Source organism: Gymnoscopelus braueri (genome assembly GCF_963280865.1).
Source record: "Gymnoscopelus braueri genome assembly, chromosome: 5".
Taxonomy (NCBI): domain Eukaryota; kingdom Metazoa; phylum Chordata; class Actinopteri; order Myctophiformes; family Myctophidae; genus Gymnoscopelus; species Gymnoscopelus braueri.
Genome location: NC_137606.1, coordinates 49,661,890 through 49,776,889, shown reverse-complemented (window position 1 = coordinate 49,776,889; position 115,000 = coordinate 49,661,890). Strand labels below are relative to the sequence as shown.

Genomic DNA, 115,000 nt, shown 5'->3' with positions numbered 1-115,000 from the left:
GCTGTGCAGCGTTTTTCATCCGCCTGCGTCTGTTACTACAATAATTATACTAATAATAATCGTAACAACATAACGAACTCATTATGTTGAAGTCCCTGTGTAAACCGGCTTCACAATGCTTGCCAATTAGTCGGTAGCCGCTAACGTGAAGTAACGGAGGAGCATCATATAGCTAGCCAATGTGTACACAGTGGAACGTAAAAGTTTTTCTTTAGAACTATGTTTTATGACTATGCCTTCAGTCTGTGTGTGTACTGTAGCATCACCTCTAGCGTTCTAGTGAACATCCCACGTATCTACTGTAGTAGCCATGGTTCATATGTTTCAGGGCTACTACTGTAGCAGCCATGATTCTAACAAACTAACCTACAGTCTTAATTGACATGTTTGACAAAATGCCTATGCACAAATATGTGTGCATAAATGTGTTTAAATGTGCTTAAAATGTCAAAAGGATCAAATACAGTAAAGCTCAGGAGCTAACTTCCATTGCAGTCCTTTAGTTGATGATGATGGAAATGAATGAGATGTGTTATATTAAATACTTGGACTGAAGTCCTCCATGCAACTGATACAATATCATGTGTGTGTGTGTTCTTAGGTTATCACGCCTGGAGAAGACTCATAATGCCAGGAAGGTAAGAACCGTGTAATGCTGCGATCTATAATGTACAGTGTATTAGTGATAATTGTACTGAAATATTGCATATATTTTTGCTTGTGTTTGTGCTGTGGTCGCTTAAACAGTGTTAATGTAATGTCTGGACTGTTTCCTTATAGTTTAACACCTTGCATCCCTATTTTGGGCATGTCATTATTGGTGAAAATGTTTGTGCGCTTGTAGATTGGCCATTCACATTTATTTTTAAAAAGGAGCTTAAATGATTACGGTCAACTCTCTTTAGACACACATTAATAGTTAGCATGGTAAAGTTTGTCCTGATTAGAGATGTACGAATGATGTTTGAGTTGTTTGAATTGAACCGTGTGTCTCTTGGCAGACTGTGGACCAAGGCCATCTTTGCCGGCTATAAGCGAGGTCTGAGGAACCAGCGTGAAAACACAGCTCTGCTGAAGGTGGAGGGCGTCTACTCCAGAGATGAGGTGGACTTCTACCTGGGCAAACGCTGTGCCTACGTCTACAAGGCCAAGAAGTGAGTTCTCACTCAATGTCTCCCATTAATCGGTCTACATTTCTCTCTGGATCGTGGTATGATGAAGTTGTACCTCTGTGGTGGTGTGTTGCAGTTTTTTGGTTGAAAAGCAGTGTCGTCTGACAGTCTAAAGGAGGTTTGTCAGATTAATGTGAGGTCATGGGCAGGATTGGGAAAATTTTTAATTCATTTAGGCCTGACCGGTTGTGCACATACAGCACCCGTGGTGTCTTTTCCCCCCAACTTAGTCTCATATGTCTGTCTCTGCTATAAGTACAAAATCCTTCACTTAATGAATTGTGTTTGAAGGACACACACAGATAGGCCTACACATACACACACTAGTGATGCTGTGACCATATTTGTATCTATTGAGAAAATAAGTGATACCCAAGTGGTAACAGATTTAAAACGATACACCTTTTGAGTCAGCATTTTGTTAAATAGAAATGGATAGGCTATCGTAAACGTATAATCTATCAGTATATGTATAATCTATCATCTTGTGTGTCTGGAAATATGAGAGACCTGAAATTAAGTTGAGTTTTGTAACATGAGAATTAACTTTTTGACAACTGAGTGGGTTACACAACTTGAGCATACTCTTATTTGGATAAACAGCCTTTATGTTGCTCGCTCTGTGAAGGAAACCTTTGCGATTGTGAACGAACTCATTCGAGTTTGGTTGACAACATGATGGCCTCACCATTACGCAGTCATTCTGTGAACCATTGAAGCTCGCCGTTTTCCTTTCCATGTTTTGGTTCCTTTTTGCCCAAATCTGTGGTGTGCTCGGGAGTGAATTTGAACAAACCTTGCTTTTCTGTTTAATTGCATTAAAGTTTGTTCTTGAACATTATTTTATACCATGCACACTGCATGAGCTTGTGAGAGAGAGAGCCGACAAGTTGCTAATTGTTGCTTGTGATTTGACAAGTCGAATATTATGAGGCTTTATCAGCTGGCATCAACTGACCTGCGACAGGATGACTCGGACTCCTGCAACATTCTAAAATAGTTCTTTCTAGGTGCATCTTTGATCTGAATTTGGATTTAGACTGAGGTGTGCCAGAGTGCAAGCATTGACAATGCTGTCAATGCTTGCTCATTGGCACTCTGGGCACCTAAATCTATCACATAATTAATGATTCTATAAGCTTTTTACTATCTACCCATGTACACAGCATGTACACAGGAAAACAAATGACATAATCAGCCTAGGATTTCAAGTGCCAATGTTGGTTGTAAGTGAATGCATCACTCACAAACAACGTGCTGGAAGAGGAACCAACAGATTTTTGGTTTCAAATAGTTTTTTGTCTCTTTGATAAACTACCCTCTGTAGGGCATTATAACAGACGAATGAAGGTGTTAACTAGTCTGTGACTCAGTTGTGTATATTTTCTTGGATTTGCTCTAATGAAACTAAAGGAACATTTGTGGACTAAGTTTCTTTGTTTTGTTACAGAAACACGGTGACTCCTGGCGGTAAACCAAACAAAACCAGGGTTATCTGGGGTAAGGTGACTCGCGCCCATGGAAACAGTGGAATGGTCCGCGCCAAATTCACCAGCAACCTCCCAGCAAAGGCCATGGGACACCGGATCAGAGTGGTAATTAGAACTACTAAGTACTGTTAACTAGTACCACCTGCTGTCCAAGGCCATGTGTGTAACTGTAGTTATCTTTTCCAGAAGTATAGGTATAAACATTTCCTGTTCCGGTCTCTTATAGCTTCATTTGATTGGCTCAGCAGTAGATAAACTGGAAACACAACACCTTCACATGTGTTGCCGGTTCAGATCTGCTGCAGAGCCAATCAAATGAAGCTGTATGAGAAATTGACCCAGAACAGGAAATGTTCATACCACCTTCTGGAAAAGAGAACCACAGTTATGCACAGAGCCCATTGGATTACTGTTAACTTGTACAACCTGCTGTCCAAGGCCATTGGACACCAGGTACGAGTGTTAATTATATCTAGTAATACTACTGTTAGGGCGCGGTCACACCGAAGTTTAATTCTACCTATGAGGGTGGATTCTGCCAATGCTTTTCAATGGGAACTCCGAACTCCGCAAATGGCACCGTTCCGTTCCCATTGAAAAGCATTGGCAGAATCTGCCCTCATATGTAGAATTAAACTTCGGTGTGACTGCACCCTCAACCACTTTTCAACCTAGTCTCTTTAAGCTTTTTTTTTTTTTTTTCATCGTGAGCTTAGATTTTGTTTAACCAAAACAGTGGTTCCCAAATGGAGTGCCGTGAGACAAGCTCATGTGCGTCTAGTGATTTTGTGACAACCACACATTAGTGAAATATATACAACTAGACAAAGACTTTTTCTTTTAAAACCATTACACCTGGAGGTCATAAATGCCCATTCAAGGATTAAAACATTTTGGTCACATATTGTTCGTTATAAAATATTCTCCTGACGTGAATGTGACAGGTTGCTTTTGTCTTTTCAGATGCTGTACCCCTCCCGAATCTGAGCATCTGTTGGTTTGACATTTTGTTTTTGTTTTTGTGTCTTTCAGATGCTGTACCCCTCCCGAATCTGAGTGTCTGTTGGTTGTACAGATTAGAATAAATAAAAAAACAAAAACCAGACTTGACTGTCTCTGTCATCATTGGGGTTTACATTTCATATAGACTAATAATAGTGCCATAAATGTATTTGTATTCTTTTTTCTCTTTAACACCAAAGGAGTCGAGCAGGTTTTATTTCTGTATAGAGGTCAGTCCAAGGGTCTGAATGTTCTACTATTGTAGAGACAAGACCGCTTGATAAGGGTACGTTTGCCAAAAATGGCAAAAGTCGACAAACTCAAAACGCGTCTGCTTGCGGCACGTTTTGAGCTTGTAGATGTGCTACTTTTGATGCTTTTGTGTGACGTATGATCAATTAGGGCATTCATTTACGAAAACACTTGCGTTGAAATACGGAGATAAGAAGAGGTTTTTGACCAAAGGCGAGATGTATTCTAGTATACTGCTGTCCACTGCTCCAGCAGTCCCCCTGCTGTCGGTCCAGTAATCCTCTGGTGCCAAAGAGTTCAAAACTTTTAATCCTTATCCGAGTGTCATTGGGATCATTGATGTGCTATCTGTGACCATAGAATGATCTCAGCAAACATGTTATTGAGAAATGTATATTACAGTTGAAATTATGTGACGTTTATATTGTTGTACTAATAAAGTATACGTTTGATTAATCCAAATCCAAATCGGATCCACTCGGATAGAGATTTAATAATTCCCTGGGAAAAATTGATAAATTACAATTAACCAGTGTAAAATGTACATCCCTGAGGTATTTGCAGTGTTTTAAGACCCTGTTTGAGATGTGTATGAACCAGTTGTAAATTCAGTCTCTTAAAAAATAGTCTTTCCCTCACCTGAAGGACAACTACTTGCTGATAAATGATGTTAATCATGGTTGAAGGTGCAGCGTGCAATGTTCTTCTTCACAAACCTGAATACATTACATATTTTAGCTCTGATAAGAGTTCTTGATAGTTGATGCAAGGAATAGTAATTTAACAAAACGTCCTTCAAGTCCACCATGAAAACATTTGAACCTGATTAAAGGTTCACCACTAGATGGCAGTGTGACTGAGGTTGACGTGTTGCTGCGATTGGCTAGTTAACTTGTTTTAAACCCATATTCTGAGCAGTGAGGGATGAAGTACTCTCATTTGGCACTTAAAGGGCAAGACCACTTTGGTAGAGGTTTGGGTTGTGTAATTACCTCGCCATGATGTAACTCCAAAGGTGGTCAAGAAATAAAAAACAATTGCTGCATTGATTAGAAATTGATAATTAAAAATATGCTCCCCATTGACTTACATTGTACAGTTAAACAGCTCTCAAAGTCGCTCTTTTAGCATGTAAACGAATGTAAACAAAGTCGATTCAGACAATATAGAGCATCACCAAACCCAGTACTGTTTTTTTTTTAAATAAAAATGTTAACTTACTGTTGATTTAGCTATTTCTATTAGAAAGAAAACCTGGACTGGATCGGCGGATCCGGATCCAGATCTTCAAATAGTAAAATCATCAGGAAGTTGACATTTTTATTAAAAAAATAAACAGTACTGGGTTTGGTGATGTTCTATATTGTCTGAATCAGCTTAGTTTGTGTTCGTTTATGGGCTAAAAGAGTGACTTTGAGAGCTGTTTGAGTGTACAATGTAAGTCAATGGGGAGCATATTTTTTATTATCAATTTCTAATTAATTATTCAATTATTTTTCATTTCTTGTCCACCTTTGGAGTTACATCATGGCAAGGTAACTACACAAACCAAACCTCTACCAAAGTGGTCTTACCCTTTAAGTAAAAGTATCAATACTGCAATGTACAAATTCTCTGTTGCAAATAATAGTCCGGAATTCAAAATGTACATACTAAAGTACAAAAGTATATCAAAATGTACTTAAAGTACTAAAAGTAGAAAGTACTCATTATACAGAATGTCCCATTTCACAAGTTTTCAAATGTATAAAAATCATTTGAAAGCAGCAGATCTACAAGCTCACAATGGGTCCCCTCTTGAATGTCCTAAAAATTCACCTTCAGACATTGGTGTCTCCCTGACAACGAGCCAGCCAATCACAGTGCAGCCGTCCCCGCGGAGCATGGGACGTATGGATGTTTTCCTAGTGATGCTGTAGACAGCGAGTCTCTGCTGACGGACATCATGAGAACAGGTATGTTTATTATTATCATTATTAACATCATCATCATAACAACACACTTTAATGTTCACATCATAACTTACAGTACATGAATAAATAACCCCATTTATCATCGTCTCGCAGTTGCTGCCTATGATAATAAGTGTCTCATCACGAATCCATGTCATTATTACTGTAAAAAACATTATAATCCTGCTGGTCGATGCCTGTGTTTCTATTGTTGACTAAAATGACAACCAAAAGGTTTCTCCATCAGTGTTTAATGTTGTCCGTTGTCAATGTTTATGAAGCATCATATACTGCTTCTGCTATGATACTGTTCTGTACATACAAACAGCAGACAATAACTACCTTTAAATACATTTAAAACATTTGCTGCTATTTGTCCAAAGATTTTCAGTGGTTGAAATGTAACTAAGTACATGTACTCAAGTACTGTACTTAAGTACAATCTTGAGGTATTTTTTACTTTACTGGAGCACTTTACTGGACCAATTTTCGATCATTTTACTTCTACTCCACTACATCTCAGAGGAATATATTGTACTTTTTTACACGTCGCACCAAGGCGCATTGTGGGCTTGTAGATCTGCTATTTTCAAAGGATTTTTTGCATTTGACATCTTGTGAAATGAGACATTCTGCATAATGGGGACTTTTACTTTTGGTACTTAAAGTACTTTTTGATACCAATACTTTTGTACTTTTACTTGTATTTTGAATACAAGACTTGTACTTGTAACAGACTATTTCTACAACAGGGTGTTGATTCTTTTACTAAGTAAAAGTATTTACTTAATCACTGAAGGTTTTTTGTGAATGCAAAACACTGAAATACTGCTGTCGTTTGTTCCAAAAGTTTATCCCAAGCTAACCTTTCCTATGTGGATGTAGAACTATTTCTGAAGTGAACAACTTATGGTTTTTGTAAGATAGTTTTCTCCAAGTTGCAATGTAACACAGCTCTGTTTACACGTTTCTTTATTCCCATTTAATTGTACATACCTCGTTTTGTTTTGATTGTTTTATTCCACTTTTGCTTTGGCAATGTATGTTTTTTCATGCCAATAAAAATGAATTGAGTTGAATTGTAGCATGACATGTTTTATTCTGTCCTGTGAATAAAAATAGTTTATTCAACAAGCAGCTCTTTTAGAACAACTGTCATTATTTGTATATGTATTGTATATATACTCTGCATAAATACGTAATAACTATAGTAATATAATAATATTAACTCTATGTGCCTATCTAACAATATAAATAGTAACAAAACAAAAATAATAACATAATTTTAAAAAGAGAAAGACTAAAGAGGTCTTGGTGAGAAAAAATAAAGTCTTGATGGGAGATTTGAGACAAGCTTAACTTTTAAACGCTTTATTCCTAAATATGAGTGTATTTAACACATGCTTATCAATTCCAACAACAGTAAGATGTTTCCCATGTTTCAGAATAAAAGCTCACATCTCCTGATGTTGTTGAAAGATGAAAGAACATGATTTATGTAAGGACTACCTGGGGTCAGAGGTCAACTCATACCAGTGTACCGGGGTCCAGGCAGGGAGAGCAGAGGTCAACTTGCAAGTAAGTCTGAATGTACACCTCTTCCCTTCTCTTCTCTTCTCTTCTCTTCTCTTCTCTTCTCTTCTCTTCTCTTCTCTTCTCTTCTCTTCTCTTCTCTATTCTTCCTTACTCCTCTCCTCTCCTCTCCTCTCCGTTCCTGGATGCTGCAGTTGTTTACATAACTTGTCCCCTCCCCCTTTCGCTGAAGCAGCCAATCGTGCATTGAGGATGCGTTGATTGATGTAGGAGAAGGGGCAGCGGGTGATTGGCTGGCAGTGTGTGAATGAAGTTTGTGTGTGTGTGTGTGTGTGTGTGTGTGTGTGTGTGTGTGTGTGTGTGTGTGTGTGTGTGTGTGTGTGTGTGTGTGTGTGTGTGTGTGTGTGTGTGTGTGTGTGTGTGTGTGTGCAACGTGAGAGGGAAAACGTGAGTGAGAGGGGGGTTGTTCTGCACGTGCTCAGCAGCCACTCATAAAGCTTCCCGCTGTCTGTTTTATTATGGTTGTACATTTATAAATAGAACAGTTTTTTCATGTGTGCACTTCAGAGGTTATTTAACAGAATCACAGCATGGTGATGTGTTTGAATCAGAGGCGTCGTTTCGTTAAAAACTAGAGTGTGGCCAAAAAAAAGTGAACAATTAAGCCAGATTTAAAGCAAAATTCCAAAATAGGCGATCTACAAGCTCCCGATGCATCATACGTGATCAATGAATGTGTTGGTGCTGACAGTGTCTAAAAGCAGATTAATCTGCAAAAAGGTGGAGGAAATCTTTAGGTTAAATGCGAAAACTAGGGGGGCAGTTGCCATCCCTTGGTTTGAATTGTTATACCTGAAATAAAGCGTAAGATGCTCTCTCGCCTTTGCCTAAGAACACAAGTCGTTGGTTATGGTAAGGGGCAATGAACCTATACAATCCAGCAATGAGCTACTATAGAAGATCTTTGCTGATGGATGCTAAGGTATTATTGCTCCTTCTGGTCCGGCCCGTAAGTCTCACTAACTCCTGGTCCTGTGGCGTGGCCTTAAAATACTCCTCCCGAGGTACTGAAAGTAATTTAAAAAGGATGCTAAAACTAAACATTTGTAACCAGATAAAATGTAGCATCCCTATTCTTGGGCGAACATTCTGCAAACATTTCTGATCTTCAAGCTCTCAACGCCACATGTTGCGTTTTGAGCTTGTAGATAATGACTGTGGTTGTACTGGTCAGCTCCCAGTGACTAACAGTAGAAGACTGTAGTTGTACTGGTCAGTTGTATGTATCGGGTGGTGTTGTGTGTTGGACAATAGAACTGTTTATTCACTATGCACTACTAACGCCATGTATGTGTGTGTGTGTGTGTGTGTGTGTGTGTGTGTGTGTGTGTGTGTGTGTGGGTGGGTGTGGGGATGTGTTTGTGTGTTTGTGTGTGTGTTTGTGTGTGTGTGTGTGTGTGTGTGTGTGTGTGTGTGTGTGTGTGTGTGTGTGTGTGCGTGCGTGCGTGCGTGCGTGTGTGTATGCGCGTTTCAGGATGCACCATCAGAGGAGGGCTCTGTTGACAAGGAGACAAACACAACTACTGACAACAAGTAAGACAGACAGACAGACAAAATAGCCACATGTGATCTGAACTTTAACCATACAACCCCTCCCGCTCACTCAGATCATCTAACACAGGGAAGCTTTCTGAACCTTCCCTAAAACACCAGGGACAACACACCTTCTGGCTCACATACTGTGGAATAAACTCCACATTGCAGATATAACTGCAGACTCACTGCCAATTTTCTGCCATAATCTTGAAAACTCATCTCTTCAGACTCCACTGACTGTACTGTAGCCCGTAGCACTTGACTTAGTTATGAAGACCATGCAGACTTACCTTGGCCATTTGTTCTCGTATCTATTTAGACAGGTGCTATGTTCATTGTTTACCTGGTATCCTATAGTTTCAATGTACAGATTATTATTTTGATAGTAATTGTTTACTCGGTTTATTCGTGATCCTAGTTTACTGAGGCACTATACTGTCTCTCTGAATTTGTTGTGTATTTACCTTGCTTATTGTAAGTCGCTTTGTTTAAGAGCTAAATGCCTAAATTGTAAATTTGTAATTGTAAATTGTTTAATAGAATACTCAATAATAATCCTCTCCTCTCCTCTCCTCTCCTCTCCTCTCCTCTCCTCTCCTCTCCTCTCCTCTCCTCTCCTCTCAGACATGTCCATCCTGTTGACAGTGCAGGTCTGTTATCCTTCATGACATTTAATTGGCTGACACCGTTGGCCATGCATTCCTACCGCAAAGGACAGCTCCTATTGGACAATGTGTGGCCTGTGTCACCGTTGGAGAGTTGCCGTGCCAACCAGGACAGGTCAGTGGACAAAGAGACAACAGGAACAAACCTGGAGTTTCAATGAGCAAGAAACTGAACCCTCAACCTCATAACTTGTTATTCACTGTTTATTTGAACCTTTGTCAAGATCCCACCCCTATTTCATGCTCATTAGTTGCTGTTGCATGGTTGAGCAAAAATCCTCTCTCTTCTTCCACTAGCATTGAAAAAAAGGTGTATTTCAGTTGCCTTGTATTGGTATTTAATTCTTATTTTAAACGTGGTCTCTAGTAAAGGGGAACATCTTTTTGTCTTCTTCCAAAAACTGGATATTTTTCTTATGTTTAGTAAACTCAGCATAAACAACCGCTGCTTTTACAGAAAGAGCTTGCTGGTTGGTCGGTCAGGGAGTTACAGGAACCAATCAGAAGGCTGACGATGGGTCAATTCTAATCCCACTGCAAACCATCTGTCTGTCTGTCCCTTTTAATGTGTTTATTTGTGCGTGCGTGCGTGCGTGCGTGTATGTGTATGCGTGCAGGTTGTGTTCTCTCTGGGAGGAGGAGTTTTTGCTTCGTGGTTCAGAAGCATCTCTTCATTCTGTTGTGTGGAGGTTCTGCAGGAGACGTCTTCTCCTGTCCATCCTCTGTCTGACCGTCACACAGCTGGCTGGCTTCAGTGGACCGGTCAGTAACACAAATACACACACACACGCACGCACGCACGCACGCACACACACACACACACACACACACACACACACACACACACACACACACACACACACACACACACACACACACACACAGGCACGTGTGTGCCTGCTTGTGTAACATGTCCACGCAGCAAGTGCCTGGACATTACATTACATAGGAACATTATATCCAATTATACTGTACATCAGTGACAGGCTCAGTTGAAGGACAGATGACAACCAAGGCTTCGAGATCACAAAGTTCTCTTTATTTTCCAAGTAGCCATACAGAATCATATGCTGCTTGCCATGCTGTGGTACTACATGGAAAGATATGTAGCTATAAACAAATCTACAATGGCTCTCCCTGGATGTTTGTAGAGATGACCGATTTACCCGATGCACAACAGGTGCGCAGCCACACCTAACTCTGAGTGCGATTATAGTTTGACTCAGGCCAGGTGTGACTGTTCAGACATCCTCCATCTCACAACATCCAAACAGGCATTTCACTTCGACGTATAACTGTTGACAGACATACTATGCAAATTGAAAAGACAAGGGTAACTACAGCATTATGAACTATGATAGCCCTCTGTACATTAGTCTCGCGTAGCCAGACAACTATTCCACAATCTCTGAATGCTACAGTATATAGAGTCTGGAACTACACCTCCCGAAAGCAGAGACAGGAAGTTGTCCGTCTCCGTTCGTCATTTCCGTTCACGAAAATATATTTTAAAATATCTTTACATTTTATTTTTACATTTCCATTTCTGCTAAGCGGCAAGCTATATGCTTTGATGATTTTGATTTAAATTAGGACGAATTTGCGAAACTGTAAAGACGAAACGGAAGCGGGGAGGAGGTGTCACATCCGCTTAATCGCTTGATCGTTTTCAGAGCTTCCGTGCTCCAGACTGTATGACGGAAGCATTTAAAGATTGTGGGAGACAACAGTCTGGCTCAACTACATTGAAAAGGCACCTTGCAGTATGAACGATATGTGTGTGTTTTCTTTTGTTCTTTTTAAAGGCTCTAAATATACAGAAAAGTCACCCAGAGGTCAAATGGTGAGAACTTGACTTCAATCAGTAAAACAGTAAAGATGTAAACGATATCTGTAACGTAAACATTGTTATGATGTGTCTGCTTGATTTATATTCCCTTGCAGCCTGAATGCATCAGTCTGTAGTGCATTGATGGCATATAAAAGCAGCTGTACTAGAGGTCCTGGTAGGATATAAAACCAGTACTAAAGGACCTGGTAAGATATAGAATTAGCAGTACTAGAGGTCCTGGTAGGATATAAAACCAGCAGTACTAGAGGTCCTGGTAGGATATAAAACCAGCAGTACTAGAGGTCCTGGTAGGATATAAAACCAGCAGTACTAGAGGTCCTGGTAGGATATAAAACCAGCAGTACTAGAGGTCCTGGTAGGATATAAAACCAGCAGTACTTGAGGTCCTGGTAGGATATAAAACCAGCAGTACTTGAGGTCCTGGTAGGATATAAAACCAGCAGTACTAGAGGTCCTGGTAGGATATAAAACCAGCAGTACTAGGGGTCCTGGTAGGATAGAAAACCAGCAGCACTAGAGGTCCTGGTAGGATAGAAAACCAGCAGCACTAGAGGTCCTGGTAGGATAGAAAACCAGCAGCACTAGAGGTCCTGGTAGGATAGAAAAAAGCTGTACTACAGGTCCTGGTAGGATATAGAACCATCAGTTCTAGGGCCACTGGGGCTATGTTAATTGTTAATTAATGTCCCTGTAATAAATGCTATTTCTCCATTCTTTACCTCTCCTCTCCTCTCCTCTCCTCTCCTCTCCTCTCCTCTCCTCTCCTCTCCTCCAGGCCTTTGTAGTGAAGCGTCTGTTGGAGTACACACAGCAGGAGGAGCCTGACTTCCCCTATGGCCTCCTGCTCGTCCTGGGTCTGCTGGTAACAGAGCTGGTGCGCTCCTGGTCTCTAGCGCTGACCTGGGGTCTGAACTACAGGACAGGAGCCCGCCTGAGGGCAGCCGTCCTCTGCATGGCCTTCAAGAAGACACTGCGTCTGCGCAGCATCAGAGACAAGAGTCTGGGACAGGTACTGACTGATTGATCAATTCATTGATCAATCTATCTATTCTGTCTGCTGTCTGCTTGCCTGACTGTCTGTGTGTCTGTCTGTCTGTCTGTCTGTCAGTCAGTCAGTCTCTGTTGTATTTTGAGAGCAATTTATTAACACACAACATGCTGTAGCATGAAGATCTCTGGATCGAAACGTTGGCTCATAAAATGCATCAGTGTCTATGCTAGCGACTGACGTATATGGAAGTCCATAGGTCCAAAAATTAAATAATAAATACCACAATGAAATAAATAATAAACACAATGATATAAATACAAAATACAATTAAATAAATACAAAATACAATTAAATAAATAAATGTATTTATTTATTGTGTATTTTTTTATATATCATTGGGTTTTCTATTTATTTCTTTGTGGTTCTTATTTATTTCATTGTAACTTTTAATGTCAACCTATATATATTACATGATGCCACTTTTAGCTATTTAATCAAGTCCATAGGTCCAAAAATTAAAAAATAAACATCGCAATGAAATTAATCAAATCCACAATGATATAAATAAAAATACAAATAAATAAAAAATACAATTAAATAAATAAATGTATTTATTTATTCTGTAATGTTTTTTATTTTATTGCGTTTTATATTTATTTCATTGTGACTTTTAATGTCAACCTATATATATTACATGTTGCCACTTTTAGCTATTTCATAAGGTACATTGGTCCAAAAATGTTATAACAAATACCACAATGAAATATATAAAAAACATCATGATATAAATAAAAAAAAAATTATTTATTTTTTAGTGTTTTTCATTTAATTGTGCTTTTTATTTATTTATTTTGGTATTTATTAAATGGGTTTTTTATTTCATGCTGTCTTTTCAAAAGAATGGCTTCCATTTACCCAATCATGGATTTCATGCTGTCTTTTCAAAAGAATGGCTTCCATTTACCCAATCATGGTTTGACATCGCCGTCTGTCAATCAACAGGAACGGGGCGGGACCATAGGGCGGGACCTATTTGCTGATTGGGTAATCCCTGGCTCTGGATTACTTTGGTCTGTCTGTAAAACTGAAGCCAGCTCCGCCATTTTTAAATCCCACTGAATATCACTAGTGTTTTTATCTGTAGATAAAGTAGGCCTATTATAATCGATTTGTAGTAAAAGTTATGGCATATGTGAATGAGAATGACTTGAGGGATGTGATGTTTACTTTAGATTAGATAGTTGTTGTTTTTTTCGCGGACCCCCCGAGGACCCCCCCGCGATTTCCTCCCTCACTAAAATGATAGCCTACTTACTTGTTAATGTTTTTTTTTCTTCACACATTTGGTAGAGAGAGAGAGAGAGAGAGAGAGAGAGAGAGAGAGAGAGAGAGAGAGAGAGAGAGAGAGAGAGAGAGAGAGAGAGAGAGAGAGAGAGAGAGAAGTTGCCACAATAAGGTGTCAACGAGGTGGTCAGCAGTGTAAATGGCTCTTACAATTTAAATAAGGCTACAATGACCAGTTACAGATACACTTCATCCACCTGAAAGGTGCGAATAGTTGCTAGGCTACTATACTTTTTGGGAGGGATGTTCAGCAATAAAAATGACCAAAAAAATTACAGTATCAGTATGCTCAGGTTTAAAAACGTGACAGTGCTTACAGACAAATTATATGCTCGGCTTGATTAATAAGCTAAATTGAAAAAAGAAAGAAAAAAACAGATTACAGGACAACAATATCAGATATCCCCATCATGCAAGAATAAAGACAGTAAACTCAAATAGCATTCAATGTGGGTTAATAATGAAAAAATATGTAATCAGTTACTTCAACTTGATTATATGCAAGTATAAAGACCGTAAAACTATATATACATTGGGGGTGGTTAATAAGGAATAATACAAATGAATATTTGATGGGGCTCTGAACCTGCTTATTTTCTTGGTTACCAACTTTTCATTTTATTTTTTTAAAAGCTTTTCAGAGGGGAGAGACATTACATCACATCACTATGTATGGGCAAACAGTTCACACAACATCACACACTATCGTAAAAAAGCATATTTTTTCAGTACATTGTACATAGATCAGTCAGTGATCATTAATGTATTCATGTACTCTATAGTTTGCCTGCTAGAAATAGGGACATTCTCTTCCTCTGATCTGGTGGTCATGTGATTGTAAAACAACCCAGGCCGCTTCTTAACCCCTTCACCAGACCCCCGGGTTCGCATAGGCATTAAAGGAAAGGAACACCCACGATGTATATATAAAACAATATTTTTTAAATAATACAATTAAATGAAATGAAAACCAAAACAAATCATAATTATGTTGTTGGATACCCTCTAATTCTGCTTATGGAAAAAAAAACTGGGGAAAAAAGAAAATAAAGTAAAAACAAACATGCTTGAACCTCCTTATTGAACATTCAATTTAAAATGTTCATTCTCTGATACCGATATACAGGTGTTCAACCTGGAGTACAGATTTAACCTTCAGGGGTGCTGTAAGTAATGTTTAACACTGGCATTCTCTATCTCAAGGGTCCCCATCCTTATAGGACCAAAGGACCCCCTCCACAATTTTGTAAACTTCCTTCTCTCTCTCTCTCTCTCTCTTAATAATTTTGTATTTATTATTAAAAGTCTATGGACTTCCATAGACGTAGATAGGACGACCACGCATTTTTATTATTTAGGCTTGTTTTCTTGACCGCAATGTTAAAAACATAGTTTAGATAGCATGTTATTTAAACAGACGCTAGGTTCATTATTTACTAGGTAATAATATACTATCAAAAACAGATTGAAACTACAGCATACCTGCCAGGTATGCAGTAGTTTCAATGTACAGACTATTTTTTGATAGTATATTGTTTAGACTGGTTCTTGGTTTACCTGTGATCCTAGTTTACTGAGGCACTACACTGTCTCTCTGTTGCTCTGGATACATCTGTTGCATCTGCTAAACGCCTAAATTGTAAATTGTCTGACCTTGTGTGTGTGTGTGCGTACGTGTGTGTGCGCTTTCGTGTGTGTGTGTGTGTGTGTGCGCGCGTATGTGTGTGCAGCTGATCAACATGTGCTGCAATGATGGTCAGAGGATGTTTGAAGCAGCATCCGTTGGCAGTCTGTTAGCTGGAGGCCCCCTGGTTGCCATACTGGGAGTAGCGTACAACCTGTTTATACTGGGACCAACATCTCTGATGGGATCCGCTGTCTTCATACTGTTCTACCCCACAATGGTACGTACCTACCTACCTACCTACAGACCTGTCTGTCTGTCTGTCTGTCTGTCTGTCTGTCTGTCCTGTACTTAGTCTGCTGTTGTTTCCTTCTACAACACTAATGTTCCCCCCAGGGGTTCAAGTGTTTAATTAAGCCAGCTGTTATTGTAACTCATAAATGTGTGTGTGTGTGTGTGTGTGTGTGTGTGTGTGTGTGTGTGTGTGTGTGTGTGTGTGTGTGTGTGTGTGTGTGTGTGTGTGTGTGTGTGTGTGTGTGTGTGTGTGTGTGTGTGTAGATGTTCAGCTCCAGACTGACAGCGTACTTCAGGAGGCAGGCGGTGTCGGTGACGGACAGGCGCGTTCAGAAGATGAGTGAGATCCTCAACAACATCAAGTTCATCAAGATGTTTGCCTGGCTCAAAGCCTTCTCTCAAGACATCCACCGTACGTTCAGTGACGTTCAGTTAAAGGCAAAGTGCATACTGTGGCACTTTGCCCTATGTTTACATAACAAAAGGATATATGCATTTTTTAAAGGGCCTACACCATGCATTTAAACAAATATTTAATATTATATTGTTTATGTCCCTCAAACGTTTTTCAAAAGGTTTGAGCCTAAATCAAGCCTCAGATATTCTCATTCCAACTAACTTCTCTCTGGCTTATAAAGCACTTTCACCTGCAATACCACATTGTCCTTATTTGGCATGTGGCGCTATTGAGCCAGTTTGTATGCATGTTATCTCCTGGTTCTGTGTGGAAAAAGGGAAAAAAAATTGTAGGTGCTTTGTAGGTATCGCATGTGACGTCACAGGTGGGGGCAAATCAGTTGGCCTGTTTTGAGACCCCAGATATGCTGTAAAAGCCTGAGTGCTCAAACTTCAGTATTTTTGGGGATAGAAGAGAGGTAGGGGAGACCAAAAACACACAAAAAAGAAGGAAAAGTGAAAATTCATGGTGTAGCTCCTTTAACCATCATTTCCCTCTCTATCAGCAGTTATCAGCCACTGGAGTAGTGTGGTGGTGTTTACCTGCAGAAACACACTGCCCTCTCGCTGTTGTGTATATTGGTGTTTTCACTGTTGTTTTGGTAGATGGGGACCTATTTGGGGCGTTACCTTTTGAGAGCTTTTCCAGCCAATAGCAGTGGGAGGGTGTGTCCAAAGGGATGCTATTTCAAACTCCCGTGTGAATGTTTGTTAAAGGTTCTATGACATTCATTTTCACTTTTTTTATTTTTAATGTTTTTTTGGGGGTTTTATGACCTCAAATACACCTAAAAATTCTGAACTTTGAACATTCAGTGGATTTTCTGTGGTCTGGGGTTTTCTGAATAATTAGGCTGAAAAGTAATCTGAGCTTGGCCCTTCGACAGTGAGGTCACAGTCGATTAATCCCGCCCACTCTCCTCCTCGCCCCTCCCCTCCCCTATCCTTTCCTTTGGGGGGGGCGGAGCAGAGGCGATGATTGACAGGCAAAATCCCTCACCAGCGACACCCGCAGGCAAAGATTTCTTTTTTCATTGCAGTTGAAAAGGCTTTAGAAATGTGAGAGAAAAACACCTGCCATGGATCAATAGAGTGGAATTTTTTTGTTAAAACTTTCTATACACGTTTGAAAGACCATGACAAAGACTTTTAATGTGTGGTAAAACTGAACGTCATGAAACCTTTAATGGAAATGCAAGTGAGCCCCTCCCCCCTCGCTTACATAGTATACCTTTAAAATGTGCAGTACACCTGACAGACAGACAGACAGACAGACAGACAGACAGACAGGTTTATTCAAGGTGTCTCTCTCTCCAGGGATCAGAGCGGAGGAGAGGAGGATTCTGGAGAGAACAGGATATTTCCAGAGCATCACCGTGGGCGTGGCTCCCGTCGTCGTGGTGATCGCCAGCGTGGCAACATTCTCCACCCACATGTTGCTAGGATACGACCTGACAGCGGCCCAGGTAAACAAGAAAACCAGAACAGCTGTTCTTTAATTATAATCAATCCAAGTTCAGTCAATTATAAATACGTATTACCCCACCGGGAGGTTTACTAGTAGAGAGAGAGAGAGAGAGAGAGAGAGAGAGAGAGAGAGAGAGAAAGTGAGAGTGAAAGAAAATGAAATGGACAAAGTGTAGTCATTGTACACTTTGCGAAGCGGCGCTCAAAGATTAAAGGACTGCAAAAAGGATTTGGAAAAACATATCCATGCATTCATCTTGTATTGATTTCCAAATACTACTGTTGGTTTACAAAGCATTGAATGATTTAGGGCCCAAATATATTCCTGATCTTGTGCTACAACATGAACCGTCCAGAGCTCTCAGGTCAACTGGGACAGGTCTGCATTATGTCCCTAGAATCAGAAATAAACGTGGAGAAGCAGTGTTCCGTTTTTATGCTCCACATATCTGGAACAAACGAAGGTTTTTGATCTCTCTCTCTCTCTCTCTCTCTCTCTCTCTCTCTCTCTGTCTGTGTCTCTCGTCCTCCAGGCGTTCACAGTAGTAACAGTGTTCAATGCCATGACCTTTGCGTTGAAGGTCACGCCCTTCTCTGTCAAGTCCCTGTCTGAAGCCTCCGTCGCCATGGAGAGATTTAAGGTATCTGTCTGTCTGTCTGTCTGTCTGTCTGTCTGTCTGTCTGTCTGTCTGTCTGTCTGTCTGTCTGTCTGAGTCTGTCTGAGTATGTCCACTGTGTGTATTTGTGCTGTTTGTGTTTGTGTACATAGCTATAGCTGCAGTGGTGGAAAAAGTACTCAAATTCTGTACTTAAGTAAAAGTACCAATACTGCAATATAAAAATACTCTGTTACAAGTAAAAATCCAAAATTCAAAATTTACTTGAGTAAAAGTACAAAAGTATTGGCATCAAAATGTACTTAAAGTACCAAAAGTAAAAGTACTAAATATTTGAAAATAGCCGATCTACAAGCCCACAACGCGTCGCGATGCGACGCGTTGTGAGCTTGTAGATCGGCTATTTTCAAATAGCCTATGTATAAAATAGGGCTAAAGTGGTTAATGTATGTTTCATTATATCATAGTTTATATCTGAAAAGTAACTAGTAACTAAAGTTTTCAAATAAATGTAGTGGAGTAAAAGTACAATATTTGCCTCTGAGATGTAGTGGAGTAGAAGTAAAAGTATTGGAAATTGGAAATACTCAAGTAAAGTACAAATACCTCAAAATTGTACTTAAGTACAGTACTTGAGTAAATGTACTTAGTTACTTTCCACCACTGCATAGCTGTACATGTGTTTGCATGGCTGTGGGTTGGCAGTGGCTCAGGAGGTAGAGAGGCCGTCCGGGCTATCAGACGGTTCCCGGTTCGATCCCTGGCTCCTCCAGGCTTTGTGTTGAGGTGTCCCTGAGCAAGACACTGAACCCCCCCGATTGCTCCCAGTGCACCACCCAATGGTAAAGTTCCCGTTCCACCACAGCGGAGTCTAGGGGTTCCAATTCACCGCCGTCTGGCTTGGGCGTCTGGGAAGCCGGCAGGGAGGGTGCCAGGGAGCCTGTCAACGGGGGGGTGTAAGACGGAGGTGCTACGTCCTCCCGGTGGGGGCTCCTCACTGGCAGGTGAGCCAGTAGGGTACAGCAGCAGTGGCAACACACAGAAATGTGAGGGGAGGTATTAACCCATTAAGACCTGAGAAGATTCTAGAAATGTCTTCTAAATCCTAACAGCTTTTTGAAAAAAATCAAAAAGAAATATTTTCGAGATTTTTCAAAAATAGCAGATATACAAGCTCGTAGCGCGGCACTCGGTGCCGCGCTATGAGCTTGTATATCTGCTATTTTTGAATAGCCAAAGACATCTAAAGTGACACAGATGCGTTCCAGGTATCAATGGGTTAATAGACATAATGGTAAATTGGTAGAAAAAAGGAGCAGAAAATAATTACTACTTGCTACTATAAAAAAAGGAAAAGTTTAACTCCAAATAATAACATCTCTCTCTCTCCCTCTCTCCTTATCTCTCTCCCTCCCTCCCTCCCTCTCTCTCTCTCTCTCTCTCTCTCTCTCTCTCTCTCTCTCTCTCTCTCTCTCTCTCTCTCTCTCTCTCTCTCTCTCTCTCTCTCTCTCTGTCAGAGTCTGTTCTTGCAGTCAGAGGTACAGAGCATCCGTGAGACCCCCAGTGACCCCCAGATTGCCGTAGAGATGAGGGGTGCCAGGCTGGCGTGGGACGGGGGGCACAGCTCCCACCCCTCCCCCCGTGGCACCCCCGCTGTTCGCAAGGCAACCCGATGCGGCTGGAGGAGAAAGTAATCCATCTATCTATCTATCTATCTACGTATCTATCTATCTAGGTGGGGGTTCACTCCCTTGCTCAATAGCCCTCTCCTCTCCTCTCCTCTCCTCTCCTCTCCTCTCCTCTCCTCTCCTCTCCTCTCCTCTCCTCTCCTCCAGGTCTCCAGACAGGAGGAGGTCACGGGAGGAGTCCACAGGCTCCCTGCTGAGAGAAGGAGCATCTAGCCCAGAGGAGGAGGAGGCGGCTCCCCTCGCACCCCCCCCGCCTCCAGAGCACACTGCACTGTATCGACCTCAGCATCAAGCAGGTAGACCTGCCACTGACCCACTCACCTACCACTGACTGAATTGACACCATTGTCTTCTACACATTGACACTGCCTCTGTCTTCACTGGTAGAATTCAAAACAGACTAGATCAGGTGCTATTTTCAGGCTTTTGTGCTCTTTTCCCCCCATTCTTTACTACTAATTCTCTTTTTACATCTTGAACTGCAAACGTGAAAGCCTGCATAAACAAGAGTTTCATCTTACTTTTACCTGTAACTCTGTTGATAAAGTTGATTGATTGATTGATTGATTGATTGACATAAACTTACACTGACAACGAGTTTGTCTGTCTGTCTGTCCGTCTGTCTTTCTGTGTGGTTCAGGGGACGTTGGTTGGAGTATGTGGAAGTGTCGGCAGTGGGAAAAGTTCTCTGCTGTCTTCCATCCTGGGACAGGTACCACCATGTTTAACTTAATTAATCTATCTATGTAAAATATCCATGAGAGACAAGCATTTCTAAATTGGCACAATTATAAAAAAACAAAGATGATTGATGAGCTGTAGTTAATCATGCTTTATGAATTGTTGACAGATGTCTCTGTTGGAGGGCAGTGTCTGTGTCAGAGGAGACTTTGCGTACGTTGCCCAGCAGGCCTGGATCTTTAACGCTACGTTACGAGACAACATCCTGTTTGGGAAGGAGTACCAGGAAGACAGGTGAGACTAGTCAAAGATGGTTAATTTAAAAAGATAGACCATTCCAATTGGAGCCACTAGAGCAAATCGTACCAATGGTCTCCTAGTGCTGACGGCAGATCTCGCAAACGACCAATGTTTACTGGTGCTAGATCCCGCGGGAGTGTGTTGCTTGGATAGAGAAAGGTCGAAAAAAAAGCGATCTTCTCCTGATTTGTCTCTTTGAAAAGCCATTTTAGTATGAAAAACTTGGGGAAATTGTGTGGCTTGTGACGATCCGGTCCAATATTTAGTTCAGTGACCATGGGGCTAAAGAATGGTTCAGAAGCTGTGTTCATGTTCACTCTTACAATGGAAATAATAGACTCCAACCTTCTTCTGGTCTCCTAAAATGGTCGGCCACCTACTTAACGCAGATACGATTTAAGGAGATAAACCGGAGATGGCATATCTTTCTTTTCTTTTTTCTTACCAGGAAGACAGGTGAGATTAGTTCCTGTTTGGGAAGGGCTACTCCCTTTTTTTCCAGAGGGTTTCACCCTTAATATTTGTATCCCTAATCTTAACCCTAACCTTAACCTCACAAAAAACTATGCCTAAGCCTAACCACAACCTCACAGAAACGTATACCTAAACCTAACATCAAAACCACGCCCACCCGAGGCGAAAACCCTCAGAAATGAGGAAGGGAGACTCTTTGGGACAGAGTGCCAAGAAGAAAGGTGGGATTACTTACTGATTCCGGTTCTTGGAATTCCCATCCCTACACCGCATGTCGGAAAACAAACCTTGCGATAGTTGTTTTGCGAAGCCCTAGGTTGGAGCCTCTATAACTGTAGCTTATATGATGAATCAAGCCCAGCCTGTTTGGTTGTAGCGTCAGGAAGTGAAATACTAGCAGGTCCAATCATTGTTTGTCCCTTTGTCTCTCTCTCTCTGTCCAGGTATCAGTGTGTTCTGAGTACATGCAGTCTGAGACCAGACCTGGCTCTGATGCCCAACTCTGACCTCACTGAGGTGACATCATTTCCTCTTCCTGCAACGTAGAATGACAATAATAACAATAGTGAAAATATCCCATCAGCAAGTTCACAACGCGCTTGTTGATCAGATATTTACGCTTTTTGTCGAAGTATTTAGGGCTATGTGGTTAATATTAGTAACTAATCATATTTTTCTCTCTTCTCAGATCGGGGAGCGCGGTGCTACTTTGAGTGGCGGTCAGCGACAGCGAATCAGCTTGGCCCGTGCGCTGTACAGCGACCGGGACATCTACCTACTGGACGACCCTCTGAGCGCTCTCGACACGCACGTGGCGAACCACGTCTTCAACAACGGCATCAAGAAACACCTTTGTCACAAGACCGTCATCTTCATCACTCACCAACTCCAGGTAATTACTCACCTGGTGCTGCTGGTCCATTCTGCCAGCTAGTTAAATCGAGCGCAGCGATAGTTTAGGTAGGCATGGCAGGCAGGAGGTGTACACCCACATCAGTCAGACGGTCTCTCCACGTTCAACCTCACAAGCTAGCACATACGCCCTCAATCTTTATGGTTTAGTCTTTTTAACCCATTAAGACCTGGAACTGTGTCATTTTTAGATTTGAGCTAAAAAGCATTATTTTACACTTTGGGCTATTCAAAAATAGCAGATATACAAGCTCATAGCGCGGCACCGAGTGCCGCGCTACGAGCTTGTAGATCTGCTATTTTTGAAAAATCGTGAAAATGTGTGCAAATCTTTGAATATATATATTTCTAAAGCGAACATTTTTAACTCAAATCTTTGCTTCTGGGGGTCCCTGGAACAACATATTTTGATGGGGGTCTGCGGCCAAATACATATAATTTTGGGGGTCCTTGACATGAAAAAGATTGAGCACCACTGATATAGAAACATACGTTTTTCAGAAAACTGTTGAGATTTAGGAGACATGTAGAATCGGCTTCAGGTCTCAATGGGTTAAGCAGAACTGTTCACTCTTCATGCTCAACATTGGTCTCAGCTCTGTTCTTGCATAGGATCATACAATGCTAGTGTTTGCCAATTCTTTAATTGTTGTTTAACTGTATTTCAGTTTGACTTTGCCTGCGCTTCTTGGTTTTGCTCTCAATTTCATTTAGTAGTAGTTAATATGGGGTAGTCAGGGGCAAGGTTCAACATGCTGACATGACAAAGACTAGAACCTATGATTGAATGAATCGGTGTTATAGCAGTAGCACTAACAGACCCTTTAAGACCTGAGGCGATTCTTTAAAAAAAATCAAAATCCTAACAGTTTTTGGAAAAAAATCAAAAAACAACATTTTCACGATTTTTCAAAAATAGCAGATCTACAAGCTCATAGCGCGGCACTCGGTGCCGCGCTATGAGCTTGTATATCTGCTATTTTTGAATAGCCAAAGAAATCTAAAGTGACACAGATGCGTTCCAGGTATTAATGGGTTAACTGTAGGCCGCAGATAAACTGGTTGACTTTGAGCCCAAAGTTTAGAAACTGTGTGTGTGTGTGTGTGTGTGCGCGTGTGCACGTGTGTGTGCGTTTGTGTGTGTGTGCGTGTGTGTACAGTACCTGGTAGACTGTGACGACGTCATCCTAATGAGAGAGGGGAGTATAGTGGAGCATGGTAACCATGACGACCTGATGAAGCTGAATGGAGATTACGCGTCCATGTTCAACAACCTGCAGCTAGGAGGAGACACACCGCACGTTGAGGTAACCATGGTATCCACAAATACAACCAGCGTTATTCAGTCACAAGCTGATTGACGCCTGACATCCATCAGCTTGTTCAGGTTTCAGGCCCAAAGTACTTGGGCCTGAAACCTGAAGCTCCGCTTCTCTTCTGATTAGACATGTTCTGAGTAGAGGTTTGTAATTCCAGGCTCCAGGTCTGAAACCAGGCAGTTCACTGAAGAAAACAACGGAGAAGAAAGCAGGATCTGTGAAGAAAGATCAGCCTGCCAGCCAGGACAACGGTACTGAGGCTGTTGATCACTAATCAATAAGCAACAAGTCAGTTATCAGTAATCAGATATCTGTCTAACCATGAACTTAAAGGATGCCACCGGCGTCTTTAACATCTCTCTCTCTCTGTGTGTGTGTGTGTGTGTGTGTGTGTGTGTGTGTGTGTGTGTGTGTGTGTGAGTGTGAGTGTGAGTGTGTGTGAGTGTGTGTGTGGTCAGACTGGCCGGACTTAAACGAAAATGTTAAAACGAAATGTTACCTTGAAGTGGGTAGGGTCTAACTCTGAGGCGATGGCTGTCTCGGAGGACTTTATATCTGACCCCAGTATCTCTGTCAGAGCATCTATGACTGTGTGTGGAACAGAACACCAACTCCCACTGACTAATGCCCGAGGCCGCCTCTTATGGGCACAACAGCAAAGGCAGCGGCAGCATTGGACTGAGCTGAGGTTGCAATGGAAGCCTGCATGTCTCCCTGCTGCAGACCATTCTGTCTCTCACTCTGTGTTCAAAAATGTTGCTTTTGACGAATGCATTGTTGTCTTTACTCTGAAAGCGAGGTTACATCTAAACTTAACCTCTCCATCTGGTTTCCAGGCAACCATGCTCCTCACTGTATACATCATGGTCATGAACAAATAGCTGAAACCATGTCCCACGTCTTAAATGGGTGCCATGTATACAGGGGACTCTACATAAGTAGGCATGACAGAATAGTGGATTTGATATCAAAGGATATCACTTCTATTTTCAGGTCCTCCATCATGCTGTATAAGCATTCTACTGTGAAGCCGAGCATGTTTAACCTGTGTAACGATGATTCTGTGTTCTCTAACATTTCAGCTAACACCCCTGATGTCATTGTTGTTAATGGAAACTATAGGGAGGTGTTCATTCTCGAGGTCGGCTGTACTTTTGATTACAGCTTAGAGGAAGTCTTCCTAACCAAAGTGCTAAAATAGCATCAGCTAGAGCAGACCATCTCAGCTAGGCTACAGATGTAAGAGGCTAGGCTACAGATGTAAGAGGCTAGGCTACAGATGGCCGGCCTCTCCAAAAGGAGGGCTAAACAATTAGCAAGGTACTGCTCAATATCAGCTATTATAGGAAGCCGCTCAATTTGGAGGAGGCGTTGTTTCCTTTACCCGTGTTTAAAAAAAAAATGAACCAAATATATGTCCTAGCTAGGCTAGGACATAAAGGACTGGTTTTTAGAGGGTTTCAACAACTGGGGATGCCCAAAAAGGAGGCAAAAGGCTGGCCAAGTACTGTGCTGTCTCTGCCATAATTAGTAGCCGCCACATATGTTACTTCTACCCATAGAGTACTGAGTGACATGCTTATTGTATCATGAAGACATATGCCATGATTTTGTGAATGTAACCTTAACTGTACCTTTAATATTTGTGTCCTTGTATGCTCTCCTTTACGTGGTGTGTGTGTGTGTGTGTGTGTGTGTGTGTGTGCGTGCGTGTGCGTGTGTGTGTGTGTGTGTCTGTCTAGGTCAGTGTGTGTTACCAGAGGAGTGTGCACACGGCGGGGTGTCATGGAGGGTGTATAAGGAGTACATGCGTGCATCAGGAGGAGTTCTGGTGTGTTCATCCATTCTGCTGCTGTTTGTTCTCAACGTTGGAAGTTCAGCCTTCTGCACCTGGTGGCTCAGCTACTGGATTAAACAAGGGAGTGGAGTGAGTACTACTCTACAACAACTACTGTTACTATTACTATAGGCTGCCCCAACGCTCCTGATTTCGTGTATAGAGGGGCGGGTGTATAGAGCCGGCGAGAGATTGCGCCTGATCCCATTGGTTCACCGATCTGTCCCCGCCCCGTTAACACAACATTACGAGCGACGCCCACTGCACTCTGGTTGGTTGGGAAATGAAACACTTCCTCATACCGAGTACACCGACGCGCTGGGCCAGGCCTGGAGATCGAGCCTACTATTACTACTACCACCACCACCACTGCTACTAATAGTACTAGGCAAGAAAAGGCAGTTATATTTGTATAGCACATTTCAACAACAAGGCAATTCAATGTGCTTTATACAGAACATCAAGCAAAGGAAACACAATTATGCAATGACATTAGCCGGGACAAATAAAACAAAAGAAGACAAAAAAACAACATACAGTTACAGTGCAGAAGAGAAAGAAAAAAAGAAAACAAGAAAGGTAACTCAATCAAAGGCAACGGCAAACAGAAAGGTCTTTCTAGTTGTGTTTTAAAAGAAATAAGAGTGGCAGCAGACCTGCAGTTTTCTGGGAGTTTGCTCCAGATATGTGGTGCATAAAAACAAAATGCTGCTTCCCCACGTTTATTTTTGGTTTTACTACTACTACTTGTACTTGTACTACTATTAAAACTCTTCCTGTGCATCTTGTCAAGGAAGTCTGTATCAATCAATAATTATTTAGGCAAATGGAGTCGGAGACGCTAAGTGTTGTAGAAGTTTAATACATGTGCTCCACAATCTCTGCTGTGACAATGCAGATGCTTGCCCGACCTCAGCGGCCCAAACAGGCCATTGCTGGGGTGGTGTTTGCTCTTTCAGCTCTGCTCAAACACCATTTTATTGCTACCCACTAAATGGTAAATTGTGCATTAATAGCGCCTTTATCCAAAGCACTTTACAATGTGCATTACATTAACTCATTTACACACACATTCACACACCAATTTAGGAGGAAACTATGCAAGGCACGAACTTGCTCATCCTAGGCAGTTACGGTTTAAGTGCCTGGCTCAAGGACACTTCATCACTAGCTGAGGGGGAGCTTGGGATTGAACCGGGAACCTTCTGTTTCCCAAATGTCCGCTCTACCTTCTGAGCCACTGTGTGTGTGTGTGTGTTTGTGCGTGCGTGCGTGTGGTGTGTGTGTGTGTGTGTTCAGAACACAACAGTGTTGCTAGGTAACAGTTCGGTGGTCAGTGACAGCATGAAGGACAATCCCATGATGCGTCAGTACGTGGTGGTCTACGCCTCCTCCATGGGGGTCATGTTGCTGCTCAAACTGCTGAGAGGAGTGGTGTTTGTCAAGGGGACGTTGAGAGCGTCCTCTGTTCTGCATGAGGAGTTGTTCAGGAAGATTCTTCGGAGCCCCATGAAGTTCTTTGATACGACGCCGAGCGGTCGAATACTCACCCGCTTCTCTAAGGACATGGATGAAGGTACCACCACACGTCACGACATGTCACGTCGCGACACGACTAGGCCTGCAACTACAGTATCGATTATTGTCTCCGCCAGGCCGAAGGCATGGCGAGAGAGTATGTTTTACCCCTTGTCCGTCCGTCCGTGTGTCCGTGTGTCCGTGTGTCCGTGTGTCCGTGTGTCCGTGTGTCCGTGTGTCCGTCTGTCACCAGCTAATCTCCGGCACCGTTGGCCCGGTCGCTCCGAAACTGTGCACACACACTCCCTGGATGCCAATTCAGAACCTCTGCCCCAAATCTTTCACATGGGCCTGTTATAGCGCCACCAGGAGGCCGATTTGTGCAAAACCCATTCTTTTATATTACTCCTACAAATTTTATCCAAACGTCATGCAAATCGGTACACAGTATTACTATAGTCATGTGATCAACACGGATCTGTCCGATTTCCCATATTGCATCCTCATTGCCTAAGGTTGGCTTCCAAAGTTTGCAGGATTGGTCCGTTTTGAACAAAAAGCCTCAAAGTATACACACAGCTTGGGATTTCCGTGAAATTTCACACGCACATTCCCACTAGGCCGAGGAAGAAATGCCACCCTTCTCACATTGGCCTGTTATAGCGCCACCAGCAGGTCTAATTTAGCAAAACATATTTTTGGAACAAAATGCCTCAAATCATCAATGCAGTGTCAATGCAAGAATAAATGGCACGGTTGGCACTCTTTTCACATTGGCCTATTATAGCGCCACCAGGAGGCCAGAATAACGTACCTGACCTGGTGGAGACCTGTGCTCCGAGGAGCACTTTTTCTAGTTTTCTTAGCTATCATTCTATCGATTACTTTTTCGGTTAATAGAATAATTGATGTGTTGATGTCTGTCTCTCTCTGTCTGTCTGTCACTCTCTGCCTTTATCTTTCGCTCGCTCTCTGTCTCTCTTTCTCTCCCCTCTCTCTGTGTCTCTCCCTCTCTCTGTCTGTCTAGCACACAGATTAGCACTTATTTTATACCGATGTTGTTTTTCTCTTATTTTAATGCTGCACTCTCTCTCCTTTTATGTTCTAATGCCTTTGCCTCATTTTAAATGTGTCTGTTGTTGTTTTGAATGTGACAAGCACCATGAGTTACGGAGAACCGTATTTTGCTCCCATGTATGAGTGTGTATTATGGAAGTAACCAGTGGTGGAAAAAGTACTCAAATTCTTTACTTAAGTAAAAGTACCAATACTGCAATATAAAAATACTCTGTTACAAGTAAAAGTCCAGAATTCAAAATTTACTTGAGTAAAAGTACAAAAGTATTGGCATAAAAATGTACTTAAAGTATCAAAAGTAAAAGTACTAAATATTTGAAAACAGCAGATCTACAAGCTCACAACTCGTCGCTTCGCGACGCGTTGTGAGCTTGTAGATCGGCTATTTTCAAATAGCCTAGGTATAAAATAGGGCTAAAGTGGTTAATGTATGTTTTATAATGTAATAATTTATATCTGAAAAGTAACTAGTAACTAAAGTTTTCAAATAATTGTAGTGGAGTAAAAGTACAATATTTTCCTCTGAGATGTAGTGGAGTAGAAGTAAAAGTACTGGAAATTGGAAATACTCAAGTAAAGTACAAATACCTCAAAAATGTACTTAAGTACAGTACTTAAGTAAATGTACTTAGTTACTTTCCACCACTGGAAGTAACAATAAAATGTATTTTGATTCTGTCTTGTCTGTCTGTCTGTCTGTCTGTCTGTCTGTCTGTCTGTCTGTCTGTCTGTCTGTCTGTCTGTCTGTCTGTCCGTAGTTGACACCCGTTTGCCGTTCCAGGCAGAGATGTTCATCCAGAACGTCCTCCTTGTGTTCTTCTGCCTGGCCATGGTGGGCTGGGTTTTCCCATGGTTCCTAGCGGCGGCGGTGCCCCTGGTCGTGCTGTTCTCGCTGCTTCACGTGGTCTCGCGGGTTTTCCTGCGCGAGCTAAAGCGCCTGGACAACCTGACGCTGTCTCCCTTCCTGTCTCACATCTCCTCCAGCGTGCAGGGCCTGAGCACGCTGCAGGCCTACGGACGCACACAACTCTACATGGACAGGTACACTGCAGGCCTACGGACCAGTGGTGGAAAGTAACTAAGTACATTTACTTAAGTACTGTACTTAAGTACAATTTTGAGGTATTTGTACTTTACTTGAGTATTTCCAATTTCCATTACTTTTACTTCTACTCCACTACATCTCAGAGGCAAATATTGTACTTTTACTCCACTACATTTACTTGAAAACTTTAGTTACTAGTTACTTTTCAGATGTAAATTATGATATAATGAAACATACATTAACCACTTTAGCCCTATTTTATACCTAGGCTATTTGAAAATAGCAGATCTACAAGCTCACAACGCGTCGCAGCGCGACGCGTTGTGAGCTTGTAGATCGGCTATTTTCAAATATTTAGTACTTTTACTTTTGATACTTTAAGTACATTTTGATGCCAATACTTTTGTACTTTTACTCAAGTACATTTTTTATTTTTGACTTTTACTTGTAACAGAGTATTTTTATATTGCAGTATTGGTACTTTTACTTAAGTAACACATTTGAGTACTTTTTCCACCACTGGTGTAGTGCCTCAGTAAACTAGGATCACAGGTAAACCAAGAACCCAGCATCTGTCTAAATCTAAATTAGCCTTGTGGTCAAGAAAAACAAAAAACACGAGCTAGGGATGGGTATCGTTAAGATTCGGATTCTTCTTATCGATCCCAGTTCCGATCGTTTCTCTACGTTGGTTCCAAAATGTAAAAATATGAATTGGGTGAAAGTCGTACAAGCTCCCACTGTTTACAATTTGCAATTTGCTAACAATATTGTTACCTGATGGTTTGGTCTCTCTGTGTGTGTGTGTGTGTGTGTGTGTGTGTGTGTGTGTGTGTGTGTGTGCGTGTGTGCGTCTTTGTGTGCGTGTATCTCAGGTACCAGGAGCTGCTGGATGTGAATCAGTCGGTGTTGTACGTGTGGAGTTGTGGGGTGCGTTGGCTGGCCGTCAGACTGGATGTGATCAGCGTGTTTCTCATCTGTATTACAGCTGTTCTTGTGTTGCTGATGCACGGACAAGTGGCCCCGCCCTACGCCGGTCTGGCCATATCCTACGCTGTACAGGTCACTATCATTCATTTCAATCAATATCCTACGCTGTACAGGTCACTATCATTCACTTCAATCAATATCCTACACTGTACAGGTCACTATCATTCACTTCAATCAATATCCTACGCTGTACAGGTCACTAACATACACTTCAATCAATATCCTACGCTGTACAGGTCACTAACATTCACTTCAATCAATATCCTACGCTGTACAGGTCACTAACATTCACTTCAATCAATATCCTACGCTGTACAGGTCACTATCATTCACTTCAATCAATATCCTACGCTGTACAGGTCACTAACATACACTTCAATCAATATCCTACGCTGTACAGGTCACTATCATTCACTTCAATCAATATCCTACGCTGTACAGGTCACTATCATTCACTTCAATCAATATCCTACGCTGTACAGGTCACTAACATACACTTCAATCAATATACTACGCTGTACAGGTCACTAACATTCACTTCAATCAATATCCTACGCTGTACAGGTCACTATCATTCACTTCAATCAATATCCTACGTTATAATACTGTACAATACACTCATATTTTCTTTTAAAAGAAACTGCACCAGAAACCCACCTTTTGAAGAATAACATTATACATAAGAAATGGAGTGAAAAGGTTGCAATTAGAGCCTCCTGAGCAGATGTATTTTATTTATAGTTTTGTTGTGTTCAAATAATGTGCAAGTACTATTGCTTTCTATTTAATTACAGTTCTGCTGTTTTTTTGTTTTGTTACAGATCAGGAGGGTCACACAAAGTTTGTCAATGTTTTATGATAAAAATATACTGTAACAGTAAAATGTCTTAATCTAATAGTCCATAGATGCTATGGTATAGTGGTGTAGTTTATAGATGCTATGGTATAATGGTATAATCCATAGTGTAAGATTCCCTGACAATGTGGTGAGAGAGTTGGCTCAGAACACGTAAGATGTTGCTGGCAGACACCTCCAGTTATTTGAAACTGTGACCCGATGAACAAACTCCAGTGTTTCACAGTAACTGTGTTTGGTTGCCGAATGTCATCTAATGTATGTTTGACATGCTGAGTTCCGTAAGCAGCCAGATTGCCTGTGGTGCCAGTTTAGCATATGAAGGAACTTTAGCATCACTGATCGGCTGGCTGCCTTATTTGCCCTAGGGAAGATATGGCAGCGGACCAATCCGTGCAAGTTTATCCCCCTCTCCTTTTATCAATTCCTTCACCCAGGACAAATAAATGCAGGTATGTGATAGAATCAATCAATATATTAGAGTACAATAGAATAGAAACGTCGTGTGTGTGTGTGTGTGTGTGTGTGTGTGTGTGTGTGTGTGTGTGTGTGTGTGTGTGTGTGTGTGTGTGTGTGTGTGTGTGTGTGTGTGTGTGTGTGTGTGTGTGTGTGTGTGTGTGTGTGTGTGTGTGTGTGTGTGTGTGTGTGTGTGTGTGTGTGTGTGTGTGTGTGTGTGTGTCTGTGTAGTTGACAGGACTGTTCCAGTTCACGGTGAGGCTGGCATCAGAGACAGAAGCTCGCTTCACCTCCGTAGAGAGAATACACCACTATATACAGGTACTATACACCAAGGTTGTTATTATTATTTTTTGTTGACGTTTTGATTAGTTTTCAAAGTGGGTTTGTTCTTTAAAGCAGCACTATGTAACTTTCCTCTTCTAACCCTGTTTCCTGCGCAAGCGCTGCAGTGTCTAGGTGAGACATGACCTTTGACACGATCTAAATGTCTCAATAGAAGAGCAGGGAGACAAAATACAACCACCCCAATTGTATAAGTTATATTGTATTAACATACTCTACCATACAGATTGGACAAAATTACATTTTATTCATATAAGAAAAGTTACATAGTGAGACTTAAATTAAAGACGCTCTCTACTAGGCCCCCTCCTGTTTTCACTCTACACTAAATATCGTTGCAGAAAGATGAATACTTGTACCGCTCTATTAACTGTGTGTGTGTGCGTGTGCGTGTGTGTGTGCACGTGCGTGCGTGCGTGCGTGCGTGTGTGTGTTTCAGTCATTGTCCCTGGAGGCTCCTGCTCGTATAAAGAACCGCGCCCCGCCCTGTGATTGGCCCCAGCAGGGGGAGCTGGTGTTTGAGGAGACGGAGATGCGTTACCGTGACAACCTGCCCCTGGTCCTGAAGAGACTGTCCTGTAGGATCAAACCAAAAGAGAAGGTCGGCATCGTTGGACGCACCGGCTCAGGTAGGAGCCTGTCTGTCTGTCTGCTAATAGAAACTACAAAAAAGTGTTTGTTTGATATGACCAAGCCTGCCTAACGATGATGTCACTGATATGTGTCCACTGCCCTCCTCTGAGACACTAGAGTGAGTAGACAGAAATGGTGCCATCTTATAATGAACATTAGTGAGGACCAATTATATGAAGATAATAATATGATTATCTCAGATTTATATAGCGCTTTTCTAAGTACCCAAAGGCGCTTTACAAGGGGGGCGGAGAAAACATCAACAAAAAGAATCAACTTTATTGGGAAAAACACTGAAAAAGGGTTTGTCTGTAGAGTAAAATCAATAAAACAGTGGAACAGTATATTATCTCTCTCTCTCTGTGTCTCTCTCTGTCTCTCTCTCTGTGTCTCTCTCTCTGTGTCTCTCTCTCTGTGTCTCTCTCCAGGTAAATCCTCTCTGGGTGTGGTGTTGTTTCGTTATGGTTAGAGTTAGGGTTAAACAGTGGAACAGTATATTATCTCTCTCTCTCTGTGTCTCTCTCTGTCTCTCTCTCTGTGTCTCTCTCTCTGTGTCTCTCTCTCTGTGTCTCTCTCCAGGTAAGTCCTCTCTGGGTGTGGTGTTGTTTCGTTTGGTGGAGCCTTGTGGAGGTTCCATAAAGATCGATGGCATCAACATCTGTGACATCGGCCTGGCCGACCTCCGCAGCAAGCTGTCAATCATCCCGCAGGAGCCAATCCTCTTCAGCGGAACCATCAGGTAGGAGTGAGGCTAACCGGGGGGGGGGGGGGGGGGGATTCAGTCGGATATAATTAGATCAGTGGTTCTCAACGTGGGGTCCTAGAGCAGGGGTTCTCCAACTTTTATACCATGACCCCATATTATATTTTTGGCAACTCCATCACTTTTTTTTTTTTTTACCGTTTTTTTTGGTTGCCAATGTGCAACCCCAACGGCACCTTCCCGCGACCCATGTTTGAGAACCGCTGTCCTAGAGGGGATTCCAAGGGGTCCCCAGCTAAACTGACTGATACTCAGGAGCCAAATGGACCCTTATCCGTTTGTAACTCAGAGAGTGTACAAGTACATTCTGTACATTCAGGATTTAACAGTGTAGATTGGTGTCCCAGAGATACCAGTGGCATCCGTGGTCTATTGCATATCAAACTGGGGGTCCTTAAAATGAGAAGAATTGAGAATCACTGAATTAGACTCTCTACACATAAATAAATGATGTGTTGTTTTGAAATGCTGGCATGTTATGAAAATGTTAGCATTTTAAAACAAACTGCCATGACAATATGTTGTTGTTCTAGGTCAAATCTGGACCCTTCTAACCAATACCAGGATGACAAGATATGGGATGCGCTGGAGAGAACACACATGAAGGAGTGTGTGAGTAACACACACACACACACACACACACACACACACACACACACACACACACACACACACACACACACACACACACACACACACACACACACACACACACACACACACACACCACAAGTAAGACGCGCGAACGCGGTAAGCGAACGCAAAAAAAGAAAAAAAAGAATGAAAAAAAGTATTTAAAAAAAAGTAACCAATAATTTTTTTTTTTTTTTTTTTTTTTAAATCTGCGTTAAAAGGAGCATCTTAGAAAATAGAAATTCACAAAAAAAAAACTTGGAATGTTTTTGAACAATTCAACAAAGTGTTTGAAGTGCCTGTTTCACCCACTTCCGGGGGGCGGAGCCAAAATCCGAGCCCGATGTATTTGTTCGTAGACCCCCACTTAGGGGGGGTAGAAAAAGTTTGGGAGCGATTCGGGCACTTTTCATTTAACATGGGGTTTCAATGGGGAGTTTTTAGGAGCCTTCTCCGGGACGTGGCTTCCGGGGGAAGGGGCGGGCTTAAACGCAACCTTGACAGGTGTGTTCAGTTTTCAAAGACCTTTCATTTAATGTATGGTACGTCTAAATTGGACATTTACTTATCTCAGAGGAGCTGCACACAGGCAGTGCACACAGGCAGTGCACACAGAGACACAACCCAAGCAGGGTTACATAGTAAGCTCCACTTGGTCGGAGGCGCGGCTTCGCCGCGCCTCCTCCCGCGTTCGCAATAAGTTCAGCCCACTTTGCTCCCTGCATTCTGTCTATATAAATAGACAGAATGCAACATTTGTCAACATTTAATGCTTTTTTAATCTCTTAATGTTCTGTTTATCCAGTCTTAGTCCTAGTGCTTAAGCAGCACTCTCAGAGCTGTTGGCCTCACCCTGATCATTCCCTGCTGCTGGCTCTACTCCTACACCCAGAGAGCAGGAATTATAATGTCCCTGTGGTGAAGTTCCTGAATTAAGTTCCTGGCTGCGGTCAAAAAGGGGGCTTACTGCTTTCCTTAGAGTCCTTCACTTGCCGGGTTCACCATTTAAGCCGTATACTTTGTAGATCTGCTATTTTTGCAATTTCTTGACATTCTTATTTTTTTGGGGGAAAAATATGTATAATATATGTATAATAAAATGCTCAAAATAGGGATGGATGCCAGGTTGAAAGTTGTTAAAAAAATACTATTCAGACATTTTGTTATTTTCTATCCACCTATCCATGTTTCCTATCTCACCCTTGTGTCCTATTACCTGCCCTTATGACCTGTCTCCTATCCTTGTGTCCTAGGTGTCTCAGCTGCCTCTGAAGTTGGACTCTGAAGTGGTGGAGAATGGAGAGAACTTCTCTGTTGGAGAGAGACAGCTGCTGTGTGTGGCCAGAACTCTGCTCAGACAGTGTAAGGTAGGTTGATGTTTAACCTGCAGCGCAGGTAGGTCATGGTTAGGTAGACAATGGTCAGGTAGGTCATGGTTAGGTAGACAATGGTCAGGTAGGTCATGGTTAGGTAGACAATGGTCAGGTAGGTTATGGTTAAGTGGGTTATTGCGAACGCGGAAGGAGGCGCGGCGAAGCCGCGCCTCCGACCAAGTGGAGCTTCCTATGTAACCCTGCTCAGGTTGTGTGTGTGTGTGTGTGTGTGTGTGTGTGTGTGTCTGTCCGTCTGTGTTCACCTCTCATTGGCTGCATGCACCCATGTGACTCACATGCGTGCACTGCCTGTAAGCAGCCACCCGAGTGCGCCAGAGTGCAGGAATTTAGACAATGCACACCAGCCTGACACACACACACACACACACACACACACACACACACACACACACACACACACACACACACACACACACACACACACACACACACACACACACACTGTCAATGTTCTCTCCCCATCACGGTGAAATAACACGGATTACAAGTCTGTAAATACACAATATTTTCGAGCTGCGTTCGCTTCCAGCGTTCGCGCGTCTTACTTGTTATGGTTAGGTATGTCATGGTTAGGTAGGTCCTGGTTAGGTAGGTCCTGGTTACGGTTAGGTAGGTTATGGTAATGTAGGTTACTAGAGGTTCGGGCCACTACGCGGCCCTCACATCTAGTAGCCTAGGCCCTTACATCTAGTAGCCTACAACTATCTATATATATATATTAGGGCTGTCAAACAATTAAAAACTTCATGATTTCATAATAGTGTAGTGGAGTAAAAGTACAATATTTGCCTGTGAGCTTGTAGATCTACTATTTTCAAAATATTTTTAATATATTTTGAACTTGTGAAATGGGACATTCTGCACAATGAGTAGGCCTACTTTTACTTTTGGTACTTTAAGTAGATTTTGATGCCAATACTTTGGCGTCGCAGCGCGACGCGTTGTGAGCTTGTAGATCTGCTATTTTCAGAGCACAGCACCTGAGCGCAACCAAACATAAAATGACTTGTCTTTTAGTTCTACTGGATCTCTTCTCCACTAGTTCCCTCCCTGACATTTTAGTCTAGTTTTTATTTGTTGACGAAACTGTCAATACATTTACTCTTAGTTTTAGGCATCGTAGCCTAGTTTTTATTTAGTTTTCGTCAGTGAAAAAAGGTAGTCGCCGAAATCTTTTTGTCATAGTTTTAGTCGACAAAATCAACACTGCTCTGAATGTGAGCGAGCCAAACGTTCTGAATCTGAATTTACGATCCAAATGAAACCAGCTCAGCCCTAATATTCATATATACAATAGATAACAGGAAATCTTCAAATATATTTCTCACATCTTGCTATGCACACAAAAACAGACAAATAATTATGATACCTGACTTTCAAATAGGCCTATTGGAATACCAAATGTTCAACACAGAATCTCTTTTAACTGAGAAATGAACCAACATCCTGTTTGTAATAAAGTGTGATTGTTTTTTTTCTGACAATATTTTTTATGAATACGATGTCATTTTGTCCAATCTGTAATGTAGAGTATGTTAATACAATATAACTTAGCTGGTCTCCCTGCCCTTCTATTGAGACATTTAGATCCTGTGTCTAGGTTGGACATGACCTTTAATCCTATTTCTGGTTTGACACAAATTTTGACCTGAAGGTCAATCCCCTTATTTATCCCCTGAGGAAGCAGGCAGGCTCTACTAGACCAATTGTAAAAATGTCAGCACTTGGCAGGAGACTCGGGTTCAAATCCAGGGTAGAACAGGATAGTTAGCTTTAAGACACAGAATCAGTTTTTATGTGGAGCAAGATTATTTCTGTGACCAACGACAGCCAGCCGCCATCAGCAATGTTAACTTAATATCCACCTACAGTTGTCTAATGCATCATATTCAATCAAAACCCAAACTTTTCAAATAAACACATCATTACAAACTGCCATTAAATGTCAAAATTGTATTTGTTTTCCTCATTTAATAATAGCTCCGCCTATGTCTGCAAAGTAACTCCCCCTCACGCTCGCACATGAGCGAACACACACACACACACACACACACACACACACACACACACACACACACACACACACACACACACACACACACACACACACACACACACACACACACACACACACACACGAGATGGAGAGATGGAGCACTGCACTGCTGCGGAATAACGCCTACGGCGATGTTTACCTTCCTCTGCTCATGCTCGAGAGAGAGTACAACTATTGGTTGTTGACAATGTTAGTGTCAATCCAGTAATGACTGTCACGACTTGCAATAAAATCAGATCGGAATAGAATCGGAGCCCGGGTAAAGTTGGCTTAAACTACCACCTTACACCAAACGATTGATTAACGACTGAGTGATGGGAGCGTGCCGCAAATCGTCCTGGTTTTGTTACGACTTGACTGCAACCGTGAAATGGTTTTGAAAGTCGGTTGGTGTAAGGCATTAGGCATTAGGTAGGTTATGATTAGGTATGTTATAAATGGTTATGGTCAGTTCAGGTTAATTGTGATTGATTGATTGAATACTTAGTCAGAAAAGTAAACAGCACGTGGTACAGTAAGACATTAAAGCTAAAAAGATAACACAAAAAAAACCTGGGTACTTGTTTCCATTTTGGTCCTATGTATTCAATTCATCAACACAATAATACATGTCACAAGTAAGACGCGCGAACGCGGTAAGCGAACGCACAAAAAAAATTATAATAATGAAAACAAATATTAAAAAAAAAAGTAACCAATAAAAAAAAAATACAAAAGAAATCTAAGTTACAAGGAGCATCTTAGAAAAATACAAATTCACAAAAAAAAAACTTTGAATGTTTTTGAATAATTCAACAAAGTGTTTGAAGTGCCTGTTTCACCCACTTCCGGGGGGCGGAGCCAAAATCCGAGCCCGAAGTATTTGTTCGTAGACCCCCACTTAGGGGGGGTAGAAAAAGTTTCGGAGCGATTCGGGCACTTTTCATTTAACATGGGGTTTCATGGGGGCGGCCCACAAAAAGCAGGCTCTAGGTGGCGCTGTGGCAGAAAACGGTGGCGCGGCGCTGTCAGACATAGGATAGGCTCCTGTCCTCTGTATTACTTTCTGTTTAAAAGAGACTGAGGTGCTCTTATTATTAAATGGGGGGGAATATTGCCTAGGGCTCCAAATTGCCTAGGGCCGGTCCTGGGTATGAGGGTATTGAGGGCACTGAGGGCACTGTCTCTTTGACTATATCTTAAATACCAACCCCAGTGATATTTGCTTAATCCTGTCTTCTACCCTGAGCTATGGTTAGGGTAAACAGCACTCAGATAGTGGATGTTCAATTTAACAGGTTAGACACATGACTTTACTTACAGTACACTAGGTTTAGTGCAAATAAGATGCTATTATGACTTTACTTAAAGCACATTAGGTTTGGTGTAAATAAGATCTTATTTTGACTCAACTTACTGTAGGCCTACATTAGGTTTGGTGTAGATAAGATCTTATTATGACTTAACTTACTGTAGGCCTACACTAGGTTTGGTGTAAATAAGATTATTATAGGATGTGTATTGTAATGATTCCTCCCAGGTTCTGATCGTTGACGAGGCCACGGCAGCGATGGACGCAGAGACGGACGCTCTGATTCAGGAGACAATAAGGACGTCTTTTGAGGACGTCACCACTCTGACGATCGCCCACCGCCTCCACACCGTGCTCAACTCCGACAGAATCATCGTCCTCAGCCAGGGACAGGTCAGGGTGCTGTAAACACAATGTCACACAAGTTCAATTCCATTGTTTGATTCAATACAATACATACAATTACAATACAATACAACAATACATATTGGAATAAAACTCAGTAGCATCATAAGGTATATTTACAGAGAGAAAGAGGGGTGGGGAGTTCCAAAAAACTAGATATGTTGTGGACACACACACACACACACACACACACACACACACACACACACACACACACACACACACACACACACACACACACACACACACACACACACACACACACACAGAGAGAGAGAGAGATTTGCTGAATGTATAGTAGGATGTAGACGTAGTTATACAAAACACCAAATTGCATAACGTTTATTTTAAATGTATTTCCTGTTTCCTGATCTGATTGGCTCAGGTGGTGGAGTTTGACGAGCCCGCTAAGCTGCTGGCCAATGAGAACTCCAGATTGTGTGCCATGCTGGCTGCTGTGGAGAACAAGATATCTGTCAGAGGATGAGGAGGAGGAGAGGAGAACAAGATATCTGTCAGAGGATGAGGAGGAGGAGAGGAGAACAAGATATCTGTCAGAGGATGAGGAGGAGGAGAGGAGAAAAAGATATCTGTCATAGGATGAGGAGGAGGAGAGGAGAACAAGATATCTGTCATAGGATGAGGAAGAGGAGAGGATGAGGATGGAGTGTCCAGTATGAACTAGGTGATATTTTTATTATTATTATTATTATTAGACAGTGGAGCCTCTTCTCTTCAGACATCAAAGCTGTGATGTGAAGACATGGCAGCAGGTCCACACACAGTCAGTATTCAGTTCAGCTCCAAATGGAGCTATCTTCATTTATCAATAATGACCACACTGTTCATTATACTGCTTATTACACGGTACTTAAGTACCATCATCAGTAACTTGACACAAAGTGTAACAACTACAATTATTTTATGGATTTAAAAATATCTCATTGCTTCAACTAAAGAAAACGGTCCATTACTCTACATTTGCCACAGGTGACCAATCAGAATCGAGCATTCAGAAAAGCTATGAAATAATATATATATATATATATATATAAATATCAGCATAAACCTAGTCTATATACAGTAGTCTATATTCAAATCCCGGACCGGACCCAAATTATGTAAAATTCCTTCCTTTTAGTTATTATGTTGCAACCTTTTACCCTAGACAAAGGGCCATAACAACAATTTAAACCTAGTCAGTATACAATATAAACTTAGTCAAAATACAGTATAAACCTATACAGCATAAACATAGGCTGTATATAAACCTAGTATGCAAACACAGTCTATGAAAACCTATTTGTTATATAAACCTATTCTATTACATAAACCTAATCTGTATGTAAGCTTAATCTATACACGTCTGGTCTTCATGTTAATCTAGTTTGTACAGGATATAAACCTAGTACTGTATGTAAATACACCTAATCTGTAGATAAACCCAGTATAGTTTGTATATATATCATAAACCTGGTCTTACATATAACCCTATTACAGTATGTATATAAACCTGGTCTTACATATAACCCTAGTGCAGTATGTATATAAACTGGTCTTATACATATAACCCTAGTGCAGTATGTATATAAACTGGTCTTATACATATAACCCTAGTGCAGTATGTATATAAACCTGGTCTTATATAACCCTTCCTTGCTTCCTTACTCAATCAAGAAGTTGATGTCGTACAGTATGTTTTTAAATATACAAAAACTGTAAAAAGAAAAAAAAAAACATTTCAGTGAAAATATGTCTTGAGTGGCCAAAGCATATTTTTACGGTCCAAAATATATTTTCATGTGAAATATGTGTAATATATTTTTGTCTGTGTGGTGTTTTTCCATAAAGGAGACAGAGCCTCCTTTTTATAAAAGGTTTGTTTTTAAAGGTGAGATATGAATCCAGTCTAAATCAGATCATAATTCCCATGTTTATCCCACTGAATAACGTTTTTTTTGTAATTTTTTGCAATAACATTTTTGTTTCATTTATTGCTGCTGTTTCAAAAAAATATCACAATAAGCCTAGCACAAATGTTATTTTATTTCCATTTTATTATTTCCAGATTATTATTACTGAAAGTATTTTGCTTTAGTGTTTAAATAATTTAGCTTTATCATGAAAATATACATAATCAATGTGTGTTAATGATGTTTATGTAATGATAACCCTGAACCATACAATTAGGGCTGCAGCTATCGACTATTTTATTAGTGATTATTCTGTCCATTACTTTTTTGATTAATTGAATTATCGAGTAGTGCGTTTTTTTTATGGTAAAGAAAATGTATATATCAAAGAATCGATTAACCACTTGAGCTTATACTTTATCGCACAACTGTGTTGTCTGTCGTGCAAAACTTCACTATAAAACCTTTTTTTAAGCTTTTTGCCTAGAATGACCCAAACTTGGAATCCATTATTAGTCAATTATTTAATGACATTTTTGCTTATAAATTATCTTTTTCTTATGGATTAAATCGATTAGTTTGATTAACTGATGCGACTCTAGATGCACTGTTGATGTGAGTCACTTCTGTCAGATTCACAATTGTGTGTGTGTTTTTTTTTTTACCTTCTAGAAAATGGATACTGTGCATGGCGCAGTTTGATGATGTCCCTTTGTCCCCTACCCTGTCCTTGAGTCAGGCAGCACTATGTAGTTTGGGGTATCAGTAGCCACTTTGGACACAAATAACATGGCAGCCGAGCCAACGTCTTTGACTTCATTACCCAAGAGTAGTACCCAAGAATGTCCGGCCAGGATGCGCTGTGATTGGCTAGTCTTCGCTCTGACTGGCAGTTCTGCCTTGGTGCCTTGGCAAATGCCAGGATAAAATTCATTGTCTCCCCTCTATACATAGTAATACAGTCACCCCATGAGTCTATACATTTATGGAAGGTTGATTGTTATTGCTTACACATGTAACTTTATAATTTTGTGGGACATAATATGCTATAGTTGTAAAAGTTACATAGTGCTGCTTTAATGGGTCACAAATTGTTGTGACACACTTGTCAGATAGAAACACATCTGCCTTAGTCTTTTTTTGTGAAATCAGTCGTTATAGGCTTAAATTGTCAAAGTGAAAATAGCACATCTACAAGCTCACAACAAGAAATGCAACACTATTCACTATTCATCATACAATAAAGTACAAATGTCTATATAGGGGTTTATAAAGACGAGCTGAAATTGTATTTTGAGAGCGTTTACATTTCTGTACCGTGACATATTTCCTATCTCTCTCAAAGACAGAATCTGTCTGTACAAAATGCAGCACTGCCCTCTAGTGTCGAGCATGATGAATAGCCCTGTGTGGAAGATTGATTGACAGGCGCTTATCATAATATTATTGGTTAAAGTTCCATTTCAGTTTGACAGGAAGTTATTAATGTTGGACTTTTGATATAAAAATACACAAAAAACAATGAATTAGTTTTTTGGCCTATACTGTTAACTATGTCCCCCAATATAAACATGCTCTAAAAGGGTGAAAAACATATTTTCTATTTCAGCTCGTCTTTAAGTGGTTAAAATGTGTGGAAACCACAATAAACCGCCGGCACCATTTTGTTACACAGATGTGACATTCCAAAGTTTCAGAGAGCCTGCCATTGGCACTTCAGTGGAACATCAGTGGATTGTCCAAGCATTGTCACACGGACAAAGGGGGGGATTTGCGAAGTGTGAAATTATGCCAGCCAGGTGTGAATTGGCCTCTTTTCACAAAAGGCAAATCAAGAATGACAAAGGGGGGGGAAAGACTTTACAGGTAAAAATTCAGGAAAAGTGAAGAGAAGAATGAAGAGGTCAGATGTCATGTCTGTACTTGCTCAGTCGTGAGCCGTTTAACGTGTCTTCACTGTTTAACAACAGCTGCTTCATTCTAAATGAGAGTTGAGACATGTGTTGTCACATGACACACGTATGCTTCCTGTGTGTCACTAAACGGTTGATAGAGCCATTCCATCAGTGAATCTAATCTGTATGTTAGGTCTCGTGTTTCTACTGTGTAGCAACATACATGCATTTCTGATGAGTTTCAACAAGTTGTAAATCGTTGCTGTCGGGCAGAAACCTCATATCTCCATATTCAAACTTTTTGTGTTATTTCGTTAATTAACGCCCTACTTGATCATACTACAGCGTCACACGAAAGTATCAAAAGTAGCAGATCCACAAGCTCGAAACACGGACATTTGACATTCGGACATATGAGGTTTCCACCCGATAGAGACAAAATATGAGTCAAACGGTGGAGTTAACAAGGAACAGGTACAGGGTCCAACATTACCACTTGACTAATGCGGTTTTGTCTACTCTATATCAGCCCCTTGAGACGGTAACTAGCCATTGTTTGCGGATCCTATATTGCAAATATTTGAGCAGGCTGGTGAAATAGTCAAAGTGTATGTAGACGGTCAAATAAGAATGTCAAAGTTAAGCCAGATTTATACTTAGTCGCACGACGGTGTCACACATTTAAAATACAAGATCACAGCACGTAGCAACGCATTGTGAGCTTGTATATCTGCTGTTTTGCAGTGTGTGACACAGCCGTTTAGCGATGGAAGATAAATTAGTCTCCATTCAGTCTCCAGCCAAGTTTCTGTAACACGTTACCTCCTAACAGGACTGTCTGTCTGTCTGTCTGTCTGTCTGTCTGTCTGTCTGTCTGTCTGTCTGTCTGTCTGTCTGTCTGTCTGTCTGTCTGTCTGTCTTGTCTTGTCTTGTCTGTCTGTCTTGTCAGTCAGTCAGTCAGTCAGTCAGTCAGTCAGTCAGTCAGCCTGTCAGTAATTTGTAGTATTTTTTATAACAGCTTCTTTAACATGAGGTCATAGCTGCCAGGGGAGGGAGGTTACTGCTTTGAAACTATGTTAATAAAACTATTTTAAGATTACAGTTTAGTCTGTCTTTCTGTGTGTGTGTGTGTGTGTGTGTGTGTGTGTGTGTGTGTGTGTGTGTGTGTGTGTGTGTGTGTGTGTGTGTGTGTGTGTGTGTGTGTGTGTGTGTGTGTGTGTGTGTGTGTGTGTGTGTGTGTGTGTGTGTGTGTGTGCGCGAGAGCGTGCGTGCGTGATGAGCCCTATAGTGTATGCGTATGTGCGAGCGTGTGTGTGTGGTATAGCGTTAAATCAGGTGCTCAGTAGCATAAATATACATGTAGACACCACATTGACCACAGCTGTTCATTGGATTCTCTATGGTTCTCTCGATAATTAGAACCATCAGAACTCCCTGAATTCTCAACAGATTTCCAAGTGGTTTGGCTTGTTATAAATGTTCGATATGTACTTAAAACGTAATGTATTCATATTGTGGGGCATTTCGCTCTCAAAATAACCTTTCTGTGTGTTATCTCTCTGTTATCCTGGAAATACAGGGGGTCTGAGTCCATGTTTACTATTGAGGGCTTAAGTGATTAAATGTCTGAAATAAACAACACAACACTGATGATAGTCAATCAAGCTATCTATGAAATCTATGAAAAAGTTTAATCTGTAACACAATTGTGTACAATGTAGTGGAGGTCCCTGCTTCATCTCTCCCTCAGCGAAGGGGTCCTTGACCTAAAAAAACATTGAAGACCCCTGGTTTAGGCTCATTGTCATGTTGCAAACTGCAGCCAAACAGTTTTGTTTGTTCAAGCGATTATGTTGGCGATTACCAGCAGGAACAGACAAACAGACCTTTACTCTGTTTAATGCCCAAAACAAACTTCTAACCCAACTGCATGAAAGCCCTCAGTGATCACAGTTCATATTTTAACCACATGAACCCATAACGTCTCTATTCTGAGGGCGAACATCCGGTGAAAATAATATAAAACTAGAAATAGTGCTCCTCGGAGCACAGGTCTCCGCCAGGTCAGGTATTATTGTGGGCAAGCAATGTTCGGAATTCGCCAATCAGGCTGGAATGTGAAAAATCGGAACGATCATACAGATCCATCTTGAGATAATGTGTACAGATTTGCCCGATGTTTGGGCAACATTTGTTGGAGTAATATAAAAAAAACTTGTTTTGCAAAAAATGTGTCCGTGCAAAGTGTCACCGCAATCGGATGCTGCGTTCATGATTTGTGGCATTTTGTTCTAAACAGGCCACTCGCTATTTGCATTTTATTTTTATTTTCCTTTCTGTTATTTTATTGTGTTGCGTTTTTAATTGTGATATGGATCTCCCTGGGTCTGAAATAAAGATTGAATTGAATTGAAGTGAGATTGAAGTGATTCTGAGCTTTTACTAGGGGATTTCCGAAAAACTGTATTGAGCTTTTACTTAAAAACTCGAGGTGATTGCATTATGACCCAAGGTACAATTAAGTAGGCACATTTTACAAAACTAGATTTTCAGGGCGCTATGCGGCCTTCAAACCTATAGGTAGGTGTTGCGTTGATAAGAACAATGGTCACGGAAGTATGCCCATAAAGTTTTTTCTCCTGTTGATTAATTTGTCTGTCTGTCTGTCTGTCTCAGGCTTATGATTATTATTCCTTTTTTAACCTTTATGTATCCATGGTATGCTGAGCACGGGTGCTCTTTTTCAGCAAGGCTCTGCTTGATTGATTGATTGAATATTTTATTAGACAGAAATGTAAAAACAGCACGAGTAGCCTACAGTCAAACACTTTGTCTAAAACTATGAATGCTTAACATTCACACAGACACGCACTCATTAAAACCTGGGAGCTGCCCAGTAGCTCTTCAAACGAACATCCTATTAACAAGCATTAATTAATAATATAATTAAAATACCTTATCAGATGCTTATTAACCTTATTATTTGTTAATAAAAGCTACAGTATATGATTGTTTATAACAGCATTGTTAATACTATTAACAATCATTAATTAACAGATAATAAGTTACTTATAAGTCCTTATAAGATGCTTATCAAACGTATTATTTGTTAATAAAGCTATATAATGTTTGTAATAGCATTGTTAATACACTTATTGTTATATTAAACCCTAATAAGCATGAATGTTTATTAACCTTATATAAAGGTAGGGTAAGTGATTTTCTTTGGTTAAAATAAGTGTTAAATAGCTCTTTATTTTGATAGTACTCATTGCTATAGAGTGTTTGTTCAGTAAAAGAAGTCTCCTTGTCTCTCCAGCTCTTTATAAAACAGAAAATGCATTTTCGTTTCAGTTTCAGTTTCATTTCCAATTTTATCCAATCAGGATAGAGAACTCAATCAGGATATAGATTAAACAAGTGAAATTGGAAGTGATGACACTAAGAAATGAGCAGGCAAAATTGGAACTGGAAAAACTATAAAAATGAATTATAATATTTAATATAATTATTAAAGAGCTGGAGAGACGGGGAGACTCCTGTTACTGAACAAACACTCTATAGCAATGATTACTATCAGAATATAGTGCTTTAACCTTTTAACAAAATACTTTTTGTTTTAACCAAAAAATATCACTTACCCTACCTTTAATAAGGCTTTATAAGTGTTAATAATAACATTGCAAACTCATTTTTGTTATATTATAAGGCCATAACAAGCATTGATTAATAGTTAATAAGGCACTTATTAAGTCCTTATAAGATGCTTACTAACCTTATGTGTTATACTTATACACAGTGTACTCATGTTTATTGTTAGATTATAACATTATAACTTTGAAACACTTTTTGGGTGATTTTAACGTCTACTCTGGCTTTCGTGTGCCATTTTTTTGTGTTGCTTAATTCAGTATTTAGATTAAAGTGAAATAATAACCCTTTAAGAGCATTAAAGGGATATTTCACTTTCACTCTTACTGCTCCTTTGTCTAGTGGGAAGCTAATACAAAGTAGAACCCTTTACTCAGTTTATACAATGTATCTTTGTTATTAAATAACCAGTACTGACTGACTACTTCTTTCTTTTAAATATAAAAGGAAAGGAAGAGGAAGGTGCATGGCTTTTGATTGATTGAATACTTTTGATTTATTTTATTTAAGTCAGAAATGTCAGAAGACATTTAGGCTAAAAGGATGAAAAAGAAGGACATTCTGGGGCCTTTTTTCCCTATGTATTCAATTCATCAACATAGCATAAAAAAACTATAATAATACATGTCATCAACAAATACAAAACACAATTATATACAAACTCCTACACAGGATCTCTGCTATTCAATTGCTGCCACACACTACTGCTGCTGCTGCTGCTGCTGCTGCTGTCAAAGCTTGCCTCCACCACCACCCAAGCCTCCACCTAGTATGTTATTCAATAGGACTCAGATTGGGCTGTAACCCATGCTCAAATTTGGAGTGGCACCTAGTGAGAGACACATTTGGAGTGACACACATCACAAGCTGGCCACATAACATCCCAGATCACCCACATGATCCAACTTTTCTATCAGCATTGATTACTATTCTCACTCTGCTTGTTAATAGTTTTGCTCTGTTATAACTCGCAGACACATTTTATCCCGGGTTTGCTTGCGTGTCCTGTGCTGTTTCATGACTCCTTAGCTGCTGTGGTCTGACCCGCTAGCCTTTTTTTAGCCTTTTTTAATGAAAGTCAAAACAGTTCCTTGAAGTGGTGGAAGGTTGACTTGATGGAATCAGAGAAAAGCCTCTATAGTATCTACTGTATATGGCCTGGTGCTGTTGTGTTTAGTTTGGACGTACAGCCGCTCCCACATGTCAGAGTGCTGCTGCTCAAAGCTGAGCCTTTTCTCCAGAGCCGTCAGTTGAGACTGGAGCTCCTCGGTGACGGAAGAAGGAGCTCCTTCCCCAGCCCTGCTGCTCCGCTCGTCTAACTCCATCCTTAGCTGGTCTGTGACGCTGTGCTCTTTGTGCACCTCGTCCTTCAGCCTCTGGTTTTCCAGCAATAAGGTGTCGGCTGCAGCTGCAGCCCCCTTCTCCTCGAGGTCTGCGTGCTGAGAGCACAGGGTCTTCATCTCGTTGTGCATATTGATCAGGGACACCCTCTACCATTCCAGAGACTTTTTCAACAGCTGGTTCTCTGTCGTCGACCTCTCCTGCTCGGACTGCATGGCGGCCACCTTCTCAGAAGTGAGTTTCAGCTTGGTGGCCAGGTCATCTCTCTGGGTCTGGGCGGTGGCGTAGACGCAAAGATGACGACGACCAGCACCAGGGGAAGGCCTTGATGTCTTGTCATGCCTCGGCGTGCCATGCACTGCATGCCTCAGGCTCTGTCACCTTGCAGGTGGTGCTGCTACCTCCTTCCACCTTCATCTCTGAACCACCATAGTGGAGCCACCTTCCTTCTCATCCTCGCCCATGCTGCAGTCTCTACCACAGTGGGGTAGAGACGTTCAAAGGTGTCTCCTCTCGTGTCTCCACCGCGGCACGTTCGTCCTCCTTAACGTCTCCTGAAGCCGTGACGTCCAGGTTGTCACCGGAGAACTGTGTCCCTGCCTCAGGCAGCGGACGTCTCATCTGAGGTTTCCTGTTTTACAGAATCAGCTCTCTCCTCCACACACCCGGCAGAGGAGGAAGGCAGGTTCTGTAGCTCTGGTTCCGTGACTGGAGAACTCTCCAGATCAGTCAGGTTCTGTGGCTCTGTCTCAGCGACCGGGGAGCTCTCTAGGAGGTCAGAGAGGTTCTGTATCCCCCCGGTGACAAAACGGTCCGGGGGGGGGGGGGCACCGAAACGGGTCGTAGCACAGGGCACCACGAAGGGTTAATCTGGCCCTGCCCATATATGGAGATCCCTGATGTCGCCTATACCCTGTATATTGGCATGCCCAAATATGGGCCTAGTGGTTGGATTGGCGGTTCTGGACAACTGGATGTCCATATATGACCATATATGGACATATTGGTCGGATCGGAAAGACAACCGCTTATCCGAACAATTCGGCGGCGAACACCGTACTCCCGAGAGTCCTGCATTTGCCAAGTCTGAAGTCGGTCGGTCCCATATGCATATGACCATATATGTGCAAAGCAGTCGGATCTGCGGATCCGAACAACTGGATCTTCATATGCCTATATATGGGCGTATGGGGTTTGTTTATGTCTGAGTCAAAGTGAAGTCACTTGTGTTTGAGTAATATTTTGACCAGGAGTATCTATACTTTTTTTAAATATATTTTTTGTGCTTTTATTCATATTGTGACAGGAAACATGGCGAGAGAGACAGGGAGTGACACTCATCCCCGATTTATAATGACATTCCTAATGTGTCCTCAATAAAAACATTCATACTGTGACACACACTGGTCAGACAGAGGGGGGGTACCTTGACGGGGGGTCCCAATGAACTCTGCAAACTCTCCGGGAGTTATGGGGGTCCTTGAAATAAAATCAAATAAAGTTTGTGAACCACTGACATAAGGCATTGACAAAGTCAGCTAAATGTTCTCTTCCTGCTTGTTGAGCAACCACTTAGGGCAATATTATGATGTGTAATAATCATGATTATTTAATAAAAAATAATTATACCCTTTGACCCTGGTTAAAGAAAGGAGCTCCTTTGCGCCCCCTTCAGGGACCCTGAACAACTTTGCATAGGGTATTTTACTACCGTGTACTGTGATTACAAGGCATGTTTGGGAGGAGAGAACAGCGTGTAGAACAGCCTTTTAGCCACTTAAACCCATATGGGTAACCGGGGAGTCCGTCAGGGCCCAATACTAGAATCTTTTCTGTTTTCTGTTATTGTGGGGAAAGCTTTCACTGAAAATGGCAAGCTCACAACGCAACGCAAGGTGTCGCGTTGCTTGTCGTGTTATCTGCTGATAAGTTTAAGAGGGAGGTTTAAGTCTGACAGATGATGATCAAATGTTTTCCAGTCACAGATTGTGGGTTGTTCTTCTGTGATCACAGCGTGATAAGGGATGAATACAACTAATTAATTTAATCAATTGGAAAAATAATTTTATTGTCATAAAATTTACAGATTTTCACTAAATATTGTATACTTTTGTATGACCCCGTTGTACAAGGAAATATATATTTTTTTGTAATTGGTCAAATCAATTAGGCTAGTGATTTGTTGATAAATAAAAATGAATAAAATATTAACAAAGACACACACTTCTCAACAATTCGATTAAGTGGAAAAGTCATCAATAGAATAATTGTATGGGCTGTCAAGGGTTGGTATTGCAGCTCTAGATTCCAGATATTAAAAATAGAATGTAAGAGTTGCTTGTGGTTAGTTTCAGCCCTGGTGATGACAACGCCGCTGCCTGCCAGAACACATGATCAAGGGCAAAAAAAGGCACCGTAAGTAAAAACTTTGCAGTGTTACTTCCTGTTTTGAGCAGGGCGTCCAGAGACAATCCTGTCTTTCATTTCATTGACATTTTCACTCCATTTCTGTCTCTGTTTTCATTCTCCTGTTGTTTCTGTTGTTTTCAGCGTGGCCTCGTAGAGCCGGGAGGCTAATATTTATAGTTTGTTTAGTGGTTATTCTTTTCAATTCGGAGCAGAAAAGGGGGGCTTATAGTTTAACTTTGGACCTGATGGATTTTACATAGAGGGCGTTTTGATTGTTGATTGATTAGTTTGATTCATTGGTTCATCTCTACAATGTGTTGTTTGGAGTCTCTTGGACCCAAGAAAGTACTTTAACAATAAACCCCAACATCTGCTGCTTCTGCTAATTAGCCACCTCTGCTAACCAGCTAATTATCAGGTCAACATCGTCCTTGTTAACAGGTAAACGGTTGTGACACAACAGTAGACACTAGTAGACACCAGTAAGCAACAGTAGACACTAGTAGACACCAGTACTAGACCAGTAGACACCAGTAATAGACCATAGACACCAGTAGACACCAGTACTAGACCAATAGACACTACTAGACCAGAAGACACCAGTACTAGACCAGTAGACACTAGTAGACACCAGTACTAGACCAGTAGACACCAGTAAACACCAGTAGACTAGATTATACACGTCAAAGAGACAGCTTGTGTTTGTGTTGCTGTTGTGCTGTTTTAGTTAGCCCTGAGAAGGGTGCTCTGATCAGAGAGACACACACACACACACACACACACACACACACACACACACACACACACACACACACACACACACACACACAGGCTCTTATTAATTCTGCTCTGTCCTAGCACCTCGCTTCAACTAGGATTATGTAAAGAAGGAAAGGACCTCTATAGTATATGATGCTAGATATGTTGCAAACTTCGAGAGTTTGTAGATTTGTTGTGAGCACTCAAACTCATTTGAAATTTGAACACGCAACCTGTAATCCACACACGTAATATGAATTCACACTAAGAAAAGCAAAAGTGAACTCACAGAGGAATTATGCACACATGTGTAGATCAACAATTTATTCTTTGTGACTTCAAATGTCAATAATCAAAAATGTATCTGATATACAAGCGCACAACGCATTGCAATCATGGGTTGTGAGATTGTAGATCAGCTTTTTAATTTGACATTTTTTTCATTTATCGATTATATTATATCGTCTGTGTCGGATGGAAACCCTCATATGTCCAAAACTGTTACTTTTCAGATTCAAATTCAAAAATAGCAAAAGTAGCAGATCTACAAGCTGAAAACGCGACACTGTAGTATGATCAAGTTGGGCGTTAATCTACGAAAAAACACACAATGTTAAAATATGGATATAAGAGGTTTCTGCCCGACAGCAACGATACAGTATATCGATTGCATCGATTAGTTGGATTAACTGTTGTACCTTTAAACCTTTCATTCCCTCTTGTGTTGAGGTTTGAGGGAGCCTGTCTGTCTGTCTGTCTGCCGGCAGCCCACCCGTCTGTCTGTCTGCATGCCGTACGATGGACAACAGACAGACAGACGTCCGTCACCTGCGCCCCGCCACGCTGTGCTGCTGTCGCAAGGTGCTGCCGGTCCCCAGCGGCGGCGGGGGGGGGTTCCGCTCGGGGACGGGGGACAGGTGTCCCTTTGTGGACGTGGCCTCGGCCTCCAACTTCCACTGTTTCACCCTGAGGCACTTCCACCTGGACCTGAGGATCAACTTCGCCATGAAGGAGATGTCCGCCTGGCAGGTATGTCTGCTAGTTTAGTTAGTTAGTTAGTTCGCCAAAGAAATCTAAAGTGACACAGATGCGTTCCAGGTCTTAATGGGTTAAAGCATCCATATTCTGGGGGAACATTCGCAAAAAAATTGCCAATCTACAAGCTCGCCACTGCTAGTTTTGGCCAAGAGATTTTGGTGTAGATGGGGAAAGTACAAGAGCCAACTCGGGTTCAATTTACTAAGTCTAGAGAGGGTTTACGTGGTTAGAAGTTAGAACTATTTAAACAGTGCTTCTCAACATTTTGGATTTCCAGGACCAGCAGTTTGATATGCATCAGGCCACGGACCCCCATTTTATACATATATTGTAGTTTTAATTTAACACTCAGAGTGTAGAAATGGACTTACGGGTCCATTTGCCTACATTTGTACACTCTTTACGGACCCGTCCATTTGAACCTCTGCTGGTCCCAGGACCCGATGTTAAGAAACGGTGTATTAACCCATAATTTTTTTTTGTTTTCCATAAGAAAGGAGGTTTATTTTATGTGCAATAGTACATAAGCATTCACACATCGTTGGCTTTTTGTAGACTACCCTGCAGCACTGAGAACGGAATAAATAAAAAAGACAGTATCCATCTTCGGTAGCTTATCTGGAGTCTGGTCGTGGAGAAAACAGTTCCAGCAGAGAATGCCAGACGAGATTCTTCTTTGGCCACATTAGCTGCTTCCAACTGGGGATGCCGAGGCGTTCCAAGGCCAACATGGAGATACAAATCCTCCCATCTGGTCCTTGGTCTGCCCTGTGGCCTCCTCCCAGCTGGACATTTTACACATGAACAAATATACAACTTAGTTTTTAGCAAATAGTAGCCCGACTTTATAAGGAAAGTGAATAAATAAAAACATAATAAGAAATATTAATTAATCGTTTAACTGATCGATTACAACTCTTGTTATCGATTAACCTAAGTCTAATAATGCATGGGTCTTCAACAGGGGGTCCTCAGGGTTACTACAGGGGGCCCGTCAAATCTTTGTGTGATAGGAACTTTTTTGCTTACATTAACCACTTGAACCCTAGCATCCCTATTCTGGGGGGTTACATTCGCAGAGAATAGCAGATCTACCAGCTGTCACAGCGTGACACATATCATACTGGAGATAAATATTCTGTGACTACTTGAAAAGGTAAGAAAATTTAAAAATCGCTGGCAGTGGATGATTTATTTATGTATTTATTCTGGCAGTGAATGAGCTAATAGAAAAGATAATGTGTAAACAAACAAACAAACTTAAACAAAAATAGCAGATCTACAAGCTCATATCGTGTCTTGTAGATCTGCCATTTTTGAAAAATCATGAAAATGTGTGCAAATCTTTTAATATAATAAAATAATTTTGAGATGGGGTCGGCGGCCAAATAAATATAATTTTGTGGGTCCTTGACATGAAAAGGTTTGAGAACCACTGCTATAGAAACATACGTTTTTCATAAAACTTATGTGAAGGATTGAGAAGACATTTGTAGAATCGGTCTCGGGTCTTAATCATTAACATTCCTACTGGCCAGGTGTTGGATCTGAGCCCGGTCCATCCTGGAGGGATACAGACCCTGGTCCTGGACAGCCACCCCTCCCTGCTCATCCACTCCGTCGACTGCAAGCTGCCCGACTCTGGACCCGACGCCACCCCGGTGTCGCTGACCTACCGGGTCGACCCGTTCACAGACTACGGCTCGTCTCTGAGCATCAGCCTGCCCCCCGCCGCCATGAAGCCCGACAGAACCTTCCAGATCACGGTGCGCTACACCACGACGGACGGACCCGCGGTAAGACTTTATATGATGCTGACACCGATTTTTGTGGCACAAATCCAAAATAATTCTTAAAAGAACCACTCTCTCTTCCCCATGGCTTTTTTTTTGCAACAACATATGTTAGATGCACAACATAAGGAACAAGGCTAGTTCAAAACTTAGTACTTGGCTGGACCATGGCAGCATATAATAAAGGGTGGACCTTTTTATTAGTGTAAATAGGATTACTAGGGCAATACAGTAGCCCATAGCGATAAGCAAATAATATGATATCAAGCTACATTTCCATTTTGGTAAACCAAGACATTTGCTCAGGGCACACAGACAGGCACACATATACAGACAGACAGACAGACAGATGGACCCTCTTATAGATGGCTAGACTCCTGCAGGGCCACGCCATAAAAGCCACGCCATAAAAACCACACCTAAACAGCGCTAGTTGAAGTGACATTCCAGTGAGCTACACAGACCCAAGGAATGACATTGTGTACAGGTTTAACCACTTAAAATCCCTATTCTGGGCATGTCATTACAGTCAAACATTTTCTGTTTTGTTTGTCTTTTTTTCTTCTTCTTTTTTTGTGCCATGTGTCACTTTAGCTTTTGTCTCTTGGTAGTAGTGAACTGGTTTGACTCAAATTGTGCAAATATTCTGTGCAGAATATTTGCACAATTTCACTGATCTTTAAAACGTGTGTGTGTGTGTGTTGCAGATGTGGTGGCTGGAATCTGAGTTGACATGTGGACAGACCAGACCTCTGGTCTTCACTCAGGGACACTCCGTCTGCAACCGATCCTTCTTCCCCTGTTTCGACACGCCCGCCGTCAAGAGCACCTACACTGCTACTGTCAGAGTGAGTACGACCTTTAACCCTTCACCGGGCCCTGACCCTAACGCCTACACCCAGCCCGTAGGAGTATGTGCAGTGACTAATATCACCCGCCCGCCCGGCCTCCCTCCCCCAAACACGGGCCAATTGTGTTCTTATAGACAAAATTGCACCGCGTGGATTCGAACCCCCGAACACCTATGATTTTAACATAAATGTGTTGTTCATGTTGTAGCCTTATCAGAGTACAAATAAGGTGCGTCTCCTGGATGCATCAATAGCAGTGGTGTAAAGTAAGTACCGTAAATTTCGGACTATAAGCCGCGACTTTTTCCCCATTTTTCGACCCTGCGGCTTATATAACGGTGCGGCTTATCTATGGATTTTTACAGCTAACGGCCACTAGGGGACCTCCTAAATCAATGGATTTTACACCCGCGGCTTATAGTCCAGTGCGGCTTATATATGTACAAATCATTCAATTTAGCTGCTGCGGCTTATACTCAGGTGCGGCTCATAGTGCGAAAATTACGGTACTTTTACTCAAGTACTGCACTTAAGTACAATTTTGAGGTACTTCTACTTTACTGGAGTATTTCCAATTGTCTATACTTTTACTTCTACTCCACTACAATTATTTGAAAACTTTAGTTACTAGTTACTTTCCAGATATAAATTATTACATTATAAAACATACATTAACCACTTTAGCTCTATTTTATACCAAGGCTATTTGAAAATAGCAGATCTACCAGCTCACAACGCATCGCAATGCAACGCGTTGTGAGCTTGTAGAGTAAATTTTTAATTCCGGACTTTTACTTGTAACAGAGTACTTCTACATTGCAGTATTGATACTTTTACTTAAGTAAAACATTTGAGTACTTTTTCCACCACTTTACTGTGTACCGTCTAATTATTTGGCGTCAGGGACACGGCACGTGTAGAATTCAACATGACTGAACCCCACCATGTGTGTCTATGGCCCTGACACTGATGTATTAGTATAGGACCCATTATTGTTGTTATTATGATGATAGTAAATAATACTATTGTTGTTGTAGGTCCCAGAAGGAGTGACAGTGTTGATGAGTGCCACGAGGAGCAGTTATTCTAAGAGCGACAGGGTGTTCCAGTTCTCCATGGAGCATCCTGTGCCCTCCTACCTGGTGGCCTTGGTAGCAGGAGATCTGAAGCACGCAGACATCGGACCCAGGTCTGGTTCACTAGCATGCATATTAACCCATTAAGACCTGAGGCCGCTTCTAAACATTTTCTAAATCCTAACAGTTTTTCGGAAAAAAATGTAAAAAAAAAAAATCACGATTTTTCAAAAATAGCAGATCTACAAGCTCGTAGCGCGGCACTCGGTGCCGCGCTATGAGCTTGTATATCTGCTATTTTTGAATAGCCTAAAGAAATCTAAAAGTGACACAGATGCGTTCCAGGTATTAATGGGTTAAGTTTGAATTGATGGCGTTAAGCCCGATTTGTACTTTGTCGTGTAATGATGTGAGCTTGTAGATGTGCTAATTTCGGCAGGAAACACCGTCGTACTATGGAGTATACATTAAGCATAAGCCCTACTGCTCTCCCTTTAAAAACCCATTTGCATTAATGTCAGTGGGACGTCATGCTTAAATAAAAGGTTATATTGTACAACAATATTATACATTTCATTGTGGTTGTATGAGTAGTTCAATTTGAATGATCGGCAGATTTTTTTTCTAAATGTCTCGCTTCTAATTGGTTTCCAGGAGCCGTGTGTGGGCGGAGCCCTGTCTGTTGTCATGTGCGGTGAACAAGCTAGGGGGCAGTGTGGAGCGCTGGCTAGCTGTGGCTGAGGACCTGTTTGGACCGTACCTCTGGGGAAGGTGACTGAGTGGATTAGAGCCCGACCGATGACACATATCTGGGTCCTAAATCACCTCTCTTACCTTTGTTTTAGGGGGTGCTAGCTCCTATAGGGAATGCCTGTCACATATCGTTGGCAGAAACCTCTTATCTCCATATTCTAACTTTTGTGTTTTTTGTCAATTAATGGCCTACTTGATCATACTACAGCGTCACACAAAAGCATCAATAGTAGCAGATATACGAGCTCGAAACTTGGCGCGAAATGCGGCGTGAAGCGACGCGTTTTGAGCTTGTAGATCTGCACCGTGCAATCTTTGCTTACAAGGCCTAATAAGGCAAACAGAAATGTAAGTTATATTTATGTTCCAATGTTCAATTAAACCATTAATTGCAATTATGTGCCTGACAATCGTCAGCTAAAATTGTATGATCGTGACTGCACTACTCGAGCGGTATAAGGCATAAAAGGTTGGGAACCACTGCTCCGATCAATCGCCTGATTCAGTGGCGCGGGAAGGGGGGGGCTATGGGGGCTGCAGCCCCCCTGGTGGTGGAAAAAAAAAAAAAAAAAAAACTTTTTTTTAACACATCCACTGCCAAGGGCTAATCTCATAATGTACTCACCAGTGCCAAGGTGTTTTTGTTGTTTTTTTGTTTTTTTCATGTCGCCATAGATCTTGTTAAAATCCTTAAGATTGAGCGCTACACGGTCTGTTTACATCCGCGCGATCTCCCTGTATCTCCCAGTGAAAACCACGTGTCAAACGGGGCATCCATGTTTGAGTTAGAGCGGATTACGTTAAACCAGGCTTGTCAAACTCGCGGCCCGCGGGCATTTTGCGGCCCGCGGAAAGGTCCATTGCGGCCCGCGAAGTGATTTGAAAAAACACCTTTTCATACTAGCTCTAATGGAAAAAAAACGAGAGAGAAAAAAAAGAGAAAAAAAACGGCGGAGCCGGCAGGCAGTTATCCCCCCAACCCCCCTTGCCTCTGACTGCGAAGGTCTAATAGTGGCCAAACTTGTTCTGTGAGAACAATGGCCAAGTCATGTCTAAACAATCAAGACAAGAGGAGATCAAGAAATACATCTAATCACCTACGCTGGCACAAACATGTCAGTCTAAAAGTGTATAGATCCCTGCTAACCAGCGCTGCCCAGGGAAACAAGGACGAGGAATTTTATTGGCTCACATCGTAACATCGCTTCTTTAAGGGGACCGTAAGGGTCCATTTGGTTCCATTTGTACGGGTGGTTGCGTCGTTGTGTTTACATGTGCGGTGGAATAACGGCCGTTACGAGTGAAACGCTCAAAAGTTTCACTCGTCCTCTGTCTCCGTTGACAATTTTAATAATCCAAATGATAATAATCTGTTTAGGAAACTCTTAAAAACACGAATGAATGACTAGTGTCGCCTAGTGTGACATATTCAATGTGCGCTGTCTTCTCAGTCTATCGTTGCCGAAAATGGCTGATCTACAAGCTCACAACGTGGTGCGAACAGACACGGTGTGAGCTTGGAGATCGGCCATGTTTGGTGCGTGACACTGTTGTACGATGAAGTATAAATTGCGCTTTTAAAGTGACAGTACACACATTAACCAGTTAACAGTTTCTTCAATATTATTTTCCAAAAGTAAAAAGGTCACTTAAAATGTAGTGCAAGTGATACATTTTTTTACTATTTTATAGTAATTATTACATTATGAAAGTTACTACTGCTCAGAACCTGGTCCCTGATGTTGACAGGTCAGTTAAAGCAAAGAGATGTCAGGTACATCATTTTTTTGTAAAAAAATAAATAAAATAAAATGATGTTGTTTTGACCTGAGCTTTTACTGTTAGGGTTATTTCTTTTCTATTCTAAAAAATAGTGTCATTATTTTGATTCATTGACATTTTCTGAATTTTCGTTATTGTTCAATAAAAACGACTGAACTGAGTTCATTGTCTGAGTTGCATTGCTGATAGTAGGCCTAAAAAATAAATAATGTTGTGTACTGTAGCTATTTACTGAAAATATTTAGCATTTTTTTATAATCCATCTATCGATTCTTCAAACGCTTATCCGGAGCGGGTCGCGGGGGCAACAGATCCCGAGGCGTTCCCAGGCCAGTGTGGAGATGTAATCCCCCGATCTGGTCCTTGGTCTGCCCCGGGGTCTCCTTCCAGTGGGACGTGCAATTAATTAATTAATAATAATAAATTTGTATATAATCTTCATAACATTTTTTAAAGTGATATGCTGTAGTTATAGCAGTGACTGAGACAACAGACTGAAAAACAATGATGTATAACTGAATGTGCATGAGCGTGCATGCGTGTCTCCGTGTCTGCGTGCCCAGTCTGCCCACCTCAAGTCACCATTTGACCAATCTTGCCCGGACACCAAAATGAGTTTGACACCCCTGCGTTAAACAGTGAAATGCGAGGAGAAAAAACTACAGGAAGAGAATTGAGTTTCAGTTTCGTCTGTAGAATGGGAGCGGGCGTGCTCGTCAAAACCGGATCCCAAATAATTCTATTTCCTGTCATCAAACCGGAAACGGAAGTGGATCAAAAAAAATCCGAAAGTGCACCCGGACCGCGCATGCGCGAAAAGACCGCAGCCCGTAGGGCTACGGTCTCGGCGCTTAACAGTTGGATTTAACGGCCCGTAGGACTACGGTCTTGGCAGTTAATGTGTTAATATATATTTGTGTGGAAAATTAAAAAAATACATATAATTTTAAAGTCTATACACACACATATATATTAAAACAATGATGTATTTAACTTTGGGGAATCAAATATTTGTTGAAAATTTTGAAATAAATGTGAAAAATGTGAAAAACCTCGAAAAAAAAGTGGGGGAAAATCGTGCGCGAAGCGCCCAGCCCAGCCCCCCTTGGAATAAATGACTTCCAGTGCGCCTGGCCTGATTGGTCAAAAACAGTCTTATATTAGTGTAATTGATCTCTCCTCAGGTGTGACATCGTGTTCCTGCCGCCGTCCTTCCCCATCGTCGCCATGGAGAACCCGTGCCTGACGTTCATCATCGCTTCCATCCTGGAGAGCAGTGAGTTCCTGCTCATCGACGTCATCCACGAGATCGCTCACGGCTGGTTCGGAAACGCCGTCACCAACGCCACCTGGGAGGACATGTGGCTGAGCGAGGGCCTGGCCACCTACGCACAGAGGAGGATTACTACTGAGGCCTACGGTAGGAGTACTAATACTCATGGATTAAAGTTCTCAGTCGCAACTACAGTCACTTGGATTCCATAGAAGTCAGCATGTCTACTATGGAAGTATGTTGCACACAGCAAAAATAGGCTGTCTACAAGCTCTCAATGCGTCGCTTGTAGATCGGCTATTTTTGGTTATTAATCTAAGATTAGAGCATTTGAAGTGGTCAAACTAGCAAAATGTTCAGACGCATGTTCCATAAATTCTTAATGGTCTCGGATATTTCATAAAAAAGCAAAGGCTAAAGCCTCAATCTGTGATTTCTACACCTGATCGGCAGTATGCAAACGGCAGGAACAATAATGGGCTACTAAAACATCATCATTTTACATATTGTGTTAATTGTTTAGGGATCAGCGCTAGTGTGGGGGTACGCTCCATTCATACCGTTTCACAAATCGCACATTAGGACATTAGGACAAACCTTTTTAGTCGTGAGATTTTATTGTGCTTTAACCCATTAAGACCTGGAATTGTGTCATTTTTAGATTTGAGCTCAAAAGCATTATTTTACACTTTGGGCTATTCAAAAATAGCAGATATACAAGCTCATAGCGCGGCACCGAGTGCCGCGCTACGAGCTTGTATATCTGCTATTTTTGAAAAATCGTGAAAATGTGTGCCAATCTTTGAATATATATATTTTTAAGGCGAACATTTTTAACTCAAATCTTTGCTTCTGGGGGGTCCCTGGAACAAGATATTTTGATGGGGGTCCGCGGCCAAATACATATAAGTTTGGGGGTCCTTGACATGAAAAAGATTGAGAACTATAACGAAAAACATCACATGGATGCACCTGGGACGTATCATCAGTGTTGTAGCCTGGGGTCATAGGATGTTTCGGGTCTCGCAACATACACCCTCACCCAGGTGACCCAGCCAGGGTTGATCAAGCCCCGACTTACGTCCCAGTAGCTACCCACGGTCAGTCCTATAGGGCAAGACAGGGCCACTCAGTCCGCTTCTCCGGAAATACTCTGCCGGGACTCGGGGAGGCTCTGGCACGTGGAGGGACTAGGCTCTGTGGGTTGTCTCCTGGCCGGGCTCCTCCTTCGTCTCACCAGGTCCAGGACCTGAGCGTTGCACCAGACTCCCCTGCTCCAAACATTTCATTCTGGTGTGATGGTGTCTTGGCCCGTGATGGTACTGCAATGACCACCATGGCCCGTGGTGGTACTGCAGGCTCCCTTGCGTCTTACTTGAATGGTCCTCCCAAAGGCCTCACCGTGGATTTGTTGGGCTTCTTCCTCACGGAAGACACAGACTGGGGCGCCAACCCAAACTGCTCCCGGATGCCGTCTACATTCCGGCTGTCACCCGTCTCTCCGGTGGTCACCAATCTATTCCTGGTTGTCACGTAGCCACTGATATAGAAACATAGGTTTTTCAGAATACTGTTGGGATTTAGGAGACATGTAGAATCGGCTTCAGGTCTCAATGGGTTAATCCATGAATCCTACTGAGGCCTATGGTACTGTTACTACTGAGGCCTACGGTAGGAGTACTGTTACTACTGAGGCCTATGGTAGGATTACTAAGGAGTGCATTTTGAGTTTTTGACCCTGGGCGCTTCAAGCTGGAAACAGTTAAACTTTTGGAAAGGTGCGCCGGTCATTTGATGCTCCTGATTGTATGTGACAACCCAATAATTTACGACCTGACATTGAATTGTTACTACAGCCATGAGAAGTTCATGTTTGCCAGACCCAAGGGGTCGGCCTACATGAGGCTTTGTCCCTATAGGTTATTAACCCATTAAGACCTGAGGCGATTTTTTAAAATGTTTTCAAAATTTTAACAGTTTTTTGGAAAAAAACTAAAACATTTTTTTTCAAGATTTTTCAAAAATAGCAGATCTACAAGCTCGTAGCGCGGCACTCGGTGCCGCGCTATGAGCTTGTATATCTGCTGTTTTTGAATAGCCGAAGACATCTAAAGTGACACAGATGCGTTCCAGGTATCAATGGGTTAATGTCATCATGTGTCTCGCTAGCCAATCACAGTGCTGAATAGAGTCAGCCAATTTCGTCCCCCTTTCGTCCATACATGGGCATAAAAGAGGGTTCAAGTTTCGTAGTGATGGAGCTCACTTTTTTTTAAAAAATCACACCCTGTGTGAAGTGGGCGGTGTCTTCCTAGCTAACCACAATACTGAATGGAGTCAACCAATATATATGCTTTGATCTGAAAGAGCCACTTAGTGTCAGCATGTGTCTTGCTAGCTAATCACAATACTGAATGGAGTCGATCAATCATGTACAAAAGATAAATACATTTATCTTTTGTAAAACACACTTTATGATGGACAAAACCATAACTTAAAAAAAAACAATAATTTGTTTTTTTTTAAGTTATGGTTGCTTATATAGGGCTATGCACATGTGTCATGTGACACTGGCCAATCACAGTCCTGAATAGATTGTGATTGGCCAATCACAGCGCAGGATAATTGTACAAATTTCCAAACCTCACTTTTAGGGCCGGTTTCACTGCCCAAGATATTTGTACATTTTTCCAAATCTCACTTATAGGGGCGGTTTCACCGCCCAAAAATGATTTTTTTGAAGTGCATAATACTATTTATAGGTTATTAATGTCATCATGTGTCTCGCTAGCCAATCACAGTGCTGAATAGAGTCAGCCAATTTCGTCCCCCTTTCGTCCATACATGGGCATAAAAGGAATAAGGAATTTATTCTGGGTCTGGCAGAACCAGGTCTCCTGGTCTTGTTACATTGTTTCAGCTATTTGTGATGATAACGCAGACAGGATGAGCAGTGAGCACCTCAATGGTTGATAGGTTGGACAGTGAGTGCGGGCATCACGCTGTGTGAGAGCGCTGTGGACATGATATCTTAAGCGCTGCTCAGCTCAATAGGCTTTCTCTGTTGGACCACAATGCGCTTTTTTATGGTGTTGGTGTCGTGTGATTTTAAAATAGACAATAAATGTTTTATTAAAGTATTCTCTGTGAACACGGCCCCTACTACTATTACGATACAGGGGCCTACTGTAGGATTACTATTACTAGTGAGTCCTACAGTACCATTGCAATTACCAATCCTACTAATGAAGCCTACGGTAGAATTACTACAGCTACCTACATCTACTGACTAGGGTGTCGACCTTACTTAAATATATTGGCTTATTTTTTTACTATATTTGATTGTTATTATATTATACACAGAAAACGATGCACATATTATGTATGTAATGTTAGAACTGGTCAGTACTGCTATATCCACAAGAGGGCGCTTGCCGCCAATTGTTAAGAACAAGCTTACAAAAGGTAATGTGAGCTAATATTTATTTCATGTCTCAGAGTTTAACTGACATTGAAGAGTGGAAAACTATAGTAAAACTATTGCAGAGTAGCATGTTATTTTACCTGACTTGCACCTTCTGTCAGTTCTACTTGAATGTGTCACACATGAAACAATGACAATGACGTCAGTGGCCCAGGGGTAGAGTGGCCGGATGGCAACTGGGAGGTTCCTAGTTCGATCCCGGGCTCCCCTAGAGTTTATGTCGAAGTGTCCTTGAGCAAGACGCTGAACCCCTAATTGCTCCCGATGAGCAGGTTGGTGCCTTGCATGGTTTCCTCCGCCATCAGTGTATGAATGTGTGTGTGAATGGGTGAATGTAATGCACAATCTATGTAAAGCGCTTTGGATAAAAAGCGCTATATAAATGCACCATTTACTATTTATGTAGTCTACCGGACGGTAATCTGACAGCATGCTTGAGCATGGATTTATGCTCCAGGCTGGATGAAAAGGCTGGGATAAAGATGGATTCGTCAGTAATGTTACTGTCATGCAGAAGTGTTTCACACTCAACGTAGCCTACACAGCGGTGTATCAAAGACTGTCAGCGTGTACTGCTTTGGTTGAATTGACATTGTAAAACATTGACCAGTAGCCACTGCAATCGATTGCAATCGATTTTTTACAATCAATTGCAAGTTTTCCCCACTAAGTCGACGATGATTCGAGGCTCAATACATTTAATGTTAATGCTGACTGACTCTGCCCTCTCCAGGTGAGCCATTTACCTGTCTGGAAACTGTCTTCCGATTGGACGCTCTCCACAGACAGCTCCGTGTCCTGGGAGACAACAACCCTGTCAGCAAACTACAGGTCAAATTTGAGCCAGGTAAATACAGTAACACACACACGCACACTAACGCATGCACAGATAAAGGCGTGAGGATGCACATCATCCTCGTGTTGCGATGCCGAAGAGTTTTGGCTCGCAGAGGTGGTATCTTTCCTAATAATTGACCCTTTGTCAAGGCCTGCTTGTGTTCCCAGCCCTAACAGGGTACCGTATCCTCTCGTTTTGTCTCCTCTCCTCTCCTCTCCCTCTCCTCTCCTCTCCTCTCCTCTCCTCTCCTCTCCTCTCCCCAGGTACAAATCCCAGCAGTCTGATGAATTTGTTTACATATGAGAAGGGGTTTTGTTTTGTCTACTATCTGTCCCAGCTCTGTGGAGACACCAAACGATTTGACAGCTTCCTCAGGGTGAAACTCTCTCTCTCACACACACACACACACACACACACACACACACACACACACACACACACACACACACACACACACGACATAACACATAATGGAGAAACATGCATAAGCAGTATTACACAAGAGGGTGTGCTTTGCCGTCATTATTGGCACGGTAGTGATGTGGTCAGAAACTAGGTTCCGCATGCATCACTGAAGTCACTTGGCCAATATCTTAACAACAATAGGGGACACATTTACTTTACTTTACTTTATGAATTTATTTGGTCGAGACAGTGCATTAATGAACACAAGACGGGTGTAATACATACACATGAGTGTAAATATGCCGGATTTAGAGAAAGCTACTTTCCATCCGTAGTCTCCCAAAAAAAACATGAAACAAAACAGGCATTACAATATAACAACGATACATTTATTATTATTACACACACACTGAAGGAAATGCACACAAATTATATACAAAACAAAAAACTGTCCCGCTTAGTCCCATGTTAACCACTGTGTTCTGTTTTTATTTGTGTCTGTGTTGTGTACAGGCATATATCTCAGAGTTTAAGTTCAGCAGTGTTTTGGCTCAGGATCTAATAGACTACTACCTGGATTTCTTCCCCCACATACGCACACAAGGTTAGTGTGTTTTTGTTTGTTCATGTGCGTGTGTGTGTGTCTTTATTTGTACATGCGAGTGGGTTTGCTATACATGTGAGGGCCAAATGTCCCCACAAGTATAGTAGAATTTGAGTAATAGACCTTATGACGAAAATGTTCCTGGTCCTCACAAGATGATACATTTTTAGACTTACAATTAGGAAATCATTCCGGTTGGGTTTAAGATTAGACATTTAGAGGTTATGCTTAGGGCTTTGTGTTTGGAGTTCTGCCTGATTATATTCTCTCTCTCTCTCTCTCTCGCTCTCGCTCTCTCTCTCTCTCTCTTCAGAAAGCTCTTAAGATTTAGAACAGTGGTTCTCAAAAATAGGAGATATACAAGCTCACAGCGCGTCACTTCATGCCACACTGCGAGCTTGTACGTCTGCTATTTTTGAACATTTAAAAAAATCTTGAACGTGTTTGAAACATTTTGAATAATTGATGTGTTTTTTTTACACATATCTCCTCTTCTGGAGATTTTGTGTGACACAACTTTTTCAGATGGGGGGGGGGTCCGCTGCCAAATACATAACATGTCATTTCTTAGGGTTATTATTGTATAGTAACACAAGTGTGTGTGTGTGTGTTCAGGTATGGAGTTTGAGCGGTGGTTAAACGAGTGTGGTCCTCCCCTGTGCGAGCCTGACGTGTCAGCAGGGGGCGTTCTGACGCAGCCTGTCAGCGCTCTGTGTGAGCTGTGGGGGGGCGCCAACCCCCCTGACCCCCACCGTCTGGCCACCTTTGACCTCTCCTCCTGGAGCACCTTCCAAACTGTCCTGTTCCTGGACCGACTGTTGGACCACTCCCCCCTCATACATGGTAAATAAAGTAGTACTCTCTACTACAGGTCTACTACGACTGTTAGACCAGTGGTGGGCAGCATATTTTCCCAGAGGGCCACGGTGACTTCGATAAAGTGAGCAAAGGGCCACACATTGGACAATTGAATAGAAACATGAAACATACGGTAATGCAGAATTATGTTAAAATATGGATGAATTTGGTAGACTTGACAGAATGCTTCACAGAACAGTTGACAAAAACTTTTTTTTTGTGTGTAGAGGTCATGGTGGGTCTCACAGGTTCTTATTCTGGTCTGTTTGATGGTCTGAATGCTGAGGTTCAGATCCGATGGCTCCAGATCATCGTCAGGAACGGTTTCTATCCTGAACTGCCACGAGTTCGAGCCTTCCTCCACAAACACGTAAGACCTCTGTCCTTCTAAACACACCGCACATCTGACCTGACTAGTACAACCACAGTCTTCTACTGTCGGTCGCTGGGAATCGGCTTTCATTACCATCCAATATATATCACCTATATTTATATCACCTGTGTGGCTGTATTGATAAAGATCACCTCTGTAGACGCACTCATTGATTAAAGTTCTCAGTCACCACGACTGACCATTTGGATTTCCATAGAAGCCAGCATGTGTTCTATGGAAGCATGGCGCACACAGAAAATAGCCAATGTACAAGGTGCGACACGTTGTGTAGATTGGCAATTTTCGGTTATTATTATTAAGATTAAGCCGTCAAACTAGCAATAGAATACATGTTCAGAAGCATCTTCCATAAAACCCTAATGATGATGTTTCAAAAGCAACGTTTAAAGTCCGCGACAGAGTCGGTTTATGGAGTAGGCCTGAGAGGTACTGTGGAGCGAGGGCGTTTTGACATTTGTAGGTGAGAAGGAGGAGTTTGTAATGGATGCGGATTTGAACAGGAAGCCAGTGCAGTTGTTTACGGGTAGGGGTGATGTGCTGCCAAGGCTTGATGCGGGTGAGAACTCTAGCAGCTGAATTTTGGACATACTGGAGCCTATCCAGGTACTTGTTTTGGAGCCCAAACAGGACTCCATTGCAGTAGTCCAGGCGGGAGGTTACAGAAGCATGAATGAGGGTCTCAGCCACAGAATCGGAGAGTGAGGGACGGAGCCTAGAGATGTTCTTGAGGTGAAAGAAGGCCGATTTGGTTATGGATTTGATGTGTGACTGAGTCCAGAATAATGCCCAGGTTGCGGACTTCCAGAGATGGAGATAAGGAGCTGCCAGCAAGAACATAGGTTTAGAATGATAATACCTAAACAACATCTACCACCATTCTACATATTGTGCTAATTGTTTAGGAGCTCTAGTGTGTTTCACAAATCACAGATTGAGACTTGGCCTGACAAAGAAATTCAGTCGTGAGATTTGTTTTTGCTTTTTATCCCTGTGTCTCGATTAATAGCAGCTGTGTGGATGTATTATAAATATAACCTGTGTGGCTATATTATTGATAATGTATTGATAACGTATTAATAATGTCCAGACCTCCAGGATGTACACAGTGATAATGTATTGATAACCTATCGATCATGTCCAGACCTCCAGGATGTACACAGTGATAATGTATTGATAACGTATTAATAATGTCCAGACCTCCAGGATGTACACAGTGATAATGTATTGATAACCTATCGATCATGTCCAGACCTCCAGGATGTACACAGTGATAATGTATTGATAACGTATCGATCATGTCCAGACCTCCAGGATGTACACAGTGATAATGTATTGATAACGTATTGATAATTTCCAGACCTCCAGGATGTACACAGTGCCGCTGTATGAGGGCCTGGTCGCTGGACCCATGAGGTCCGTTGCCGTGGAGACCTTCTACCAGACGCAGGACAGGCTCCACCCCAACCTCCGGCGGACCTTACATCACATCCTGTTCCAGACTCCGCCCACGGCCGCCGCCACTACCACCACGGTCGATCACAACAGCCCACCTCCACCTCCCAACACCCCGCCCCCCTCGTCCACGCCTTCGTCCCCCGAGACCCTCCCCTCCCCCTCCCCAACACAGCCCACCGCTGCTACGGCCGCCGCCATCAACGTTTCGGCCTGAAAACGACGAAACATTCGTGCTCGGTGTCGAGACCTAATAGCCGACCTACAAGCTCACGGCTTGTAGGTTCGCCTGTTTTCGGCACATCTCGGCCTGAAAGAGCAAAACGTTTCAGCCTGAAAGGGCAAACAAAATCTTTCAGCCTGAAAAGGTGAAAAAGTTTCAGCTGGAAACGGGCGAAACATCACAGCCTTAAACAACGAAAGTTTTCAGCTTGAAACAACAAATCGTTTCGGACTGAAACAACTGGCTGATGCCTGCCAGTCAAAGTGGGTGTTTTCTCTTTAACTTGAAGAGTTAACAAAGAGATTATGTAGGTAGATCGATAGGTAGGTAGGTAGATAGATAGGTAGACCAGGTGTCTACAGACAGACATACAGACACCTCTAACATTGTGAGGACAAGGTGGTTTCCAGCGTTTTTGACTTGTTGATGTCTGATGAGACCAGACTGCTGCTACTGCATCTCAACACTGGTCACAATTTCCCTGCAAGAACCCCTGCATTATAGACAGTTGGAACTCATTTCACAAAGAACCCCACATTATGAGCTCATTTCTCTGGACAGTACACAAGACTTGTCCCTCTCTCAGTGACATCACAAGGACACATACACTGTACTCTACTGTACGTGTACATGCAATACACTTAGACCAATAGATATTTCTATGTATGTAGGCCTACTGTATGGCTGAAATGCTCCTTTAATACCAGTGATGGTGCACAGTGTCTTCTCAGTGTTCCTTTAACGACTTTATAACCAGGATATTAACGGTTGGTGTGATTTGACTATACGGCTGTTGTTGATGATGATGATATATGATTCTCTCTGTTCTAATCATCTAAGGCAGTGGTTCTCAAACTGGGGTTTGATGACCCCCAGGGGTCCTTGAGGAGTTATGGGACTGTAACTCAGAGAGTGTACAAATGGAACCAAATGGACCCTTACGGGTGAATCTGCGAAACATCTCGGTCTGAAAGAGCAAAGCGTTTCAGCCTGAAAGGGCAAAATCTTTCAGCGTGAAAAGGTGAAAAGTTTCAGCTGGAAAATGCGAAACATCACAGCCTTAAACAACAGAGGTTTTCAGCTTGAAACAACAAAATGTTTCAGACTGAAACAACTGGCTGCTGCCTGCCAGTCAAAGTGGGGTTTTTCTGTTTAAGTTACAGCCAGTTAGACCAGCATTTGCGCTGAGGCTGGTCTGGTGTTCTGTGGAGAGAATTCAGGTTCCATTTTGTACACTCTGAGAGTTAAGATTTTATAGTATAGATTCTATCCAAGAGATAGAAATTTGTATCGAATGGGGGTCCGTGGCCTAACGCATATCAAACTGGGGGTCCTTGAAATTAAAACGTTTAAGAACCACTGATCTAAGGCTTTGTTTAGACTGCAAGTACCATCTTTAAGACTGACTGTCCACACTGTTATTTGCAATCAGATCGGACTTGTGTAATTCAGACGTCGGTGACCTGTCTGCATTGAGACAGGTCTCATGTATACTGAAGCTCACAACGTGTCACGATGCGACGCGCTGCGAGCTCGTAGACCGCCGCCATTGTCGGCGACGAGTGACACCGTCATGCGACAAAATAGAAATCAGGCTTCGGTGTCCGATTGTCCAGAGTGAGACGTCTTTGGAAATCATATTTGAATCGCGTTTCAAACCACCTCGTGAATTATGTTTCAAATGTGATTAGCAAAGTTTCGTTTCCATGTGGCTTATTGCTGTTCAGACCTGATAAAAAAAAACAATCAGATAACAATCTGGATACGTCAAGAATCAAGATTTGAGCTGCCAGTGTGAACATAGCATTAGTTGGCTGCTAAAGTTTTTTTTTTTTTTTTTTTTAGAAAGATGTTGGTAGCATCACCACTAGTGCTGCACGATTAATCGAAAAAAGATCGTGATCTCGATTCAGACACCTATGCGATCTCGATTATTATTATTATTATTATAATTCTTTGGCTTAATATTTTTATATTTACAAGAGAATTGTGTGAGAATCGTGTGAGAATCGTGTGAGAATCGTGATCTCAATTCTTATGGAGGAAAATCGTGATTCACATTTGAGCAAGAATCGTGCAGCCCTAATCCACAACATAAATGTTTATTATTTTATGTTTTACAAGCATTTGAAAATATGTTATACATATTTCACAAATGTGCAGATGAATTGTTCACTTTGTTGTGAACAACACCCAAGTGCAATGGGGATTTCTGATTAGCCATTTTGACAGGGTTTCTAATAATAATAATAATAATACCATTAATAAATGCCTCTACTACTGCAGTCATCCTGACCTGCTCAGCAATTGGGTATCAGCTGGGTCAGGCTTAATTTATGCTCCCTAATATCGTCTGTCGAGTGGAAACCTCATATGTCCGAAACGGTTACTTTTCAGGATTCAAATGCAAAAATATCAAAAGTAGCAGATCTACAAGCTCAAAGGGTGTTGCTTCACGCGCGCTTCGAGGTTGCAGATCTGCTATTTTTTATACTTTTGTGTGACGCTGTAGTATGATCACGTAGGGCGTTAATTTACGAAAAAACACAAACAGCAACGATATGATATTGTCCCTTGCAAGAGACCGTGTCGTACTAGGATGTATAGATAAGGCTTCAGCTGCTATGGGAACAGTTGGTGTTCAGGAAGCACACAATGGCAGTGGATGAGAGTCTGTAAATATGAACTGATCTGAAAGCTGTGACTCCAGAGACCTTTATAGATACATAATATGTAACTGTATGCTTCAGCGATCAGGTTGCGCAACCTCTACAGAAAGATGAAAGAAAATGCTATCCTTGATATTCGTGTCGGAGTGGATTTAAAAATATTGTGTTGGGTTGTCTGTATGTCAGACAAAATGACTTTTAGCATTGAGATGAATTTGTCGTATACATGTTTGCTTCCTTCACTAAGATTCCATTAGGAACTGTTAACCACGTAAGCCCTATTTCAGAACTAGCTATAGCATATCAACAAGCATGAGTTTGTAGATTAAAACATGTTTTGCCAGCGAAAATATGCTATTTTGATCGAAAAGAGCATGATACTTTAAATATGCTATATGTCACCAGGTTGCAAGTGGTTAAAATCATGTATTACATGTTTGTACAGATCAAGTTCAGAGCCACCGTTTCCCTTCAGGGAGTTTCTGCCTAGATCCACCTCAGTGCCTTGCCTTCATGTCTGATTTATGCCACACTTCAGCTTGCAGATCAGTTCTTTGTCGACAAGCGACACCGCCATACGGCGGGGTATAAACTCAGCTATATATGCTGCGTTCAGGGATGTCTGGGAAATGGAGGATTGTGACTCTGTCCTTCACGCTAGAAGGACGTGATCTATCCTCTTGGCTTGTACAGTGACTGGCAATAATGACTATAAAAGTGCTATGAAACTGTCTATGGACCCTTTATTGATGTTCAATGCCTCCATGTGTTGTCACGTTTTATCTAAATATTCTTACTGACACAAACATGTTTTCTATCTATTTATTTACAGTTATCAAGATGTGGAAATGGCAAAGATACAGATATGTTTTTTCATGAATTGTGTTGTCTTTTGACAGATACAATTAAAGGTGTTCAACACATTGATGATGGAACATTCACATGGTTAATTAGAATGTACAGTATCTATATTGGTGAACTGGTGATATATGACACAGCCGATTTATGACAGTGATGGGGTCTCCTTCACTGAGAAATGTCCCCAGGTTTCCCAGTTTCCCTGAACGTCATCTCACTCCAGATGAACAGGTTTGTCCTTTAATGTTGAAACCTTGAAATAAAACTGTTTGGAATTCTATTCCATCTGTGTGCATGTGTGTGATGGTCCATGACATGGGGCTATTATTATTATAGCAGTGGTTCTCAAACTTCTTAATTTCAAGGTCCCCCATAACTCTGGGACTGTACAAATGTAATCAAATGGACCCATTTGTACAGTTTCAGAGTTACAGACCTGCAAAGGTCCATTTGGACACCTTTATTTAACCTCCCATTGAGATTTAAATCTCTTTTGCTAGGGAGTCCTGGCCAAGAAAGCAATCAAACAGGGATTATTTACAACGAAAAAATACAATACAAGACTAATAACAATATGTCTGCATTAATATTAGAGGCCTGTGATTAAAGGGTTCAAATTCAAAGGTCAAAATGACATGGTTCGATCATGTCTATATTTGATTCATATCTGAGCACTGAGCTCTTTGTGCGCAAAGCGTTCATTCCATTATCTCACAGCACAGCTGTTTGCGAGACCTCCGTCAACGTCCATTTATAGCCCTGAAACATGACTGTCATCATGAGTCATCACGACATTTTAACCTGGTTTTTGCTTTTTTTCCATTTACAGCCCACACATCTACATAAACATTCAAATTTCAAATATATAGTGCTTACCCCATGGCTATAGATGTTACAATTCACTTCGGGCGGGTATAAGTACCCGTATCTTCCGTATTGTTTAATAAAAAGCATTTTAATCCGATTGACGGCCATTTTCTCATAGAGTTATAATGTTTCAGAGTGCAATACACCTTCCAACCGATAGGGTCACGTGGATGAAAGCGTATGGAAAAAAATCGAAGAAATGGCCATCGATCGAATTAAAATGATTTTTTTATTGAACAATACAGAAGATAAGGGTACTTCTAAGAGCCCGTACATAATTCTAACATCCGTGTCCATGGGTTCAGCACTTTATATTTGAAATTTGAACGTTTATGTAGATGTACGGGTTGTAAATGGAGAAAGTGCAAACACCAGGTTGAAGTTCATCCATGACGCTCGTGACGGACGAGCGTCGTGTGATCCATGGCTACGTCCATTATAACTCTATGGTCAACGTCCGCAACAACAATGGATTTTCATTTCCGGTAATGCGGAATAACTTCTCCAAAATAAAAGCTTTAGCCCTCCAACCTCGACATAATCTTAATATTAAAATGTCAGCTATCAGCCTACTAAGTTCAACTCAGCCTAGAAGAATGTTCAATTAACCGAGCATTCGGCTGTTTGAAATAATAATTAAGGAACTCAAAGCTAATTTGACATAATAAATAAATAAAGAAGCTCCATGGTGGAGGGTGGTGAGCTTAGTGACGCTACGATGAGTCACTTGACGCGCCGCTGGATCCTCCATCATCCATCAGACACAAAACAACGAAGAGACCTGGTGGTGGTGATGATGATGATGATGATGCTGACGAGAGGAATACAATATGGATGATGCCCTGCTTTATGATCCCGTTGGATTTGTATCGGAAATGTGATTTGTAATAATAACGAGCCTTGGTTTCGTTGTTGTCGACGCCAATCTCAACCTGACGGTAGGAGAGGAGAGGAGGAGACAGGAGAGGAGAGTAGAGGAGAGGAAGATACAGGAAAGGAGAGAAAGACACGAGAGGAGAGGAGAGGAGAGGAGAGGAGGAGATAAGGAGAGAGGAAAGGAAGATACAGGAGATCAGAGGAGAGGAGAGGGGCATCTCAGACTCATCATCCTCCTCACCATCATTGAGTGGTCAGACACTGTGGGGGGGGGGGGGCGGTCTGACCTTTATTAGACAGAAATGCACACAGCACAGGGTACAGTCATACTGTCATTTGGCCTAAAAGGATAACACAACAAAGTCCTGGGGACTTGTTTCCATTGTGGTCCTATGGATGAGCGGCCATGGGGTCAACAAAGATCATCTACCACATTGAGGAGCAGGAGACCCCCTACCTGATCAAGGTGCCCGTACCACCAGAGACCGTGACCCTGGGAGACTTCAAACTGGTCCTCAACAAGCCCAGCTACAAATTCTTCTTCAAGTCCATCGATGAAGACGTGGGGTAAGAGAACAAGAAATTATGAATATTAATGCTGTGCCTTGAACCCCAGCATCCATAATCGGGGGGGGGGGGGGGGACATTAGCCAAATGATAGTCAATCTACAAGCTCACAACGTGTGGCATGAAGAGATTTGGTGTAAATGGGAAGAAGCGGTCCAAGTAGCTAACAGAGCCAGCTCGGGGCCAGTCTAGACGGTTTAAGTGTTAAGCTCATTTTACTCCTAGGTCACTCAGACATTTAACACACTAATAATAGTAGAGATAGTGTACCAATTAAGGCTGGACAATATAACAACATTTATAATTGATCTTCTATCATGTTTTCTTTTCTGTAATATTGTGAATCATGATACTTTTTGTTGCATAAAATAACACCACAAACCCTGGGTCCCCTATTTTGGGCATGTCATTATCGGCAAACATTCAAAAGAAATTGTTCCGAATAGTGAGAAAAGCAGATCTAGACACAGGTTGAGAGCTTGCAGATCCGCTATTTTCGCTATTTGTCATATGAAATAAACTATGTAGGGCAAGCCAGATGTTATACTTGAGAATGCTAGCTGAAGCCTGCAGTAGCAGTGATTTACCATGTGATTTTACATTACAGATATAGTGATATTTATCAATATCGAAATAAGTTCTTGTGATTTTGTGACATCTATATTGTTCTATGTCACCTATTAGTCCTAGTATGAATCTTTATGTATGTTATCATGTTGTCCTTTTGTCTATGCATGTATAGAATAGAAACACAAACACAAAGATAATCGCAGCTGATCGCAGTGTTGATCAGTAAAACAGCACAACCTTAATTCCATTGTTGTGTTGCTTTTATACAACAGTTCTACAAGCAGCATGTATTGGTTAACACAATAAGTTATAAGTGACAACTGATTTGTTTATTTTTCATTTATTTGACAACAACACAGTATTTCCACACCTGGAATGGGACTAGACTGTTAAAGCAACATATAAACATTTTCTTGCACACTAGATTGCTACGGTGTGTCTACACCAGCGATACCCAACCCGTCTGGTGGGCCATGAGGATATCACAAGTGGGCTCCTAAATAATTGGCAAAACACCAAGATTTGAATGATAATAGGTTTTAGTGATAATATATATATTTTTTCTTTTAATAATGTAGATTTTTTGTCTTTAAAACCTTGAAACATGAGTTTTCATAGTGATACCGATAAATAAGAACTTAAAGTATACTGTGTTGGTTCCAATGATCCAAGCCGGAACACGATTGATTGATTGATTGATTGATTGATCATTAAAACAAAGCACACGCTCACGCTCCAAACAAAGCACACGGCCACAAACGCTTGAAAGTTTCAAGTGTGCCCTGATCCAGAAAAGGTTAGCTATTTTGTATCATGTACATTTAAGATTTAAACTCCTGTCTGTTCTGGGCCAGTGTCTTTGTGTCAGGTGTGATGCAGGGTCTTCAGCTCTCCCTCCACTGTCCTACGCCAGGTGTTCTTGGATCGGCCTCTTTTATGTTTACCATCTGGTGTCCGGTGAAGGGCAGTTCAGGTCATGTTGTCCTGCGCTCTACGGATGACACGTCCAATCCAGCTAAGAAGATGTTGGTTGGAGAGAGATGGTTTTGGGCCAGAGTATTGGCTGTATTTTCCGTTGGTTTTTGGTGTGGAAAGTTGACTGTTTGTGGAGATAATTTTCTGTAGTTTCTCCAACATTCTGAACCATATAGCAGGGTAGACATTTATTTTGCACCCAGTGAAATAAGAGTTGACAATGGCTTTGGTGGCATCTGTTCACAACATATAATTCATCATGTTATGTGAATGGTATGTTATAAAGCTGTAGTTCTGAAACTTCTTAATTGGAAGGACCCCGAGTTTGGTAAGCATTAAGCCAGGGACCCCCTCCCTTAACTCTGACAGTGTACTAACTACAAACGGAACAACCGTCAGAGTTACAAACCAAAGTGTCCAATTGGTTCCTCCTAACTATCAATAATTTTGCTGGGGACCCCCCCGGAACCGTCTCGAGGACCCCTGGAGGTCCCCGGATCCTACTCTGAGCAAAATCATGTCACCTACAGCGACCATACAGGGTAGTGATCAGAAGGTGTCCCTGAGCAAGTCACTTTACCACTTAAACTCTCTAGCCTGGTTCCAGATGAATCTGCCATTGCAAAACTGCATTGCATTGTGATATTGTCTGGCCATGCGAAGCTATAAACTCTCACCTTTGTTGACCGGGGTCCTCCAGGGGTCTAAACTTGGTCCCCTACTTTTTCTTACCTCTACATCAAATCTCTTTTTCACAATGTGTCACAAGTTCTCACAACAAGACATATTGTGAGCTGGTAGATCGGCTGTTTTTGCTGAATGTTCGCATTTTTATGATATGGGACGATAGGGTTCATGTGGTTAAAGGGATACTTCACTTTCACATAAAATAAACATTAAAAATATATATTAAAAAAAATGAAAGAAGTTATGGCAAAATAAAGGCCCCCTCACACATTAGTAGGACACTCTAATGCGTGAGGGGGCCATGAATTTTCCATAACTTTTTTCATTTATTTTTAATATATTTTTTAAATGTTTCCCCGGCCCTAAAGTGAAGTATCCCTTTAACTGCTCCCCGGATGCTGTTTTTAATAGCACTTCCCCACTGCTCGTACTGTGAGGACAAATTTCACATTATGTGAAAATGTACTGTAGCAAATACCCTAAAAACAACTAAAGGGGACTCAATTATTATTCATTACTACAGTATGCTCACTCACTGCCATGATGGCCAGTGTGTGTATGTATATGGCTGTGGCTCTCAGACTGTGGTTGGTGTGTATTGTATGGCTGTGGCTCTCAGACTGTGGTTGGTGTGTATTGTATGGCTGTGGCTCTCAGACTGTGGTTGGTGTGTATTGTATGGCTGTGGCTCTCAGACTGTGGTTGGTGTGTATTGTATGGCTGTGGCTCTCAGACTGTGGTTGGTGTGTATTGTATGGCTGTGGCTCTCAGACTGTGGTTGGTGTGTATTGTATGGCTGTGGTTCTCAGATTGTGGTTGTGTCCCTGCCTTTCGTGCACATTCTGGGTAACATCTGTGACAGCAGGTTTACTGCTTCCCAGGGGAACTGCGGTCTATGAAGCTGTCTGTCTGTCGCAGATGCTGCTGCTGCTGCTGCCCTTCTGGACTGCAGATAGAGACGCTACTCCTCCTCTCGCCTGCTCTCTCCCCCTCTCTCCCCTGCTCTCCCTCTCTGCTCCTCTCTGCTCCTCTCTCCCCCTCTCTCCCTATCTCCCTCTCTCTCCCCTCTCCTCCTCTCTCTCTCTCCCCCACTCTCCCCTTTTCTCCCCCTCTCCCCCGCTCTCCCCCTCTCTCATCTCTCAAGGGCAGTTTTCCTCACTCCTCAAACACAGAGGCCCTCAGATTTTCTCTCTCCAGTGGGTCTTATGATTTTGTTTTGTTTATTCGTTTAATGTCTTGGCTCTGTTCTCGTCACGTTTTGGGATGAGCGAGTCGCGTTTGTGAGCACGATTGCCCTCTTTTCCCCTGCGTCCAAAGTGCGACTGAATATCGTACTCAGACCTTGTTCTGTATGACTTGTCTGGATTTAGTGCTGCAGGATATTTTGACCACTTAAACCCTATTAGTTGACAAGGGTCCCCAGGGCTCTATATTATTTTGGTCCACTCCTCTTTTCCCCCTCTACACCAAATCACCTTGCCGAAAATCGGCAGTCTACAGGCTCGCAACGTGACGCAATTCGACGCATTGTGAGCCTGTAGATCAGCTATCTTTGCGGAATGTTCGCGGCAAAATAGGGATGCTACGGTTCATGCGGTTAAGATGAGCTGCTCTTCAGGTGAAATCAGGGGGGTAGTGTGTTGTTTTATCTTTCCCTGCCCTTTAAATACATTATTAGCTGATATGGTGACTCTCACTCCTAATTCTCTGCCATAGTCTGAAGACTCACCTCTTCAGACTCCACCTCACCCCCTAGCACTTCACTCTCCTTGCATCCCTTCTTGTTCCGCGAGCTTAGTATGCAGATATACAGTATCTGGGTGAATTGTTCTCATGTTTTGTTACTTAGATTAGTTTTTTTTCTAACCACAAATGTACAGAATGTTATTTAATGTTTACCTGGTATCCTATTTTCTTTGAGGCACTACATTGTTAAATATCAATTCTGGCTCTTGCTACATTAAATTCCATGAAACGCTGGCTGATATAGGCCTAACGGTATAAATAAACCGAGCCTGAAGCTCCAGGTAGCTGCTGATGCGCTAGAGCTGCACTTCAGTTGTCCAGATGGATCCATAAAACTCCCTCAAGCTGTCTGTTCTCAGCTGTTACTTAGCATGCATGCTGTGATTACAGCTCCCATGCAGCAGTAATATACTTTATCTCAGTGCTTCTCAAACCTTTTCATGTCAAGGACCCCCAAAATGATATGCATTTGGCTGCGGATGTTTTTTAATTCACCCCTCACCATGAGCACTGAGCACTCTATGAGCAAGTAAAATAAAGAAATACTATTTTCTTAAAGTCTCTGTCTAAGGAGTTTTCCTTAATATTCATGCAGCGAGCGAGTCTTTTTCTGGCAGTTTTCCTTATTGTTTTTGAGACCACCGCACCTAGCCTGGTTCCAGCCGAATCTGCCTTTGCAAAATCGCATCGCACTTTAGCCCTCGGCAGATTAGGTCTGGCCCCCCTCCATAGAGATTCCATTTCTCTCCCTCCGCAGTGGTGTGGAGCCAACCAGGGCCCAGTATCCAAATGTGGGCGGGCTTATCACCTTATTTGGAGCAATGACGTACAAGGAAGCACTGCTCTGATTAGTTCGTGAACAAGGAAGCACTGCTCTGATTGGTTTAGGTCTAACCAATAGAGTCCGTTTGGATCTTTTTGTAACCGCCCCTTGGAAAAAAATGTATCGTTGATAGGGACCAGACTAATATCCACGCAGTGTGTCGTGTGATATTGTCTGGCCACGCGAGGCTACACCGCACCTGCAGTCAGCCGTGAACAAGGACAAATAAGGGCACAACAGTTTTCCCTGTTTTTTGGCTGCAGACCCCCATCTCAAAAAATATTTTGTGTCAGGGACCGGGACATCCAAAAGCAAAGATTTGGGTAAAAAATGTTTGCTTTAAAAAATATACTGTATATCGGGAAAATTTGTGCTAATCTTTGAAATATTAAATTCAAAGATTTGCACAACTTTCCCCGATTTTTATATAATAGCCAAAGTATAAAATATGGTTAAAATGATTGTGATATTATATTAACTAATTTAGCTGAGGACCCCCTGGTAACCCCCAAGGACCCCTGGGGGTCCCCGGACACCACTTTGAGAACCGATGATGTATCTGACCCTGACAGACACATCATCATCATCATCATCATCGTCAACCTGCAGGCCTGATTGGCCCCTTCTGGTCCGCGGACCGTCAGTTTAGCACCCCTTGCGTTAGGCACAACATCCATTCAGACAGTTAGCCAATGAATAGGCTCATTCTACCACTGAGCAACACAGGGAATTGAACCCATATACACTGTTAGTATGAGTTCAGGTTAATCTGTAGTGGGATTAAACTGGATTATGATGTTTAAGGATTATAGTGGCCAGAGGATGAAACACAAAGGATTTATGTGATTTCACTGCATGACATTTGATTTGACCTTTTAAAGCATCAGAGCTCTGAGCCAAAGATCCAGAGAGAAGAGAAGGTACTAGAGGTGCAACAGTTAATCAAACGAATCCATTTAATTTATAGTGTAAAATAATATACAATAATAATTTAATAAAATAATCGATTAATAATCAATCCCTATTTTGGGCATGTCATTATAGGTGGAAAGTCTCAAAGTGAAAATAGCAGATCTATAAGCTACACAACACGTCGCCATGCAAAGCATTGTGAACTTATAGATCTACCATTTTCACAATTATTGCATGGCACCGTTGTGGGACAAAGTATAAAATGGGGCTTTAGTGGTTAATCAATTTGTTGATATTAAAAGAAACCTGCTTTTTGGCTCCTAAAGGGGTGGGACACCCATGTGATAAGGATACAGGAAGTCAATTGATGTGTCTTGGTTTTTGGTGTATTGGTCTCAACCCACAGCCACGGGTCATGTCACATGTCTATCAACCCCGTTATATTTGTTTCGCTGAAAATTAATTGTAATTTGTGGATTTAAATAAAGAATTAAAATGTGTGTGTGTGTGTGTAGGGTGGTTAAGGAAGAGATTTCTGATGACAACGCCAGACTGCCATGTGTCAACGGACGAGTGGTCTGCTGGGTGAGTCTGTCTGTCTGTCTGTCTGTCTGTCTGTCTGTCTGTCTGTCTGTCTGTCTGTCTGTCTGTCTGTCTGTCTGTCTGTCTGTCTGTCTGTCTGTCTGTCTGTCTGTCTGTCTGTCTGTCTGTCTGTGTGAGTGCCTGCCTGCCTGCCTGCGTGTATGTGTTTGCACACACACAGTCTGCACTGTTTGTGTGTGTGTGTGTGTGTGTGTGTGTGTGTGTGTGTGTGTGTGTGTGTGTGTGTGTGTGTGTGTGTGTGTGTGTGTGTGTGTGTGTGTGTGTGTGTGTGTGTGTGTGTGTGTGTGTGTGTGTGTGTGTGTGTGTGCAAGGACTGATTTCTTGTTCCCCCCCTCTCTCTATAGTTGGTTTCAGAGAGCTGTCAATCAGATGGCGGGGGATCGGACTGTCAGTCTGAAGCTCCGCCCCCTGACCAAGCCCCTCCCATTCCTCCGCCCCCACAAGAGAGGACAGGAGGAATAGGAGACTCCAGACCGCCCTCTTTCCAGTAAGTCCCGCCCACAGTGTGTGTCAAGTTATTTTTTATATAAGCTTTCACTGGTATATTTTTCACAATATCCATTCTCTCTATTTTTATTTGCGATTGTCTACACTCACTGCAAAATGACGCAGACATCGGAATTGTACTGGAAATGTATTTATTTATGTATTCAAAAGTGAATAAATACAATTTCTGACAACGCTGTTGTCAGAAATGGTGCTAGGTCCCTGCAGCATTTTCTTTTCACCGGTATGTCCATGATTTGATTTTGAATTGAATTCTTGGATGGCAGTCCTAACAAACAGTGGAGCTTCCAAAAAGACTATATGGATGTTACACGTTATGACTTTGAAGCTGCAGTAAGTGACTCCAAAACAACAGTCTTTGCAGTTTGTGAACAAAGCTCTGTTGAGTGGTGAAGCGTGTCTATACAGATCTAATCTGGACGCTGTCATTCCCTCAGTGACAAACTGAACGTGATCACTCTGTCATGTCAACTAGTACTTTGGTGACCAAATGGAAATAATGATCTTTATAAATATTTCGACCTGCTAAAAGTGCTAACCTCAGTGCTAAACTTCACAAGAGCATTTTTTATGTAACCAAGAGATTAGCTGGGAAAAAGCCACTATATAACTATAACATGAGTAATTCCTCAACAGCGACACTTGGCTGTAATGTGAACGCAGCATGGCACTGTGTAAACAATGAGCTGGTAAATGCATTTAGTACAGAGGATCATTCTGCTGCTTATGAAACAGAACCTACGAATCATGTACCTGTATCTCTGGAATGACACTTAACATGTCAATTGTCTCTGTTATGTACGTATCTGTGTGTGTGTGTGTGTGTGTGTGTGTGTGTGTGTGTGTGTGTGTGTGTGTGTGTGTGTGTGTGTGTGTGTGTGTGTGTGTGTGTGTGTGTGTGTGTGTGTGTGTGTGTGTGTGTGTGTGTGTGTGTGTGTGTGTGTGTGGTGTGTGTTGTGTATCAGTGCTAACGCACTAGGAGCTCAGGAGGATTCAGAGAATGAACGGAGAAAGAGGAGAGGAGAGCAGACGAACGGTAAGACATTCACAGATCACAGATGTCCGCCTACTGCTACGTCTGGTTGACATCTACATTCAATGAATGGACTGCAACTGTCTGGAAACAATTCAGATAGTATTCAAAATAATAACTACATTGCAGAACCATTGCAAAGACATTACTTCATATTATTAGGTTTTGTTAGTGCAGCTGTTCTAGCACAGTGGTTCTCAACCTTTTCAGGCCGCGACCCCCCTAAAATAATCATATTTAAACTGGGGTTCCCCCTCCTTGACAAGCACTTGGAATTGCAGGAGTTGAAGCATTAGATTTAGTTTGACTCAGTTCCACAGATAATATTGTAAAAATATTGCGTTGCGAGGCGTCGTGAGCTTGTAGATCGGCAATTTTTTGCCACTTTCTTATATCAGTTGATAATTTGGCCAATGTGTGACCAGTTCTTATAGTATAGTTTGTTGATTACTTTTGATGCAGTAATGGTCTTTTTTCCAGCTGCAGTTGATTTCTGACCGCCTGCTCTCGCCCGCAGCAACGTTTATATACGTCTGGTCCTGCAATATTACCACTGGGACCCAAATACAAACAGAACAGAGAGAGCGATGGCCATAACAGCACCACGGACAGCGACACACTAGGCTGGGCTTACTACTCCAAAGTAGCTCATTAATAAATAGATGCATATACCTGTATGTAACAACGTTTTGAAATGATGTTCTCCTACAGTTCCTTTCCATTTGTGTCAGTAACAATTGAGAAATGTGTCCAAATGTCAGACCTGCTACGCTTTGATTTTGTATTGTAGCTTTGATCCTCTTTTCAACCGTGTTTGTTGACTCTCTCGCTTCATGCTGCAACAGTCCTCCAGCCACTGGAGGGGCCCAACCCCACATTCCAATTGTTTGTTGTAGAGCTTCTATAGAGCGCACTGTCAAAAGTGCTTTCAAGGGGTGCCCGATGGCCTAGTGGTTAAAGGAGAATACCGGACAAATTAAGTGTTGTCTTTGATGTCTCGTTACTCACCGACCGACGTGAAAAGTGGCGTTCTTTTTTTCCATAGATTCCCGTGTCGTCATTTTTTAAACCCCCTCCGTTGTCAGAATGGGAGCGCGTGGGTCAGGGAGATTCGTCTATTATAACCGAGGCAAAGTTGTTTTTCTCTCTACTCCTAGTCATTGTGGAGTCTCATGAAAGTCAAACATGCGTTGAAATTTCCAGCGAGGCCACCGTCAATGGCGAACGAGTTAACACTGGATGCTTGTTTCTTTCCAGAACCTGGCAACTCGTGTTGCCAGATTCTGGAAACAAGCAATTAAAAAATGACGACACGGGAATCTATGGAAAAAAAGAACGCCACTTTTCACGTCGGTCGGTGAGTAACGAGACATCAAAGTCAACACTTAATTTGTCCGGTATTCTCCTTTAAGGCGCATACCACATATAGGCTTTAATGCGCCTGGCAGCGATTTGCGGATTCGATTCCCGAGCCCGGTGGCCTTTGCTGCGTTTCTCTCTCTCCCTGTTTCCTGTCATTTTTCACTGTACTATCTAATAAAGGCAGAAAAGCCCCCAAAATATCTTTAATTAAAGCACTTTAACTTGCCCATAGCCACAAATATGAAAAGTCACACCATATGTCATAGAAATGCTATTTCCCCCATCAGCTCCCTCGCGTCCTGACGGCTGCAACCCACGACATACACAGCCCCAAGCTAGGCAACCCAGTCTGGTGGAGATATGCCCTTTATAGTGTTGAGCTCTATAAAATGGCGAGACACTCTTTGAGCAGCACAAAACCCTAATTTTCCTCTCTGCTGCCCCCTTGTAGGTGCGAGGCTGAATGGGCACTCCTCTCGACCAATGGAGCAGAGGGGGGTGGTGGAGCAGAGGGCAGGGCAGGGGGTGGAGCTGGCGGGGTACGACAGCGCTTCAACGCTGCTGAGCAGCGAATTAGACATCAGCAGCTTCTACGAGTCAGAGGAGGACGGCAAAGGAAGCAGGTGAGACACACACACACACACACACACACACACACACACACACACACACACACACACACACACACACACACACACACACACACACACACACACACACACACACACACACACACACACACACACACACACACACACACACACACACACACACACACACAAATACAATTGTGGTAGCCAATCTGCCCTAGAGTCAAAGTACTCACTAACCCTTGAAAGCCTTGGCCACACACACAGACACACGGGTGTGTGTGCACACACACACACACACACACACACACACACACACACACACACACACACACACAGTTACACACAGTTACACACACATGCACGCACGCACACACAGACACCCACGCACTTACGCACGCACGCACACACGCACGCACGCACACACACAACGCACTCCTCTATACAATATATAAGTACTTTGCTCAAATCTCACGCTCTAGTTAAGCCACACACACACACACACACACACACACACACACACACACACACACACACACACACACACACACACACACACACACACACACACACACACACACACACACACACACACACACACACACACACTTCAGCTATTATCTATCATTGCAACCTTCCACAGGATTGGCTCATAGAGGTCTTGTGATCTTTATAGCCAGCAGTACTAAAGCTGAGAGGGAGACAGTGTAGGAGAGACGGACAGTAGGACAGCTGAGAGGGAGACAGTGTAGGTGAGACGGACGGTAGGACAGCTGAGAGGGAGACAGTGTAGGTGAGACGGACGGTAGGACAGCTGAGAGGGAGACAGTGTAGGTGAGACGGACGGTAGGACAGCTGAGAGGGAGACAGCGTAGGTGAGACGGACGGTAGGACAGCTGAGAGGGAGACAGTGTAGGTGAGACGGACAGTAGGACAGCTGAGAGGGAGACAGCGTAGGTGAGACGGACGGTAGGACAGCTGAGAGGGAGACAGCGTAGGAGAGACGGACGGTAGGACAGCTGAGAGGGAGACAGCGTAGGAGAGACGGACGGTAGGACAGCTGAGAGGGAGACAGCGTAGGAGAGACGGACGGTAGGACAGCGGAGAGACGGACAGTGTAGGAGAGACGGACGGTAGGACAGCGGAGAGACGGACAGTGTAGGAGAGACGGACGGTAGGACAGCGAAGAGACGGACAGCGTAGGAGAGACGGACGGTAGGACAGCGGAGAGACGGACAGTGTAGGAGAGACAGAGGGTAGGACAGCGGAGAGACGGACAGTGTAGGAGAGACGGACGGTAGGACAGCGAAGAGACGGACAGTGTAGGAGAGACGGACGGTAGGACAGCGGAGAGACGGACAGCGTAGGAGAGACGGACGGTAGGACAGCGGAGAGACGGACAGTGTAGGAGAGACAGAGGGTAGGACAGCGGAGAGACGGACAGTGTAGGAGAGACGGACGGTAGGACAGCGGAGAGACGGACGGTAGGACAGCGGAGAGACGGACGGTGTAGGAGAGACGGACGGTAGGACAGCGGAGAGACGGACGGTGTAGGAGAGACGGACGGTAGGACAGCTGAGAGGGAGACAGTGTAATAAATCTAAAGTAATAACGTGTTTGCTGATGTCATTGTCCTTCCTGTGATGTCACGGCAGGCTTAGCGAATCAGAGCAGAGTAGCTCATCCCATCTCATCAGACGGCATCGCAGACGCAGACGGAAACCACCAAAACCACAACGCATGGAGAGGGTATGCACACACACACACACACACACACACACACACACACACACACACACACACACACACACACACACACACACACACACACACACACACACACACACACACACACACACACACACACACACACAATATTTACTTGTAAATACTAGTTGAAGTATTTGTAAAACAGTTGATGTCATGTTTCATGACTTCTGTGTGTGTACTAACTGTATATAACTGTCTTCTATGAATGATCTGTCCTTCATTCTCCTCCCCTCTCATCTCCTCTCCTCCTCTCTCTGTCTCTCTCTCTGTCTCTCTCTGTCCCTCTGTCCCTCTGACTCTCTCTCTGTCTCTCTGTCTCTCTGTCTCTCTGTCTCTCTGTCTCTCTCTCTCTCTCTCTCTCTCTCTCTCTCTCTCTCTGGTTCTCTGGTTCTCTGGTTCTCTGTCTGTCTCTCATTCACTCTCTCTGTGTCTCTTTGTCTCTGTCTCTGTCTCTCTGTCTCTCTTTTTCTCTCTCTCTCTCTCTCTCTCTCTCTCTCTCTCTCTCTCTCTCTCTCTCTCTCTCTCTCTCTCTCTCTCTCTCTCTCTCTGGGTGTAGTCTTCATCGTTCAGCAGTGTAACTGACTCCACAATGTCTCTCAACATCGTCACTGTCACTTTAAATATGGGTGAGTACTGTGACCCTGTGTCTACCAATGCCTGCGTCCCGTTTCATGTTAATTGTGAACCTGTCTACTAATATGTCTGTGTCCCGTTTCATGTTAGTCGACCACTTGTGTGTCCAATGAACCAAGGAATTTAGATCAAGGAAAGGACATCAATGTCATTTTCTCTGTTCAGCAATTCCATCAGGTAGATTCTGCAAACTGCAACCGGGAGTTTGGTGGAATACATTGGAGTCAACAAAGGCCAGGTGGACCAGCTTACGAACAAATACTATTTCTGAACGATTGCGACTTTGTAAAATACTCGGAAAATAAAAGAAGACATACAGTATCATACGTTCTTTTCTGTGTTGCTTTTCGATGTGCACACTGTATAATTGTATTGAGATGTGTAAAGAGCACAAAGTACATTCCTGAACGTGCCAAAGTATGGGGCTGTTAACCCATTAAGACCTGAGGCGATTCTTTAAAAAAAAATCTAAATCCTAACAGTTTTTTGAAAAAAATAAAAAATTTATTTTTTCACGATTTTTCAAAAATAGCAGATCTACAAGCTCGTAGCGCGGCACTCGGTGCCGCGCTATGAGCTTGTATATCTGCTATTTTTGAATAGCCAAAGGCATCTAAAGTGACACAGAAGCGTTCCAGGTATCAATGGGTTAATGTGAGACTGTCGATCACTGACAGCCTGACAACCAAATCTTGCGATAATGGCGAGCCAGAGACGATAACTGGTGCTGTTTAGATGTCTCAAAAAAATATTCGTTGACCACCTTTTTTCTCACTAACGAAAACTAAATAAAAAGAAAAGTAAATGATGATGACTAAAACTAAGACTATAAATATATTAACAATTTGTCAACAAATAAAAACTAGACTAAAATGTTAGGGAGGGACTAGTGGAAAATTGATCCAGGAGAACTAAGACAAGTCATTTTATGCTTGGTTGCGCTCGGGTGTTGTGCTCTGAAAATAGCAAATCTACAAGATCGCGTTGTGAGCTTGTAGATCGGCTATTTTCTGCATGCAACCAAGGGTAAAATCAGCCATTACGACGCCATCAAGGTCCGCCAAAATACATTTTAGTCGACTAAATCAACTGTAGATTTAGTCGACTATAATCTTATGATATTTAGTCAACTAAAACTAGACTTACAGTAAAACATTTCAGATGACTAAAATATGACTAAAACTAAATGGAATTTGATTCAAAAGACTATGACTAAAACTAAATCAAAATTTGCTGTCAAAATCAACACTACCTCCAGCGCCTCCCGTGTGTCGAACGCTTCCGAATTGGTGTCTGTTCCTTCTTTATCATTTTTCTTGCAATGAACATCAGCAGTCAATGTGCTATCTACGTGTATAATATCTATGAGTTCCACCTAATTTCAGTCTAATGTACAGTACAAGCCTCATTTATACTCGGTCTGTATTTATACTGTTGTTGTTTGTTTTAGATGTATCATACAATCCTGCATTTCGTCTCTGTCGGGTGAAAACCTCATACTGTATGTCCAAAACTGTTACTTTTCAGAATTCAAATTCAAAAATAGCAAAAGTAACAGATCGACATGCTCAAACCGCTTCTCCTCGCGGCGTGCGAACATGTAGGGTCAACATCGTATGATCAAGTAGGGCTTTAATTTACAAATAAAACACACAAAGTTAAAATATGGAGATAACAGGTTTCTGCCCGACAGCATACAATCCTGCATTTCTTTCTTTGTACGATGGATTCTGGTCGGCTTTGAAATCACCATCTCTCTCCCTCTTGCTCTCTCTCTCTTTCTCCATTTCTATCTCTGTCTGTCTGTCTGTCTGTCTGTCTGTCTGTCTGTCTGTCTGTCTGTCTGTCTGTCTGTCTGTCTGTCTGTCTGTCTGTCTGTCTGTCTGTCTGTCTGTCTGTCTGTCTGTCTGTCTGTCTGTCTGTCTTGTCTGTCCGTCCATCAGAGAGGTACAACTTCCTGGGCATCAGTATAGTAGGTCAGAGTAATGACAGAGGGGATGGAGGGATCTACATTGGATCCATCATGAAAGGAGGAGCCGTGGCCTCGGACGGACGAATAGAACCAGGGGACATGCTACTGCAGGTGTGTGTGTGTGTGTGTGTGTGTGTGTGTGTGTGTGTGTGTGTGTGTGTGTGTGTGTGTGTGTGTGTGTGTGTGTGTGTGTGTGTGTGTGTGTGTGTGTGTGTGTGTGCGTGCGTGCGTGCGTGCGTGTATTTTGTCTCTGTCGGGTGGAAACCTCATATGTCCAAAACTATTACTCTTCACGATTCCAATTCAAAATTATCAAAAGTAGCAGATCTACAAACGCCGCGTTTCGAGCTTGCGGATCTGCTACTTTTGATGCTTTTGTGTGACGCTGTAGTAGGGCGTTATTTTACACAACAAGTTAAAATATGGAGAAAGGAGGTTTCTGCCCAACAGCGCCGATATATATATATATATATATATATATATATATATATATATATATATATATATATATATATATATATATATATATATATATATATATATATATATATATATATATATATATATATATATAATGTTTCATTCTCTCTGTCTCTGCAGGTTAATGACATCAACTTTGAGAACATGAGTAATGATGATGCTGTCAGAGTGCTCAGGGAAATCGTCCACAAACCAGGGTGAGTCACAAACCCTGTCCACTGGAACCTGTTCACTGTGGACTGAAACCCATTTCCAGTACATTAAAATCTCTGTGTGTGTGTGTGTGTGTGTGTGTGTGTGTGTGTGTGTGTGTGTGTGTGTGTGTGTGTGTGTGTGTGTGTGTGTGTGTGTGTGTGTGTGTGTGTGTGTGTGTGTGTGTGTGTGTGTGTGTGTGTGTTGTAGTCCAGTCACACTGACAGTGGCTAAGTGTTGGGATCCGAACCCACGAGGCTGTTTCACACTGCCCAGGAGTGAGTATCTGGCATACACAAATACCATTTTTTTTAGTTTTATCAGTTATATTTATTTAGTTATTTTCATTTCATGGCTTTAAAATGACTTTCTTGTGGAACGAGGAACGTTTGAAGAACGTGTGTTTTTGTCCTGCACCAACGAATACAGGGATGTGGTGTAGTAATGTACAGAGTACCGAAGTCCTGACGTCACTCCCACTACCCCGGGTCACAGTGTTATTTTTTGTATCGGGAATCTTAGATTGCGTCATATAAGAACTGTTCCAAAAATAAACAAACCACCCCGGCCACACCCGTTTGTCAGGTATGTGACTCTGTATCGTTTATGATATCGAGTTACATTTGATAACGTCTGTGTTTGGAGAACATTTTCTTCTTTGGATAAATTAGTACTTTTTCACTGTCAGTTGATTCTTCACTATGGGGATTTACAATACAACAAATATTGCCGTGACCCAGGCGGATAGCGCCCTCTAGCGGCAGTGATGTCAAGACTTCTGTGCTCTATTAAATGTGTTATTGTGTGTTGTTGTGTCAGGTGAACCCGTCCGGCCCATCGATCCTGCAGCCTGGGTGTCTCACACTGTCGCCATGACAACAGGACTCCAGCCTCACTATGGTACGAATCACTATCATCAAAACACCTCCGTCACCATGACAACATCACTGTGGTAACCAATCACTATATCTAACACCTCTGTCACCATGACAACCTCACTGTGGTAACCAATCACTATCATCTAACACCTCTGTCACCATGACAACCTCACTGTGGTAACCAATCACTATCATCTAACACCTCCATCACCATGACAACCTCACTGTGGTAACCAATCACTATCATCTAACACCTCTATCACCATGACAACCTCACTGTGGTAACCAATCACTATCATCTACACCTCTATCACCATGACAACCTCACTGTGGTAACCAATCACTATCATCTAAGATCTCTGTCACCATGACAACCTCACTGTGGTACCAATCACTATCATCTAACACCTCCATCACCATGACAACCTCACTGTGGTACCAATCACTATCATCTAACACCTCCATCACCATGACAACCTCACTGTGGTAACCAATCACTATCATCTAACACCTCTGTCACCATGACAACCTCACTGTGGTACCAATCACTATCATCTAACACCTCCATCACCATGACAACCTCACTGTGGTAACCAATCACTATCACCTAACACCTCCATCACCATGACAACCTCACTGTGGTAACCAATCACTATCATCTAACACCTCCATCACCATGACAACCTCACTGTGGTAACCAATCACTATCATCTAACACCTCTATCACCATGACAACCTCACTGTGGTAACCAATCACTATCATCTAAGACCTCTATCACCATGACAACCTCACTGTGGTAACCAATCACTATCATCTACATCTCTATCACCATGACAACCTCACTGTGGTAACCAATCACTATCATCTACACCTCTATCACCATGACAACCTCACTGTGGTACAAGCTTGCACATCAGCTATATTTTTCTGTTGGTGAAGTAGAGCAGTCAGTCAGTGCTTCTCAAATTGAACCCCCATCAGAAGTCCTTGGGGGGGGGGGGGGTTCCAGGGGGTCCCCAGCTAAATGATTTAGTTAGGAACCAAATGGATCACTCTCAGAGTTATGGAGTCCATGGTCCTAATGCATGCCAAAGTGGGGGTCCTTGAAATTAAAGCATTTGAGAACCACTGGTATAATGTATAGGGCTTGAGTGGTTATACCAATATTGTTTCTCTCTCTCTCTCTCTCTCTCTCTCTCTCTCTCTCTCTCTCTCTCTCAGCTTTGCAGGAGGACTGTCAGCTGTCCATTCATAGTGACATGGCGATGGTTGCCAAGGCGATGGCCAATCCAGAGTCGGGGCTGGAGGTTCGCGACAGGATGTGGTTGAAGATTACCATCCCCAACGCTTTCATTGGTCAGAATACAAAAATACTGATAATAAGGCATTGTCAATCAGCTGAACCCATCACCGTTCTGAAGGATTATCTGAATTTTAAAATGTCAGATCTAGTGGACTGGTTGTAGCATCATGTCTCTTCTCTGCTCCTCTCTCTCTCCTGTAGGCTCAGATGTGGTGGACTGGTTGTACCGTAATGTGGAAGGTTTCACCGACCGCCGAGAGGCTCGCAGATACTCCAACAACCTCCTGAAGGCCGGATACATCAGACACACTGTCAACAAGATCACCTTCTCTGAACAGTGCTACTACATCTTTGGAGATCTGTGCGGGAGTGAGTCTGTCTGTCTGTCTGTCTGTCTGTCTGTCTGTCTGTCTGCCTGTCTGTCTGTCTGTCTGTCTGTCTGTCTGTCTGTCTGTCTGTCTCTGTTGCTTATTGTTCTGAGATGTATTAACACATTTTCCTCTCCTCTCTTCTCCTCTCCTCTCCTCTCCTCTCCTCTCCTCTCCTCTCCTCTCCTCTCCTCTCCTCTCCTCTCCTCTCCTCTCCTCTCCTCTCCTCTCCCCTCAGGCATGGGGGTTCTGTCTCTAGTAGATCCGTGTGGTGTTTCCAGTCGGGGAGGGGGTTGCTCTGACCAGGACACGTTGGCCTCCCTGCGCCCCCCTCACTGCCCCCCGCACCCCTACAGCACCTCCCACCCCCTCCTCCAACACCTCCCAATCTGGAGAGGAGCTGAAGAGAGCCACCACAGTGATGGTGAGATCTATCTATCTATCTATCTATCTATCTATCTATCTATCTATCTATCTATCTATCTATCTATCTATCTATCTATCTATCTATCTATCTATCTATCTATCTATCTATCTATCTATCTATCTATCTATCTATCTATCTATCTATCTGTCTATCTGTCTACCTGCTATAGACCCCTGGGGGACTCGGGTCAATGAAGTATATAGGGGTTAAGTGGTTAATGTTTGTTTTCTCTTATCAGCTAACATATCTCTACATACTGATCATGTCTGTCTGTCTGTCTGTCTGTCTGTCTGTCTGTCTGTCTGTCTGTCTGTCTGTCTGTCTGTCCTCTCAGGAAGTCACAGCAGCGGATCAAACCGCAGTCATAAGGAGGTGAAAGGAGCAGCAGCAGTAGTAGAAGTAGCAGGAGTCAGTGAGTCAGAGCTCCTCAACTCCACCTCCTCAGACAAGGCCCCGCCTCCTCCGTCCTCCTCCCCCCCACCCCTGGACCCGCCCCCGGCACAGGCTCCGCCCTCTGAACAGGGCCAGGGTCAGGAAGGCGAAGAAGGTGGCGACCGTTCCTCGTTACCTCCTGAGCTGTCGGGCTCCAGGCAGTCCTTCCGCCTTGCCATGGGAAACCCCAGTGAGTTCTTTGTTGATGTCATGTAACACACCCAGGAAGTACTGCTGATGATGGCATGATGAAGTCACAATGTGCTGGCTTCATGTACTGACACTGGCTATGTTTAAAGACCCACTCCCTCAAAAACCTTGTTTTTTTTGTCTGCATTTGTTTGGATTTGGATGACCCAAATTCTGGAGGATCAAATACATGCATAATGCATAGGATATGGAATACTAAATGATGGCAAAGATAGAGAAATGAAAACGGTCATGTAAAGCTCCTTCATGAACGTTCTTTTGGCAGAAGAAAAATTATTTAAATGAACCTTTATTGAACAGATGATTTTTCTGCGGATTTCAACCACACGCCATGGGACATGTGGACTGGGACTTTAAACTGGACTTTAATGTGAACTCCACCTTCTGAGAGACAGACTGACTGTGCTTGACAACATTTGAGAAGTGACTTTAAAATCCATCGAGTTTGGTTAATTTCGATCAGGTGTCGTCATGGTAATAAACCAGGCGACACACACACACACACACACACACACACACACAGCACGCACGCACGCACACGCACACGCGCACACACACACACACACACACACACACACAAATAAAACATTTTATGTAAATGTATCTTTTCCATTCAGTATTATTAAGATACTGATACTTCGGATGGGTTAACCACTGAAACCCCAGCATCCTTATTGTGGGGAAAGCTTTCACTGAAAATAGCAGATCGACAAGCTCACAAAGCGTCGCACTGCAACGTGTTGTGAGCTTTACTGCACATTATTATTATTATTTACATGATAAAAAACATTTGCACAGAAACATGGGTGATATCTACAGTACAACAGGCTGAAAAGTACTCTACAAGCAACTACTGACATATCAGATGTAATGTGTGTGAGAGAGAGAGAGAGAGAGAGAGAGAGAGAGAGAGAGAGAGAGAGAGAGAGAGAGAGAGAGAGAGAGAGAGAGAGAGAGAGAGAGATGACACGGTTTGGAAAGTGAATGATAAAATGAATCACTGTATGCAGTTTTATCAGGAAACAAGCAAAGTTTTATTTATAAACATAGTTTTATTGACTAAAGGTGATTCTGTTGTCTGTCTTTTCATTTCCTCCCGGTCGGTGGGTTTTAAAGGGGGGACATCACTTAATTTATTTTACAAAATGTTTTAATATATGTAGCGAACCCGGGCCTCCTGCGTGGAAAGCAAACATCTTAACCACTAGCCTAAAGTAGCAAGTCCCCTCAGCTGGGGGAGATGTTAGGCTTATGGTCATCAGGCAGAGGCTCTGAGCCACTCTGTACATCATAACATAATCTTCAGTACATATTCCAGTTCATTTCATAACAGTCTCCCCGTACATATTAACATCATAACAGTCTCCCGTACATATTAACATCATAACAGTCTCCCGTACATATTAACATCATAACAGTCTCCCCGTACATATTAACATCATAACAGTCTCCCCATACATATTAACATCATAACAGTCTCCCCGTACATATTAACATCATAACAGTCTTCCGTACATATTCCAGTTCATATTTATTAATTTCAAAAATTGTGTCCAGTATATATTCCAGTTCATATTAATATGATAACAGTCTTCAGTATATTCCAATTCATTTAAACAACATAAGTCTCTAGCACATATTCTAGTTCATGATACCAATTTATCATAACTGTCCACTGTCCAGTATATTTTCTAGTTGATATTATTATAATAAGTGTCCATTATACTGTATTATCATGTTATATTATTGCAGCTACAGAACCTTGGCCGGGTTTCCCAAAGAGATTCGTAGAGATGCTGCGTAGAGATGCTGCGCAGGTCCTACGACGGGTCTTACGTGCGTCCACACAGGCTGCGCAGTACCTTAGCAGGCACGTAAGAGCCTGCGATTTCAGGTCATGCGTAGCCTACGCAGCTTGCGTAAGAGCCTCCTACACAGCTGGGACCCGGCGAAACCTACGCTCTACCCTCATTAGTATCAGCTGGTTGTGCCCTACGTGCTATCTAAACTGGCTTCAGGAAACACCATCGTCGTAGGTTCCCAAGTCCATACATAATTATATATATATATATATATATATATATATATATATATATATATATATTACGGCCGGGCCGGTGCGTAACGTGCGATGCCTACCCAAAAAAACAGACATACAAGCTGTCAACGCACTGTGACATGCCGTGTCGATAGCTTGCAGATCTGTTCTTTTGGGTAGGGCGAGCGACTGCGCTGCTTCGTCCTCTATGCATGAACCCGAAGTTTACAAATTGTACTCTGGCGGATGATCCGATCATCTGATAAAAATATTAAGCATATGCCAAGTTAACTAAAGGTATATAAATGATGCTGAGCTAAACATGTTTCCTTAATTTCGAAGTTTTATAGTTAAACGTTATGATGAAAGTCCCCAGTTCCTCTCACAAAGTGACAGCTGTTGCGCTCGCCATGTTTATGAATGGTTAAAAAATCTTTTGAAAATAGCAGATTTACAAGCTCACAACGCCTCACAAGCTTGTAGATCTGCTATTTTCTAAAGATTTTAATACATATTACATTTGGGAAATGGGACATTCTGCATACCTTTACTTTTGGTATTTTAAGTATATTTAATTTACTTGCATAATGGGGACACTTTAGTGTTTTATTTACCTTGCAGATGTCACCTCACCGCTGTAATTTAAAGGAGCTACACCATGAATTTAAAAAAAATATTTGATATTTAATATCATATGGTGTATGTCCCTCATCACTCCTAAATCCTAAATCATCACTCAGATATACTCATCCCAAGTCAATTGTCTCTGGCTTATACAGCACTTTCAGCTGCAATACCAAAACGTCCTATTGTGCAGGGGGGGGCTACTGAGCAATTCTGTCTGTTAATAAAAAAGAATATTAAAAAAAAATATTAAAAAAAGGGAAAAAAATGGAAAAATTCTGCATAAAAAGAAGCATCTAAGAAAAATACAAAATTGGAAAAAAAACACTTTGAACATTTTTGAACAATTCCTTGACTGTTTCACCCACTTCCGGGGGCGGAGCCAAAATCCGAGCCCGAAGTATTTGTTCGTAGACCCCCACTTAGGGGGGGTAGAAAAAGTTTCGGAGCGATTCGGGCACTTTTCATTTAACATTGGGTTTGCCATCATTAATGTTTGTGACATCATAAACATTTCCATTCTGAGATCGCCTGTTCAGACACGCCCATTCTGGAAATCCATGAAATGAGAAGGAATGACTGAATTTAAAAAAAAAAAATTTTTTGGGTACAAGAGACACTGGGGACCCCAAAAAATACAAAAAACCAAGAAAAAAGTGATTTTCATGGTGTAGACCCTTTAATTCAAAAATATATTATTCAAAAGCTGTATTTGGAGTGGACTGCTTCAGGACATCTGACAGTTGGCTCTGGTATTTTTATGATCCATTTCACTGTATATATTCGCAAAGGGTGTTTAAACTGCTGTGTCGCGTAGGACAGCACTACGTAGTTTACGTAGGCTTCGTCCAGGAGGTCTTACGTGCGTGCTGTCTCCCGAATTTAGTTTAGCATACACGTAACGCCGTGCACTCGAGAACCTACGACGATGGTGTCTCCCGAAGCCAGTTTAGATGGCACGTAGGACACAACCAGCTGCTACTAATGAAGATAGTGCGTAGCGGGGTTGCTACTGCGCAGCTGCGTGGAGGCTCTTACGCAGCTTCTAGGCTACGCACGAGCTGAAATTCGTTTGGGAAACCCGGCCAATTGTCTCTTATGATTCATGTGCCAAAGATGATTCCTTCCTTTATTTTCAAACGGTTTCGGACGCATTTCATTCTACAAGCCTTCATTTCTGAACTGTAGAATACCTGAAAAGAGTTGATTTATTATCAGCCCCATAAAATTAAAATGTACACAGACATAAATAACACATTAAACTATAACCCCAATACATCTGTTGGGACTTGGGGGTGAGAGATGAAGCCTACTGCAGGTGGAGGAAGGAATGTTTCAGGAATGGAACGTGGCCCAGATCTTAGGCAGGGCCAGTGTTGCCAGATTGTGCGAGAAAAACAAGCAATCAGGTCTTAGAAAACAAGCGACTATTATAGGTCATAATATGAGCATTGGCTTATATCGTATCTATCATCATATACATCGGGTATTCAAAAATAGCAGATCTACAAGCTCACAAGGTGTCACACACGTTGTGAGCTTGTAGATCTGCTATTTAAAAAAGAGAAGTTAAACAAATGTGGAATGTTTTTTAAACACAAATCAGTATGGGTTCCCTGGCACATAATATTTTCAGATGGCGGTCTGCAGACCGGTCGCCTCACAGCTAGAAGGTCCTGGGTTCGATTCCCATCGGGGACACTGTGAATGTGTTCTCTCCTCCACGTCATCAGTGCTGATACCCTAGGTGGGGTTGGCGAAAGGGCCTTTCTGTGTGGAGTTTGCATGTTCTCCCCGTGTCCCCTATAGGTACCCTCACAAAAAACATGCAGTAATCCTAGTCTCTATATTACCTCCCCCTGGTCACCTAGGGTGCCTGATGGAGGGGAAAGGAACTGGTTGGAATAACGTGTTCCTTCCACGCGCTACGTACGTCCTACCGGGGAAACTCCACCCTGTCAAGCTCACTCCTCAAGCAAGCATGAACTCAGTTCGGGAAAATTGGTTACAAAATTTGTGGGATAAAACATTTAAAAAAGAAATAAACATTTTTGTGAACCACTGATTTTAACTACATTAGGAAGCAAGGCCAAATAAGAAACTACACTTTTAAACTTTAGAAATTAAAGCTGCACGCAGTGATGACCGGGCTCTCACACCTCTGTCCACGTTAGGGGCAAATAGCGACCAATCAGAAGTGGGAGCAGAGCTAAGTAACTCTAATGAAGGACACGTATTTTCAACCGAGTCCATTGAGGCGATTCATGAATCTGTACGACAAGCAGGTCAAAATGTATGGCAAAAGATAAAAACTATGAAATATCGACCAATCAGAATAGGGGCGGAGCTAAGTTTCACCAATGAAGTGAAGGACTCTAAACCGAGTCCAATGAGGTCGACTCACAAGTGGCTACGACAAGCAGGTCAAAAGTTATGGCAAAATATAGGAATTTATAAATATCGACCAATCATAAAAGGGGGTGGAGCCAACTTACACCAATGAAAGACAAGGACTCTGATCTGATTCCAATCAGTTCATCGGTTACAAAGAAAAAAAGGAAAAACTTGACCTTGTAGATCGGCTATTTTCACTTTCTGTTAGGCAGTGAAAGTTTGACGCTTCGCCATGGTCACGCCTTTTTATGAAAACACGCTTTTGATAACTTCTCATCGTTAAGGTCTCTTGTGTACGCTGAGCGAGTTTGAGGTGATTCTGACCATCCTCCTAGGAGGAGTTCGTTAAAATACGGCCCGTAAAATGGAAAAGAATGTACTAAAACGCCACAATAAATTAAAAATGGCTGACTTCCTGTTAGGTTTAGGTCATGGCTCCAAGAGACTCTTTTGTGTGTCGGGACATGATGTGTACCAATTTTCATACATGTAGGCAAAACCGTATTGTGGGGCTTCAATGTTGACATTTTGTAGGGGGCGCTATTAAGCAATCAGGCCACGCCCCCATTTGAGACCATTAAAATACTTAGATTTTTGCCTGTGTGTCGTGTGTGATGTATCGTATGTGCAAAGTTGTGCAACTTTTTGAGTACATTTAGGCCTTCAAAAACGTGATTCATTTGTGCGAAGAAGAACAATAATCTTTGCAGTTTCGCACAGCTTCGCACTGGTGCAGTGCTCGGGGCCGGGCCCTAACCCTACAAGGCAAGCCCCCTAAAAAAACACAACCCGCGACTTTGCAGAAAAACAAGCCCAAAGTCGCTTATAATAAGCAGACTTGGCAACACTGGGGCAGGGCGTGGCAACAACGGATGGGTTGCGTGCAGAAGTCTATGGAACCCATAGCCGGGTAGCCTCGTTCCCAGCCTTACTCATCTTCATCTCGTCGTCTGCGAAGAGAAAATAGCCGGGAGGGACGACCATAGATATCTATGGGGACGACGACGACGTCACGCCATGATTGGCTAGGCCCCCGTTCGTTTAACGTCCCGCGAGCCAATCAGTGGTCGCTAACGTCATTCCACGGTGAGGCAACCCTCCCAGCTATGGGAGGCTGAGCTGACAGCGGTCTGGTCGACATCTTGATCCTGAAGAACAACCAGAGATCTGAGGTCACTTTATAACCGCCTGAAGCCTTTATGAACACTGTCTGTGTGTGTGTGTGTGTGTGTGTGTGTGTGTGTGTGTGTGTGTGTGTGTGTGTGTGTGTGTGTGTGTGTGTGTGTGTGTGTGTGTGTGTGTGTGTGTGTGTGTGTGTGTGTGTGTGTGTGTGTGTGTGTGTGTGTGTGTGCGTGCGCGTGCGTGCGTGCACTCGCGCGCGTGTGCGTGTGTGTGTAACTGCGGTAGAGATCTGACCGTTTTGGTTTGAATGCGGCACCGTCCGCCCGTCCGTCTGTCTGTTGTTTTTCCTCTTTCTGTCACCCGCGAGGGTTTAGAGATCTGTTCTGAACAGATCTACAAGCTACAGTACGTAGATCGCTTGACAGGCTTGGAGATCTGTTTGTCTGTTTTTTTTTTGGTGCTTGACACTGTCGTATGTACCGCGGAGTATAATTGCCGAAAATAGCAGATTTGCAAGCTATGTTGTAGATTGGCTATGTATTTACTTGGGGCCAGCTACCACTTGTTTTTAGATAGTGATTAGGTTTTGTACGTGATATTATTGGTGGGAAACTAAACGTTTTCTTTTTTTGTTAAAAAGTTCAAAATATATTACTGTTATTATTTAAATGTGGTGTGATATTTCTTGTCTTGTTAAGTTTTAAAGGCGTAGTGTGTAACTTTGTCCTGTGTTTACATAACAAAACAATAACAAAATAATGTTAACTAATCATTCCCCTCTATACCAGCAGTTATCAGCCACTGATGTGGTGGTGTTTATTACCTCTGGCTGTATTTGGGTGTTTTCACTGTTTGTTTTGGTAGACAGGATGTTTTTTTGGGCTACCAAAACAATATTTAGGTGTTTTCACGTTTGTTTTGGTAGACAGGGATGTTTTTAGCCTACCAAAATAAACCATGAAAACACCAAAATACAGTGAGATGGCAGTGTGTTTTTCACCCTGGCATACCTACCTAGACATGTCTTATTGTCACTATAGGCGAAAATGGTCAGACATTGTCAAAAACAGCGGATCTACAATATTGTGAGCTTGTAAAGTATATAAATGGTTAATTTATACTTGTGCGAGGGTGTGGCTTGCCAAAACGAACAGATCTACAAGCTAACAACATTATGATGTTACTCTAGTGTCATATTGTATTGTAGAGAAATGTGTTTCATTCACTCTCCCCTCAGGTCACCTGGCTCATCACAGACACTGACAGACAGCTGTCAATCATGATAAAAGTGTTTATCCACAACCACAAGGGGGGGCTGTTGATGTCCAGGGTCTACTGTAATGACACAGGGTGAGTCTCAGCCCTTCTTATTTTCACACACGAACTCGGGAAAATCGAGGAAAAGGTTTGAAATATTGGTGATATTGATTTGCAGTCGTATCGCCCAGCTCTATGTTTAAAGGAGAGTTCCGGTCATTTTAGGTTGTATGTTTGATGTGTCGCTAATCACTCACCAACATACAAAGGAACGTTGAATATTTCCAGATCTGCCCCTGTTGTCCATTCTGCAGACCCCTTGCAGCGGCATAATGGGAGAGTGAAAATCGTCTATTTGAACAGATGCATGCATTTCTCCTACTACTCATCGTGGAGTCTCATGATACTCAAACATGCGCTGAATGTCCCGCAGGAGCTACCGCTCATGCAGAAAGACATGACGCTGATTGCTTGTTTCTCTCACAGAACCTGGCGTGTGCCAGATTTTGTGAAGTGATTAGCGATGTTGGTGAGTGATTAGCGACACATCAAACATACAACCTACTGTAAAATGACCGGAACTCTCCTTTAAGCAGTGTTTTTCAAACTTTTTGTGTCCAAGACACACCAAAGGACAAGTCAAAATGTCAAGACACACCTGTATTCATATCTGTGCAAAATAGCCTCTATAACACCTGTTATTACTCCTTTAACTCAGTAAGCTTTTGTTTTTATTTACTAATGCCAAACAAAAACGTTAACGACGTGTCGTAAGCCATACTTTATACTGTCACACATTTTAAAAAGTAATGAAAATAGCCGATCTACAAGCTCACATGTCACATTGTGAGTAAGCTTGTAGAACTTCTGTTTTTGCTATTATTTTACAATTGTAAAAACTAAATAATAACAATATATACATACATACATACATACATTTTCAATATATATATATATATATATATATTTAGGAAATATAATTTGCCTCTGTATTAGTAAATGCTCAAAGTACTGCGAGAGTAAATTAAAAGATCATTCATAACTTATTGTTTAGTTGTACTGTATGCATTGTATTAATATAATGTGGTTCTCCCTAAAAAATCTCAAGGCACAGCTGGACCTGTCTCATGGCACAGCAGTGTGCCTCAACACGCCGCGTGGGAACCGCTGATCTACAAGATGTCTGATCTACAGTACAAGACCACTGATCTAAAAGGCTGCTGACATCATGCATGACAGGATAACATCAGCAGCTGCTGTGTGGTACGTCAGTGTTTACATCGTGTGTCATCACACTTGAACATAAAACATGAATATTCTTTTGACGCAATTATCAGTCTGCTGTTACTTGTGGAGAGCTCTTTAAAATCAGATTTTCATTTAAAATGAATGATTACGTATAAAGTGGTCATTTGACAGCCAAATGTACAAATATAAACATAATGAATTGTTTATCATCATATTGTATACACATGTGAGCTGCTCTATATGCTGGATAAATGGATTCTTTACTATGATTACGTTTTTATTATATATTTTTTCTTCTGTATTTTCTTTCTTTCTGTATTTTCATTCAGTCTTTGAAGAGCAGCGCTTGTCAGTTAAAGGTGTGGAATTGTTTAAAAGACAATTAAACAACATTCAGTTGTTAAATATCAGCTCACCCGACACTCCTCCAGCGAGTCTGTCTGCTGCACTGTTGTTTTTTTAGGTTTTGATTTTTGTAAACGTTGTATGAGAAAATCAGAACCTAAAGAAAATACAGAGCCAGACAAACACACTACACTGTCCTGTTAGCATGAAGCATCCTGTTAGTGTGAAGCATCCAGCTAGCGGTCCAACACATACAGCTGGTAGGAATGGGTTTTACGTAGTACAGTGGTTCTCAAATATGTTCATGTCAGGGAAGATTTTATGCATTTGTATTTTGATGCAAAATTAACTAAATTTGCTGTGTTAGGAGGATGGAAGTTTGTGTCTGGAACTTTATGTAGGTTTTTACATTGTTTGTTTATTTGTTTGTTTGTAACAGACGTATAGAGAAACACTGACAATTGCAGAAGCAGTGTCCTGTGTGTACTGTAGTCAAGCAACTTGAGAACTGTCTGGGGTGCTCACAAACCTGAGTACGTTTAGGCGAAGAATAATAATTATCTTTGCAGTTTTTCAAAAATAGCAGTTTTCAAAAATAGCAGGTCTGCAAGCTCTAGATCTGCTATTTTTGAAAAATATTGACAATTTGTGCAAATCTTTGAATATTAATTGTTTTAAACCGAACATTTTTAACTGTACATATTTGCTTCTGGGGGTCCCTGAAACAAAATATTTTGAGATGGGGGTCTGCGGCCAAAATACATATCATTTTGGGGGTCCTTGACGTGGAAAAAGTTGGAGCACCACTGATATAGCAACATACTGTTAGGATTTAGAAAATATTTTTAGAAATGTATTTGGCCGCGGACCCCCATTTCAAAATGTTTTGTCCTCAAAATACAAGTGGAGCATAGTTTTAACTCCTTGAACACTTTGATAGAAGAATCCTCGGACCCCCGCCCCACCCCTCCTTTCTCTGTAAATATACCTTATGATTCAACTGATCTTTATTGCTATATGTTTTGTATTGTATTCGTATTGTATTATATGTTATGTTATGTTATGTATTATGTATTACTGATTAATTGAATACACTGGACCATAATGGAAACCAGCCTTTTTGTGTGTGTTATCTTTTTAGCATAACCTTTGACTGTGTACCTGTACTCTTAATAATCATGTTAATAAAGTATTCAATCAATCAATATCCAGAGACCTGGACCCCATTTATACATGAACCCTAGCGTCCCTAATATTCTGGGCCTTTCATTATAGGTCAACATTCTGCAAATATAGGCGAACATTCTGCAAAAATGGCTGAACATTTTGGCAAAAATATTCAACTACTTCTGCAAAAATAGCCGATCTACAAGCTCACAACCCGTTATAATGCGCCACACTCTGAGCTTGTAGATTGGATACAACAAAGTATAGCATTTACATGACTGGTTAAAATGTGATCTCTGTCTTTATGGTGTCATGTAAAACACATGTATACATGTAGGTATGGTGAGGTCAGCCTTAAGCTCCTATCATTTGCAGTTTTTAAGAAAGGGGAAAAAAGAATAGAAAATGAAAGAAAACATGTCACTCACCACTTTGGTGTGTGTCTCTGTGGTACAGGACATTCATTCTTGTCTTGGTATTATATTAATGTCTGTTTTCAGTATCGGGACAGGGGCTGTGGTCAGCCAAATGAACAGTGCTGTAGTGCCGTTTATTTGAGTCTGGAACACAGTATTGTATCACATAACCAACACTATAAATAAAGAGAGACTGTAGTCTACATCAATGGTTCTCAACCTGTGGGTCAGGACCCCCAGGATGATTTTGGGGGCGGTCTCCAGATTGACAGTGAAGTGACAATTGGACTGTTAAGACCTTTTTAATACCTCAAATAGAATAAAAGAAAAGGACCAATACTGCATCAAAAGTAATGAACAAAGTATACTATAAAAACTGGTCAAACATTGGCCAAATTGTCAAATAACATAAGAAAGAGGCCAATTTCTTTTTTTAAATAGCAGATCTACAAGCTCACAACAGCTTGTAGATCTGCTATTTTCATAATATTTATCTGTGGAACCGAGTCAAACTAAATGTAATGCCTCAACTCCCACATACCAAGTGCTTGTCAGGGTGGGGGGTTGAGAACTACTGGTCAACATTATAAGACGGTGATGTAGGCGCCTGTTTCATAAATAGAAAGATTCATCAAAGGCTAGCAGGCTGACAAAATCCTGAGAAACATTTGTCAACACTTTCTATGAAGTTATAAACATACGTACAATGAGGGACTGGAGCGAGGTGACCTGCTCAGGTGTGTTTGTGTGTGTGTGTGTGTGTGTGTGTGTGTGTGTGTGTGTGTGTGTGGGGGGGGGGGGCATGGCATACCATTAGGTGGGAGCTACTGCAAGTGTGTGTGGAAGTGCAGTGGTGGAAAAAGTAGTACATTTTTTTTACTTAAGTAAAACTATCAATACTGCAACATAGAAATACTCTGTACAAGTAAACGTATGGAATTCAAAATGTACTTGAGTAAAAGTACAAAATGTACTTAAAGTACCAAAAGTAAAAGTACTCAGTATGCAGAATGTCCCATTTTAAGTTTTCAAATGTATACAAATCTTTTGAAAATAGCAGATCTACAAGCTCACAATGCGATGCACTGTGAGCTTGAAGTGGGTAATGTATGTTTTGTAATATTAATCATCCACAAAGTAACTAGTAACTAAAGTTTTCAAATAATTGTTGTGGAGTAAAAGTACAATATTTGCCTCTGAGATGTAGTGGAGTAGAAGTAAAAGTATTTCTACCACTGTGGAAGTGTGAGGAGGTGCTTTTACAACAGATGATGGTACTGAGTTAACTGTAGCATGTGACGTACACTGCCGGGTCACCTAATACTGTGGTTGTCAAACATTTTCATGTTAAGGAACTGTACTTTCCTGTGCTTTTTTCTTGCAAATTGCTAATAATATTCAATCAATCAGATGGGATCAGACCACACGGAATGTTAGGAAAGTGACCCATCTAGTGGCAAAGCAGAGGTATTACATCCATCACTGTGTTTTGTGTACAGCAGTTAAACGATAACTTGAACTAGTACTGGGACAATTTATCAGTTTAAACAAATAACTACATTCTAGAGGTTTAATATTGTTTAATATTCTAGATGTGTTTAATACATATATATGCACTATTTAATAGAAGAGTAATTGTCGTTACGCCAGAGGTTTGTGTATGTTGTTGTTGTCATAGCTACCGCATTGCATTGTGGTAGCCGTAGTTTTCGTCACTACCGCCCATTGTGAATTTCCGACTGAATCGGCCACAGACGGCATTAAAACACTTCTTTATTGAAAAATATGCATTATTGCACTATAACTCCGAACAGTTAGTTAACATTTGGGGCGTGGGGTTAAGCACTTTTTTTTTATTTATGCATTTGTACATGTTTGGAGCCCGTACAGGCTAGGAGCTGAGAGTCCATTTGGCTATGGGGGATAATAGCTACGACTCTCGTAGATCGAAAATGTCAGAATCATAAAATACATCTACGAGAGTCGTAGGCTATTCTACGGCTAGCATTGTGGGATAAATACAGGCAGTTTCAGAATGTAAAGCAGTTTTGCACGTACTATTGAGTAATGACCAGTGGTGGAAAAAGTACTGCAATATAGAAACAAATGGAATAAAAAATATACTTGAGTAAAAGGTATCAAAATGCACTTGAAGTATCAAAAGTAAAAGTACTCGTTATGCAGAATATCCTGTTTCACAAGTTTTCAAATGTATAAAATTCTTAATCCTTTGAAAATAGCAGATCTACAAGCTCACAATGCATTGCCATGCTATGTAGGCTATTGTGAGCTTGTATTGGCTATTTTCAAATGGCCGAAATGTATAGGGCTGAAGTGGTTAATGTATGTTTTGTAGCCTAATAATAATTCAAATATACAAAGTAGTAATTAAAGTTTTCAAATAATTGTAGTGGAGTAAAAGTATAATGATTGCCTCTGAGATGTAGTGGAGTAGAAGTAAAAGTATTGAAAATTGGAAATACTCAAGTAAAGTAAAAATATGTCAAAATTGTACTTAAGTAAATGTACTTAGTTACTTTACACCACGTAATGACTATGAGTATCTAAGTTGCTGACATACTTAGAAAGTTTCAATATGTATTTTCTTTTTGAATTTCGGACGCAGTGGTGACATCGGCCAGGATCCGCCACGTGTGGTTTGTTTACGTTCGTGTTGGCCTGAGGGAAACAGCTGTTGAGTCGCGCGCGTGCGCTGCTAATACGGTTGCTAGGTTGCGCGTGTCACCACACACCATTTATGGTCATTATACACAAATCAGAACTTGTCACACATTGTGACGTTACAGAATGTGGCCCTATAAAAGGGGGATCACAGCCACGCAGGTATCAGTGATTAGTGTTACATTAGTCAGTGTGTTTTTGTGCAGGAACACAGTCAAGATGTACCAACTTAGAGATCATAGAAACCCTTCATGCAGCGACTCAGGGACTGAATCCACCTGCACAGCAGATGAATATGACTCCATGGGTTCAACTGAAGACAACAGCAGAAAGAGGAGGATGAGAGGAGGGGTGAAGTTGCGTGAGGCAGCAGGGCAGAAGAAGAAGGAGGCAGCCATCCCACTGCAAAAACCCAAGAAGAAGAAGTCACGTGGTCGCGTAAAGATAGAAATTGAATTCATTGAGGACACGTTAAAGCGACGCAAGACCTTCAGCAAGCGTAAAATCGGTGTGATAAACAAGGCCAAACAGCTCGCTAAGCTGACGGGAACCCAGGTTCTCTTGCTGGTGGCCAGTGAGACGGGACACGTCTACGAGTTTGCCTCTGACAAGCTCCAGCCCATGCTCACTAGTGAGGCGAGCAAAGCCCTGATTCAATCGTGCCTCAACTCACCAATGGACTCGCCGCCACCACCACCACCTCACGATGAAGACGCGCCCACGGATGTGAGCGCCACAGGCTTCGAGAAGACAGACCTCACCTTCCAAGTGTCTGAGTCGGAGAGCCTGAGGAACATTAATGAAGATTTGAAACCGCCCTTCAACGTGGCCAGTCTACCAAGCACCACCACCGCCACTAGCGGCAGTGCCCAGCCCATGGTGCCCACAACCTCCATCACCTCCACCGTGCAGGAGAGCAGCGGGCTGCAGGTACAACAGCACAGCCAGGCCCTCACGTTCTTCCTGGAAGGTCACATGATGTACGCCAGTCCTCCACACACAGTGATGTACAGTCCCCAGGGGCCCTGTGGCTTAGTGGTGTCACATGAGGAATTGATGGAATTTTGCACTGAGCATCTGCGCTGCTGATTCAAGCCTTTAAAAGGCAGTTCAAGTTTAGGGGTCACAGACATATATATCAGTGTGCAAGCAACAGAGAAAAGGGGTGGGGGGTAGAAGAGAAAAAAAGCTCTTTGGCGGATCAAAGAAATCACGCCAAAGTGTCCCCTCCGCTGCTGCAGAGAAAATCAAGCCCAGTGACGTGTCACAACCTTTGTAGTGATTGGCTTCTCTCAACATGGAGATGAAAGAGAAGAAAAGGGCGGGCCCAAAGCCCAATATATGTGGAGAAAATAGAAATGATCTCCCCCTTTTCCTTTGGCCTGGCTGTTGGTGGAGATAAAAAAAAAGAGAAAAAAAAACAAACGGCCCTTTTAAGGGCCACTTCCTCTCCTCTTGCTGTGACCTTGCCGTGGTGGAGAGGCTTGAGTGATTCAGTGATCCTGGGTCCTATTCCGGTGGGGGTTCAAACTGGGGACAGGGTTGTTGGACTACACCGGATTGGTCAAAGGTGAAGAGTCCAGACAAACAACAGCAAAGTGTCTTTCTTTCTGTAATTAAGTGAGGGTGTCTTGCTGCAATGCCTTGCTACAGTTACACAGTTACAGTGCCTTGCTACAGTTACACATTGCTTGAAACTGTCTCCTGGTCCGTTCCGATTTTGTTAGGGCACGTACTGCATGGGATCAAATTAATGACATTGACCCTGGCTCGATCCCGGTCAGGCCAGACCATTTAGCCTACATGTCACTCCCCTACTCTCTCACTGTTTGCACGCACTCACGCACGCACGCACACACTCTCCTCTTCTCCTCTCTCTCTCTCTCTCTCTCTCTCTCTCTCTCTCTCTCTCACACACACTCATGTTGTGAGCTTGTTCTTTATCGTACAGTTTGACCTGTGACGCAGTAACAGTCTTATTTTAATTTTATGTATTTTATAGGTATTAAAAAAGTCTCAAAGGTCCTTAAATTGTCACTTTAGAAATGTGCAGATACCCTGTTTTTGGTCTTGTCGAGTTTGTTTTCTTTCGTTCTGTCTGTCTGTCTGTCTACAGACAGCTGACTGGATAAAAAGATGTTTCTCTGTCCTCTGTTGATCAATAAGACACGCTGACATCAGCATTAAACACTGCTGACTCACTGCCTGTCTCACAATAACATGACTGTCTGTCTGTCTTTGTTAAAAAGTTATTTATTTATTATTTAAAGTATTCTTTCCTGTCTCCAAGCGTCCTCTGGTCAAACGGTTTCATCTATGAGACCTGTTGCACTGCATGATGGGAAAGAAAAGCGGTGCCTGTGGATCCAAACGGACAGGAACTTTTGTTTCTCTGAACTCTGATAGAACCTGTGTGGCATGGTGGCGCCACACCCCGCCACACAGCAAGAAGGTCCCCGGTTCAAACCATTTTGGTGTGTAAGGTGTAACGGTTGTGTTTATTTTCTTAATTTCATTAGATGTATTTATTTTACTGGTTTATAGAGTAACGGATGGTATATTTACACTATGTTAATCTATTGTTTTAGGGAGTCCAGTCCACACATCAAAAAATAAATCTAAGCTCTACTGCTTATTTATTTTTAGGTATTCTTTTACACAAAGCAAAGATATGTTCTTTGTCTTCATACCTGGACAGATACCATTACAATATATAAAGTACTGCCCTCACTCTGAAAGATGAGATTATTATACATACTTATGAGAGAATAAAAAAGGATATCCACACACTGCAGCTCCCTTGTGCAAATGTTTTGGCAACAGATAAGTGATGTTTCGAGCAAAACACTCTCCTTCCTTTTAGCTTGACACTGCACTTTTCAGTTCAGATGTGCCAATACATTTGCACTTAAGGGACCTCCTTTTTTATTCTTTGATTGTCTTCCTTTGATCCGCCACCTGCCTTAATATGGTCTGTGGATGTGCTTTTCTCTGATACATATTTATCAGCTTTGCTGAATTCTCTATTCCAGTGGTTCTCAAAGTGGGGTCCGAAGACCCCCAGGGGTCCTTGAGGGGGTTCCAGAGGGTCCCCACTGCTCCCCAGCCAAATTTGGTAATATAAGATAAAAATCATTTTAACCACTTTAACCCTATACATCGGCTATTTGAAAATAGCTGATCTATACCAGCTCACAACATGTCGCATTGTGAACTTTTGCTATTTTCAAAAAATCTTGAAGAATGTGAACAATTCCGTACATATTAACTAATATATCAACATGAGTGTGTGTGTGTGAGTGCGTGCGTGCGTGCGTGCGTGCGTGCGTGCGTGCGTGCGTGCGTGCGTGCGTGCGTGCGTGCGTGCGTGCGTGCGTGCGTACGTACGTACGTACATACATACATACATACATGCACGCGTGCGACGTGCGTGCATGCATTATGATATATGCCGACTCTCGTATTTTCTTTTTGAACATAGTACATTTCTGATCTTGTGCTACGTCATGAACAAGCCAGCTTTCTAAGCTCATAAATCTTTCTTTTAGGATTTTGAATAGTCTAATCGACATACCTGTGTGGTGTCTCGCCTCCACTGCTCGCAAAGTGCTTCCGGACATTCTGTGGCATTGAGTGAGCAATTTGACCTGCTGTGGTACACGGAAGTAAACATTTTGTATGATGGATGACAAAGATGTTTTACGGTGTGGCACCGAAGGGGCCAGCCATAACTGATTGTGTGTGTGTCTGTGTGTGTCTGTGTGTGTGTGTGTGTGTGTGTGTGTGTGTGTGTGTGTGTGTGTGTGTGTGTGTGTGTGTGTGTGTGTGTGTGTGTGTGTGTGTGTGTGTGTGTGTGTGTGCGTGCGTGCGTGCGTGTGAGAGAGAGAGAGAGAGAGTTCCCTCTACTGGATATAGTCTTACCCATTCATTTCGGTCAAAATTGCGGTCACTTTTGACTAGGAACAGTAAAAGTGTAACAAAGTTGAATAAACCACTCAAATTTCAAAAGTGGGGAGGAAATAATAATCAATTGTACTTTCTACCTTCTATCACATCAGCTACTGACCCTTCCACAATAACACAAGACTCCATACAGAGGTCCCTCAACCCTGCATCTTGGAATCATTTCCCCAGAATGGAGAGCAGATTTTAATTTAGGCTATAGATGGGTTTCCCGTTTGTAAACATTAGAGGATGATGCGCGCGCAGTGGAGGGAAGAGCCTGTAGAGGGCGCTATTACCCGCAGCATCTCTGGCCATTGTACGTTGATAAAATAAATGGTCTTCACCGGGTTTAATGAAAGTAGATTAAATGATGCAGTTTGTAATATCTTCTTTACTCAATAAAAATGATTTGTCGGAAGTTGGATCTGTCTGTATATAATAGCAGCATTATGCCTATTATGCCTATAATAGCAGCATTATGCCTATCTAAATCCCGAAAATAACAATAGAGTGAATGGCACTTCCGGGTCGTTCTACCTCCCGCATGCGCAGATTGCACTCTCTGCTCTGTGATGACGTCGCGCGGAAACCCATCTATATTGCAAAGGCTAAAGGTTGCCTTTTTGGGGGAGTAGGATTTGCTGTGTAATCATCGCTTTCATTTGACAAAATGTAACTTTTAAAAGTAATTAGTGTGGTTGCCCTAACAGGGCTATACTATAGTAATCCTCCGGCTTTATTATTTTCCTAGATAAACAATACTTTGAACCGCATCTCCTCCCACAGTTTTTATCCCCCAATGTCGTGCCATATGTCAAAATGACCGTCTTGAGCGGGAATCGTGTGCTTGTATTTTGCTAAGAGATTGGTTAAATAGTTTAATTGATATTGATTTATAAGTGCATTAAATTTCCCCATCCGCTTTAATGGAAAAGTGAAAAAACTCAAATTCAAGTATTTTTTTCTCAGAAACCGTAAGAGCTAGAGTTACCATATTTGTAGGGGAGGTTCATAATTTAGTCCGAAATTATTACAAAAATTATCACACCATTCGGCCACATGGTGGCGCTATAACAGCCCCCTTTACGTTTTGGCCTATAACTCTTGAACCGTAGGTCGTAAAATCAAAATTTTTCCCTGGATTCCTTGGGTCACGACGCATCTCCCCATATAGGCCACGCCCATTTGCGTCAGGATAGTTTTTCCGCCATTTTGAATTTTCTTCAAAACACACTTTTTGCACCTTTTCCTACAGATTTTTCCCAAATCTCACAAAAATCGGTACACATGATCTCTGGACCCATGCGATAATCTGGACCGAAACAGAATTTTGATAGTCCATACCGTTCGTCCGTAAATGGCTTCCAAAGTTAGCGGGAGGGGCCCGTTTTACAAAAAAGCCCACAAATCACGAACAAAACGTCCAGTCAATCCCAAATTTGAATCACATGTCAAGTGTGGTTTACTCAAAAAATCCCCAAAATTATTTCCACTTTGATCCATAGGGGGCGCCACAACTGCGCAAAACGTAACCGTTTGATGCAAAAACATGATTTTTGGGGGGATCACTTCTCTCAAAATGAAAAGCAGGTGATCTCAGGAGTGACATGACGATGTCATTGGCCCGCTACATTTGTGGGAGGGGCCTATTTATTTAGTGGGAGGGGCCTATTTCTTAAAATTAAAACGCCATGTATTACGAACGCAGGATCCAATCAGCACCAAATTCGAATGGCACGTCGCCTGGCCTCCGACGGTATTCCTCCAAGCGTATTCCTCAAGTCCCGGCGACGGCGACCTGCGACCGGCGTCGGCGCAACCACACTTTGCAATTTCCCAGAATTGCGACGCGTCTAGTTTCATGTGATTTCGCTGCATTCCAGTTCCCCTTACATTTGTTTCATTCTCTCAGAGAGACATAATTACATTTTGTTTATTTCTATTCGTCAAGCACTTCTAATTTTATATTTTAATATTTTTTTCAATTACATTCAGATTATTCAAACAATAAATCAGATCGTACAGTATGAAGTCTTTTCTCTAGATGCTTTTAACATCATGTCCTGTATTTTCGAAATAATTTCTCAAGTAGGCCTAATTATTTGGATGAATACTTTTATTTCTATTTTCTACTATTTATACTTGATTAATTATTTTAACCATTATACTTAGTTGACCGGAGTCCCCCCCCCCCAGTTGCTCTATACAGGCCCTGTCCCTTTCCCCTCTACACACACATATCTTGTCTGCTTATTTTAAGCGACTTTGGGCTTGTTTTTCTGTAAAGACGCTTGTAAATATTGGTAGTTTCAGGTTGCATTTTTTGGGTCTTGTTTCTAAAGCGTAGTTACTTATTTGGGCTTGCCCCCAAATGTTGTTTAAACCAGTGGTTCTCAAAAGTAAAATTACAGAAAATATTCCCAGACATCTTCCCCCAGTGTGATAAGCGTAAATCAGCAGATGCAACTCTACTACACAGTTATGCCCTGTGCCCTGTGTTTTTTGGGGGGGTTTGAATACACATTTGGAAATATAAAGGCAGCCTTGGTTGTGAACAGTTATAAGAATCCAATCCATTATGTACATTTTGACATTGTATTATTTTCATTGTACCTGTTTATTTTGTGTGTATTTTGTTTTTGGAAATAGGGAAGCACTCCATAAGTGTTTGAACTGAAAATGTATATCTTTATCCTGTGCTTCACAATAAAAATATTTGAAACATGGTTCTCAAACATTTTCATGTCAAGGACCCCCAAATTAATAAGTAATTGTCCACGTATCCCCATCTGAAAACATTTTGTGCCAGAGACCCCCTGTACCAGATTTGTGTTGTTCAAAAAATGAAAATAAAATCAGATTCAGAAGTTGTTGTTTTTTAAATAGCAGATCTACAAGCTTGTAGATCAATTATTTTCAAATAGGCAATGTATATAGGTTGTGTTTTCATAGAGCTGGTTGCTTATTTCTCTCGCATCTGGCAACACTGCCACCCACCTCTGCTCTATTTTGTATGTATTTTTGCCAATGAAGGATGGTTTTCATTACTCTGTGTGTTTGTGTTGAGAGTGGAGGGTCTGCTAGTTGAACTCAACACAAGTTGAACTCAACAGAAGGTGTGTTATTAAATGTGGGAACTGACTGCTGTTCGGAAACCCAAGCAGCTATTTGTTCTGTGTGTGTGTGTGTGTGTGTGTGTGTGTGTGTGTGTGTGTGTGTGTGTGTGTGTGTGTGTGTGTGTGTGTGTGTGTGTGTGTGTGTGTGTGTGTGTGTGTGGGGTGTAATTAAATCTCCATCTCTCAGCGGCTGGGTGAAAGGAGATATCCCGTTGTGACGGGTCCTTTTCTTCTCCTCCTTGCCTTTTCCTCTCCTTCCTCCTGCTCCCTCTCTCCGTCTCGTGGGGGGGGGGGGGGGTGTGAGTGACACGGCTGGGTCGGGGCCCGGGTGGGCCGGGGGGGTGTGTGGGGGGATGGGGGGGGTTCCGCAGTCAGCTGGCGGAGGGCCAGGCAGTCAGAGCGAGGTGAACGGTAGCAGGACACCAAGTTCAACGTTACACTAAACTTACTCCCACACTGTCTTAATCACGTTATTAACCCTGCTTTTGTTTTTGGAATGTCATTATTGCCGCAAATCTTTTTCAAGAATGAATTCAAAGTTCTGGAAAATGTCCAAAAATGAATGGATATCTCCAAAACGTTTCCAAAGATATTCCTGGAATTTTCAAGCTGTCCTACCTTCTTCATTATTCCTTTTTGTTTCTTGGTATTTTTGTTGTTGTTTACTATTATTATTATCGATACTGTAAAATGTCATGAGGAACCAGAACATATTATGTTTTTATACAGTACTCTTATGTACCAATATACACAATAACCGATAGCCAAAATTGCAGATCTACAAGCTATACAATTTCCCAAAATGAAAGCGGCAAATGATGCACATACAGAATGTTTAACAGCAGCATTATTATTCACATAACATAGTACATAATATTGTACACTAACTCCATAGTAAACTTCTTTCTGTATACGTAGCTATATTTAGTGTCTTTGGTGTAAAGTGTCTCTGTGAAGGAAACTAATGCACACAATCATTATTACCTTCTGTCTGTGAGTGTGTGTGTGTGTGTGGCGGGGGGGGGGGGGGTGGGGGGTTGTGGATCAGTGTGTATGTATATAGGTCACTGCACGAGTGCGCGTGCACATGTGTGTGTGTGTGTGTGTGTGTGTGTGTGTGTGTGTGAGTGTGTGCGTGCGTGCGTGCGTGCGTGCGTGCGTGCGTGCGTGCGTGCGTGCGTGCGTGCGTGCGTGCGTGCGTGCGTGCGTGCGTGCGTGCGTGCGTGCGTGCGACCGTGCGTGCGTGTGTGTGTGCGACCGTGCACTGCTCATTTGGCTGAGCCCAGAGCAGTTAGCTGTGTGCCAGAGGGGCTCTGAAGCCAAGCTGTATACGTAACAGAGTTGTTTAACTTCCTCTGAAAACGTCTGTGTTTAGTAAAGAGACAGACAGACAGACATACAGGTAGGTGAAACGACATGATAATGTAATTTAAGACGATTCAACACACTTGGGAGCTGACCAGTACAACCACAGTCTATTGTTGGTCACTGGAAGCTGACCATGTACAACCACAGTCTTTTGGTGGTCACTGGGAGCTGACCAGTACAACCACAGTCTATTGTTGGTCACTGGAAGCTGACCATGTACAACCACAGTCTTCAACTTGTCCTGCAACAACCTTCAGTAACAAGATGCCTTAAACCACAACAGAACAGAAAGGACCTAAAGGCGATGCAGCTGTTTGGACAGATGTTGAGAGGAGACAGAGACAAATGCACCCCATCTGGAGGGGTGTAGGTGGGGTGCAGCATCCTGGGATCTACGTACCTGCACTGCTCCCCCACACCCATCTGAAACAACAGCTCTCCCGGCAGGACGCCTCAACGTAGCGTAGTGACTGTTGGAGTGCTGTGACAACCACTTTCTACAGGAACACTTTCATTTGTAACACAGCAGTCCCCCCCCCTACTGTATCAACTCCTACGCACAGAATGGAGGGTTAATCCCCAACAGTTTGACAAATACAAAATAAATGATAACAGCAACTTGATCATACTACAGCGACACACAAAAGTCTAAGTATGAATTTGAATCCTGAAAAGTAACAGTTTTGGACATATGAGGTTTCCACCCGACAGAGACAATATTAAATAAGTAGTGAACCAATGAGCCATGTGGTCCATAGATCACGGACCATACAGCTTCCACTGGACCCCGACCTCCCAGTCACACAAGGGCGGACACTCTAATCACAAATATTATGCTGGTCATAGCAGCATAACATGACACATACATTGCCCTGAAAACACTTTCACGTGGTGAATAACAACATACATAAATTACACTATCAGTAACCAAAAACAAAAACAAAGGCACCCGAGGGAATGCTGGAAAGTTCCCCCAGGCAGCAACCTGGGACTGTGCAGAAGAAAACAATATACAGTAGGCCCTGAATGTGTGGGTGTGTGTATTATAGAGGACCCAAGGGACGAGAGGGACAGTGGAATGGTGAGGATGCCAGGAGTAGAGGTGGTGAAGGTGAAGGAGTTTAAATACCTGAACTATCCAAAATAAAATGGGGAGTGTGGTAGAGAGGTGAAGAGAGTGCAGGCAGGGTGCAAC

At 42.2% G+C, this 115,000-nt stretch overlaps 4 protein-coding genes and 1 long non-coding RNA gene across 7 annotated transcripts in view; all 5 read left to right on the top strand.

The window, feature by feature from the left end:
• rpl35a (ribosomal protein L35a) overlaps positions 1-3,741 on the top strand; it is a 4,035-nt gene extending 294 nt beyond the window's left edge. The window contains exons 2-5 of one of the 2 annotated variants that reach the window (XM_080428989.1): positions 602-638; positions 1,002-1,154; positions 2,623-2,767; positions 3,695-3,741. In XM_080428989.1, coding sequence (XP_080285115.1) covers positions 628-638; positions 1,002-1,154; positions 2,623-2,767; positions 3,695-3,718 — 333 coding nt within the window. In that variant the 5' untranslated portion in view covers positions 602-627 and the 3' untranslated portion in view covers positions 3,719-3,741. Of the gene's footprint in view, positions 1-601; positions 639-1,001; positions 1,155-2,622; positions 2,768-3,625 lie in introns of both variants that reach the window. The other variant, XM_080428988.1, reaches the window with a different exon arrangement.
• Positions 3,742-7,320: 3,579 nt separating this feature from the next.
• On the top strand, positions 7,321-43,798 carry abcc5 (ATP-binding cassette, sub-family C (CFTR/MRP), member 5). The gene is made up of 28 exons (XM_080429274.1): positions 7,321-7,446; positions 8,936-8,994; positions 9,622-9,777; positions 10,280-10,424; positions 12,290-12,523; positions 15,580-15,753; positions 16,032-16,179; positions 17,541-17,689; positions 18,224-18,331; positions 19,825-19,997; positions 20,143-20,287; positions 20,636-20,707; positions 20,846-20,970; positions 21,894-21,966; positions 22,139-22,342; positions 23,523-23,669; positions 23,839-23,932; positions 25,424-25,608; positions 26,818-27,094; positions 28,872-29,154; positions 30,034-30,220; positions 31,692-31,781; positions 32,245-32,434; positions 33,018-33,177; positions 33,735-33,813; positions 35,088-35,201; positions 38,804-38,968; positions 39,366-43,798. The coding sequence occupies exons 1-28, from the start codon at positions 7,348-7,350 to the stop codon at positions 39,465-39,467; spliced, it is 4,137 nt and encodes a 1,378-aa protein (XP_080285400.1). The 5' UTR covers positions 7,321-7,347; the 3' UTR covers positions 39,468-43,798.
• A 6,430-nt stretch (positions 43,799-50,228) lies between these two features.
• On the top strand, positions 50,229-69,549 carry rnpepl1 (arginyl aminopeptidase like 1). 2 transcript variants are annotated; one of them, XM_080428969.1, is made up of 13 exons: positions 50,229-50,630; positions 51,716-51,977; positions 53,525-53,782; positions 54,487-54,627; positions 55,668-55,819; positions 56,361-56,477; positions 59,426-59,661; positions 63,732-63,845; positions 64,100-64,212; positions 64,755-64,845; positions 65,461-65,688; positions 65,931-66,073; positions 67,455-69,549. In XM_080428969.1, the coding sequence occupies exons 2-13, from the start codon at positions 51,747-51,749 to the stop codon at positions 67,764-67,766; spliced, it is 2,136 nt and encodes a 711-aa protein (XP_080285095.1). In that variant the 5' UTR covers positions 50,229-50,630; positions 51,716-51,746; the 3' UTR covers positions 67,767-69,549. The 2 variants fall into 2 exon arrangements, with proteins under 2 accessions (XP_080285095.1, XP_080285094.1); XM_080428968.1 differs by having other exon boundaries at positions 51,678-51,977.
• A 954-nt stretch (positions 69,550-70,503) lies between these two features.
• On the top strand, positions 70,504-70,737 carry LOC308085717. Its single transcript, XR_013933209.1, has 2 exons — positions 70,504-70,606; positions 70,644-70,737. It is a non-coding gene; the product is annotated as an uncharacterized lncRNA (long non-coding RNA).
• Positions 70,738-73,448: 2,711 nt separating this feature from the next.
• On the top strand, positions 73,449-92,432 carry dvl3b (dishevelled segment polarity protein 3b; the record flags this gene model as incomplete). Its single annotated transcript, XM_080429273.1, has 15 exons — positions 73,449-73,609; positions 79,838-79,907; positions 80,270-80,412; positions 81,398-81,468; positions 83,279-83,450; positions 85,073-85,166; positions 85,744-85,813; positions 87,764-87,903; positions 88,393-88,469; positions 88,675-88,742; positions 89,284-89,364; positions 90,565-90,699; positions 90,848-91,015; positions 91,253-91,438; positions 91,776-92,432. The coding sequence occupies 15 exons, from the start codon at positions 73,449-73,451 to the stop codon at positions 92,087-92,089; spliced, it is 1,950 nt and encodes a 649-aa protein (XP_080285399.1). The 3' UTR covers positions 92,090-92,432.
• Between the last annotated feature and the right edge of the window lie 22,568 nt (positions 92,433-115,000).

What these genes read in the sequence shown, in the direction of transcription:
- abcc5 (XM_080429274.1), top strand. Translation starts at nt 7,348, where the DNA reads ATGAAAGAACATGATTTATGTAAGGACTACCTGGGGTCAGAGGTCAAC. An exon ending in CTCTAAGGACATGGATGAAG is followed by an intron (nt 27,095 to 28,871) that starts GTACCACCACAC and finishes GTCTGTCCGTAG; the next exon opens with TTGACACCCGTTTGCCGTTC. An exon ending in GAATACACCACTATATACAG is followed by an intron (nt 31,782 to 32,244) that starts GTACTATACACC and finishes TGTGTGTTTCAG; the next exon opens with TCATTGTCCCTGGAGGCTCC.
- rnpepl1 (XM_080428969.1), top strand. Translation starts at nt 51,747, where the DNA reads ATGGACAACAGACAGACAGACGTCCGTCACCTGCGCCCCGCCACGCTG. An exon ending in GATTACTACTGAGGCCTACG is followed by an intron (nt 59,662 to 63,731) that starts GTAGGAGTACTA and finishes TGCCCTCTCCAG; the next exon opens with GTGAGCCATTTACCTGTCTG. An exon ending in CCACTCCCCCCTCATACATG is followed by an intron (nt 65,689 to 65,930) that starts GTAAATAAAGTA and finishes TTTTGTGTGTAG; the next exon opens with AGGTCATGGTGGGTCTCACA.